The sequence below is a fragment of the Scardinius erythrophthalmus genome (assembly GCF_964197995.2).
Source record: "Scardinius erythrophthalmus genome assembly, chromosome: 24".
Lineage (NCBI taxonomy): Eukaryota > Metazoa > Chordata > Actinopteri > Cypriniformes > Leuciscidae > Scardinius > Scardinius erythrophthalmus.
In genome coordinates this window covers 22,923,578-23,043,242 of record NC_138244.1, presented here as the reverse complement: position 1 = coordinate 23,043,242, position 119,665 = coordinate 22,923,578, and the positions used below count along the sequence as shown (strand labels likewise).

The 119,665-nt window shown below is 38.4% G+C and overlaps 6 protein-coding genes across 6 annotated transcripts in view; 3 read left to right on the top strand and 3 right to left on the bottom strand.

Annotated features, from left to right (window-relative positions):
• LOC308684615 (uncharacterized protein) overlaps positions 1–19,981 on the bottom strand; it is a gene marked incomplete at its 5' end in the record, with an annotated part of 24,117 nt that extends 4,136 nt beyond the window's left edge. Inside the window, one exon of the mRNA XM_081355881.1 lies at positions 19,849–19,981. Coding sequence (XP_081212007.1) covers positions 19,849–19,981 — 133 coding nt within the window. The remainder of the gene's footprint in view (positions 1–19,848) is intronic.
• Positions 19,982–32,676: 12,695 nt separating this feature from the next.
• On the bottom strand, positions 32,677–50,710 carry lrrc56 (leucine rich repeat containing 56). The gene is made up of 13 exons (XM_081356001.1): positions 50,626–50,710; positions 50,350–50,503; positions 50,118–50,205; positions 49,777–49,837; positions 49,021–49,117; positions 48,591–48,788; positions 37,613–37,802; positions 37,353–37,529; positions 34,169–34,233; positions 33,943–34,064; positions 33,677–33,855; positions 33,299–33,587; positions 32,677–33,205 (listed from the first exon to the last, which is right to left on the bottom strand). Exons 2-13 carry the CDS (start codon positions 50,479–50,481, stop codon positions 33,034–33,036), a joined length of 1,770 nt encoding a protein of 589 aa, XP_081212127.1. The 5' UTR covers positions 50,482–50,503; positions 50,626–50,710; the 3' UTR covers positions 32,677–33,033.
• Positions 50,711–52,991: 2,281 nt separating this feature from the next.
• Positions 52,992–83,090, top strand: hrasa (HRas proto-oncogene, GTPase a). The gene is made up of 6 exons (XM_081355701.1): positions 52,992–53,198; positions 65,780–65,921; positions 68,790–68,968; positions 78,136–78,295; positions 80,260–80,384; positions 81,626–83,090. Exons 2-5 carry the CDS (start codon positions 65,811–65,813, stop codon positions 80,377–80,379), a joined length of 570 nt encoding a protein of 189 aa, XP_081211827.1. The 5' UTR covers positions 52,992–53,198; positions 65,780–65,810; the 3' UTR covers positions 80,380–80,384; positions 81,626–83,090.
• A 5,885-nt stretch (positions 83,091–88,975) lies between these two features.
• On the top strand, positions 88,976–95,280 carry LOC308684614 (tumor susceptibility gene 101 protein; the record flags this gene model as incomplete). Its single annotated transcript, XM_081355880.1, has 6 exons — positions 88,976–89,101; positions 93,209–93,296; positions 94,313–94,378; positions 94,481–94,644; positions 94,737–94,827; positions 95,177–95,280. 6 exons carry the CDS (start codon positions 88,976–88,978, stop codon positions 95,278–95,280), a joined length of 639 nt encoding a protein of 212 aa, XP_081212006.1.
• Positions 95,281–95,868: 588 nt separating this feature from the next.
• Positions 95,869–107,247, top strand: tsg101a (tumor susceptibility 101a). Its single transcript, XM_081355797.1, has 10 exons — positions 95,869–96,213; positions 97,220–97,307; positions 97,399–97,464; positions 97,546–97,709; positions 97,849–97,975; positions 100,635–100,692; positions 100,880–100,974; positions 103,841–104,043; positions 104,157–104,396; positions 104,519–107,247. Exons 1-10 carry the CDS (start codon positions 96,172–96,174, stop codon positions 104,606–104,608), a joined length of 1,173 nt encoding a protein of 390 aa, XP_081211923.1. The 5' UTR covers positions 95,869–96,171; the 3' UTR covers positions 104,609–107,247.
• On the bottom strand, positions 106,119–118,336 carry ldha (lactate dehydrogenase A4). Its single transcript, XM_081355798.1, has 8 exons — positions 118,240–118,336; positions 116,452–116,586; positions 110,797–110,914; positions 109,130–109,303; positions 108,838–109,011; positions 108,637–108,754; positions 108,251–108,374; positions 106,119–107,472 (listed from the first exon to the last, which is right to left on the bottom strand). The coding sequence occupies exons 2-8, from the start codon at positions 116,578–116,580 to the stop codon at positions 107,308–107,310; spliced, it is 1,002 nt and encodes a 333-aa protein (XP_081211924.1). The 5' UTR covers positions 116,581–116,586; positions 118,240–118,336; the 3' UTR covers positions 106,119–107,307.
• Positions 118,337–119,665: the final 1,329 nt, after the last annotated feature.

Genomic DNA, 119,665 nt, shown 5'->3' with positions numbered 1-119,665 from the left:
TATGATGTGTATTACATTTTAGCTCAAAAAACAATTGTAATAAAAGATTGGATCATAAGATGCGCAATATTTCGGGAGACATGGTTTTTACCACTTAATGAAGTTTTGTAAATCATCAGACATGATTTTTACCACTTCATTAAGTTTTGCTTTGTAGAAAGCCTTTCTTTAAAACGAATTTCGTTTTGTACAAATTGTATCTTAATTTTAATAAATGTTTCATCAACCAATTTCATGTAGCCTATTTAATAAATAAAAAGAAAACATAGTAGACAATATAATAACCGCGACATGCAGGCGCGGGCGCGCCGCGTTCACTTGCATTGCATTTCATTGTGAACTAGAGCGCATCTCATCGTAAATGAATGAAACTCAGCGTAGGCCTATGCCTCATACATTAGCATTAAATATCTTTGCTGCATTCTTTCTAGAACAGACAAGGGCTTTCTTGCGGCTCGCATCAGCAGAGCATTGCATTGTACATAGACCGCAAAACAATCAGCGGATGGCGGGCGGGTGCGGTTTTGAAAAAAAAAAAAAACACATTGGTGCGGATGTTGAGATATTAATTTTATTTGTTTAATAGGCGACCAAGTAGCTAATCAGTGTCTGCTCGTTTATTCAAACTAAGTTGCCCCCCCACCCCCCGGCCGACGGTTATGTTATGAACCGTCACATTTGACTCACGTCAAAACCGTCATCACCAATTCTGAAACCGGCACACCCCTAGTGTAGCCTCCTCTGTCAGCGATGAGGGTTTCACACGTGCTTAATTCTGAGATCTTCTCTGTCAGCCTGAATATTTCTCTGCATTTGAGACACGCATCCAAACTTAAATTGAGGATAGTAAGAACGCAAGGGCTCTAGATGATGTGATTAGCCTAGCGAGCCGCGTACATTGTTCGGTTCCGGTTGCAGAGCCCCAAAGCAGTGCAACTGGCTGACTGAGACGGCATAGTCACAGGACAAAACACCACTATTCAGTTCCATTGCTGAATTATACATTTTACAGTACATTACTTTGGCAGATATGTTTTTGAGACAAATTCTAAACACATTTCCCAACAGTACAAACCATAAAGGACACAGCTAATGAGGACATCTACCACAGTCCTGTAGCCTACAGCTCTTGGACCATGTGTTGAGTAGCTTATATTAAAAGCAGCATTACAACAAATTGAACTGAAGTGCATCATTTCTGCTCTACTAGTGGTACTAAACGGAATTACAATCTGATTGAGTTTTACATAATACTGTATTGTAACAAAAATGTGTAAAATGTTCTCCATCACAAATGTAGTTTCATTTTAGCAAATAAGTTTAGAAAATTGCTAAATTTGCAGAATAGTCTCAAACTTTTTGACAAGTCCCTCCAAGTCCACAGCGATATAATAAGGGCTCATGATTTTTCCAGTCATTTACGATATACTGTATAATAAATTAAGGATAAAGATTTCTAGATGTCTCCGACCGCATGAATGGTATGAGCGCCTCTAGACAGAGGAATGTTGAGGGCACCAAAAGTGACCAGGCTTCACCTCTAACCTAAACAAAGGCAGCCTGGGAAAACAAACAAGGCTGTCTCTGCTCACTGCCCAGAAATCCCTATCTTGGCTTCAACAAGTGGGATGCTCACACACACACACACACACACAAAGAGAGAGAGAGAGACTGCAACTGTGTGGGTATGCATTTTTGTCAGGCCGTCAATGGGAAGTTGCATTTTGGTCTTTCGAATCAACTTCGCAAAAAGATCGTAAATTAATGTCAATCTTGGGTTTGAAACCATCTGGAAAAATAATTCTGTGTGCGACCACAAGAAAAGAATCTGTTAGGCATAAGCATAATGCATGGGTTGTAATTCAAGTCATAAAGACAGGTGGGTGGTTTTCACTTCTCAAGAGAGGAACCAACCAGGTGTAAGCAGACCATAAGGGAATCTGCAGACGAAATAGTATGAGCCTTGTACGACAAGCCCTATAAGAAACCAGCTTTGAAACATTATGTTCTCTTGTGTGCAGCTTTGCAGTTTGTCATATCCAATTAAATGTGTTTTTCCATAGAGGAAATGAAATCAGAAGAACTTGTTTACCGACATCACTAAACAGTCGTTCCAATTTAAGCCAGTGTATGTGTCCACTTTACCATCTCTATTCCTGAAATTTACTTGTGTACAGCGTGAGACTTCTGGTTCATAAGTTATTTAATACTCTTATACATGCCTGCTGCGCTTAATTATTCAAAACGGAGTTCCACACTTTATATAAACTTGCTTTCCATTCCAGATTTATCTAAATGATGAATATCAAAGCCTGAGGTGTAAAAGACAGATCGCCAACAAAAGGAAGTCCTGGGGCATTGGCCTATTTTCAATGCAAGACAGAACAGGTGCACCTACTGTGAGAGGCTATATTAAAACAAGACCAAACTCCCTTGTGGTCAGACAGTAAAGAACTGGACATTTTTGAACAGGTGCACAAACTGTACATCCACCATCAAATTCCTTCTGAAGCGAAACTTCATTTAAAGTCAACATGAAATCAAATTTGATCCAATTTCCTTTAATATGTACATTCATGGATTCATTGTGCATGATCCAATAATGCATTTTATTCTTAATAAAAAACTTTCTCTTTGTAATCTTTAAATAACAAACGTTCACTAGAGATGAAAAAGATACATCTTTTTTGTAGTTTTATTTATCGTATCTCCCTGACATCTCCCTGCCAGCTTTATTCCAATCAAGCTGAAAAAAACATGATAAAGAGTTACCTCCCAACAAGAGCATGTATGAGGTGTCATCAATTCCAGCACCCAAAAGAACACAACAGTCAGGATCCGGAAGTTAAAATCTCATTCATGTTTGCCATCAAAGAATTTTAGTATAAAATTTGCAGTACATATATTCCCTGAGAGATCGACCAGGTTGCTCTTTTGGCGTATTTGCTAACACATTAAACTGCCAATCAACTAAAAAAAAAATATTGGTGGTGCTCTAAAGATGAACTGATAGATGAAATTTCAATATTTTTTAATTAAATATACTTAAATATATACTCAGCCATCTAGTAGTCATTTAGTGAGGTAAACCAACTCCTCAGTTAGAGATTCTGGCGAGTTTATTTTTTTATTTTTATTTTGTAATTTTATTTATCTTAAATAATTTTGGTGGTGCTCTAAAGTTGAAGTGACGATCAATTTTTTTTTTTTTTTTTTATAAATACACTTATTTAATATTTAGCCAAGGGGTAGTCTAGTCAGTGAGGTTAACTAGCAAGTTTATCTAGATTTTTTTCTCTCTTCAATTTAGAGGTGGTAATATAAAGTAAATCAATTTGGTGTTGTAATTTAGTTTTTAATCTTGATATAAAATATTTCATACTTAACTAGTCAGTTAGTGAGGTTAATAGGGGAAGATTATCTAATTTTTAAACTTCAATATTTTGCAATACTAATTTTTTAACATATATACAGTATTTCATCAACCATTTTAAAACAAACTTCACACATATTGTATTACTGTATATACTTGATTCCTCAAACCATCTTCACTAACCGACCAATTGTATTGCTTTAAAGAGGAAGAAATAAGTAACATGATTTCTCAGCGCGGAGATTTCTAGCATACTGACATTGTGCTTTGCTTTAGCGTGCTTACAGATCCAGTTGTTAAACAACCAAACATTTGAAGTGTCCATGGTGATTTGAATTCTGACCATGGTTTATTTAAAAACCATGTTAAATTCAACTCCTACCCAAGATAGTGCATAAACATTCATCACCTTTCCACATTCCAGCTTTGCTCAAGGTCAAGGGTCTGTATTTGGACCTTTCAAGTTTCAGGGAATGTTTGCAAAAGGTCTGGAATGTGCAGTTTTAGGTGACACATCCAGTCCCTGTGGCGGGAAACCTCACAGTTGATTCACTGACAAAACCGTAAGAGGAATGCGTGTGTTGCGAAACAACACATTCCTGGTGTGGGAGCATTGCGAAGTGCATGCATTCTTGACATCTCCCTGCCAGCTTTATTCCAATCAAGCTGAAAAAAAACATGATAAAGAGTTACCTCCCACCAAGAGCGTGGATGAGGTGTCATCAATTCCAGCACGCTAAAGAACACAACAGTCAGGATCCGGAAGTTAAAATCTCATTCATGTTTGCCATCAAAGAATTTTAGCATTAAACTTTCAGTACATATTCCTTGACAGATCGACCAGGTTGCTCTTTTGCCATATTTTGTAACACATTAAACTGCCGATCAACGCTTCGTCCTGTTACTTCTGCAGTCAAGCAGTGGCACATTTGGGAACTCTGGGGTACTAGGCAACAGTGGCCAACAGCTTGTGGTTTCCAAGGGAGGATATTTATATGGGTGAATCCCGCCGAAGCATAGCGTACTCACTCTCTCATTATGTGAGCTTTGCGAAATAATTACCTAAACAGCCTTGGGACATGAAAAACATCAACATTCGGATTGTTCACATGGTTCCAAGTCTCCAAAATGCATCAGGCAGAAAGACAATGTCTGTGCCAGTGTCCTGGGCCAGACAAGCTTTTCAATTAGTATGCGTGTGAATCCAAGTACCATAGGAGATTGATTTTTCAGTCAAGACATGGGAACCAAGGATGAAACAAAGTTACAACTCAGAGGATTGGGATCTAAGCTCTTTCAGATTATCAAAGATTATCAAACAACTGAGCTTTGTGAGAAAAGCTGTAAAGGGTGTCAGGATGAGACATGAGAAAATGAGAGACAGACTAAACCTTTTCCTGAACTGTGATTTTGTAGAATAAAAATAACAGCAGCTGCTAAGGCGAGGAAGAAAATAGAAGCATCACCTGCCTTCAAAAAAGTTAAGGCACCTTAAAAATAACTTAATTTGTCTCACAAACTCACCACTTTGAGAGAAAATTCAACAAAGTTTCAAAGACTCAAAAAAGTTTCAAATTGGAGAAAAGATCCAGACAACCAAATCTGAGAATATCTAATACTCAACATTTACAAAAACAGTGTCCAAGATGAATACAATTATTTTAAAATTCTAGTTTAAAATAGCCTAAATGTGCTAAGTTTGAATCTTTGTGTTCTATATTGACTTTCATTTCATTTTTAAGTTTAAATTTATTTAGTCTAAATATGTGATGTGGTGCAACCCATAAGCAAAACGCAAGAACATATTCTCCATTCACCTTAAATACACGATGTGACTGTACACATGAATCATGATTAAAAACAAACATTTAAATATATTTTTAAAGATAAAAATATATTCCTACAAATGTTGTGAATTATATAATTAATTTCCTAATTAATTCAAAACTTTTTTGTACAACATGACGTCATGACATTTACCAAATTAAAATGATCAGATATTTTAGGAGATTTACTGATATGATTCCCTGTTTTCCCTTCGCGTTTCTGTATGCTGGTTGCACCACATGACTTTGATTTGTAAGACAAATGTTTTTTGAAGTTTTTACAATATTTTTAACAAAACGCTTCAATGCCCCCCACCCCCTCCCCCTCTCAAAAGGGGCTTTTTTTTTCTTAATTATGATATCAGAACAGTTGTACCACCCTGACATTTTTTTTGGAATGCCCAAAAGTATCACAATACATTTCCCTTAAGAAATTTCATGAAAAAACATATTCATCATAGAAGATGTGTATTCAAAGCAGTGTATGTTGTTTATATTAAGAAATACATTAATATAACCATACAGAAAATGTGCGCCATGTCTTTGACTTTGAATTTAACTTAAATGACAAAAATGTGTGAGTCCTTGCAGATTTTCAGATGATAGTTATGTGCTTTGAGTATGTTGTTAGTTGTCCTTGTGTGTTGAGTAAGCACTCAGTGTTTGTGGTTGCTTTGCTTTCCATCTTGCTTGCATCAGACAGGAGCTGCCATATGAGTAAATGCCAAACCCAAACACCTTTCACTTTCTCCACCGAGCAAAGCGGTCCACTCTCGGAGGTGGAGCATTCAAGCATTTAAATGTTTATGTTTATGATGATTATGATTGTGTCATTTTAATTCTTTCTAGGAATGCTCATACCACAATGTGAAGGGAAGGTCAACATCTACAGTCTCTTCCATAAATTGTTTGCATTGGAGTTGCATTTGGTTCATCTTTCTTTCATATTGTTCAATAACTACAAGAAAAGCAGAATAACTGCAACTGCTCTTGTAAGTAAGGATATATTCAACAACACACATCTGAAACATTATAAAGCATTTTAGCTAGAATGCTTAAAATGTTAATACAATTAAGGTTATGGAATGTTATGTCAAACTGTAGCAAAAAAACTGGCCAGTGGAAACGTACAGTACTACAAAATTTTACTAGAAAATTATTTACTTGACTAGATTAGAAAATTCCCACAATAATGGTTCCTAACATTCAAATAATGTGAATGACAGCCTAGATGAAGTAGTATTTTATACACATTCAGAATATTTTTTGAGCATTAAAAATAAACACTCCAAGAATGTTAACTCGACATTACACCAACCTAAGTATGTAAAAACCCTCACAAAAAAACACCCAGTAATAATCATACAATAATTGTCTCTAACGTTTAAATAATAAGGATATAACCTAGAGATGATTAGTATTTCATAGATTGCACTTATGGAACGCTATTACAAATGGTGTTAAGTAATAATTTCAGAAACAACAAACCTAAATATGATAAATATCATTCCTTTTTACCAAGTCTTGTTTTTGGTCTCCTAGAATAAGTTTCAAAGGGGTCCTATTAAGCGCTTTTACGAAGTCTTGATTTTATTTTTGGGGAGTAGTAGAAAATTCTTTCATGCTTGATTGTTCAAAAAACGTGTTTTACATATATTTTACATTATTACAGCTCCTCTCTCCCCTTTCTGTTCCAAACGTGTCTTTTAGTTCCGGTTTCAATGAAGCCTCTCCTTCCGAAATACGAAATGTGCTGTGATTGGTTAGCTGGCCCAGTGTGTTGTGATTGGCAGTGCTTAGCGTGTGTTCGGGAAATGTCCCGTCCCTCCATAACCGCGAGTTCTGCTCTGGTGCAAATATAAAGGATGGCGGCAATTTCAAACCTGTTTCAGACCCTGACAATGTTAACAAACAAGAGGAGCATTCAGAAATGGTTTCATGCACGGAATTTGCAAGCAAGGATTTTAGGATTTTTGAGAGTGGTATGTTTCCTTGTGCATTATAGGTACGATGTTAAACATCAGGATTATTATGTTCAGGAACACTGTTTAAAATAATGCTCCGCAAAATTACACACTAACTAAAGTAGAAAAAGTGAAAAAGCACAACAGGACCCCTGTAATGCTTGAGTGTTAAAAAAATACCAGGTTTTTCACATATTTGACTTTGTTACAGTTCCTCTCTTCCCAGTCTGTCAGTAATGCTCTGTTTGGTTCCTGTCTCTATGAAGCTCCTCCTTCTGAAAAGCACAATGTGCTCTGATTGGTCGACTGGACCAGTGTGTTGTGATTGGTCAAGAGCTTTGCGCATGTTTGGAAAATTACACGCTTCTACAACACTCTACTAACTCGACTCAACCAGGCCAGGGCCCTTTTTTTGCGTATGCCTTGGGCGGGAATTATTTAAATGAGGAATATTGTGACGTGTTCATTGCCGGAAAGAAAACTCAAGACTACAATCAAAGTGTTTCAAGGAGTTCAGAAACAGTGTCGGACTGATAGAGAATAACTCTTTGGAGTGACTTTGTGTTTTGTAAACCTTTTTCATGCTGAAACAACAGAAAATTGTTGCTAGTTTCCACTTCCCAAAATAACTGTGGATGGTATTGCCTAGACAAAGCATTATTTTGTACATATTCAGCAACACAATTCACCATTGAACATTGCATTTTAATGTAAATGTTAAACACTAAAATGTTAATTGAAATGGAGAATATCTTTATAAATGTTATGCCAATGTTCTACTTGCATTAAGAAAACTGTCCGTTTTAAAGTTTCTGATACCATTTCTAAACTGGAATATTGGGAAAATATTTCTATAACATTTATCATCTGGGTCTTTACACAGTACATTTAAGTGCATGGGTTTGATTTGGCTAGAAGCTAACCTGACCTTGAGAGCGATCAAAGGCTTTTTATTGTGTTATCTGGGAATCTTCACACTTTTGAACATATTTTTACACTTTTCTGAGATTGTCAATGGAGTGTGAAAGACAGAAGCTTACACGTCATGAAAGAGTAAGTTGCAGAGAACTAGAAAGATCCAGATAACAATAGAGAGAAACAAGGAGAAGGTTTTCACTGAATACTTACAAAGCAAGTGAATGATTTGCATGTAAGGTGAAACTGTCCATCTTAAAATACAAAAGCTTTCACAAACCCTAATGAAAGCTCACATGTGTTAGTCAACATTGATCCAGAGAAAGCCAATGATGCTTAGTGGTCACCACAGGGGTCAATGAAACTCACACTGTTCATCACTTTCCAGTAAAAGACCATGATGTGTTTCCTACTACCATGGGGATATGAGTGAAAAACTAAAAAAAGAGCTTGCCCTGGTCACATTTTACCTATATATATATATATATATATATATATATATACATATACACATTTTGTCAGGTTTTGGTCACTTCTGGGTACAAATATGTCCCCAAAATATTGGTACACAAAGACTTGACCTTTTAAATACAAATACTGAACACTTTTGAACTTTCTGACACTTATTATAGTAACATTTTTTTTTCTTCTCAAACCTCAACATTTGGTCTTTAGATTTAGAATTTAATAAGCTTCAACCACTAATTACCACTTAATTAACTACAATCATAATTAATATTCAACAATATAACTGATTTGACTGCACTGACACTACCGGCTGAGAACTGAGCTGGACTCTCATGTTTTCTCCAGAAATGCTTTATAGCTAAACTGAAGTTATTCAATTATTGATGATCTTTACAGTTATTGAACAGAACTGAATCAACACTGAACTGACCTCAGCTGAATAATGACCGTTTACAATTGTCTTTTTCGAGAATTGAATTCTGTTAGCGTCACCGATCATCCTGTTTATTACTGTAAAGCCGCTTTGAAACAATAGTATAAAGCACTATGTAAATAAAGGTGCCTCGACTTGACTACAACCATTACTGAAACTCACTCTCCTGTACAACGCTTCCCATGTCCCATCTCGCTCTCGATCAATGGCCACACATCTCTAATGTCCAGCTGTGCACTCGGACCTGCTGTTCCTTATCAGTAACACGAGGTGGTCTAAACGGATCACATCAGCATCACCTAAACAGCTTAACACAAACAAGTGCTGAACTGACACTTTAACAAAGAGCTGAGCTGCATTTCAAAACATGACCTGCTGCCTTCGACTCTACGTCACAAGATTTAAGTTGATTAGTCATGAAATGTTTCACGTGAACACATATACCACAGGTGCGGCATCTGCAATATCTGACTGGATGCGTTGCTATGCAGTTGCTAGGGTGTTCTGAGTGGCCAAGTCATGCATACATCGAAAAATGATTGAGAAGGTTTTGTTGAGTGAATAGGATAATGATATTACACGACTCCTAATGATATACTAACAAGATTTTGTGTCTGTGCTGGACTTTAAAGCATGCAGTCTGGTCATTAGCAGAGCGAATGCGGTTAAACACAGATTGACAGGGGATTCCGGTTAGATTAAAAGCAAACAGCAAGTTCATAAAGGACTTGGTGAGAAGCGCCTTGTTAAAGAAGCATGATTAATGTAGCTCTGAACACTCGGGAACATAATTAAATCCAGGCTCCACTCTATATCATCAGTTATTCATCATGTTAGGGTTCATGTCTCATTTTTCAATGAGAGGAAAAAGATAGTAAACATATTTAAAAGGTCTCCCATCTGGAGTTTCAAAAGAGATCTCAAACTGTGCTCAGATTTTCCAAGATAGCAAAGTTTGCAATTTAACATCAAACATCTCATTATAAACATCTCATCTCTTCTCAAATCTAATTTTCTGTTATCCACACATTTGCTTAAATGAACTGCTCATATTTTTCTTCAGAAAAGACTCCAATAGTCTCACTTGTGTCTCTGCAGTTTCAGAAGAGATCTCAACAGTCTCAAAGACTTTCTAAAATACCAAAGTTTGCTATTAAACGTTAAGAATTGGATTATAAACTCAAAGATCTTGTTCTATGTTTTCCATATTCCTTTTATAGTTCCTTTATACACTCAGTGTAGTCTAATTTTTTATTTCTCCAAAACACTAAGGATAGATTTTTTAACAACCCAACTCTATGAAATGAGAATAAAGAAATACGATTAAAATGGAGAACAATGTGCGACTTTTGCTCAGATTTTTCTTCAAAGAAAGACTCAATCTCAGATGTGTCTCCAATAGGGTTTCAGAATAGATCTCAACAATGTCTCAAACAGTGCTCAGATTTGCCACGATTCATCTAAAACCAAATGAAATGAGCTAGGCTACATCCACATTCATTTTATAGTTCTCATTTGTGAATATTTTAGGAAAAATGTCTGAAAAAAAGTTGATGCCTCCTAAGCTATTAAAGAGCAAGTTTCCCTCTGAACAAGGCTTGATGTAAAATAGTCCTCGAGCCGGAGATCTCACAGACGTCACAGCAGCGGCTCAGGAACAACAGGTTGATTTACAACTGCAAACAAACAAGCGGAGGACAGTTTTCTTACCTCATAAATACAGAATTCCTCCTGGCTTTGCCGGCTACTTCCACATGAAAGCAGAAATGTCCTCCTTTGAGAGAGATGTGCAGGTGGTGTGTGTGTGTGTGTGTGTGTTCGTGTCTTTAACACTCCTCAAGAGTCTGACAGCACTTCCCACTCACATCTGCAGCTCTCTCTCTCTCTCTCTCTCTCTCTCTCTCTCTCTCTAAACTCCACCCCCGTCTCCAGGTAGGAGGAGTGTCTTGTCTTGAGTTTCTGTCCCCTGACATCTTTCACACCCACGCCCATCCATTTAGTTCACTTAATGAGGACATACTTGACTTAGACCTCAGTTAGTTTTCTAGAGCTAATAATAATTGCTAACTTTGCAAACACAAACATAACCCAAACAGAAAAAAAAAACATTATTCATTATTAACAATACACTATTTGTATGAAATGTTGGTAATACTTTACAATAAGGTTTAATTAGGTTTTAATTTTTAACATTAAGTATTGCATTAAATCACATGAACTAACAACGTGCAATGAGCAAAACTTGCATAAGTGAGCATTTGGAGGTGTTTTTTCACACAGCTTCTATCTGTGTGTGAGTGTAACCAGATGCTTGCGACGGAAGTCACATGTTCAGCTTATTCAAACAGATTTCTGTCACTTTTGGTACCCAGAGGAAATCTGTATTGCTCACAGTTCAGAAGACTTCATGGAGGTCTCTGTTTTTATTTCTAAAATACCTCAGGAGAAATAAAAAAAAAGACTGCATTTAATCTCACTGCTGTCTGGAGAATCAATGGAGACGGGAGATCTCATTTGTGATGTTTCTTTTCAATAGATAATGATACGCACTGTTGTAGATGAGAGCTTAAACACACACATACGATACACTGAAACCGGACCATCAGCTTCCCACTGAAACCATACAACAAAAGTGGACAAACAGCTCAATCACAAATCATTACGGTTATGTGGGTGAATCTATTGAAAAGATATCTGTGTCATATTACAACCCAAAAACAAATAAATTAAATAAATTGTTCTGCATTAAAAAAATTAAGCCAATTTATAGGACCATGAAGACGTCTGTGAAAATTCAGCAAATTTTCCTGATCATTTTTCATTTCTGTAATGTGTCCAAATGTTTTACTTTCGAGGTTATTTTCATTATCAATAATGATCTTGTTAGTTTCTCATTATTATAATACAGTAATGAATCTTACTGTTTTTTTTTTTATCTTTTTTTCTTTTCTTTAAATCTTTAAATAAATTATTTTTCTATCTTTAAATAAATTAATAAAATAAATGGATAAATAAATAAAAGATATTAATTAATACATTTATTAATGAATGGGCTAAAATGTGTGAACAATAAAAAAATATATTTATGCATTATATATTTTTTAGAGACATTTATTTCTTTATTTCTTGAATATTTGGTTATAAAATTTAAGGCAGTACAAGTACTTGCATGACGAATAAAAGCTTCCACATAATATACAATATTTATGTATTGTGGTTAATGTGAATTGTGATTTACTGATTTACTTTGATTTACTGATATACTGTCAGAAAAAATATGTCAAAATGCAAAACAATATGGCTATACATGCATATCCTTGTTGCCACTGTCACCTTTTTTGCCTTTGGCTTTTGGCTTGCTTAGTTGGGGACATTTAATTTAATATTCAACAATATTATTGATCTGCCTGCATTGACACCATTATATGTGAACTGAACTGAGCTGGACGATGACATCACGGTTTTCTATATATAAATGAACTAAATTAATAACTTTTTTTTACAACAAAAATTAACCATCACTGAACTTGGACTGTGACGCTATTTTCTTCTAGAAACAAACTTTGTTGCATCATTTTCCTGTTATCTCTGTAAAGCTGCTTTGAAACAATCTGTATTGTAAAAAGCGCTAGGCTATATAAATAAAAGTGCCTTGACTTGACTAAATCAGTTTCATTTTATTCAGGCAAAACAGTATAATTGTATTTCTTCTGAAGTTGGGAAACGTGACCTGCACGAAATTCCACAGATACATCGAGCAGTTAAATACTGTAGATGTAAACATCTGGTATCTATAGCCCTATACAGCAATTTCACAATGACTGTAATGAGTGCCAACTGAGCCTTTGGCCTTATTTGTCCACACAACGACACACAACAAAACCAGCAGTCAATTATTAATGCGTTCTCTCACTTTGTACACCATCAAGAGCAATACAATTACCTTCTGCACTGTGATAACAATAACAATCATACAATGCTTTATCACATAACAGCCGTCTATGCTCAACACGTGGAGTTCATTGGCCTCTAAAACCTCTTCTAATTTAGTAAAGTGTGAACGAGGCAGGTTTAGCGGCCAACATTAAGGGATTAAGGGTGATTATAACTCTTGGTTTTATCTGTTTTACGTTCCACTGACACTTTTGAAGCATTCCTGAGGGCAACTTCTCAAACCTGCAATCTCGGCCCATCCCCCCCGCGGCGTCTCAGACCCCCCACGCTTTCTGGAGCCGTCCTGTCAGGGTTACTTAACATTCCCTCAGTTTCAGGTTACAACCCCATTTCAAAATGTGTGAATTAAATGTGCACCAAATAACTTTTTTAATATTTTGCTGTCTTGGACTCTCTATTGCCACCTATTGGTGTGGATGTAGAGTCACTTTGAATATCATTGCCAATGCAACAGCACTATTCAAAGGCAGGTTTTTTTCTTCCCAAGATTAAATAATTTGGCAAACATAAATGTCCAATAACAAGAATGTTATAGAGATACAGCAAGCCGTATTTGTCTGGTCATGTGTTCACAAAATGCCAGACTCTATGAGGGAGTCCAACTGTACAATAAAACTGGTATTTAATGTGAGTTCATCATTTTAAACCGATTTCTCAAGAGTACAATTTGTTTGTTTATCATTTGATACTATGGACATCAGAAAGCATGCCTGAGATAACCACATGACCTACTTTATGAGGAAACACAACTCAACTGCAAAAGGATTGGCCTGAATAGGAACGCGACTACTTCCTTGCCTAATCCATCTTGTCATTGCATTTCCATTCGCAAACAAAGCTGTTTGTTTCATTGTAAAAGAATAAATATTCCATCATAAAGAAAAGCGCACTCAGCGGTTAAGCTTGTTTCAACATAAAACGTGAACAGATGTGACCCAGTAGTTTCCCTCAAACAGATTTCATCATTCGTCCAGGAGATGTTTTCAAAGCACAGGTGCACTTTGAAGAATCCAATGACAGAAACACTCTAGAGTCTCTTTAGATCAGTGGACAAAACATGGACAGGTGTGCTGTGCTCAAACAGGCCACTGCATACTACATTAACAACCCATAACAGTGCACACTAAATACAACGCTTTACACTAATGATTAAGGGAATTAGGCAAAAAAAAATTGTCAAATCAGATCTTTTCAGGCAGACTGTCCACACTATAAACTGCAAGTGATCAAAAAAGATTTGTGTATCCAGATTCCAGACATATCCAACCTATGGGTTTCTTTAGTAAAAGTCGCGGTGCAGAACTCCTCCATCCACTGGGAAATGCCCAAATCTTTGGACATACCATTTGAACACCGTATGAATACTTCTGGCATTTCTATCACCAGCTTTGATGTTATCGTTGTGTGTTAGTGCTGCAGAAGACTGTTTAACAGCCAGAGTGTCCAGATTGAGTCACATCTGTAAAAATCTGATTGGAATCGCATTTCAAACTACTTCCATATGTGAATTGAATCAGTTGTGAAAAAAAAAATCCAATTTCATGTGGTTTTTTTCTTTTTCTGTCAAGACCATCTGGATGAACATGGCCTTAGTACACCCGAAAAACCAAACTCTTTTTGTGTTTCATGGAAGAAAGAAAGTCATGCGGGTTTGGAACAACATAATGGTGAGAATTTCTTGTTTGCGTGAACTTTTCCCTTAAGTGCACATATACAATGGCTTTGGAAAGGCTATGAACCTTGCATTACATGTATCTCTCTTATTACAAATAACTGACAAAGCTCTTCTTCAAGAGAGAAGTGAAACATTTTTGCTTAACAAAACAATCTGACCTTGACAGAAGGCTACAAAAAAAGAAAAGAAAAAAAGCAGCCCATAATTGGAACAGGCAATGCCAACATTGTGTGAACAGGTTGTGGTTTTAAATGATATGAGCGGTGTTGTGGTGTACGGTCTTCTGTCTTTTTCTTTCACATAATGAAGAAAGAAGAAGGAACGAAGAAAAACATCTATATATAATTCAGGGTGAATTCAGGGTGATTGGGAAACTTTTTGCTATTGAGATGGAAAAAAATGCGTCTTGGAAAATGTATCCCAATCAACCTGAATTCACCAATATATATACATATACATAATAAATACATACATACACACACACACACACACACACCCACACACACACATATACATACATATATACACACATATGATATATATACACATATGATACACACACACATATATATATATATACACATGATACACACACACACATATATATATATATATATATATATATATATTGTGTGTGTGTGTGTGTGTGTGTGTGTGTGTGTGTGTGTGTGTGTGTGTGTGTGTGTGTGTACACATACACACACAATACTGTGCAAAAGGCACGTTAAAATAGTTTTAAGCCAGTTATTTATATATTTTGCTGTAGTGTGTCAGTAGGAAATATCGGTTTGCCATTAGTTGTACGATTTTTGTATAAACAAGGAGTCTGACAACAGCCGGTGCTCCACACAGAGATCTGACCTTACCATCATCAAGTCCATCACATGCACAACAATACTTTGAAAAAGTAAAAAAAAAAGTAAAAAACATTTTTTTTTTAATTAACTTTGTTATTCAACTTTTTACTTTTTACTTCTTTTGAAGCAAAGAAAAGCAAAATCCAAAATGGTTTGGAACAACCTTTCAGTCAGGAGGCAACATATGATGCTTTAAAAATGCAATCTTGTTTATTAACAGTGATTTATACACATGCATAAAGCTTCTCCACAAGATGCAATGCTTAGCTTTGGCAGCAAGTGCAGGATGAAGTGAAAGCAGAAACAGACCAAGGTAGCACTGCTTGACTGTTGTTTATTGGAGAGCACGGTTAAATATAGCCCCACTCTGTTATTACGGTCACCGCATGATGACATAGTTCTTTGTCATTTGCTGGGATTTGTGTGCAGTGCAACGTACACTTCTCATTTTGCAGTCATTTTGCAGTTAAACTCCAATAACTCAGTAAAGAAAAGCCCCAAATCACATTGTCAACAATAAAAGTGTTCTCCTTTCTCCTTAGGCTGAAGACAATTCAAAACGGCTTGAGTTTCAGGTCTATTTTAAACGCACACTCAAAGCAAATTATATTCAACTAAGAGTCTGAAGAAATATTCATCTTTCAATAGAAGGTAAGCTTGCACTAAAACACTCAGAACCACAAAAGTCTATAATACCCAGATAATACTTTCATGCCAATATTTAGTTTATTTCCTCAAACCAAAGTTGACAAACCAATTGTAGTTACAGTTGATACAGTTACAAAACCCTGATGATTGGCTGATTATTTTGTCACATTCAAAGTGAAATTGAAAAGAATAAACGTGATTATGTTCACCTGCTGCTCATTTAATTGCTGACGATTTTTCTGCCATAAAAACATTTTCTCCTGACTTACTGTATCTTGGCAGATATTTTACATGTGACCAAAGTTGCATCTGTAAGGTAAACCAGAATCTAAATGGACTTCTAACCGGTCTTTGATAGTTTTAGGGATGCACAATATATCTGTACAATATCGGTTAAAATGGGAAATTTTTTTCCAGTTATGATTGTGAATGCTTTTTTTTTAAATTACCTTAGCTTCTACTTAAATATAATATTTAAAAAGTACTCTGCTATCTTTGGCAAATCTCAAGATGAATATTCATTTTCATTCTGAACATTACAATGTTGTGATGCATGAATTTACTTGTAGACTTTAAAGTTAATTTAGTTTTTTTTAGAAAATTTATATAGACAATTGTAAAGAATTTTACTACTGGCCATTTACTGTTAATCTGACATAAAGGGAATACTTACATTATCAACCAGAATTATGCCTGTTTGACACTTCACATTTTATGTTTTTTAATTTTAATAAATATGTTTCTACTTAGTTTTTTGTTATCGGTTATGTGCATTAGGATTTTATGTTTCATCTTTTGTTAAATTATTGTTTATTGCGTTATTTGTTTTGTGTCTGTGTGCATTACACTGCATGCACTTTCTACTTAGTATTTCCAACAGCTTGTGGAAAAGCTACTTGTGATGAACTTTGATTCATCATGTGGATTTCTCTTTACCACCAGTTATTATTGTGATGTTAGTATATGTTAAAACATGGCCTTGCTAATTCACCAGAAAAGGCCTAGTGGACTTACTAGTTTAAAATGTTTTTTGTTGTTGTTCTAAATTAAAGTTGTTTTAAAGTGCCCCTGTGGTAAAAATCAAGCTTTAAATATTGTTTATATGTCTATGTGGTGTTTGTAATATGCTTTAAGACAAACCATGTGTAAATTCATAAGTCAACATCATTGCTGAGTATTTTCCCCTTAAAACTGCAGTGAACCAAAGACAGTCTCAAAAACACAGTTTGAAATCGCTGGTGTTTTTGACGTCACAAACTACCTTGTAACCAACCAGGTCAACGTGTGATCATCAACGAGTGGATCTCTGAGCTAGAGTGAGTGAGTGGAGGCGGGGCTCAATTGCATATTCATAGAACCGTGTATACCAAATGAGGCAAGGGTGTAGAGTTACATTCAAGCTATTTTAAGGCATGAAGACTTTTTTTCAAGGATATTTTTTCTAAATATGTCATTTTGGTGATCAAAAATAAGTTTTAAGGCATAAAATTATTGACTACAGGGGGACTTTAAACTACGGTTTTACTGTATTTTTACTTAATTTTTCTGGCAACCACAACTGCCAGTTTTTTCTGTAAAAATGAGAAAACATTTTTAGTATATCAGTTAGATCTCATCTGAATATCATCCATATATCTAATTTTGCTACACTTAGTGTCCATATACACTACCATTCATATGGGTCATTACATTTTTAGTTTGTTGTTGTTTTTAGAAAGAAATTAATCATTTTATTAAGTAAGGGTGCATTAAATTGATCAAACGTGACATTAAAGACATTTATAATGTGACAAAAGATTTCTATTTCAAATAAATGTTCTTTCATCTATTCATTTTTAGCATTCTACTCATAGAAGAATGCTAAAAATAAAAATAGATCTAGGTTTCCATAGTTCGCAGGTGTTCAATCAAGCCTGGGCCAAGCTAGTCTGTTTGCTGGGTTTAGAGGGGTTTTGGGTATTTGTAAGGTTTGGAGACCAGCTGGCCAACCAGATAAACACCAGATAACACCAGCTTGGCATGCTGGGAGACCAACTAAACCAGCTAAGACCAGCAAATCCCTGACCACAAGTTTGAGCAATGACAACAGTGATGTTTGTCTTATTAAAGACAAGTTTATCTTTAGGACAGTAAAACAGCTTTAAGTACTTCAAGGTTACGTCTCCAGCGAGAGGTACAAAATGTGGAGGTGCGGTTTTGGGTGGGCCGGTTGTTTTTCTTTTCTGTCAGAAAGGCTTTCAAAAGCTCAGGAAGAGGGGTATGAACAAAATCACCTGTCATGTGCCTGAGGGGTCATGGGGCACAAGAAACAAAAGGACTCGTCTTTCAAAGCCCCCCAGCTCTGTCTGACAGATATCCAAACACAGAGAACAATGACGCTTTCAAAACATTTCACTTTCATCCTTCATCAACATCTAAGAGCTACAGACACATATAAAGATGTTTTTGTTCCATTTCTTAGAAATTAGTCTTGTGAATTCATTTGTAGATCCAAAAACCCAAATGTCATACAAATTTCAAAACATTTCAAACAGATGTTATTGAATTGTAGCCAGCACATCTTCAGTATGAATGAAGCTTTGTTGGGCTTCTGGAACGCTCTAGGTGGCAGAGAGATGATAATAAAGGCCGGTTTGTGTAAATGACAGTATTTTGGGTGGATTCCAGACAAGGAATCATTCCTGAGGGCAACAGGTCAACAGGAATTTCAGGATTGAAATTAGAAATGATGCCATGTCATTCAACAAGTACTTACATCCTCAGTCATCAATATACAAAAGAATGATTATAATACATTGCACATAAACTGTGTGCCCAAAAGTGTTGATACATGAGTCATATCTTAAAAAAAAAAAAAAAAAAAATCTAAATCAAGTGACATTTAAATATTTTAAAGAAATACATTACGTGCACTTTTAAAACACAACACTTCACAATGAGAAGTTTGTTGGTTTTAATATTTACAACAGATATACTGTTCAATATGACGAGACAGGATGACACAAACACCATCAGATTCAAAAATGCCTCCACATACATTTTTAAAATCATATCCTTTACAAATGACATTGGGACCATGTACTTTATGAACATAAAATGTATGATTTGTAAGGCGAAAACTAAGTATGAATCTCCTAAATCCACACCGAAAAGAGCAGATCATACCAAACCGTACAAATGAGATCATATGGAATTGGGTAAATCAAAATAGTACAAAATTGTTGTGAGACTGTTCTTGCCACATTTGTTTTCAGATGCCACTTGGTTTCATATGTTTTATCTAATGCAATGACATTCATACATTTTGGAGGCAACAACAGGACCTCCATTAAAAAAAGGAAAGAAAAAAACATAAAAATACTAAACTACCGTACTATCTCATTCAAGGCTATACAACACGAAAACTTTACAGAGAATCACCATCAAGAAGCATTTTCTGGCAAGTGTTTCCTGAATTCACCTCCTCTCCCTGAAGAACATTTGACTACATTACCATGGTAACACAAAATACTAATTACCATGACCAAGAACAAAAGATCTGCGTAATTAGAAAAGCCAGCACTTTTGTGTGATCAAACATCTCTTAAATGGAACAGCGCAGCTAAAATCAAGCTTATTTTTTCGAACTCTTGAAAATCTAACATATGTTTACACCCCACAAGTTTGCATGAAACTTCAAGACATTGAAAAATGAAGCCCTATATGCCTACATGCCCATAAAAGCTGGTTACTCACCTATAATGCTGTCTTTAGAAAGTGCAAGACTCGTCTGAGACTGCGAGACAGTTGAGGCCACCTGATGTGGTACGTGAGTGTCCGTGTGAAACGTTAGGAGGGGCCCGGAGACAATCTGAAGTGGTGCCGCCATTCCGTCACCATGGAGACTGATGCTCTTTCAAAGCCACCGGCCAATGGCGAGGCACTGCAATTGTGTTGGGACAAAAGTCACATGACCAGTGTTTGAGCAGCACACAAAACATGAGTGGGGTTGGGGTGGGCAGGAGTTGTCGGGGCATTTGGGGGAGGAATGGACGCTTGGAAGAGCCACAAAAGAAATCAAATGGCGAGCGATCCCACCATGGTGAGGCACCAACTTCATGCTTGTTTAGGGGCCATTCCTTCAGCAAGCAAAACCAGTGACCTTTAACAATCACTGAGAATCTGTCAAAACACATTCTTTTTCCATTGAATGCAATAACTGTTAAACCAAACTTTGATAAAGAGGTTCAAAACGCACTTCAGAATCATGAAGGAATAACAACGCTCCCTCAAACTATAAAACAATTTCTGTTCAATTGTGTTTTGAATGAGTTCATGATGTTATATCACGAGGTTCATAATGTTCATAAGTGCCCTACAAACATTGCAGTGACTCTGATGTAATCATAGAGCAATATTACGGTCCATAAAATTCCAGTGAACAATAGTTCATCTCTGGGGTAAATTGTCAATTTGCAAAAAGGGATACATTTTTTCTTTAATTGATCTTACTGAGACAAAAATGCAAATAACGCAGACACACGCAAAAAGACGAAACCTTGAAAATGTCAAGCAGAACAGCACAGATAGATTCAGAAGCTCAATTACTATTAAACCTGTTCATAAAATGATAGTTCAACTGCCCTGTTTCGATCATGATAATATTTAACATAATCAAAAAAGCAATGCAGTAATCAAAGATTGTGTTTCAGGAATTTTAAGTTGTAATTCCCAACATATTTCTCTCATGGGAACGTAAAGTGGAGGCATAACTCATGAGGAATAGTTAAGCCTATGTGTGTGAGATGTGAAGAAGTATGCGCTATCTCCAGATGGTACATAAGCTCTTTTTGTTCTCGATCCATCTAGCAGCTGGACAGATGAGTCACTGTGAACTGAAGAGGTTTCGCAGGAGGAGAGACAGACACTATTTGATTCCCATGTCCGCCAAAAACTGGCCCACTCCATCCAGAAAGAACATGGTAAATCACGTTTGGGGCGGAGGGCGTGCGAGGAATGCTATTGCAACAGATATATTATGACTGCAGAAATACTACAAATTACATAAAGCGCATTCAATAAAATAGTGGTCACATTAGCAACATTTTGTGGGCAAAAAATATCAATTTCTCACTGCCAATAGTCTAGTAGCAATGTAGTAGTGCTGGGGTGTATACCAGTTTCAATTTCATATACGATATGTGTTTCAAATACCGAAAATACCATGTGAGTCCTATGATTTCTGCAACTACCTGATTAGTTACAAGGTAGTTTGTGACGTCAGAAACACCAGTGATTTCAAACCGAATTTTTGAGACTGTCTTTGTTTCACTGCAGTTTTAAGGTTGACTTATTTATTTGCACATGGTTTGTCTTAAAGCATATTAAAAATACCACACAGACATATAAACAACATTAAAAGCTTGATTTTCGCCACAGGGGTCTTTAAAAAGTCTGCTATTGAAATTTGAAGTCTGCATGTCTGGCTCTGTCTAGAGTTGCCAAGTCCACTTATTATAGATGCAACTTTGGGCTTCTTTTTTAGTTGCCTATAGATTTGGCCAGTCACAGCTCTTTTTTTGGGGGGGGGGGGGGGGGCTATTTACAGAATGCAGTTGTGTATTTGGGATTGTTAGTAGTTGCCACTCATAGGACAAAAGGTATGACTGCTTTATCGTTATTTAGTGTGTGATGATGTTTATCTGTCTGTCAATTCCACTGGCTATCTCTGGGCAAAAAACCTCTACACGTAATAACCTTGAATAATTGATGGCTGCTCTGTCAAGTCTTCGTCGTTGGTTAGGAACCTGCGCGTGCTCTTTGATACCAATCTTTCATTTGAAAGCCACGTTTATAGCATCTGTAAAACCGCATTCTTCCATCTTAAAAATATATAAATTACGTCATATGCTTTCAATGAAATATGCAGAACAATCAGTTCATGCGTTCATGACATCAAGGCTAGATTATTGTAATGCTCTTATGGGTGGTTGCCCTGCACGCTAAATAAACAAACTACAGCTGGTTCAAAACGCAGCAGCTCGAGTTCTTACCAGAACCAGGAAGTATGACCATATTAGCCCGGTTCTGTCAACACTGCATTGGCTCCCGATTTAAACATTGTATACATTTTTAAATATTGCCGATCTCTTACAAAGCACTAAATGGTTTAGCTCCACAGTACTTGAGCGAGCTCTTAACGCATTATAGTCCTTCATGTCTACTGCGATCTCAAAATTCCAGCCAGTTGATAATACCTAAAATATCAAAATCGACTGCTGGCGGTAGATCCTTCTCCTATTTAGCACCAAAACTCTGGAACAGTCTTCCTAACATTGTCCGGGAAGCAGACATACTCTGTCAGTTCAAATCTTGACTAAAAACACATCTCTTTTACCTGGCATTCATATAGAACATTATACATTATAAGTTAATTGATTATTAGGCTGCATAGATTAGGTCAGCCGGAACTATGAACACTTCGTATAACACCCGATGTACTCGTTACATCATAAGAAGAATGGCATCTACGCTAATGTTAGTCTTTCTGTTTATTCCGAGGTTAACTGAAGTCAGCTGGATCCGGGTCGTATCCAGATCTGATGAAGGACCTGCACCTAGACACGACCACGACGCATCCCTGAAGTGTCAGCAGAGATTGTGTCAACTAGACTCTTTTTTTCTCCATTCTGTCACTGATGGAGTTTTGGTTCCTTGCCACTGTTGCCTTGGCTTTTGGCTTGCTTAGTTGGGGACATTTGATATTCAACAATATTATTGATCTGCCTTACTTAAGATGGACGATGACGCGATTTTCTTCTAGAAACAAACTTTGTTGTTTTTTTCATGTTATCACTGTGAAGCTGTTTGATTTTTATTTATATTGTAAAAAGCGCTATATAAATAAAGATGACTTGACTTGACTTGCTCTATCTTTTTGAATCATAGGTTTGAATGAGCGAGGCGAGTGAGGTGTCAGAGAGGCAAGTAAGCGCTCTTCCCTTCCCCCCGGAAATGGAGCGATGCTTGAGCTTTATGACTACGTTACTGAACTTTTTTACAGTCTTTTGAAATGATATTTTGACTGGACAATGACATCACTGTTTGCAGAAGTGCTTTATAGATTAAATTAACTAATTTAATAATTGATGATCTTTACAATGGCCCTGAATCAACACTGAACTGACTTCAGCTGAACAATGACACTTAAAAAGCTGGTGTACAGCCGAAATGATTTCTGTTTGCATCATTGATTCATTTTCCTGTTATCACCTAAAGCTGCTTTGAAACAATCTGTATAGTATAAAGTGCTATGTAAATAAAGGTTTGTATGCCATTACAAGTGGCTATTGATGCAACAGAAAGAAATCACTTAAATAATAAAATTCATAGCCATCAATGCATACATTATATTTGCAAATAAGATTTTATTGAGATAATCAGGGCAATTAGAGCAGCTAGAGTTCACATGTCTTATGAGTTTTAAAGGAAACTCAGGACAGTTAAATCTCCATTTTTAATTAAGTGAACTTATGCTATGATGAGACAGTCATTTGGTCCTTTAATAACATGCAGAAGTTGGAGGACTTTTTGACAGGGACTAGAAACGGTTCAAGGAATAAAAATGAAATGTTTGCCGCTGTGACTGTAGTGCAGAAGTCTAAGCTAGTCTCAGTGCGGTCGGGGTCGGTGCATCGAGGGCGCAAAGGTGGCGCTCGCGAACACCCTTCTGAAAACTAAAATGACAAATGGGACACCCTACGTTCTTCTAAACTTAAAGGTACACTGAAGTGTCTTGGAACGCACAGCTTTGTTTGATGCGTTGACGTAATTTCCACTGAAACAGGAAGTTAAGGCCGAACATATTGAATGGCTCCTCCCCCTTTTCAAACAGCCAATAGCGTTTAGTTTACCTCACAGACTGCGAGTCACACTTGAAACAGCTCCATGGAAGCAAATCCGAGCGCCGATGATATGTTGGATTCAATAGTAGAGGTGTGAATAAATTCTAGACATTTTATTCTTAAACAATGTACAGTTGGAAGACGGAATAAAACTCGAGCGTTTGAGCAACCGAACACACATCTCCAACCCATATTGCTCCTGACGTGTCAACGGTCGCTTTGGCCAGGTGGTGTTTATAGCGTAGGGGGCGGAGCTTTAGATTCTAGAGAGCATTTGATTGGACAGAAATTAAGATGTGATGAGAAACTGAAGTCTGCGTGACGTCATACAAGTCCATGATCCATTTTAGCAGAAGTGAGAGACTGAGTTTTGAATGCTTGTATCTCCTAAATGCGAATTCTGTCATTGTTTTGGAACAAACCAGCTTATTTATCACCTCAAGGCTAACATATCCATACTAAAAGCTAAAAAAACTTACATTTTGATTTCAGTGGGCCTTTAACGGACACACACGCAGCAGCCATTTTAAGTCCACAAGACCGCAAGTGCACATGAAGTGTGGCATTTGGGACAGCGCCTCTCTTCACCACGATATGGGCGGTGAAAAACAGTATGTGACAAAAGAAGTCCAAATTCACAGTACTCATAAAAGAGCAGGCAAAAAGTACCCGGATGACCTACTATTTCCAGTGAGATTCTGAAGTGTGCATACGATGGACACTTTACTATCCCATGAGGCCACAGGAGAGGATTAATGAATGGCAGTGAAGCAACGCAACTGAAGCTGGTAGGTCACATGATAATGACAACATGGTGAATGTAGTACGTCCAGATTACATCTATACTACACACATTCATACTGTATACAACAGTACCTACTCAAGAGAGTATGCGATTTTGGATGCAGCCTCACACTGAAGGACGCTCGTGTTTTCGGTGTCTGCCTTCTCACTACATGAGGACATAAACACGTGAACTTCATCTGCAGAGCTGATCTGAGAGTTACTCACCAGCATTTCACTTGATAAAACTATTGCAAATCATATACACACAGAAATTCAAAGGTTTTCACGACTACCCGTCAAAATAAAAGTTTGGTTTAACTTGGAAAAAAAAAGATAAGAAATACATAACTATTGCACCGTAGATTGTACTTCTTTAAATAATAATAACATTACATTTAATTACAACCAAAGAAACTCAAAGGTCTTCATTACAACCCGCCAGAATAAATGTTTGGTCTAACGTGAAGAAATTATGAAACAAATATGTCCGACATACTTATTGCAGTATTTCTGCAGAATATGAATACTGTGTACACAGTAAGTGAGTTTCCTGTATGCACAGACTACACGGATGACCGACTACATCTGTAATATACAACACACTTCAACAGAATGCTATACCCCACAATGCAGTGCACTCAAACTAAGCGGCCATTTTTAGCCTAACAAAAACCACCCTCACCCTTAGTTACTGTTGCTACGTCCGACAAGCCATTTCGCTCTCACACAGTGAAAAATAGGCTACATTGCAGAGCAAAGAGGTCCGTAACAATGCGCCGACAGACAAAACAGAGCTGGTTACTTTTGATATGAAACAAGTGTCCGCTTTCAAATTTCATAATTTTTAAACAATACTGTTTTGTGTCGTGACAGATCGCTGTAGCGCATCAGTTCAAGCGGCACGTGAGCCGATCATCACTTCCTATTAGTTATAGCACATAATAAACATGAATGAACATCGTTTCAACTGCGAAAAGATGTCAATACACACTATTTTTCAAGTTCAAGTCCACAACCTTTAATCTACTAACTCTCCTGTCTGGTTTGTTTGTCAGACAAAACGCAGATTCAGCATTATGATCAGTCAGACCCATCAATCAAACTCACGGTGAATTATAATTATAACCATGATTTTTTATCTCTGGCTTTGGCTCATAATTTGATCAAACTGTCAAAACTTTAAAAAAAAATTGTACACCAAATTGTATAAAAAAAAAAAAAATGTAATACCCATTTTACTTTCTAAATTGACAACTCAAAGTAGATAATTTGGAACCATTACCTTGAGTAATATTATATCACAGTTATCTTGAACTCTCTACTGACATATATCGGTGTGGGTGAAGCGTCATGCAAAGCGAAAAGTTTTCAATTATAATTAGCATTGTCAAAATACCATATTTTATTGAATTTGTCACTCATCATAAATTTATTCTGCAACCATATGCATCTAATAAAAGGGGTATTACAGAGATAAGATTAGATATCAGTCTGGTTATGTGCCTTCAAAATGATGACTGGAGAGACTTCATCTTGTGTGTGTACATCATATTAAAGATATAATTTCCTCATGACTCACCTGTCATATATAAGTAATGACTGCACAACTGACATGACACAAAGCATCACATCACAACTACAACAAGGCACTGCTATCATTACCACAAATAAGCTCCATGACAGTGATGGGTTTTCTGCATGCACATAAAGAACATGTGAATTCAGTTCAGCTACAGTAATATTCCTCTCTTGCGTACCTCAGCACTGGTTACAAGCATTTACACTTAGTCTGCTGTATATTCCAATTTGAATGCATTAAGTGGATGATGAGCAGAGCATGGTTTACACTACTAATCCAGATAAATCCACGAATGTGTAATTCAATTTCCTAAACAAATAAATTAAAATCAAATGTCACTGCATTAGATACAAACAAATACGGCATCTTTTCTCAGAACTGACCGAGCCTATTTTTTTTTCTTCTTTCTTTTGGCAGTATTTTTTTTACCCAGCAGGTGTCAAGTTGAATTTAGAGGATGTATGAAGTAGATGTAGAGGATGTTCAGTTTCCTAGCAGGTTCAATTCATCATTTTAACAATATGGACATGTGACTCATGACAACCAGAAGCGTCTGGAGAGTTTAAGTGTAGGAGGTTTGTTTTGTAAAGACATTTTGCTTCCAACACACAAACTTCATTCATACATTATACTAAATTAAGAACGTGCATATACTTACCACTGACGCAATGCATTTTCCCGCACTTTTTCGTCCAATACTGCTGAAGGACACTGTGAGTGTGTACACTTATCAAGCAACACGACGCCACACACAAACTCACAACTCTCCCAAACAGTCTGTGCTGTGAGTGATGGAATCGTGACGTCGACGCTAGTCGACCAATCACAAAGGTTTGTACGTGCGTCGCGTCGATATCGGTGCAATAGCAATAATAAGCTCTATTTCATGTTAAACAGCTCTTTAATAACGAAGGACTACTTTTTAGGTATGCAGTTTCTTTCGGAATATAATATACCAGTAACTCCCAAAGAGTTTGCCACAGTTATGGATGCTATTGCATCTGGCATACTCATGCTTTTCAAAAATAAAACTCACTCTTTAGATTATTTGCCTTCTCCTATTAACACACCTATTGGTGTTACACTGGGGGAAAAAAAGGAAGAAATTATAAAGTATGAGTTATATTCCTTGAGAACATTGTCTCTGGCCCTCCAGCAATCTCATATTGGAATGGACTTTTGGATCTAATTATTTTCCTATGTAGATTTAACATTCATAAGTTTTTAAATTGTAAACCTATTTTGGTATTACACAAGATAAAACATTACTTGATTACGATTTCATCTTCTCTTAACCCAAAAGCACAACCAGAACATGTACAATTTGCACTAAGTACTTAATGTTTACATTTTTTTTTAAAGTAATGGCCTCCTTTTTTTTCCCCATTCTCTTTTTATTTTGTGCTATGGTGTTGGTGAAGTGTTTTCTTTTACTATTCTTTATACTTCTGATATTCTTAATACTTATTGTTGTGTTCAAATTATGTTGTTCCACACTGTAAACTGAATGTTCAAATAAAGCATACATAAAAATATTAAAAAAAAAAGAAAAAAAGAAAAGAAAAAGCCAATAATTGTTTCCCCCCCCACTCTACAATTGTTTTTTAGTCGAAATAGTTGTAAATGCAACAAATTGTATTGTAATATTTGTTGTTTATTGTAGGTGTATATTCACGGAAATGAAAAACTGCCACGTTTTGTCATAGATCCATATTTATTTATGCATTTTATCACACTATGCTGGACTCAAAATGAGATGAGTAGAGAAACTGAAAAAAATTACCAATTTCATTCCTCATTTGCCTTTTTTTAACAATCAGCTTTTGATGTTTAGCTCTAACCCTCCAACAAATTTCTTACTGTATTTTAGCCATTTTATGTTTATTTTATTTAGTTATTTTATCATTACGATATATATCTGGATGTACAATGAAAAACCATGTTTAAAAAATGTATAAAAAACCTAAATACTGTCCAAAATGCTTAAAAAAACTTAGACCATGTGGAAATTATTGACAGGTTAATTATATGTTGCTTTTCAGAACAACACTCTGTTATCTGACTTATCATCAGTGGAAAATATTTCAGAGACATATGGAATAACAGTCTTGCACCTGCGTCTGCTCTGCACACACTGTACCAGCAAGACCAGACATGTTAAGGATCTGACAGATGGGGATGCTGCGCTGCTGGAGATCCACGACAGGAAAGCATAGTCTTCATGAGAAGCATGATTCCTCTGACATTAACATCCACAATGGGACACTTACAGTATTATTTCTCTGTATTAGCGTTCACATAATATCAGTGGAAGAATACAGACCAAGACTCTCTCCTGTCAATCTAACATGGAATACATCTAAAATAAAGCAGAGAAAAACAAGCATTTATCATAATGGAAATGGCGCCCCCTAATGAATCAGCAATGTATGTGACAACTTCAGCAGATTTTACAGTGGTTCTGAAAGTCAAGTCAAGTCAAGTCACCTTTATTTATATAGCGCTTTTTACAATACAGATTGTATCAAAGCAGCTTCACAGTGATTACATGAAAATAATACAACAAAGTTTGTTTCTAGAAGAAGATTGCATCATCGTCCACCTTAAGTTAGGCAGATCAATAATATTGTTAAATATTAAGTGTCCCCAACTAAGCAAGCCAAAAGCCAAGGCAACAGTGGCAAGGAACCAAAACTCCATCAGTGACAGAATGGAGAAAAACACCTTGGGAGAACCCAGGCTCAGTCGGGGGCCAGTTCTCCTCTGGCCAACGAGCGAACAGTGTATGATTATGATCCAGGCAGCATTACAGGTCTGAAGTCAGATTGGATCAGAACATTCAGAATATTTATCCAGTTCCATCTGGTTGTAAGTCAGAGTCATCACGCCGGTATGGAGACGAGTTTGTTGAGGATCAGTGCCAATGGCTGTCGTGTCTATGAGGCCTTCACAGGGATGATGAGGCTGGCACTTCAGGGATGCGTCATGGATGGGTCCAGGTTCAGGTCCACCATCTGATCTGGATACGGCCGGTACGGCTGACTTCAGTAAACAGCGGTGACCGGTTGACACTTCAGGACTGCGTTTTCATTGTGTCCAGGCGCAGGTCCTTCATCGGATCTGGATACGGCCTGGATCAGGCGGACTGCGGTAAACCTCGGATAAACAGAGATACTAATATTAGCGTAGACGCCATCCTTCTTATGATGTAACAAGTACATCAGGATTTATGGGGAGTGTTCCTGGTTCCGGCTGACCTAAACTATGCAGCCTAACATTGAATTATAGAAGTCTATAATGTGTTATGCTAGGTCAAAGAGATGTATTTTTAGTCTAGATATGAACTGACAGAGTGTGTCTGCTTCACGGACAATGTTATGAAGATTGTTCCAAAGTTTTGGTGCTAAATAGGAAAAGGATCTACCGCCAGCAGTCGACTTTGATATTCTATTGTTGATATTATCAACTGGCCGGAATTTTGAGATTGCAATAGACGTGAGTGTTAAGAGATGTGTTAGATGTGTTAAGAGCTCGCTCAAGTACTGGGGAGCTAAACCATTAAGCACTTTGTAAGTAATCAGCAATATTTTAAAAGTTATACGATGTTTAATAGGGAGCCAGTGCAGTGTTGACAGAACCGGGCTAATATGGTCATACTTCCTGGTTCTGGTAAGAACTTGAGCTGCTGCGTTTTGGACCAGCTGTAGTTTGTTTATTAAGCGTGCAGGGCAACCACCCATAATAGCATTACAATAATCTAGCCTTGATGTCATGAACACATGAACTAATTGTTCTTTATTTTTCATTGAGAGCATATGACGTAATTTAGATATATTTTTAAGGTGAAAAACTGCGGTTTTACAGATACGTGACTTTCAAATGAAAGATTGGCATCAAAGCGCACACCCAGGTTCCTAACCGAAGACTTCACAGAGCAGCCATCAAGTGTTAGAGAGTATTCTAGGTTATTACGTGAGGAAGTTTTTGTCCAATAATTAGAATCATCAGCATAACAGTGAAAACTAATGCCATGCTTCCTAATGGTAGCACGTGCAGAGTGAAAAGCAACGGTCCTAGTACTGAGCCTCGTGGTACACCATACTGAACTGAATAAGACATCATACTGAATAAGACATCTCTTCATTTACTGCTACAAACTGATAACGGTCAGATAAGTATGATTTAAACCATGCTAATGCAATTCTTTCTAAAAAGGAACATAGTTGTGAAGATACTGCCTTTTCTAGTATCTTTGACAGAAAAGGTAGATTCGAGATCAGCCTGTAATTGACTAATTCTGTAGGATCAAGTTGCGTTTTTTTAACAAGCGGTTTAATCATAGCCAGCTTGAAAGTTTTTGGTACGTATCCTAAAGACAAAGATGAATTAATGATATTAAGAAGAGGATCTATGACTTCTGGAAGTATTTCTTTCAGTAGCTTAGTCAGTATAGGGTCTAACGTACATGTTGTCGATTTAGATGATTTAACGAATTTAGCAAATTCTTCCTCTTCTATAGCAATTAATGAATCAAATTTTCCCTCAGGGAGACTACAATGCACTGCCTGATGCGATACTGTAGTAGATGGTTGCATAGTTATAATTTTGTCCCTGATATTATCAATCTTATAAGTGAAGAAGTTCATAAAGTCATTACTGCTGTGCTGCTTGGAAACGTCTGTGCTAGAAGCTTTATTTTTCGTTAGTTTAGCCACTGTTTCAAATAAATACCTAGGGTTTTGTTTATTTTCTTCTAATAGGGTTGAAAAATAAGCAGATCTAGCAGCTTTTAAGGCCTCTCTGTATGCAATCGAGCTCTCTTTCCATGAAATGCGAAATACCTCTAGTTTTGTTTTGTTCCAGTTGCACTCCATTTTTCTGGCTACTCTCTTAAGGGCCAGAGTGTGCTCGTTGTACCACGGCGTTGGACTATTTTCTTTAATCTTCTTTAAGCGCAACGGAGCAACTGTGTCTAAAGTGCTGGAAAAGAGAGAGTTAAAAGTTTCTGTCGCAATATCGAGTTCTTCTAAGCTATCTGGGATGCTGAGATGATGAAACTGATCAGAAAGATTATTAATAAAGCAATCTTTAGTGGCAGAAGTGATAGGTCAAACATATTTGTAACACAAAGTCGGCTTTGCAGCCTGGGCTAAATGAAGCTTTTCAAGAGACTAGATAATGATCTGAGATGTCATCACTCTGCTGCAGAATTTCAACGACATCAATGTCAATATTGATGTATATTAAAATCACTAACAATTAGGACTTTATCTGCAGCCAGTACTAACTCTGATAGAAAGTCAGCAAATTCTTTGATAAAGTCTGTATGGTGCCCTGTATACAGTAGCCAGCACAAATCTCAAACGTGATTTATCATTTACACTAGATATTGTTACATGAAGCACCAACAATTCGAAAGAATTATATTTGAAACTAGACTTCTTAGTAATTCTGAAAATATTACTATAAATTACAGCAACACCTCCCTCCGCCTTTCAGACAAGGTTCATGTTTATAACCGTAATCTTGGGGGGTGGACTCATTTAAAGTAATGTAATCATTTGGTTTTAGCCAGGTTTCTGTCAAACACAGCACATCTAGGTTATAGTCTGTAATCATATCATTAACAATAAGTGCTTTTGAAGTAAGGTATTGAATATTCAAAACTATGGAAGCCCGTTTCCGCCACGGTTGAGTAAAAAAAAAAGATTCTTTAAGTCATAATAATGAGAAACTTTCTCATAATAATGACTTAACATCTCATAATAATGAGAAACTTTCTCATAATGACTTAACATCTCGTAATAATGAGAAACTTTCTCGTAATTATGACTTAACATCTCATAATAATGAGAAACTTTCTCATAATGACTTAACATTTTGTAATAATGAGAAACTTTCTCATAATTATGACTTAACATCTCATAATAATGAGAAACTTTACATGTCTTATGTAGGCCTATGACCTAATCTTACTGTGACAAGAGTGACCTGTCCCTGTTGTCACTTACACAAACACACACAACACACACACACACACACACACACACACACACACACACACACACACACACACACACACACACACACACACACACACACACACACACACACACACACACACACACACACACACACACACACACACACACAGTACATACATTCATACACACATCATCTTGCCTCGTTCCTCCGTTCCTTGCTGGGGCGATGTGGGTGCACACACGCACCATTAGCAAGCTGGTTTTCACACACGCAAACATATCCCCCCCCCCCCCCCCAAAACAACACACACATCTGTTGTCTTTTGATTTTCGTTTAGTTTATTACATTAATACTTGTATGTGTTCAGTGTTTGTCAGTGTCTGTGTTGCCGGTCTTTCATGTTGTGTTATTTCTATTGGCAATTCTTACACTTGACGAAGTTTGTGTATATATAGATTCATATATTTTCTTTGTTCTTTTTGTGCAGTTTTGTTTGCCATCTTTCACTTGTTTGTTACTTTTGTATATAGTTTTGGTCAAATTTTTTCCCTCTGGGACTGTTTCACCTCTCGAGCACTGTCAATAAACAGCACTTTACACCTAATCATCATTTATTTATTTATTTTTTGCGAACCCACACCGAGCGGGCCTGAGAAGACCCGTTGTCTCACACTGACCCACAATCCATCATTCCGAGTGTGTGTTTCTTCGAGCAGGCAGGAGGTTTCGTTCTGGAAGCCTCTGCAGTGCAGCGTTGGCTGTTTGTGGACGTCTGGGTGTCAGTTTTTTAAATGTGTTAGAGAGTGTTATTGGTTTGTGCTGGATGTCAGAGTATTGATGATTCCTAGTATCCTCTGACCTAAATTGGGAGAATATATTGTAGTCAGAAATGCCTTTGTTAAAGTAATAGTTCACACAAATATGAAGTTTAAAAGAAATGACGGGAATATACCGTTGTGCTCTAAGAGGGGAGACCGCAGGACTAGCAGAGGGTCTATGAGGTTTGTGGAATATTTGAGATGATACAGTCATAATACTCTGGGGACACAGGTTTCTGAGATCAGGCCCAGGAGTCTCCTCTGATGGCCTGGGTTTACTGATGTCAGCATAATGAGGTCTGAGTCTCCTGGTGCGGATCTGTGTTATCCTCCGGCCAACAGGGGGAGCTGCTGCAGAGAGTGGAGGTGAGGGAGACATGGAACAGCCCGATGAAGAGGTTAGTCTCAACATCTCGGGAGATTCTGTAAGAAAAAATAAAATAAAATAAACGTGAAGAAACACATGAGGATCATTTATAATATTTATTATTGAGAGGAATAACGTTACTTGCCTGTTGAGGGAGACTGAAAGGACGAATCAGGAGAGCCTGTGTCTCTACAGACAGTTCTGTCTTTAGTGATGTCATCACTGCTGAAACTATGATTGTGGCTACCTTCATCATCATAGTCATCATCACTGTGGTGGATTCTCATTACCTGCGGTTGCCGGTCCTCAATAGCCAACAAATGTCTGTTGGAAGTCAACGCAGTGTCCATTGTACCACATTGTAACAGGAAGCAAAGTGTATGTGTGTGTGTGTTGGAGGAGTTTCAGTACTTCTTGTGCTCAATCCTCCAGCTTCTGAGCTCAGCAAAAACATCACTACGGTCCTCACTGCTCGACTCTTCATAGTCATATGTGTGTTCAGGAATGTAACTGCTGAGCCGTGGTGAGCTAAGCTGAGCAGATGGGGAAAAAAATGTTTTCATGGGGTCTTTAATACCTAATTATATTTCCGTTAATGCTTCATGTACAGTATATGGATCAGTATGAACAGATTCACCTTTGTTTTCTGTCTTCGTACTCGAACAACCTGTAGTGGATTCCCACAGAGAACACTGCCAGCACCTGTGGAAACGTCACCTTTCACGTATCACTTTCTAACGTACCAGAAACCAGTAAATATGTGATATTACACACATATTATAAATATTACTATTGTAATATTATTTATGTATTATGTAGCGGCTGGATAGACTGGGTAAACCCAGCCCGATCTGCCGGTGATTTAATTTCGCCCTGCAGCTTAGGCTGGAAACCTGTACATTTTTCTATCCTGCTTTCCGTTACAAATCTGTGGGGACCAATCACAAACTGGCTTATCCACGTGGCGAGCAATTGGCGGGTTTAACACGATGACGATAGAGAAGTGACGGCAAGCACACTCTATCTGATTTACCCGTGTCTCGCACAACCATCAATCCAATTCCTTTTAACCTCTCGACGATGCTCAATGGCTTCTTTAGTTTAGCAAACAAATCACTCGAGTGGGTGCAAATACCACTCACTTTCATGTTTTTTTTTGCACAACCTGCAAAAATCGCTCGATGCCATTTAGGGTTGCCATTTAGACGATATCATCGTCCATCGTGATGGCTGACCGACATCGCGATGGAGAGCCACCATCGTGATGCCATGGCCCCCAACCTGTCAGACCAGCCCATTCTCACGGCAGTTCGTGAAATGGTCACATAATTTAATCAATTGATTCGTGTACACCAGTGGTTAGGAACCTATGGCTCGCGAGCCACACCTGGCTCTTTGGCAAAAACCATGTGGCTCACAAGGTCTCTCACCCTTTACCAACAAACGATCGATAAAAAAATTAAGACACATCAACAGAGATCGGCTCTCTGCAGAAAAAGCAGCCAATTACAATTCCCTTGTTGTACAGCCTACCGAAGTTAATGAAACGTTTATGATAATAATAAACTTCAAGTTGTACTGGCAAAAGTACGTGTTCAGTGCTGTTCGCGAGTATCACAAGTCACCACAGGAATCAACTTAACCACTTACTTTTCCGTGGTAACCTACAGCTAATCTCCCCCTCGCATTCGTCACGGTGCCACTGATTGTAAAAAAGCGAAAGGCGAAGCTTGAATTTCCAGGTATGTCCCTCTTTGTCTAATGTATTTTCAAGATGGATGCGCAACATGGCTGCCACCATTCGAGCGACTCACTCTTATGTATTCTAAATTGCAGATTATACACTTACGAGAATACTTAATTAGTTGGTTGAAGTGATTACACATTAATGAGAATGTATAATTTTGAAAGAACAAAGTGTTTTTTGCTAAAAATCACCTTAAAATATTACAGTGTAGCTTTAAGCTGTGAATATTTCAATTTAAAATATTTCAAACACATTTTCATTATTAAAATTTTAGTAATCTATATTCACCTTCCAAAATATTCGGTCTGATTAATAATACAACCTATAATATTCGACAAGCAATTTTCTGTCTATTTTATTTCGCTTCCACTAATTCAGTGGTTCAAATTTGGCAGAAAATTCCACGTTTCATATCCGGGAACTGCAGGAAAATCAATAGAGAGAAAGTGAAAGTAACAGTGAAGACATTGACATAAACAGCTTTTGGGCCCTATCTTGCACCCAGCGCAATTGACTTTGTACACCGACGCATGTATCATTCCTATTTTGCACCCGCGCAAAGCGCGTTTTTCCCTCCACAGACGCACGTCGCTAAACTAGGGAATGAACTTGCGCTCCCTGGGCGGTTCAGCGCAAAAAAGGAGGCGTGTTCCGGCGCAAACGTTCCCTCATGCTATTTTGCAGGTTTAGAAAACAATTGCGCCACTAACCAGGAAAAAATTGTTTAAAGTCAGTGGCGCGTTGCGCATGTTATTCATATGCTATTTTAAGGGCGCATGCTTGGCAATAATCAATGTAGCGTGTGCACAACGTGCATACACTTTGATTCTCTCATCTACACAGAAGCAGCAGTTTTCATTTTTGCAAATCATACATTATTACGATAGATAGATAGATAGATAGATAGATAGATAGATAGATAGATAGATAGACAATTTATTATAAAAGCATACATCTAGCTTACACATTTACCCAAATTATCATACGCCTTTTTAACCGAAGTTAATTTGGGTGGGTTTCTCCATCCCCAACGTCCCTGACGAGAGCGTTGCTCTCCTTGACTGTGAACCGCTCCTGGCGCGCGCCTGGCAAATCCGCCGTTACAATAGGAATCCGCTTAGAACAAACGCGTCTGCTCTTAAAGGGAATGTGAGATGACGCTCTGATTGGTTTATTTCACGTTACGCCCAAACCACACCTATGAATAATGAAGCTACTTCAGACCAACCCATTTTAGATTTGCGCCTGGCGCAAGAGTCATTTATCCCGCCGGGAAAATAGCAACAGCGCCAAGACCCGCCCACAAAGTCACTTGCGCTTTGCGCTTTGACACTTGCGTTTCAGATCGTTAAAATAGGGCCCTTTGTGTCTAATCAGCTTTTGTGTCTAATCAGCTTTTTCATATATATATATATATATTTATTTGATTAAAAATACAAAAAATAATATTATTGTGAAATATTATTACAATTTAAAATTTGTAATCTTTGTAATACAATTTCTATGTAATATACAGAAAAGTGTAATTTATTTCTGTGATCAAAGCTGAATTTTCAGCATCATTACTCCAGTCTTCAGTGTCACATGATCCTTCAGAAATCATTCTAATATGCTGATTTGATGCACACCAAACATTTCTGATTATTATCAGTGTTGAAAACAGTTTTTTACATTTTTATTTCAGGATTCTTTGATGAATAGAAAGTTCAAAAAGATTGACAAAAAGCGCTTCTCACTGCAAGGCTGGGAGAATTGTTGGCACAATGATTCTATATCAGTTTGACCTTAACATAATAACAATAAATATTATTATTATTATTATTATTAATATTATTCTTATTGGAAAAAAACAGAGTACATGCAGAGATGATTCTGTGTGGAGAAGCACACCAAGCCACTCTGAGACACTGAAAACATTGGATCATGATGGATCATTGTGTTTTACACAAGCAGTAACACATTGCTGAAACACACAACATATAAATAAATGCATAGACTTTGTGATTGATAACCACACTATTTTATTTCAATGAATCGTACAGCTCTGTGTGCCAAAATAATGCAGGAATTTTACCTTTAGTTAGATCACTGGCCTCGTGGTTCAAGATGGCGATGTCAAAGCCAGGCGACCCTGGTCTCGACCCGCTGCAGGAAGTAAGAGGTCTGGCACTGCCTGGCCTGGAGGAGATTCTCAGATCGAGAGGCTGGGCTGAAGCAGGTCTGACGCCGCACACACTGACACATCTCTCTTCTAATGGAGCAAACATTCTTAAGCATATCAAGTGCTGCTGAAACAGTCTTCAGACAGTCTTGGCAGCAACTGCTTGTCTTTACCTCTATCTGTATTTGTGTTCTCCAGGCCATCATTAACTGAACCGTCTTTGATCGATTCTTTGAGAAGAGTCCAATCCTGCTGTGAAGTTCTACAGCATTGAGGTTTGTCCTCTTCAGCAGGTACGTCATCGAGGAAGCTCAGCTGAGGGATCATCTCACGGACCGCAGACCTGTAGCTGTAGTCTAATACCTGTTCATCAAACACACAAACCAAATGTGATGAATCTATCTGAAATACAAGTGTATTTTGTGTTGTTCTTGCTGAAACACTGTAGCAACCCACCCAGAAAACCCTAGGAACTGCATAGCAACATGCTAACAGCCACATTATGGTGGCAACTTATTTCTTATCTATCTATCAATAAATTACAGGAACGTCTGTCTCTCTGTGTGTCTGTTATTCACATATCTCTCAAACCATTAGTCCGATGGATTTCAAACTTGACAGGTGTCTTGCTATGGGCACGAGTAAGTGCAGTTTGACGTTGTTTGGATTAGAAATGCAAAAGATATCATTAAATATATCGGTAAAAGAAGCACACATTGGCTTTTGCCGCTCTAGGCGCTGGCCACTCCCCCTCTCACACTGCACACTGAGTGAGCACAGCGCAGGACCAGACACAGAGAGGGTCGAAGAAAGCAGCGGAGCTTAAGTAGCGTTTTCTCGGAGTTCACTGTGTAGCCTGCACCCTGAATCGTCGTGCTTATTCATTTGTGGATGTTAACTGAATCTGTAAGTCAGGTACACTGTTTACTTCTGAATATTATATTTTATTCTGGTGCGCTTAACATTATCGCTACTGTGTAATAGTAGCCTATGCTATTAACCAACTAAACATATCCTATTCAATGCGTTCACAGTCTCTTTCACGGTCATCATTTGTAGTAGCCTATTCACAAACTGTTTGCTCAAACATAGCCTAGTCTCAATGCTAAGTTATTACTGTGTCATGCGCACTGAAGTTAGCCTGTAACTATGTGATGTTGAATATGCTATGTTAAATAGTTGCCCTGCCTATTCAACAGGATAGCTCATGTAGGCTATGCAGGCTTAAACGAGGTTAACATTGTTTTATCGGTCGTTAACTGGATAGTAGTCAACAAGTCAAACATAGCCTGATCTCAATGCTAAAACTGGCTATTATGCTCTTAACTATTAACTGATTTTGCAAGGGCATTGCACTAGTTATTATAAATGTTGAAAACAGTTGTGGTGCTTAAAGAAGCCATATTATGCCCTTTTACAAAGTCCTGATTTTTTTGGGGGGGTCTACTAATATGGGTTTTCATGCTTGAATGTTCCAAAATATATATATATTTTTCACGTCACATTGTTGCAGCACCTCTGAAATGACCGCTATCACAGTCATTTCATGTTCAGTTTCTTTATCATGTCTTGTTTAGTTTAATAGTTTCTTTGTCATGGTTTTCCGTCACTGCTTTGACTGAGTTCTAGTTCGCAGTTTGCTACCACGGTTTCGGATTAGTTGCACATCTGTTCCATATTTCTTTGATTGCCATCCCCTATGTATTTAAGCCCTCAGTTTCCTCAGTTCTGTTAGTCTTTGAAGTTTATCACATTTGGATACTTCGGTGTTAGATAATTTCAGACCTATCTCTAAACTTCCGTTTCTTTCCAAAATATTAGAGAAAGTTGTATTTATACAACTGCAGTCCTTTAAGTAAACATGGGGCCCTATTTTATGGCCTCTCTTCACTGGTTTCCTGTGCGTTTTAGAATCGATTTTAAGATTCTAGTTTTAGTTTTTAAATCATTCAATGGTTTGAATGACCAAAATATCTCTCTGATTTAATACAGCTGCATGAGCATGGCTGAAAAGTAAGGGTAACCGACCGTGCTTTTGCAGTTGTGGTCCCAAAGCTTTGGAATAACTTGCCCCTTTGTTAATTAAATTTGTTTTTCATCATCATTCTGCCTCTCTTTATTGGATTTGCTACATGCACCTGGTTCAAGGCACACTTGCCCATGGAAAGGAGCTTCGCTGCCTATGTGGAGCTTCGCTGCCTATGTGTGCTGGCTCAGTGTGCCTCACCGTTCACCGTCTGCCCCATTGATGAGGACATCGCCAGACCCGACTCCACAGTCCACACCAGACCCAGATCCAAGCTAGCCTTCAGCCATGCCTGCAGATCACAAACCAGAGCCCACTGCTGACTCTGAGCCATGACACAAGAGCCACAGCATTTCCCAGAGGCCAATTTCGTTTCGGAGCCCGAGCCCATTGCAAAGCCTGATAAGGTCATCGAGAGAATATTAGTGGAGTTCAATGGGATGGATTGGAGCTCCGTCCACACTCTTGTCGCTGAGGGCCGTTTAATGAGCTGAGTCCCCTCTGAGGTATTATTTGATGAGTTGGTTGATGTAATGTTTCATGGTCTACAGTCTCCACTCGTCCTGTCCAGTCCCAAGCACCTTCGTCTCTTCTGGTTCAGCCCAGTTCCAAGTCGTCTTTGTGGTCATTGCATCAGACCAGCTCACGTCTCCACCTCGGCTCATCCTTGGTACTCCAGACCTTCTGTGTCACCCTGGATCTTCATCTCCTCGGTTTCTGCCTGGGTCTCGTCCTATCACGACTTCAACTCAGTCAGTCGGGCTCCAAGTCGCCAAGTCAGACCAGCTCCAAGTCTCCTTCATCACCATTGGTTCTACCCAGCTCAAAGTCTCCTTCGTTGCAGATGATGGTCCCGCTCAACCTCCCTCCTCCTCTTCCTAAGCCATCCAGTTCCTTGGCCTCACCTTCGCTGTCTCCCTTTAGCCACTCAGCTCCTCCAGTGGTTGCTTCCAGCTGCTCGGATCCAGGTTGGGCTTCTCAGCTGTCAGCTCCACTTTGGTGTGAGGATCCTTCCGATCCACCTCGAGCCTCTGTGCAACCGACTGAGGACAATGGCAAAACCGCCAAGCCTACCTCTCCACCTCAGCTCCGCCTTGGCACTCCAGACCAAGGGGCAACATTCTGATCTGAAAAATGAAGCCTACCCGGAAGTGCGAGAAACTGCAATACATCGAAAATCCGCTAGGGCGAGGTCCCAAAAGGGAGCAAATTTCCATAGCCTCCATGTTAAAATGTCTGTTTTCACAGCATAAATTCATGTTTTTACAGGTTGGTCCCATGGACTTTTATTGTATTTTTCGATAGGTTCCGAGTACCTGACAACCATGAGGGCTGTGAATTTTTTTTCTAACTCGTTTAGATCGTATTTAGATGTAAAATGTATGACAATAAGGGCGTGGTTAACTTTGATTGACAGCTTGATTGACAGCTGACAAGGCAGCGCCACGGAGAATGACAACATAAGAACCGCTATTTTTTAATACAGTTGACATATAATACTACTGTTTCTGTATCATGAAATGTAGTTTTAGGAGTTTTTCAGGAGAGAATGTAGTTGTTTAAAGCTCAAATCTGTGGTTTATTTTATTAAAGATTTATGAAAATTGTATCCAGTTGTGAGATCCAGCGATGACCGGGCGCTCATGTACCCCACCTGGAACAGCCTTTCCTCGGCTAGTCGTTCTGAGGTTTGACGCTGACTCTGGCGTCTCTGTAGTGGTTAAACATGAGATATAATTCGTCTTGTGTATATCTAACGGGCGATTTTTGGTCTCGTAAATCTATAATTTGTTCCCTGGCCAATCGTTTTGGCTGAGGGGAAGTTTCATAACTTTATAAGCTATTTAACTTTACCATTGTATGGTTAGACTAGATCGAGCGCTGACTTTGTATGTTTGACTGAATTGTTTGCTTTATTTGTATAGCTTCTTGTAACTTTACCTTTTACTTATACTTTTATAATAGCTAATATTGATCAAACTGAAATTTAACAAAAAGAGACTGGGTTGAGTTTTGTCATTTTATATTTTAATACAACGAATATGATCTGTAATGTTGTTTACTGCAACATCTGTTGTTTAGTACAAATGCACATATTGCCTGGACCATATTAAAATGTTTAATATTTTTATATTATATTTAAAACGGAAAGAGGCAGGTTTGTGTTTTATATTTAGTTTTTTTTATAAATAGGCAAACGTTATGTGCAGTGAATATAATCAATACGCGTTGCCTGAACCACATTTGTGTGGCTATAATGTTTAAGATTTCTTTAAATGAAAACGAAAAGAGTTAGTATGGTGTTTTATAACATATTTCGTTGCCTAAAATATACACAGAGATAACCGAAGTAGCAGAGCGAGCTGAGTGACTCGCACTGCGTCAGAAAGTGGGCGGGGTTAGGATTTCCCAAGATATTCCAAGATGGCGCCGCCCATACCCCCCATAAACGGCTTCAAACCCGTTCTTCAGAAAGTCTATGGGTGACGTCACAGACGCTTTGTCCATATTTTTTACAGTCTATGCTCCAGACCTTCTGTGTCACCCTGGGTCTTCATCTCCTCGGTTCTGCCTGGGTCTCTTCCTATCATGACTACACCTCAGTCAGTCGGGCTCCAAGTCACCAAGTCAGACCAGCTCCAAGTCGCCTTTGTTGCCATTGGTCCTGCCCAACTCAGAGCCTCCTTTGTTGCGGATGGTCCCGCTCAACCTCCCTCTCCCTCCTCCTCCATCCAGTTCCTTGGCCTTACCTTCAGCCCCTCGGCTCCTCCAGTGGTTCCTTTCTGCTGCCCGGATCCACGTTGGGCTTCTCAGCTGTCAGCTCCGCTTTGTGAGGATCCTTCAGCCCCACCACGAGCCTCTGTCGCACCTACTGAGGACAATGGCGGAACTGCCAAGCCCACATCTCCACCTCGGTACTCCAGACCTTATGTGTCACCTTGGGTCTTCGTCTCCTCCTATCACGACTTCAACTCAGTCGGTCAGGCTCCTGGCTCCATCTTGGTTCCTCCCTCCATTAGTTCCACCGTGGGCTTTTGTCCTGGCTCTGCCCTGGGTCATCTTCTATCTACTCCCTCCTTCATCTCCTCCCTGGCTCCTCTCTCCATCATCTCTGCCTTGGTATTCCCTTCTACCAGCCCCTATGGTCAAGTCTATCTCTAGATCCTCGTCCACCTCCAGAACTTCTCCCTCCCTCCTCTGTTGGACTTGTGCAGCATGAGGACTCGCTTTCCTGGGGAGGGGTGTTACGTCACAGTCATGTCATGTTTAGTTTCTTTATCATATCTTGTTTGGTTTAATAGTTTTGTTGTCATGTTCTGTTTAGTTTCTTTGTCACGATTTTCCCTTCTAGTTCTAGTTCATAGTTTGTTGCCATGGTTTCTAATTAGTTGCACACCTGTTAGTTCCTGTCTCTATGAAGCCCCTACTTCTGAAAAGTGCAATGTGCTCTGCTTGGTTGGCTAGAGAAGTGTGTTATGATTGGTCAAATGCTTTGAGTGTGTTTGGGAAATGTCACTCCCCTTACCCTCACTGAACTCAACCAGGCCTCACCCATTTTGCATATGCCTTGCATACACGTTCTCAGAAGAAAACTAAATCGAGATGTTTTAGGGAGTTATATACTCCCTTATAGAGAATATAGAGAATAACTCCCTTTGGAGTGGCTTTATACTTTGTAATTTAGCTGACATTTTTCATGCTAAAATAGCAACATTTAAGAATAAAGAAAGTTGAAAAATAGATCCTCTATTTGACCAATCACTATGTCATATTCATGTCATTTTCACTGTGTGAAATTACTCAAATTAATGTTACCTTGTCTTTAATTTAAAAAATATGATTCCCATTGTGCAGAAACTTGCCAGATTACTGAGTGCCCTGTTGGTTATATCTATATATATATAATGGCCACCATGCTCTCTAAGATATTGGCATCGGTCATCAAAAAACAATATCGTTTGACCAGTTTTTTTCAGGATTTATTGATCGAGCGTTCAAAAGAACAGCATTTATTTTAAACAGAAATCTTTTTTTAACACTAATTCAGCAAGGACATATTAAAGCAACACTATGGAACTTTTCCTCTGCGGTCCCCCTACAGGTTGGAAGAGGAATTGTCCATTACCGCTGTCATAAATCGTTTAGCCTACCGCAGCCTACTGTCGCACGCACGCCCACTGTTTATCCAGCACCAGCTTTGGAATGAACGATGTCCACAGACAAGGTAGAGTATGATGCATGATTTTATGAAAGTATGATGTATTGCGACATCAGAAACAAAATAATGACTATTGTAACGCTTGCCGTAAAGCAAGTCAAATTTGTAGTTTTCTTATGTCTCATTAGAACTACAGAGACGCGACCCGATCTGGCAATCTTACATAGTGTGGTTATAGCAGAAAGAACCACAAAGCGGAGGCATAAGTGCCTTTCACCCTGTTACGACTTGATGAACCCACTGAAATGATTTTGGAAACATTATTTTAAGGTAAAAAAATGTTACATAGTGTTGCTTTAAATTCATCAAAAGTGACAGTACAAGTCTTGTCTTTACCCAAAAGACCCCAAACTTTTGAACAGTAGGGCACATCTATATCGTTATCAGTCACTTGTTTCTGTGAAAGGAAATGCAAAGGGCTGTTTTCATCCGCAGTAAAGGAAGTGAGTGAAAGACAGAGAGAAAGCAAATGAGGGCACCGTTCAATGAACTTCATTTACCACTTCATGAATATTCAAAGCAGTTTGTTCACTCACTGAACACTTGCCCCAGTTTTGTAATTCCTGAAACTGAAAACAGTAAGAAAATTGCAACCATAACCAAAAACTGAAAGAAGTAAGGGGAACTCAGTCTAAATAAAAGTGTTGATATGTGTAAAATGAATCAGATATATTAAATAAAGATAAAAATTTATTCTGAATATTAGATTTTATTTTTTTCCCATTGGCAGCTAAATGAAATAAAATATGTTTAAACTGAAGTACTAAAATTACAAAAACTAAAATAGTTTTTCTTTTAAAATATTAAAGCTAAACAGAATAAAAAAAATTAAAAAAACCTAAAATTATAATGAAAAGTGAAAATATAAAATGAAAAGCAAATTCAAAATATTTATAATAGTATGTAAATATTTTTTAAAAAAAACTATAAAACTACTGTTTTAACTATATTTTTTATCAAATGCTTGCAAAAATATATACATTTTATAAATAAGAAAGAGATAATAAATACCAATATAATATTTATAACACTTTACAATTAGGTCCTTCACTTTATTTAATGTATTAACTAAGATTAACTAACAATGAGCAATGCATTTGTGACAATCTCAGGTAAAGGACTGGATGTTACAATCCTGGAATCCACGTATCCCAAGATGGTTATACTATAAGCTGAAAATAGGAGAGATATTGAGACAAGTGCCGAGGATCACTGGCTTCACTGGGGTCATCAGGTGGGCACCCTCCTTCACGAGTGTTTCGATGATTTCGATGAACCCATAACACCTCCAGAGGGCTCATCGGCAACACCTAGCGTCCCAGGTGTGCCCCCCTCGGCTTGTGATCCCCCCTTGCTCAAATACTGTTACTGTCTACAGGCCCAGATACTATCCTTTCTCTTCAATCACAGCCAACGGCTGGCCTCCTCTGCTGCATTGGAGAGAGATTTCACAATCTGCTGCAGAGCCTGACCTCGCATTCCTAGGTCCTTCAAAAACCGAACTGAGGAGCGTCCGACAAACCCTCTACAGCTGACCTCCACTGGGTAGATCCTGACTTTCCACCCACGCTGCTCAGCATCAACTGCCAGCTCTGAGTACTTTAGTCTCTTTCGTTCATACGCCTCTTCCAATGAGTCCTCCCACGGCACTGTCAGTTCCACTAGGAAGGCAGTGCGAAGGGTGGAGGACCAAAAGACGATGTCAGGTCTAAGGTTTGTTACTGCAATCTCAGTGGGGAAGTGCAACCGCTGGTTTAGATCCGCTAATAACTTCCAGTCTCGTGCTTTGTGCAGCAGGCCCGGATATGAGCTGGATCTCTGCGATCTACTTGGTGTTATACCTGCACGAACGAAGGCCATTGACGGATACTGCTTGGCTGGCAGAGGCGGGAGGGTATTTGTGGCTGTTCGCTTGGCCTCAAGGCTGGCCGCTAAGCACCTTAGCACCTGATTATGCCGCCATGTATAACGGCCTTGTGCCAAGCTTGTTTTACAGCCAACCAAGATGTGTTTTAGGTTTGCTGAAGAGGGACACAGGGAGCAGGTGGCATCTTCCCCATACCACTGCTGGAGGTTAGTTGGTGATGGTAAAACATCATACACTGCTCGAATGAAGAAGCTGACTCGGTATGCCTCCATCCCCCACAACTCCCTCCAGGAGAGTTTCCTCTTTTCTACCTCCTTCCACTGTGTCCATTGGCCTTGTTTCACATGTGAAACTGCCTTTGTAAGCCTCATCACCTGCTCCTGTTTGAGTATCTCTTCCACGACTAAACCTCGCCGTTGTAAAGGAGTAGCTTTGTGCCAGAATGGTACATTTTCCCCAACTCCTAGACCTTGTTTCCCCAACTGTACGCGCCCGACAATTTCTTGGTGCCTGAGAGCAGATTTTGCTTGCTCTGACGCCACAGCTGAGGACCACTTTCTACCAGTCGATCGGGTAGGGGCAGTTCTGGCAACTACATTGTCTCGAGACTCTGTCAGAGTCATCTCAAGCCTCACCTTGGCACACTTGAACTCCTCGGTAAGGCAGGACACAGGTAGCTCTAGTACACCTTTTCCATACAGTGCTGTGTTGGTAATGCACCTAGAAAGACCAAGCCACTTCTTGGCATAAGAGCTAATCAGCCGCTCCAGCATTTCGGCCTTGGAAAGAGGAATATCGTAGACAGTTAGTGGCCACATTAGGCGTGGGAGGAGGCCAAACTGCAGGCACCAGAGTTTTAAACTGCCAGGCAGTAAGGTGCTGTCGATGCTCTTCAAACCATTATTGGTGACCTCTTTGAGTTGGACAACCTGCACTGTGTCCTTCAATGATGCGTCATACCATCGTCCGAGGCTCTTAACAGGTTTCTCTGCCACTGTTTGTATTGGCCATTCATCAATAAAGAAACGATGCTCTGCCAACTTTCCTTTCACAATAGATACACTCCTGGACTTACAAGGCTTTATTTTCATTCGAGCCCACTTGATGATGTCCTGAAGCTTGCCTAAGAGTCGCCGGGTACAAGCTTTGGTGGTCGTAAGAGTGGTTAGGTCATCCATGTATGCCCTAATTGGAGGGAGCCTGAGTCCGGCTGCTGAGCGCTCCCCCCCAACCACCCAGCGTGACGCACGAATGACAACCCCCATAGCCATTGTGAAAGTCAGAGGAGAGATGGTGCATCCAGCCATTATCCCTACTTCCAAGTGCTGCCATGCAGTAGTATACTGCTCTGTTGTGAGGCATAGCTGTATGTCCTGAAAGTAGGACTGGACTAGATTGAGGATCGGTTTTGGCACACCAAAGTAGCAAAATGCCATCCAGAGAAGATTGTGTGGGACAGATCCAAAAGCATTTGCAAGATCTAAAAAAACAACATGCAGGTCTCTGGACTCCCTCTTGGCAGCTTGGATTTGGTGCCAGATCATGGATGTATGCTCCAAACACCCTGAGAAGCCAGGAATACCTGCTTTTTGCACTGTTGTATCAATGTACCCGTTTTTCTCAAGGTAAAGAACTAATCTACGTGCCAGAATGTTGAAAAAGATCTTACCCTCAACATTCAAGAGGCAGATGTGACGAAATTGGTCGACAGCAGTAGAGTTCTTTTCTTTGGGGATGAGGACCCCTCCTGCCCTTCTCCATACCGTTGGTATCTCCTGCTTCTGCCACACCACTTTCATCAGTTTCCACAAGAACTTTAGCACACCTGGTGCATTCTTATAAATCTTGTAGGGAACACCATTTGGCCCCGGGGAAGATGCTGTTCTTGCACCCCGGACTGTTGTAACTACCTCATTCCACTTTGGTGGGCAGGTTTCAAATGAAGAGTGTGGAGGATGTAGAGGCATGTCAGAGGGGAGGACAATTGGGTCATTACGATGGGGGTCTGAATGGACTCCCCTCAAATATGCCTCGAGGTCTTCTTTTGATGTTACCAGCTTGCCGCTCTTTTCCTTTACAAAGAGACCTTTCGTAAACCGGAAGGGGTCACTAAAGAACTTGGCTCTTGATTGTTCTTTTTTCCGACGCCTCTTTCTCAGATATTCTGCTCTTCGCAAAGTTGCAAGTCTGCTTTTGATCTCAGCTTGGAGCACATTTATTCCATCCTTCTCCTCTTCAGAAGCTTTCCTCCACTGTTTCTTCAATAACCGTCTTTCTTTAACCAACTGATCTATCTCCTGTTGTCTCCTGGATTTGATCTTGGTGGTGCATGGATTTCTGGTGCCGCTCACAGTTCCAAATCTTTCAGCTCCGTAGTTGTAAATTAACTCTCCCATTTTTTCCATTTTCTTCACAGCTGGTGCCTTAAGTTGTTCCAACAGACAACAAAGATCCTCATCGACATTTTGCCTCCCCAATAGCAGGTATTTATTAATATGAATTAATCTTTTTTAATGTTAATTAATACAAATGCAATTGTTCATTGTTGTTCATGCTAGCTCAGGTCACTTAAATAATGTTAACTTAACAGATACAACATTTGACTTTAATCTACAAGTAAATGTTGAAATTAACTTTAACTAAGATTAATAAATACTGTAAAAGCATTTTTCATTATTAGTTTATGGCAACTATTGTTTAACAAATGGGAACCTTATTGTAAAGTGTTACCAAATGTTTTTTTCACTTATTTTGTTCTGCTCGGCCAAAAAGTAGCAATGCCCCAGAGACAATATTTACATCAATCATTTCCCTTGTCCATTTCGGGTCTCTAATATCAAACATATTATTGTGTCATTTCTATATGGATGGGGAGGGGCAGCATTACATGAAGTAAAGTCCATGATTTAATGGACTATATGGAGACATCATTATCTGTCGGGACCATTAGTCTGGTCCACCACAGAGAGAAGCTGAGCCTCATCTCTCTCATTCTCTATTAGAAAGGCCGCCCATATTATGCTGTATAAACTCATGTACCTCTGACATGCCTGGACTGGGACAGGTGCACACAGGGTTTCCTTCCAGTGAAAGCGTTCTGAGCTTCCCACAACAGCCTAAATACATCAACTGAGCCAGATCATCGACATCATTCCCCTCCAGGTCCAACAGCTCCAGGTGTTCCAGCATACTGACTGGAGTCAGGTCTGAGATACTGTTATACGCCACATACAGCTCCTGAGGAAAACATAATACAGTGCAAGAGTGGTTTACTGTATAAGGTGACTCCTTTACTTTTATTCAAAGGTTTTAAAAAATAAACATTTTATATTATTTAATACTTGTCATAAAAAAACGTTCTCCTATTAAAATACGTTCCCATTAGAAAAACAAATACCTTTTACTGTGCCTTCCAAAAAAAGAGTTTAATCAATTCAGTAACCTTTTGCTTCTAAGTGTTGTTTGATACCTTTAAGCTGGCGAGAGCAGGAACTCCCTCCAGGTCGGTCAGACCGCATCGAGACAGCCATAAGACCTGCAGGTGGGACAGGCTGGTCCCGAGATCCCTGAGGAAATACTGAGAATAATAAGCCATCATTGCATTCCCTGATTCACTCCGTCTCTCTATAGTGTTATATTTCAAGAATTAATTGCGTGTTTATTTTATATTAAATTGAATGTAGTATGTTGTGCAAATATTTGTTTATTCTTATGGTTGTAGATGTTTTTTGATGGTGAGGACATGTAAAGGACATCCAAGTCCCCAAATTGTCATTGTCTTCCCATGTGAAAAGTACATGTAAAAGGGATAATTCACCCCAAAATGAAAATTACTTACCCTTGAGGTGTTCCAAACCTGTATGAGTTTCTTTCTTCTGTTGAAAAGAAGACAGATAGAAGATAGAAAAGAAGATATTTTGAAGAATGTTCTGGTTACCAACATTCTTCAAAATATCTTATTTTTTTGCGCAGTAGAAGAAAGAAACTCATACAGATTAGGAACAACTTGAGGGTGAGTAAGTGATGACAACATTTTCATTTTTGGGTGAACTTAATAGCAGTATTAATATTCTGCAAAATACCTTCTGTTGTGTTCCACAGAAGAAAGTCATTCAGGGTTTAGAAAGAGGGAAAGTAACTGATGACAGATTTAAAATTTTTGGGTGAATTATTATTCCTTTCTGGATGTAACAAAGTAACTTATGTAGGGAAATGCAGGTCTTACCGCACAGATGAGATCAAACTGTTGTTCATTTTCAGCTGTGTAAGTTTAGGCAAGTATATTCCTGTGAGAAAAGTGGACAAAAACACAAACGTTCATCAGATTTCATAAAAGGTAATGTCTTCATTACCCATTCAGCCATTTCAATCCAAACTACACCCCAATCAATCACATTTGGACCATTACTATGTTTTTTTACAATGTGACATGATTTTTATGACAAGTAATATGTGGCTCCCCCAAATTCTTAATACCAGCATAATGTAAAAATAGATATATTATCTAAAACATGTAAATAGACTACATTTTCGAAATGATTTTATTTTAACAAATAAAAATCTCACCAAAGTTGTCTAAAGTGTCATGTCTGGTGTCAACACACATCTCTAGTGACTTCACTTCTTGTAGATTTTCTGATCCAGTCAGGATTTTCTGAGAGGGAATAAAAGACATTTAACATATAAACAGCAGGTGGGTTTGCGCTAAATGTACAGTATAATATAACGTTTTCACATGTAAGTTATCGCCCAATTCATAGGAAAAGTTTAATGTTTAGCCTCAACAATAAGAGCTTACCAACTTTTCTGGTGAGAGACACAGTTCGTCCATCATCAGGTCAGAGAGATCGGGGTCAGCAGGAGGTTTAGGGTTTGATATAAACTCATTCACAGTGTCGGCTCTCTTCTTCTGCGATGCTTCACTCGACATCTGCAACCTTTGCTTTCCTGCCCTGAAATAAATGTTAACAGTTTTAGAGAAAACGGCAAACTGAATGAATTAAGTAAAATGTTCAAAGTTTACTATGTCATACTATGTGCGTTCTATCTTCATACATATTAATTATTTTCTTACCTATTGAGCCTAAACAACGTGATTATTCGGTGTGTCTTCAGCCTCACTCGACAGCAAGTTTGGATAGCAACGGGAACTACTTCCTGGATACGGGCAGGGCACGTGGGATTTGTAGTCCTTGATCAAAAACATCGTCGTGACTGTAGCCAAAGTGCATTTAAGAGTGTAAGTCTGTGCTGTAGCATAATGAATAGACATATTATATAAAGTTATCATTTCCATGAACGCGCACGAAATAACGAATTCTACAATGATGAATATTACATTCTACTACGATTACATTCACACTTACACTTAGGACGTAAACAACTAGGTTAAAATTTTACTCTCTGACTGTTTTGCCCAAAAAGTTCTGTATTATTTTTAATGTTAACTTTAGACAAGGTATTATTTATTGACTCAGTGACTTAGTGAGTATTTTATTTATTTATTTGTTTGTTTGTTTATTTTAGCTATTAGGATGCTTTATAATGTTTTAGTGTCCATTGTGTGTTCAGTTGTCCTGGTACCCTGAAAATCCGCTGGGGGAACGCAATGTAACAGTCTCTTCTTGGATACTACAGTATATTCCCTAAGCTGGTCACATAAGCAGCAGTAGAGGAAAATAAATTAAAAAGCCTAGTCAATATACTCACTAAAATGTACAAAGACTGGCCTAAATATTCACAAAAGTTAAAAAGCCTTACTTTTGTACTTTATTATGTACATGATAGTTATGAGGTTATGATAATGTTGTGATTCAATCACTCAGGGTTGCCAGATTACAAAGCTCACTCGAATATACTAACTAACTAACTAAATTTCAGTTTTATGTGTATGTAAAAAAAATAGGCTATTCATTTTTTTTACACCAAAATAAGATATTTGTACTAAAATAAAATACAACAATTATTTAAAATTTTAAGAATGTATACAATTATAAAAAAGTAAATATACATTTAAAATAATTGTATTTATATTGCAATATATTTATATTGCCTAATTAACCCTCATCCTTCACACGGGTCATTTTGACCCGATTTATTTATTTATTTATTTGTCGCACTTGAACCACGAATACACAAAAACATATTTATGGATTCGAGGAGTTTTGTTGTTGAAATAAAAAAAAGTAACAAATCCTTCCCTCGCGGGTCAATTTGATTCCCTTAGGGAATGAATGGAATGCGAGGAATGCTTCAGTACACATAGAAAAACCTAAAAATGCTCAAACTTTACCAAACAATTATTTTATAATGTCTACATGTGTATCTGAATGCACACTGAAGTAACACTGACTTTAGGACCCAGCGGAACCTCTCATTTGAGTTATAAGGCCATCTAGTGGCAAGAGTTATGAAATATCATGATATATTTTTTTTCCCACAAGAGGTCGGCAAAGACCAAAATTGTGAGTTAGTTTGAATTTAAGTTGAAAGAATGTGAGGAATGTGCTTAAATTACAAAATTACTATTTATTTATGATTTATTGATCAAATCTAGTAATTTAAAGGTAAATAAAATAAAATAAAATAAAATAAAATAAAATAAAACAAGCTTTCTGGTCAAAAAAATAAAATAAAAATGAAGTATAATTTTAGGGCTTCGGGTCACTTTGACCCGCAAGGGAAGGATTTTGTTCCAGGGCGCAAGCTTATATGTTTAAAAAGAAACAGAAAATTTACCAGACAGGAATAATAGTAATTAATAATAATAGTAAAAAAAAAAAAAAAGTTAATAAATGTTGTACCCTGCAAATAAGTCAACTTTTTTTTCCGCTTTCGATTTTATTTGATCTCTTTTTTTCTACAAAATATCACTACAAAAAAAAATAAAATAAAAAATAAAATAAACACTCTACAATTGTGACCTGGTTTACAGTTATAAACTTCAACAATGTATAGTTGAATTACTTTAGCCTGAGTAAAAACTATAAGTGTCACTTGGTTAATGCAATGCATATCTCTTTTAAATTAGTGTAATTTAACAAAGCTTTTTTGTTTCAAAAACATTTGCCATTGTTTACTTCAATTCACTTGTCAATAAATCTTTTTGACTCTTCAAAAATAACTTTATAGTTTCTAAATGAGAACTACATTACATAATATAGCTACACATGAGGAGAGAATGCAAGGACAGCAGCTTTGTAACCATAAAATAAATTCAATTGTATTTAGTTACGCAATAAAAAAATGATACAGTACGAGCAGTTGTATTCTGGGGTGTGGATGGTAGGCTTACTAATCCCATTGGTTGTTGTGTAATTGAGGGTGGGACAAAGCCTTGTGATTGGCTGTGGTTTTGGTTGATCAGCCTCTCAGGCACTGAACGAGCCACCGAGCAACGTCACCAGGATCTACTTAATATTCATGAGCTCAGCCTTTGCCATAGTAAGATTGGTGAATCTGCTGCCGGGGCGGTCCTGTGTGTCGTGTGGGGCTGGGCGTAGGCTGTACTGCTCACACACACACACACACACACACACAGCGGAGCACATTGTTCACAGTGGGCTGTCTGCTACATCTAATACAATCCAGGAAAATCTCGAAATAAACGAAGTCTCCTGAAGAGTGACTAAATCCGGGGAATCAGAGGTGAAGTGTACATTTTTTGCTATTAAACAATAAATCGTTTGTATGCATTGTATTGTAACGTGACTCAAAGTGGCAAATATTGTTTACCTTAAACAAATTGCTGTTATCGGTCACAATTACCGTATATTAATGGTAATTATTAGTGCGTTTTTATAATTGTATGGAGAATGTTTACATGCGTGTGTGAACAATCAGTCATCGATAGATCTATAGATACTGTTCTGTATTTTCTGTATTCTGCGTTTTATTCAAAATTGTTTGTTGAGAATTTAAATAGAAAACTAGTATAGTGTTTATTTAATCACTTTATATATCATTCACTATTCATAAGAAAACCTGTTCAAGCATCTAAAAAAACTGAATCTGGTCAGTTTACATTGAATCAGACTCTAGTAATCGATCAAACTGACCATGGCTTCTCTTCCCAAAACTTGCATTTATTGGAAACGATTTCAAGTCTAACACTGAATGTAAACATGTTGTCTAATTATCTGATTTGTTAAGTTTTGGTGGCATCCATGTGACAGTTACGAGCCTCTCTGTAAACTCGGGTGACGCCCCATAGTACCCGACGAACAATTGCAAATTCTACTATGACGAAGACTAGCTCATGCATATTAAGTAGTTTGCGTCGCTCCGTTCCAATGGCGAAGGACTGTTTGCTGAATACTAAATAGTTTCTGCTGACGTCGCTTAGTAGACCACCAATGGCAATGGCTCAATCATGAATATTAAGATACCTCAGCATAGTAGGATTCGTAATTTCTGGACTATGAAGAGCAGTGCGGAAGTTTAACAGTCTGTTTTTATCGCAGAACAAGCAAGTTTAGGTCGCTTTAGTACTTAAGTAGGTCTACAGAAGTTAGATGTTGTATTGCAATACTAGAATATTTGATAGGGTTCTGCATAAGTGTGATTCGTAGATTTTCTCTTTAGTAGCCTAACCAAATATGTTTTTCTGAAGCCTTCTAGACTGTTAACTGTTATTTGAGATAATGTGAGTAAGTGCTATACGACTCGATTTTATCAACTAATCCTTATTCACAGGCTCTAGTGAGGGACACACTAGAAATGGCACATTAGCATGATTATACTTATATGCCTTCGGTTCGGCCGTGCCAAAGTAAATCTGAACCAAAATCTGCTGTAAAACAGGTGTAAGCCAGTCTGAGATGTTTTTTGGTATCAGTTGGTGTCCCAGACAGGTCTGTTGGTGGGTTTTAAAGTGGTTTTGGGCTTGTCAGGTCTGCGTTCAGACAGAGGTGGCCTTTGCAATTCGGAGGCCATTACAAACAAGAGCTCATACAAGGACATTTTTTACCCATATATCTTGAATTTTGGAGGCATTTTTATTCATTTTGGTGGCATTTTTGCCCCTTGCCCCCTACACATTTCCTTGATGATGGGGGGGGGGGGGGGGTGAGTGCAAGTGGAGGTGCTCTTATGTTGTGAGGCCCATTTTAGATGAAAAGAGTAAAAAATAGCAAAGGCAGTGACTGCTCGTCAGGGGAGGCAAGGGAGGCACAGCCAACCCAAAATTTTGAGGCGAAAATGGGAGAAGGACTTAAAGGGTTAGTTCACCCAAAAATGAAAATTCTGTCAGTAATTACTCACCCTAATGTTGTTCCAACCCCGTAAGACTTTCGTTCATCTTCGGATCACAATTTAAGATATTTTTGATGAAATCTGAGAGCTGGATCACTCCTCCTGCAGGCTTATGGACACGTTAACTTGCTGGCCCAGAAAATGTATTAAAGACATTGTTAATATAGTCCAAGTGACTCCAGTGGCTCAATCTTAAGTTTATAAAGCGACGAGAATACCTTTTGTGCGCAAAAACAAACAAAAATAACGACTTTATTCCACTTTTCATTTTCGTGACGTGAAACACAGACGCGCTACGCTATTACACTACGTAAAAAAAACTCGAGGTCCAGAGAGAAGGAAATGAAAAGTGGAATAAAGTCGTTATTTTTGTTTGTTTTTGCACAAAAGGTATTCTCGTCACTTTATAAACTTAAGATTGAGCCACTGGAGTCACTTGGACTATATTAACAATGTCTTTAATACATTTTCTGGGCCAGCAAGTTAACGTGTCCATAAGCCTGCAGGAGGAGTGATCCAGCTCTCAGATTTCATCAAAAATATCTTAAATTGTGTTCCGAAGATGAACGAAAGTCTTATGGGGTTGGAACAACACGAGGGTGAGTAATTATTGACAGAATTTTCATTTTTGGGTGAACTAACCCTTTAATGTTAATAAAATTCCCAGTTATTCATTTAATGTCTCAGAATGTATATTTTTTGTTTGTAATTTCACCACTGTAAGTGTTACCACCGCGCGCTTCTTCACCGCATCTACGAAACGCGAGTCTGAGAGGATAGAGAAAGGAAGGGGAAGGTAAATCCATTGCCGGAGACATTAGCCAATCACCATCGAGTATTTCACTTTCAGCGATTCGGGTAGCCGAAGACCTGTCAGGTTAAACCAGTTATGACCATCTCAAACCAGTAAAAACTACTGTTGTTTTTATTTACTAAAACTATTATTAATATATTCAGTTAATTGAAATAAAAATAAAATATAAATATTAGATAAAAGCGTAAACTTATAAAAACTCAGGGAATGTTTACACAACAACGATGTACTAAAAACAGAAATGTTTTTCCGAGTACAGGTGACAACGTTGTCAAAACGATCCCTGTTCAGACGGATTTGTGAAAGCGACTGTGAACGCTGTATTATTCATGCCAGGCCAGTAGTTGGCGATGTCACTTTGTAAAGAAAAATGATGCGCCTATAGACTGAACATGTAATTCGCATGCGCAGGACGTCACTGTGCGTTGTCACTGTGCGTTTTTGTAGTTTACAAGGAGTCGATAACAGTATCGTTTTAAAAAATCTTGCACTTTGAAACTCGTTTTCAAAAGTATTGAGATATTTGGAAGCATTGGAAGTATTGAGTTCCAGATATTTGGAAGCATTCATATTTTTGTTGGTATTTTATTTGCATTTATCTGCAACATATAAACAATATCTTGAAGTGTCTGCAGTGAAGGGCAGCAGATTTAGGCTAGACAGATGTAATGATCTGGCTAGCGATGGTTATTTTGGGGGATGATGTCAGTAGCTCACTCAGCCTGGATCTGTTATGGTTCCTCAGTATTCGATTCCTTCGATTCCATTTCCCATGTGAGATTCCTTTTACTGTCTGATCCTGACTGGAAATCACTTAGGCCTTCTTCTTTTGTAGGGTTGTGGCTCAGGGAAAATTGATACTAGAGATTCTATTGGGACCATTTACTTGTGCTCTAACATAATGTTTAGCAATATAAGATTTAAAATCACTGTAATTGTCAGGGCATAAAGGTTCACTCAATGATCAGGCAAATAATATTCATTCCAAATCCTAGGTATTAGATATGTTGATGTCCATAAAATGCAGACCTGATAATGTCAGTGAGCTTATCCTGAGCTTAACTATAGGGTTTCAAAGTGACCTGTGTTGCCCGCTCATGGTGACAGATTGTATGTATACTGCAGATCCTAGTGCCAACCTCTAGGTCTTGCTTTCACACTTTCCTGTAGTTTTTGAATGATAAATCTTCATGCTTGCTTGCTTAAGAAAGCCATGTTGTAGCTTTCCTAAGCAATCACACTTGCGATATCAAAGGTTGTGTTCACACTTCATATGTCATAAAGTAAAGGTTTTGGGCTAGTCAGCTAGCCTAACCTTTAAAAATTGTTAAAACGTCCTCTTGTCTCCTTCACTGCGTATCGCAGCGTTAGCAGGCATTACGCTTTTTTCGGTTAAGGTTGCAGGATTGCCTTCATGTGGCTTTGTTTATCCCCAACAGTACAAGACTACGGGGGCTCATTAGGACCCATTTGAAGCCCCTTGGCACTTTAGCGCTAATTATGAATCCTAGAAAGAGTGATATAGAGATCGCACTGGATGTGTCTCTACTGATCTCCATCCCAAACAACAGGTTGCTCTGACAGAAGGTCCTAATCAAACTTTCATTTCCCTCTGAATGTGTGTATAATTCATTCAGTTCTTCCCTCGTTGTGCCCTAGTTTAGTTAAAGGGGTTATTCAAAAGTGGCCTAAATTTGGGCATACTTTGCTCAACCGTGTTAAATTGAAACTGAAAGTGGCACTGTCACTCATCTCTGGTTTTGCATGACTAATAATGAATGAACATCAGCAACACGTAACACATTTTCCGTAGAATGACAAATTGACTTTCATTGTATTCATGTTTAACTAGTTGATAAAGCACAATTTCTAATGACTCGCTGATATCAACAGGCTTTTTAAATGTAAATTCTGACATATTTACTTCTCATGTCCTGCATTTTACTGCATGCACTTCACCACTGCACATTATTTTAATGGAATTTTTGGTCACACTTTATTTTAATGTGTCATTGTTACAGTGTAATTATATATTTAGGTACTGAGTAATATTAAGCAACTACATGTATAGGGTTAGGTTAGGATTAGGATTTGGTTTAGGGTTAGTTGCATGTAATTATGCATAATTTACTGTTATTTCTGTGGTAAGTACATGTAACATATGTAACAAGGACACTGTAAAAAGTGTTACCGATTTTTTTTTTTTTCTCATAATCTTTATAAAAAATGTATAGTACTCCAGGCAAATTAGAAAAATGCTGTCATAATTTACATACTCTCATGTCATTCTAAACCCAAATAACTTTCTTCTTTGGAATTGTAATTTGCATTTTTCGAGCTTAAGTAATGTACCTTGCTATTGCCTTTCTAAATGATTAGACTTGCTGTACGATTTTCACATGGTAGATGATAAAATAGCCAAAAAAATCCCATATTTGCAGTGAACTCCATATATAGAGCATAGATTATCATAAAGCCTTGAGGGTGGGATCTTTAAATTTTGCAAGTGAGAAACCTATCAATGTAAAAATGTATACTTAGTTGTTACTATATTTTTATTCTTCTACTACATTTACCCCAATGTTTTGTTTAGCTTTCAAGGGGTTAAGGGAGTAACGCATAGTGGCATCATGTATGAACTCCCTGCCCTTCAATTGCTCAATTGTGCGTGTGCGAATGCTTGCGTGTATGCAGTTACTCATTAATCGTCCAGCACTTTAGTGTTACTCACAGATACACTGTGCTGGACTCTCATAAGTTGCAGTCACCATAGTACCAAGAACCTTTGTCTTTTCATTAATCATTAATGCTGCAGACCCACCTCTGGTGATTTTGAGTTGCACCTACAGCCTCAATGACGACTAATAATAAAACTCCACACCCTGGGACTAATATAGTCTGTCTGGTGATGTGCTGTCATGGATGGCTGTGACTACAGTTGTGTCTTAAAGTGAGCCTTTTACAGTGTTGTGGGATATGTAGCAGGGGCAATGAAAAGTAACTAGACCACAATAAAGAAAAGCAAAGTTAAAAGAATGTTTTTGTTCAGAACACATTTGCAAAGTTCTTAAATGTACTCTTTGTATTCATGTTGAGTTTTATATGAATTTAAAAAATGTTCATACCATTTGCTAGAAAAGTTTTAATTCAGATATATAAAAATTCATTTATAGAATAACTCGAATAAAACTTTTGTATGTACTATGAATAAAAAATGGGAATGAAGTCAAAAATGTTAGGGTGGTACAACTTAAAATTTCTGATATTTTCAACTTTTTATAGCAAGGCAAGGTTAGTTCACATTGTAAAATGGTAAAATGTGGTGTACCTCTCCAAAAAACATAATATAGATGAATTATTAATGAACAATATTTGTAAGAATAATAATACTTTTTGCCTTGAAAAATAGATTTAAAAATAATTTGATCATTTAATTAGTTAGGTTGGTTCAGGTTGTAAAATGGTATGTGGCACAATCCTCATAATAAGCATGATGCTATTTATGAATTAGTATTAAAGGTACAATATGTAAGATTTTTGTAATAAAATATCCAAAAATCACTTTCACAATGTGATATATTTCCTGCAGTTGTGTACTTACAATATCCCAAAAGTTTAATTTCAGAGAAATTCCAATTTTAAATAATGGCTCGTCCCTGGTCATTTTCACCTGTCAATTACATAATATCCGCGTTATCCCTGGTTTCCTCTTGTACTGCCATAGTAACCATGGCGACAGACGTGGACAACTGCGTTACGTCTAGTGGCACGCTCACGCTGTTGTTGTTTCGTTCAAACATTATGGACCATGGCAAGCAGACTTTGACGTTGACGTCATCAACCTTAGCGACCCCTAGCTGCGAAAAAAAATACATATTGTAGCTTTAATGTTATTTGCGTCTTTTCAGTTTCGAGTAAACTAGTTGCCTAGTTGTATCATTTTTTTCCAATACTGCCCTCTGTAACCGGTAGGCGTGGCTTGGGAGTGGCCTCGTAGGGCAGCGAAGCAAGTGCATTCTGGGAGTTGTTGTCTTTCATCCACATGAGCCAAAAATACATTTTCTGGCTTTTCTCAGTCTAGAAGGCACCAACTTCTAAAATAATTTCACATTTCTACTACATGAATGAACCAATTTAAAGGGTTAGTTCACCCAAAAATGAAAATTCTGTCAGTAATTACTCACCCTCATGTTGTTCCAACCGCGTAAGACCTTCGTTCATCTTCGGAACACAAATTAAGATATTTTTGATTAAATCTGAGAGTTGTCTCACTCCTCCATAGGCTTTCAGAGGGACCGAAACTTGCTGGCCCAGAAAAGTTATTGAAGAGATTGTTAATATAGTCCAAGTGTCTACAGTGGCTTAATCCTAAGTATATCAAGCGTCGAGAATACTTTTTGTGCGCAAAAACAAACAAAAATAACGACTTTATTCCACTATTCATTTCCTTCTTCCCTCGTAGTGTTTTTGCGCTGGGCGTCTGTGTTGCACGTCATCACGCATCACACACATGACCCTCTTCGGCCAATTGTGAGCCTACGTGGTGACGTGTAACACAGACGCGCTACGCAAAAACACTACGTGAACCAACTAGAGGCCCAGAGAGAAGGAAATGAATAGTGGAATAAAGTCGTTATTTTTGTTTGTTTTTGCGCACAAAAAGTATTCTCGTCGCTTGATAAACTTAAGATTGAGCCACTGTAGTCACTTGGACTATATTAATGATCTATTTAATAACTTTTCTGGGCCAGCAAGTTTCGGTCCCTCTGAAAGCCTATGGAGGAGTGAGACAACTCTCAGATTTAATCAAAAATATCTTAATTTATGTTCCGAAGATGAACGAAGGTCTTACGCGGTTGGAACAACATGAGGGTGAGTAATTACTGACAGAATTTTCATTTTTGGGTGAACTATCCCTTTAAATACACATTCATCTTTCCAGTGGTGAAATATCCCTTTAAGGTTTAATTATACACTTTATTTTAAGGTGACGTAGTCATTACATTGTACTTTTTAATAAGCTACTTGTACTTACTATAGAGTTAGGGTTAGGGTTTGGTTTAGGGTTAGTTACTTGTAATTATGCATAATTTACTATTATTACTATAGTAAGTACATGCAGTAACTAGGACTGTGACTGTACGGAAATTTTCCCACCAGTTAATCGATGTGTGACAACACTGATAATACCTCACTTTTAACTTGCTAATTCAGTGCGGAGCAGAGCGGATCATAACTGACCGAGAGAACTGAACCACAGCAACTTTATACAAAGGAAATTAATAACAAACACCTGTGATGATAAATTAATCTCCATCCATTAGCCGCTAATAAGAGGCGGAAAAAAACAAACAAAGGGAAACAGGAACTAGCCTAATGAAGAAACTAAAAGTCCATGAAAATGAAACTAACAGAAAAATAATTGTTACAAGAACACTGTTGAAGGTGTTTACGTGTATATGGTGTTATGAAACATTGTCACGTTGTCAGTATAGCATCATGCATGTAAATATAGTTCCCCCCAAAATAAAAATTCTGTCATGATTTACTCACCCGTGTGTAATTACAAACCTGTATGACTTTCTTTCTTCTGTGGAACACAAAAGAAGATACGTATATAGTAATCCAATGGGAATGAAACCACATGACCTCACAGTCAGGAAAACAACATCAACCACCCAAAACCAGCAGCAACCGACCTATGACAGAATAACCAATGAGCGTGAGCGTTGGACGGTAGCTGGATCACATTCAGAGTTAGAAATGTTGTTTTAGACCATGTTGAAACTTGAAATGAAACCCACAAAATTATCAGTCATCAGATAAAAGCTGGGTGTGCTGCAAGCTCGGGTCTTGTTTCAAGTGCCAGAATGCTTTTCATATTTCATAGTTTATCTCCTTTGCATCTCTATGAGAGTTTGTTCACTGAATGCTAAACAGTGGAAGATGGGAGATTATTCCCAGTTTCCTTAGGATAAATTCTCCAAGTCTCTTGGTCTTGGATTACCGCAATCCTAAAGGCCGTGATACACCAAGCCGACAGCTGGCCAATGTTAGGCTGTCGTTGAGGGTCTGTCGGCCTAGTTCTGCGGCTTTTTTCCCGTGGCCGAATGAAAATGTTGAATCAGTGGCGGAGACCGTAGATGAGAGAATTTATTTGATTCGTTGTGGGTTCTCTCTCTCATAATACTATATAAATTAGGGATGCTAACGATTAATGGACGATTGATTAACTTTCGATAATTATTTAATCGATAAAACTTATCGATCGTCGATTAAGCGAGGTCATGCTGTTAAACCGAGAAACATGTAAAGCAGACATGAGGAGAAATTAAACGAGCGTGCCAGAGTTATGTTTGGGGTAATTTTATATTTAAAAGGTAGAGTTACTCCCTCATGACTATAAGTTTGCGTGTGCATTCCCAGCAGTTTGTTTTGTGCTAATGTCAGTTAATATTGTGTTTTTGTGTTAGGGCTGTATCTGATTTATCTCATATAGGATGCATTTGGATCAGTGATACGCGGGTCAATGTGTAAACAACCCGCACCCGACTGACGTTTTCAACTAACCCGCCCGCAACTCGGACCGCAAAAAAAGAAAAAGAAAATATTGTACCCGACCCGCTTCCTGACCCGCATTTTTTAAAAGTAGTAAATGCTCATCGTAGCGTCATTGGAATTTTTTTTATATTCTAATTTTGTCAAGAATTATAAAAAAATCGTCAATAAGCTCATAATTTGTACTAAAATAGTCTAAATGTTTAGTTTTAAAAACAATTTTAAAAAGGTGGCTATGTCTATGTTGATGTTTCTGCGCAAGTTCAGCAGACAGTGAGGTTCGGGTTTGTTCCGATCAGAGCTCGTGACCGGAGAGCGCATTGCTGAATATTCCGCTCCGCTCACTCATTCCGCTAGCCTGGGTGCCAGCCCGAACCCCGCCCACAACATTTTTTGGTCGGGAAGTTCGGTCTGGACTCGCTCCGTTGAGGAGCTATTATGCCCGAACAAAAATTGTTCGGACCAATCAAATTGTCAGGGCGGGCTTTATACGATGATGGACAGATGAGAAACGGTAACGTAATCATCCACGTCACCAAAGAGCGCTTGATTTGAATTAGTTTACAACAAAGACGACTGCAGCTGGAGAATTGAGATTTCACGAGTTCACATTTACAAATAAGTCAGATAGAATAAATGCGTAGGCTATATAAGATTTCACACAAATAAGTCGATAGAATAAATGCGTATATGACGTGCTGTCCGAGGAGAGGGCTGTGGGCTCGGTAGCCATACTCCCCCCCGTATTCCTGGTTGTGAGAGAACAAGACAAGAGTGAGGATTCGGGGTGGTGGAGGGATGCTGAAAAACTGTCAAGGAGTGTTAGGTAAGATGACAGAGTGAATATGCTTCCTCATGCTGATAGATAGGGTAACGTTAGAAATGGTATTGTTTGATGACAAGTTGATATTGGATTGATTATTTGTACGTGCTCCTCCCGAACTTTGTCTATGAAACATCATGTGTAGATTCCGCCATCGCGTCTGTTATAGAAGATATCCACAGTGCATTCATTTTAAAAGAGGAACAGAGAGCCGCGACATTTTGTTGGTTGAAAATATGAATGAAGAACGTGTCATTTACTCCGTTGCTCTGATTGGTTGTAGGTCTATCCAATTGAGTGCAGAGTTTTTTTTTTCCTGGTTCGGTTGAGACACGCCCCATAATCAAATCTCTATGGAGCAGTATCAGACTCACATTCTGACTAGAATATGAGTATGACGAAGTCAGGCTATCATTCCGCAGGGTCGCTTGCTCAACCCAGAATGGCCTGCTGGTTCGAAAATATGTGGAATAAAGGGCTGCCTCCGACTAATTTTTTTTTTCTAGTCGACTAGTAGTCTAGTAGACTAGCCATTCGTGGACAAATTACCCCTTTATATTAATATAATTAGCCTACTTAAATAGGCTATAGCCTACAGGATAAGCGTTATGACCGCAGCATAAAGCTTGCAACAAAGAACCGGTTAAAGTCATGATTATGAATGTGCTAAATTAGCAAGGAGACATTTAATTGTTTAGTAATAAACTGGTGTTTTCTGTGTCGCTGCATGCAAAGATGAAGTTGAAGATGCGGACTCGCCATGAACGCCAGAGAGAAATGCACATTTCATATGGATTACATAATCAGAGAGTAGCCAATTTTTTTGGTTTGAATATTTTCGTTTAAAAGTAGACATTTCAAGCTTCCTGTAATATATGCCTATATTTCTCAAAACTGTGAGGCACAAGCAATGCAAGTGATCGTGCCGGCGCCTTATATTAGCCTACATTGTCTGCTATATATTTGCTTCTTATTCATGAAATACGGGCAATTGATTGATAAAACATTGATCAAAATTAAGATACAATTTATGCAAAACGAAAATCTTTTAAAAAGAGTTTTCTATAAAACAAAACTTAATGAAGTCGTCAAAATCATGTTTTACCAAAAACAGCGCCATTGCTAGGAGGGCGCCAGCGCCTCTGCTTCGCGAGTGGATGATAGCCCTGAAGACGCCTAGCAATGATATACCTTTAGTGGTAGTATACCTTTAGTTAAGTTATACCTTAAGAGTCTTCGTAGCGCGCTAAGAGACAATGTTATTGGAAAATGCAGCCCAGGTATGATGCGTATGATGCGTAATGGAGATTCCAAAGCCTCTTCTTTGGTCAGAACCATGGAGAGCTATCGCGGATAGGTCCGTCCTATGCACCGAAACTTTTAACAATGCAACAAAATATTTAAAGAGCATCAAGATATTTAAATCTATATTATGTATACGCACATATAATATAACAGTAGGCTATATTAGTCAATATTTTTTTATTAGGTTAAGCAGTGATTGGATAACGTTTTTATTTAAAAAAATTTTTTTTTAACGTTTTTAATTTAAGGCCCACCCACAATTGGTCTGGCCCACCCAAAACTGGAATCCTGGCGCTGTTCCTGGTTGGTCGTGCCAGTTTTGTGGCTATCAAATGTGTAAATAGCATCGCAAGTATGACAAAGCCAGCACTTTGGTCATCATCTTTCATTATTTCGGCAAATGTCTCCCACACTTTGCTCTTTCTATTTGTGTATTTGCGGAGCTTCCACTCCTCAGTCTTCACCTTGTCTCTTGCCGCCTCCATCTCTACCTGCAGACTGAGCTCGTGCATCATCGTACTTCTTGCCAGTTATTCAGCCAATAAAGTGTAGGCCTATGTATTTCATAGAAAATTGTGTCTAGTACTATATAAATTACAAAGGTTTAATTGGCATCTTTATTTCAAACGACCCGACCGACCGCGACCCGAATATCATTACAAATATTTCTGGATGACTCGTAACCGCGGGTAACGATGCCCAGTTCCAGGAATACACTAATATTTTGTTGGTAGTACCAGTTTGCAACAATTATTAGTTAACACTAAGTTGTCAACACTTCGGAAAAATAGTCATGGTCGCGGTCATGGTGCAAAGGACCCTAGGTTGATTTTACTCCGAACCATCCCTTTAAATCATCAAAACGCACCCCAGATTGGCTGTTCAGCTTAGCGAACCAGTGTACAAGATAAAAAATGAAAGTGAATGAAAGAAAGTGAATGATGAAATGCTGTTTTTTTTACGGTTTGTATATCGGCAATCTCTTCCTGTTTTCCTCTTTTAAATGACTCGCGTGTAGACTACTTTCACCTGCTGGAATGGAGATTTACTTCCCCCTCATGCAGGTGTAGAACACACACTCTAGTTGGCGGTTGACTGTAGTATTTGTGGTGTGTTCAAGTGCAACTTTTTGGCCCAGACTCAGGTAACATGAGGCAACAGCAAGTTCTTTGATGTTGGTTACTTGGTTTGGTGTGCCTGGGCGTTTACATAGATGAATAGCTAAAGAAATAGGCAAGGTGCAACATCTTGTAATAATTTGCAGACTTAAATAGTCAGCGATTTGGAAGTCGGACAATAAGACTTTGGACTTCTTTTATGCTAATTTAAAAAAAGCACTGCTTCTCCAACAAATATTTAGTCAAGCCAAGTCACATGTATTTATATAGCACAATCTTATATAGATTTGAAACATCACTGAACATGGAAGCAGTGGGAGGTTTGTTTGTATTGATGGTTTTGCTGGTTTCTCCTCAGGTGTGGTGAGAGGTTGAAGAGGCGTGAAGGAATGACTGAATATAAACTGGTGGTGGTGGGTGCTGGAGGCGTGGGCAAGAGCGCTCTCACCATCCAACTCATCCAGAACCACTTTGTGGATGAATACGACCCTACTATAGAGGTAACGTGTGTGTGTGTGTGTGTGTGTGTGTGTGTGTGTGTGTGTGTGTGTGTGTGTGTGTGTGTGTGTGTGTGTGTGTGTGTGTGTGTGTGTCTGTGTGTGCATACATTCAGTGATCTCAGCTAGTGATGTACAATATCATCTGTATAAATAATATATATAAGGATGCTGATACACATAATCTAAAATCGTCAGGTCGTTGTGACTCATATTAGCACATTATCAATAATATATCTGTTTTAACCCCGTCAGCTGAAGCTGTTAAGATAATTCAGTTAATTAAGTAATGCTACACTATGTAACTCTTTATATTGATGAGAGAACGAGAGAGTGCAAAAAGAATCCATCTTCCAAACCATGGGCCCTATCTTACACCCGGCGCAATGCAGCGCCAAGCGCGGCCCAAGTGTTTTTTGCTAGTTTCAGCCCGACGCAATTATCATTTTAACGTCCTGCGCCACGTTGTTTAAATAGCAAATGAATTTGCACCCATCTGTGCGTCCATGGGCTGCTGGTCTGAATACAGGGTGTGTTCAGGCGCGTTGCTATTTTGAGGCAACTGAAATAGACTGAGACATTGACCAACAAAAACCTGGTCTAAAGTCAATGGCGCAACAATTTTTTGTTATTTACACAACATGCTTACACTGCTCATTACACACACAATGCGCAGCAGCACACAAACATGGCAAATAAAAAATAAAGGATTACAATGTAAAATATTAATATTGTGTACATAAAGATATGGTGGAATCCAGCTTGTCCCGTAGATGGTCTGCTTGGCCGCTTTAACCTTGCGCACGAAAGGATCCGGTTCCTCTCTGGAGAAGCGTTCAGTTTTTCCGTTTGCAAATTCCACCATGTAGCCTAAATAGCGAATCTGCCATGGTGGGAGCGCAACTGGCTTTTAAAGGGAATGGGAGATGAGACTCTGATTGGTTTATTGCACGTAAAGCCCAAAACACAACCATTACTCAGTAAGAGAATAGGGACAACCCTTTTAGACCATGTGCCGGGCGCGCCAACCATTTTTCCCGTTTTTAAACTAGCAAAAGTGGATTCGGACACGCCCTGAGTGCACTTGTACCGTGCACTTTAGACCATGCGCTTAGATCCTTAAAATAGGGCCCCATGTCTTTACTTTACTCAGATACACTTTGAAAAACCGTAATGATTTATATTTTAGAGCGGTTGGGCTGGATTTCATGGGAAATTGCATACATAAATCATTTGCCTGTGCATTTCACATCACTGTATGATGTAGTGTTAAGATGAAAGTTAGTTGTTAAAACAAGCAAAATATTAACCATGCAAAACAGCAAACCTCCGGGGAATTACCAGGTGTAAAACCAAACGAACAAAAACCTGTCTGTAATAAAACCTGAATCAACATTTGCTTGGCTTGACACCAACATTTGTAAGTATTTAGAAGTGCCCCGTAGATGGCTCATCTCAAAGACAACCCAAAGCCAATTCATGTGTGAAAATGATTCTTCATGCTCCTCCCAACCATTCTTTCACAATCTGATCCTGATGAATTTTGACATTGTCATCCTGGAATATGGCCATGATGTGTAATCCTACATGGATGTTCAAGAAATGAAAAGCTACACACTTCATCAGTTAGGGTACTAACTGTAAGTACTGTTTCTAAGCTAGAAACACAATAATCACTGCAATAATGATCCAATCATAGACTCTTAAGCATTTGCCTATTTAAATCCAAACAGTGACTTTTTTTTTATTTGGCCGGGCAGTGTACTATTATAGTATATACTAATTTCATTTTAATTTTAGTTTAAGTTTAGTAAGTTTGTTATGTTCTTATTGTTTGTTTTGTCATTTTTTTTATATTTATTTTATATTTATAGCTTTAATATATATATATTTTTTTAAGTTTTCGTAATTTTATTATTTCCACCTAAACTTATTTATTTCTGTTAATTGCTGAGGCAACATTCTACTTTTTGTTTATCTAATATTTACATATTTATTTAATTTAGGTCTAATTTCATTTTAATTTTAGTTTAAGTTTAGTAAGTTTGTTATGTTCTTATTGTTTGTTTTGTCATTTTTTTTATATTTATTTTATATTTATAGCTTTAATATATATATTTTTTTTAAGTTTTCGTAATTTTATTATTTCCACCTAAACTTATTTATTTCTGTTAATTGCTGAGGCAACATTCTACTTTTTGTTTATCTAATATTTACATATTTATTTAATTTAGGTTTATTTCTTATGCTAAAAATTATTTTTAATACTTTCAGTTAACAATAACAAATCAATCTCTTGTACTGTATGTTATGCTTTATTATTGTCCGTCAGTTCGCTAGATATCACATCAGCGTTGAGCAACCACTACAATCTGACCCTTCCATTCACTCACTCTCTCTTTTCCTCTGCACACCCAGTGTCAAATAAACCCCAGGAGTTTCCCCTCGGTCTGCGTTTGCTTCCAGCGTGAGGGATGTGTGTGTGTGTGTGTGTGTGTGTGTACGTGCTTCTACATGTCCCTCTTTCTCTCTCTCTCTGCTCTGTTTTCCCGCCACACCCGTCTCTGGACAAACAATGTCCTTTTTATGGCTGAAATTGCTAACACACATGAGCACAGACACGCAAGCTTTTGTGTCTGACTGGACACATCTCCACAGTCCGTTTGGTGTTTCAATCCTTATAGTTTCCTCCCAAAATTCTTTATTGGGCACATTTTTAGAAAAGTAATTTAAAGACCTCAAATCAAGTTCATGGCTGTGAAATAACTAAATATTTTTGGCTCTTTAGTAAGAAAAGACTCTAGGTTATCTGTCTTATTGAGGAACACAAATGTGAGTTGGGTGTTGATGTGTCTGGGTGTCTCTGTGCAGGACTCCTACAGGAAGCAGGTGGTGATTGACGGGGAGACGTGTCTTCTGGACATCTTGGACACTGCAGGTCAGGAGGAGTACAGCGCCATGAGGGACCAGTACATGAGGACAGGAGAGGGATTCCTTTGTGTCTTTGCCATCAATAACACCAAGTCCTTTGAGGACATTCATCAGTACAGGTGTGTGTTTGTTTTGTTTATTTATTTGATAGGGACAAAGCCCGTTAATGAACATTTAGTATAAAATACAAAATGTAAAAAAGCCGGATTATAGCAACATTGCTAATTTACATCCGCAGTCCCTAGGCAGGTATACACAAGAACAAATCCTCAACTATACACACAACACTACAAAGAGACAAATACCCCAAACACATTATTAAAATTTCTAATTAAAATGTTTACACAACTGATTCGTCATAAGCCACTTTTTCAGATGATATTTAGAAGTGTGATAAGAAGGACTTTGTCTTATTGACTGTGGTAAACTATTCCAGTATTTGCTCCCTATTACAGATAACACTTTCTGACAAAAAAAAGATGTTCTTCTATACGGCACCTCGCAATCCCCTCTAATGATAGACCTGGTACCAATACCACAATCTGTCCTGTTTTATAAATTCATTTAACAGAGGTGGGGCAAGCCCATGCCAACCCTTATAAATAAAACAAGCATATTTTAGTTAAAATTTAAAAAAAATTGTTAAAATTTTCAAAACTCAATAAATTGTGTGTTTTTTTAGAATGTTACATTAATGAAATGTGTGTGTGTGTGTGTGTGTGTGTGTGTGTGTGTGTGTGTGTGTGTGTGTGTGTGTGTGTGTGTGTGTGTGTGTGTGTGTGTGTGTTTTTGTTTTGGCCTGACAGTTTGATCTTCAGTTTTTTACCCTTGGGAATATGTCCTCAAAGTCATATTTCTTCCATCTTATTTTAAAAACAAAAAATATATGTATCAGAAGAAATTTTTGGTGAAAACAATGATGAAATTGGATTAGGCTGGTGGTTTAAATTACCTTTAAGACTTCTGTGTCGTTGCTGTCAGGAGAAAACCTTGTATGTCCAAAAGCGCTACTTTTCAGGAAATGGAAAAAACACTATTTTTTTTAAATAATTAAACACTGTGTTGTCAAAGTTGGTATTGTGGCTTTATATATGGCACTCGCATGTGTCATTATATTTTTAACATTTGAGCAAAAGCAAGCTCAAATTGAGTTACAAGTTTTTGACCAGTGAATGACTTAAATTTATAAGTTTATAGGTTATAAGGTTTACTGTTGCTATATTTATCAAGGTCCCGCCCACACTCCCGCTCCCGCAGACTCATTCGCAAGCACAGCTGTCAATCATGAGGCTACACTCCGTTTTCATATCATGAAATAACTAACTGAAACCAAACTTATTGGAAAAACTAACACTTGAACATATGTATGCATGATAAGAACTACCTAAAAATGACAGAAACTATTCTGTTTGAAGTGTAATCAGATTTTTTAGTTTGGCTCACGTCCCATTTGATTACATGGAGAGGGCAGGGTTTATAACCTTTATAACCTCTTGTGTGCTGCGCACCAGCTATTTAAGACAGGATTGGCTATGACTTGACGGCAAATGCTAGACTGAGACAGTTTTCTCCTCAAATACATAAAACATTAGCCTTTATATATATTGTGTATCTTATTATTCTTCCTATTGAAATGACTGTATTTTGTTCAAACAAATTCTCTGAACAATAGTAAATGTGAATGCACCTTAACAAATAGTCTGTTTGTCTACATTGTACATTAAAAATATTTTGTTTATTTATTTATTTGACTCAAATTATTTATTATATGACCCCTGAAGTGGGTGAATATCATGCAGTCTGTCTGAAGTGCCCCTATTATGGTTTTTCGAATATTCTCATGCAGTGTAATATAGCTGTCTGTGAATGTAAACAGTCTGCAAAATTGTCGAAAGTGCACGATAAATAACGTTTTTGTCTCCAAAAAGAAAATCGTCAGGAATTCCAGTCTCACTTCCGTGACCTGCATTCATAACGCAGTAACACATTTGCATAATGTCCGTGCTATGATCTTCATTGGCTGCACACGAACAACATCTACTTTGACCCGCCCTTAAACGCTGTAGCTGGTTCATGGTGTGTACATGTCAAGAAGACACTGGTTTCTGCTCTGCTAAAGCAAATTCTCTTTGTAAACACTTCCAAAGGATGATGATGGGAAGAGTCAGTAGCTGCGTTTCCATTACCCTTCAAATTGCGCAAATTGAAATTGCGAATAAGAAATACGCCCAATAGAAAAACGTAAATTTCGCAGAAACTCCCATATATCGCAAAAAAGTATTTACGCTCGCATGAGGTGTTTTTTCAGGCAGTTTAGAAAAGGAATATTTGGCAAAACTGCAATGGAAACAGTTTTTGCACATTTACAGGTCACCTGACGTATGTTTGGACAGAAGACGAGACAAAGTTCTTTATTAAACTCATAAAAGACAAAAGATTCACGGGAATACTGGATTCTAAACCACTAAGAAATGGCACAATCAAGACCTCAAAGCAGATACCAAATGCGTTGGCTTCGATACGTAAACATCCGTTTTGAAAGGATTTATTGCGAGAGGAAAAAATTACGGTTCGGTCGCATAACATCGGTTAATGGAAACGTCGTCATTTCGCAATAGTTTTTTATCGACATTTAGAAAATATAGCAAAAGTTTTGCAATATTGGGATAGGATTTTTATTTGGACCAACTTGCTCCTCAAATTTACAACCTGTAAGTTTGATTAATTATTGATGTATATATTTTTTACGTATACGGGTGTTCGAAATTTTATTATATTTAATTATGTATTTAATTTCTGTAATTGTATAATTTATATGTTACTTTTAAATATGTCTATAATTTAAAATATAATTTATTATTTATTATCTTTTGTGGAGGTGAAATGTGAACTGGCGTGTACAAAAAAGCCGATGTGTTAAACTGCAATAGCACAAAGTAGCATATTGCTCCCTTATGTGAGACCATCAACCCTGTGACCTCCGTAATCACGTTGGCATTGCCTCTGATTCACACTAATATCACCTCTTATTGTTATTTATCAGCTTGCTTGACGTCACAACAGAAACGCAACATGGATTACACAGTCGGATCCTCAAATTGGATCTTTGACTGAGGATTCGTTGTGTAATATTCAGTAGTTGTGCTTAAAAAGGACAGCAGAAAGTGAGATGGGAGTATTATAGTGCAGTGCCAGTGAAATCGATCCCAACTCAATTAGACTAAAGGAGAGAGAGAGAGAGAGCTTTCAAGGACATGAAAGGAGAAGAGAAAAGGAGGATAACTGTATTATATCAATCAGATTGTTGTTTGTGAATAATGGGGTCTAGATAATGGGTTTTTAATGTAAGAAGTACAGTACAACATGGGTAATAGTTATGCACTGTTTAATATCAGCCTCAGATGGCAGTTGTGTACATACAATATTCAGTTTGCATTATACTTTATTCACATTTGGCTTGAAAACTTGTAGGTTATTCTATACAGGTTAGTCTTAATATATCTGTATGGTATATTATATTGCTGTCTGTTGCCTAGATTTACATTTCACATTACATTAATGCAGTTATCAGACAATTTGTGACTTAAAAATGTTTGACCAGTTTATGAATTTCTTGGCATTCGAACCTATGAGTTTGGCGTTGCTAGCGCTAAACTTTACAGAAAGACAGCAAACTAACCATCATCAGAGGCGAACCAACACTGAGTGGAGGTCCCAAGCAAAATTAATCAATGAGGCCCTTTTTTATATGTATTTTAAATATGTTTTATATATAATATATACGATTTTTTTTGTTAATATATCATCGTTACCTAGAGATATTATTATACAAAATTCAAAAAGAAGTCCAAACACAGAACATCTAACAGAACATAAGTTGTTTCATTTTTACATTATGTGATTATTTTTTTTTATTAACGAAATGTCAATCTTTATAACAGAAGATACAATACAATACAACAATCTTCAAGATACAGTAAATCTTCAAATGTGTAACAGATTTTCACCGTAAAATCAGTAATTTGCGTGGTGGAACAAGCAGTGCTAAATAGAAATATATAGTTAGCATCTTAATTTAATCTTTGTTTTATTATTTTATTAGTTTTAACTAATTATTAACTCAACAAATTTAACGTAAAGAGCGGGATACTTATTATTAATTAAAGGGATAGTTCACTTTGAAATAAAATTTTGGTATGTTTTAGCTTACCTCAAGGGCATCCAAGATGTAGGTGTCTTTTTTTCCGCAGTAGTTTCAATTTTGATATTTTTAGGCCAAACCGTTCTTGTCTGTCAGTCATATAATGCAGGTATACGGGCAACTATAGTAAATGTATTGATTAGAGTTGCCATAGACTAAAGATTTTTCTGGTCGAGTAATCGCATGTTTATATTAATTTCTGCTTAAATACTCTGCTTAAAAGGAATATAGCCTATTCTGCACTCAAGCGCATGCATAAATCTTGCCGCAAAAGCAGGCTAATGATAATAAATATGTCTTAAAAATAACGAGCCATTTTAATTGTTTATTAATAAACTAGTGTTTTCTAAATCAGTGTCGGCTGCAAACATATTTCCATACATCTCCGCTGTAAAGTGGATGCGCCTTTAGAGAGAAATGCATCTTTCATACGGATTACATAATCAGATGATATTTGCTTTCGATTCGAATGTTTTCGTTAAGTGGACATATCAAGCTTTATATAGATATATTTCTCATGTATGTGAGGCTAGTATAGCCTACGCTATGTTTCTGTTTATTTTTGAGACGCGCTCCAGTTCACGGAGACCATGAAAGTAGTCAATTGTACCCTGATTTTTTTTTTTTTTTTTACGAAAGCACAACGTTTTCTTGTTATTGTGAGTTTACAGAAATAAAAGTAGTTGCGACTGATACATTATTCTTTTCTGTATGGCCAGAAATGATGGAGTATTTTAAGTTGTTTCCACTGTTTATAGGAAAATGCAAGTAATCGTGTCGGCGCCTCCGTGTCATGCACTCCACACTCCGCACAAACACTTGGATATGCACCTAATAATCGCAAACATTTATCTAGGTTAAAGTTTGAGCGGCCGTGCCAGACGGATAAGTCATTTTGATGTTTAACAAATCACACCTACCGCGAGTAAGCGCTGCGCCAGTTTCAAAAAGGCGGCTGAGGCGAGGCGGTAAAAGCATAACCAGCGTAATGAGAAAGGGGTCCCACTAAGGGGGATGTTGCTGCGTCTTTATATTAAAATTCCTGATTGTTTGAATGATCAGCCCTCGGGGGCCCCCTTAAAATGCGGGGCCCCAGGCAATTGGCTGGCTTGGGTCGCCTCTGACCATCATGAAACTACATAATGCATGGAAGACTCGACTCAGAGTTGATTTGAATCGAGTTTTATGTTAGCATGTTTCTATGCTAACAACACAGTACCAAAGGCCCTTAACTGTCAGCGTTATTTTAGTAATCATTATAAATTGGGTATCATGCGAATTGCGAAAGCTTAAAAAAACTTTTTCAAATCGAACATTGCGGTACCATGGAAACGATACTTAAAACCTATTAGCGAGCTCCTCCCCATTTTATAATCAAAATGTTTCTAATTTAGACAAAACACATATCGGGCCCTATTTAACCATCTAAGCTCATGGTCTAAAGAGCATGGTGCAAGTGCACTTAGTCCGAATCCACTTTTGCTAGTTTAACGACGGGAAAAATGGTCTGGTCAAGTCACCTTCATTTATTTAGCGCGTTTAACAATATAGATTGATTCAAAGCAGCTTTAACAGTGATAATAGGAAATTAAAGGAGAACTCCGGTCAATTTTAACATTGAGCTCATTTTTTTGTACATTTGGAGTGCTGTCAATACAGAGAACAACGACAAAAATCGGTGTTGCCTACACCGAGTTATTCTATTTTTAAAATTTGCACCCTGTTGACTTCAATAGGGCAAGTACTAAACCTGCTTTTAGGCTGTTAACATCCTTGATGTGTCATTACAAGTGCACAGAAAATGTGAGTGATTCCTTCTGAGTGAACACGAGTGGATCTGACTGCAGTAGATGTGAAAGATATGTATAAAAATGATGTTATTTAAGCCAGCGCAAATACCTGTTTACATCCTGTTTTTCGGTTGAAGTCCAAAGTAGTCGATTGCCGAGTTCACGCGCATAGGTTTAGTTACCTATGATCAAAAAAGTATACTTGCAGCCAGACTAATTATCAGTATACTTCAAGTGTGTTAATGATTAGAAGTGTGCTATTTTGAAACAACTAATTTCTAAAAATAAGTATATTTTAGTTGTAATTAAATTGTAGTAAAGCATAACTAAGTGTAGGCTATTTAGTGTACTTTTGTGTACTAAATTGGACCTACTTCAAGTATACTTAGTATACTTTAAGTATATGCCCGTGTAGGGACTAATTACATGCTTGATTAGTGATATTAAAGTGTACTTTATTTGTGTTACAACAAGTACATTACAAATTCATTACGAGTGTCTTTGAAACATACAGTACAAGCAATAAGTGTATTTATATATATTTTTTTATTTGTAATTTGTTTTGTTTTGTTGGCATTTTCAGCTTTTATTAGGATAGGACAATAGCCAGACAGGAAGTGAGGTTGGAGAGAGAGGGAGAGAGAGGAGGAACAGGACCAGGAAAGGTCCACGAGCCAGGATTTGAACTCAGGTCTCCTGAAGCACATGTCGGCGCACTTGCTCACAAGACTATCGTGGTGTGATATGTTTAAGTAAAAAGTATAGGCTCATTAATACCTTTGGCTTATTCCAAGTACTACAAATTGCATACTTTGTTTTCAATAACAAATGTACATTATTAGACAAATAACACTTAGCTATACTTTGTTCAAAATACTATTGTATACTATAATGTATTTTGACATTATACACTTTCAAAGCATTGTTACAATGATCATTTCCAGCACACAAATATACCTAAAATTTGTACATTTTTTATTTAAAAAATAAACTGAATTTTCAATTCAAGTATATTTTTAGAAAATATATTTTTGGAAAATAAATATACGAAAGTACAATTATTTTAAAGTGTGTTAAAAGCTGTATTGTTAAAATAGGTAAAAGCATGATGCTAATATGCTTTTAATATATTTAAAGATTGTAAAATTTTTGTTAGTATATTTGCAATGTACTATTGAAAAAGGGGATATATACTTCAAATACAATTAAGTATACTTTTTTTGCACTAGGGTGAGATTGTTTTGGCTTTACAGCAGCTCTAGAATAAAGTTATTGTCCAGCTAAAGTTAGTTTTGATTGATTCACTTCTGTTCTGCAAAGATCATAAGTTATTAACACAACACCGTTCTAGCAGAAAACCCTTAACGCGCTCCGGCCGCTCTTACGCACAACAACAGTTCCTGGTGGCTTGAGAACGCAAACCTTGAAATAGGTTCCAAGGTGCAAGGGTTATTTAAAAAAAAAAAAAAAAACTTTATCATCTCCGCATAAACTTAAAAAACCTGTGAAAACGCTGACGGTGTGTAGTCTTTCTTTAAAAACTGACGTCACCAAATTACTTGTCTGGCCTTAAATTCATAATACAGAATTTTTTGTCGCTTCCGCATATCCATGTGAACCGGAATCATTTTGACAATGTTTTATCCAGGCGCAGGTCCTTCATCAGATCTGGATACAGCCTGGATCCAGCGGACTGCGGTAAACCTCGGGATAAACAGTGAGACTATTAACGTAGACGCCATTCTTCTTATGATGTAACAAGTACATCAGGATTTATTGGGAGTGTTCCCGGTTCCAGCTGACCTAATCTATGCAGCCTAACATTGAATTATAGAAGTCTATAATGTGTTATGCTTCCCGGACAATGTTAGGAAGACTGTTCCAGAGTTTTGGTGCTAAATAGGAAAAGGATCTACCGCCAGCAGTCGATTTTGATATTCTAGGTATTATCAACTGGCCAGAATTTTGAGATTGCAATAGACGTGAAGGACTATAATGCATTAAGAGCTCGCTCAAGTACTGGGGAGCTAAACCATTTAGTGCTTTGTAAGTATTCAGCCAGATTTTAAAACTGATACTTTCCTGTAGTTCAAACAGTAGAGCGTTGGTGCTTGCAACGCTAAGGTCATGGGTTCGATTCCCAGGGAAAGCAAGAACTGATGAGAACTTCCTGGTTCTGGTAAGAACTCGAGCTGCTGTGTTTTGGACCAGCTGTAATTTATTTATTATGCGTGCAGGGCAACCACCCATAATAGCATTACAATAATCTAGCCTTGATGTCATGAACGCATGAACTAATTGTTACGCATTTGTCATTGAAAGCATATGTCGTAATTTAGATATATTTTTAAGATGGAAGAATGCTGTTTTACAGATCAAAGAGCACACCCAGGTTCCTAACCGACGACGAAGACTTGACAGAGCAGCCATCAAGTGTTAGACAGCATTCTAGATTATTACGTGAGGACATTTTTTGTCCAGTCATTAGAATCTCTGTTTTTTTTCAGAATTAAGTAGTAGGAAGTTGCTAATCATCCAGTTTTTTATATCAGCTATGCGTTCTGTTAATTTTGTGAATTGGTAAGTTTCGTCAGGGCGTGAAGAAATATACAGCTGCGTATCATCAGCATAACAGTGAAAACTAATTCCATGCTTCCTAATGATATCTCCCGAGGGTAGCATGTACAGAGTGAACAGCAGCGATCCTAGTACTGAGCCTTGTGGTACGCCATACTGAACTTGTGATCGATGAGACATCTCTTCATTTACTGCTACAAACTGATAAGGGTCAGATAAGTATGATTTAAACCATGCTAATGCAATTCCACTAATGCCAACATAATTTTCGAGTCTATTCAAAAGAATGTTGTGGTCGATGGTATCAAATGCAGCACTAAGATCGAGTAACACTAATAGAGAGATACAACCACTATCGGATGATAAGAGCCGGATGATAAGTGTAAAATAAGATTTTACACTTTCATTTTTTTTGCTTCAAAAAGTGCTTCAGTGCTTTTCACTTCACCAATAATCTGCAGAGTGTATTTCAAAGCATTCATGAATTGCAACCATTTAAATTTGGATGGTGCATTTTCACGTTTATGCCCAAAAAGAGGGGTGACAGTTAAAGGGTTAAAGGTAAGTCAATTTAGTCGTCAGCCATCTTGGGAATTCACTAGGTGTCTTAGCTAATTGTTGAAATTAAGTCGAGTTCCTCCACATTTTGTTCACGATCAAATGTCCGCTCACAGTCTGCAGGTTGTACTTGACTGTGACATTTTGTCTTCGTGCACAGGGAACAAATCAAACGGGTGAAGGACTCCGATGACGTGCCCATGGTGCTGGTGGGGAACAAGTGCGACCTCCCGACTCGGACAGTGGACACACGGCAAGCGCAGGAGCTCGCCCGCAGCTACGGGATCCCTTTCATCGAGACCTCGGCCAAAACCAGACAGGTGAGTCGGATGGAGGGATGAAAGCATTTTCTCAGTCATTTCTAAAGGATTGAAAGAAAATCATATTCATTGTTTTTGCAGCAAAATCCAGTCAGACTGTGTCCAATGTCAAATTTCTATTGTTTTCCAGTTTATTCCAAGTCTTCTGAAGTTATGTGACAGCTTTGTGTAATGAAGACACTGAAACTGAAATTCTTATTCAGTGAAAATCTAACAAATGTCATGTGCAGATATGGTGCACACAGATTATGTTTGATTGTGATTCATTTGTGTGAATGTGTGTATGAATATGAATGTCATTCACATCAAAATGAGCTACATTAACTAGGTCTGAGACAAAGTTTTAACATTTGTTAAAAAAAGTTGGCCTGCTTAATTAAGGTATAATTATTGAATAATTAATAAATAAAAGTATTATATTCAGTAATAATATCATGTAATAGTAATTATATTATATAATCAGTGATGAGTGTAATTAATTACTTAGTAATATCATTACTTTTCCCTTAAAAAAGTAAAGTAAAGGGATTACTCTTAATTTTTCTGTAATTCAATTACAGTTACTTCTGATGTAATTGCATTAAATACAACAGTGGATTTAACATCAAATTGATAAAATGTTTGTTTTTAATGCAACATTCTCCATTTACACTTTCAGTTCGAGAATAATTTATGCAATTGTATGTTGTTTGTGTGAAAGAATGAAAAGGTCAGTTTCGTGTCTGTCCTTGTATTGTTCAACTGGTTGAGGTTGATGTGGGATTTAGAACGTAATTATTACTAAGTAATCTGATACTTTTTAGAGGGAGTAAATAGTACAGTAATGTAATTACACTGTTGAAGATGTAATTAGTAGCTAGTTATTAATTACTTTTTTAGAGTAACTTACCCAACACTGTATACTGTATAATCAGGGATGTGATTTTACACACACACATACACACACACACACACACACACACACACACACTCACGCACACACACACACACACACACACACACACACACACACAGACACACACATGCGCGCACACACACACACACACACACACACACACACACATGCACACACATGCACACACACACACACACCTTCATTTTTGGTCCTTAGATGATCACATGTCTGTAGAATAAAATTAATATATATTTAAAAATAAGAATAAAAAGATAGTAATTAAAATTTGAGTAATTTTCTTGTGTGTTTTCATATAGAGTTTATATAAATCTGTATTTTTGTTGTTGTGTTTTAGTACATCATGTTAAACTAAATGGAAATGAGAAATTTTGCTTTGGCAACTAACTGAAATAAAACAAGTTTAAGGTTTTTGATGTATTTTATTTTATTTCAGTTAACGTTTATTTTATTTCAAGTAAAAACATTTATATAATTTTAGTTTTATATAATAACCTTGCCTCAAAATAGAAAACACCCCACTGCTGATTGCATCTTTTTGAAGTTTTTCCAATTTATAGCTTTAAAATAGGACAGAATTTTCGATGGATCTATATTTTGGTGTCTGTGTCTAGAATTTGTCTCAAGGGTTTTATGGTTCTGGGAGATTCTTTGGATTTGCAGTATTTAATGCTGTAATTCTCCTCATGGCCACCTACACACACACACACACACACACACACACACACACACACACACACACAGGATGTGTTGTATAACACTGCAGGGAATGACTCACAGCTGCTTTGTGTTACGCCAATCTGACGAGAACTGCAAGGTAAAGACCAAGACCACACTTTTGTCATCTTTTACTCTAGGGGTCACGGTTTCATTACTAGTTGTGTGTTTCCATGTAGTTATTAAGATCTAGTCATTATTTTCGTTGTCACACACATTTGTTACTAATTTTTGAGATGTGTGTAAGTTTCTGACCAATCACTGCTCTTGAAATCTCTTGTTAGCCTCAGCATTGAGGGTTGTCTTTTCTCATCGTAAGTGTACATCTCTGCAGGGTGTGGAGGACGCGTTTTACACGCTCGTACGAGAGATCCGTCAACACAAAATGAGGAAGCTGAACCCCCCGGATGAGAGTGGACAGGACTGCATGAGCTGCCGCTGCGTCGTGTCGTGATTAAGGTGCTTAAACGCATATAATGACATGCCTAATGTTAAGACACAGTAAACAGACCATGCAAAAGATAGTGAAGCAACTGCATAACACATTGGTTTCGGTCTTCAAATTACTCACTACTCTCTGATCACGCAAAATAAGCTGCAAATAATCACAGAATTGCTTAGAAAGGTCATTGATCAAGAGATGGCAACCTTAGACATGCATGCCAGCACTAGCGAGAGAGAGAAATATTACATTTACATATTTATTAGTCGTGTTTGCTTAGGCAAGCATCACTATCACTATATGTGACTTTCTCATTCATGCTCACTGAGTTTTGTATGAAAAATATTTTTTCAATTTAGTTTTATAAATATCTGTTTGGCACATAATGGGATTTCCCACACCGTTCCAACGTAATATTTTTTTATGTTTTATAGTCAATTATGCTGAGTTAAAACAACTGAGTTTTCTCATTTTTACCTGTGATCAACGCAAATTTTCAGCATCATGACTCCAGTCTTCAGTGTCACATGATAACATCACTGATTTGCTGCTCAAGAAACATTAACTGTTAATATCAAAGTTGAAAAATGATTTTAATATGATAATTATATTTTTTATTTTTTATTTGTGATAAATAAAAAATCTGATTACTGTCTGATTTCCATGACAGTTCCATGACCAACAAAAATCCAGTTCTTAAATATATATATATTTGCCTTTTAATTTATTAATTTAAAAGAAAATGAAAAATGTTGTATTATGGATTTTAAAAAATAATAATAAATAATTTAGTAAAAATGTATTGCAGTACTAGAAAAAAACTAAAAAGGAAAACAGTCAAGACACATTATGTTATTTTTGGCATTTGAAATTGTTATTTTATTTGTCAGTGAAATTTCATGAGACCAAATGTCAGGCAAAATTTTAATGGTCCAAAAATGAATCAGTTTCCCAATATAAAACATTTTATTTTACACTGTCCTTGTTACATATGTAACAAATACTTACCATAGTAATAACAGTAAATCATGCATAACATGCAGCTAACCCTCAACCTAATCCTAATCCTACCCTAACCCTATAGTAAATACATGTTTTTAATTAATATTACTCAGTACTTCAATATATAATTACACAGTAACAATGACACCTTAAAAATAAGTGTAACCAAAAACATAATTTTTCTTTTGATTTTGGTATGAAATATGTTTTTAATTTGATTCACCCATGTCTACACTTCCTGTTTTCTGGTCCCCAGCTGACTGGCATGTGTTGGGAGAAATTTACCCATGGTCCCGTGCGGCAGACTGGACCCGAGAGGAAAGACGTGCCGTCTCATCTGAACCCGACTGTTAAGGAAAAGCGAGCAAGGCCTCCTGCATAACGAACATTTGAAACCGGAAGGAGTCTTGCGTTGACCACCCGGGTGACCTCTCTGGCTGTCCACGTCTGCCTGATAAACACCACTAATGACTTACTCGTTTATGTTCTTTATTTGTAACCCCAGTGTACTCGTGCTGGGCGACTCTGTGGATTTCTGCTAAATTATTGTTCTTGAAGTCTCAACACTGGTCTTAAAAGGACTTGGCACATCTCATGACCTCAACGTCACACAAAAACCTTCCTCAGCTCCAATGGAAAAGACTGGACACTAGTGACCTCATCCCGTGACCCTGCCCCCTCAGTTGCACCTCACAGAAAGCATATATCAGTTGGAGAGAATGGATGTTGGAAACTATGTACAAAATAATCTGGATGGAGTCGTTTTTTCTTAACGTGCAGGTTGTTTTAACATAACGTTTGTGAATAGGGCTTTGTGGAAATCGAAACGGAAGCATTAGTTATGTGTGCTGGTGTATGTGTATGTTACGAACGAACGTTACCATTAGAATATTAAAAAGGCTGACTGAATTTTCAAAATTAAAAACTGTTGAGTTGTTTGAAGAACCTTTTGTTTGTTTTGGAATTCTGTCTGTGAGGTTATTGTTGCAAAATGTTTTAAAATGTCATAAGATTTCCAATCAATGTAGTGGTAAAAAAAGAAGATAACTATGGAAGCTTTGTTTCCGCCACAGAATAAAAAATAAAAGAGGTAATTGCAACTTTTTATCTCACAATTCTGACTTTTTTTTCTCAGAATTGCGTGATATAAAGCTGAAATTGTGTTATAATGTCAGAATTGTGTTATGAAGTGAGAATTGCATGTTATAAAGTCAGAATTGCGTGATATAAATTCGAAATTGTGTTATAAAGTCAGAATTGCGTGATATAAAGTCGAAATTGTGTTATAAAGTCAGAATTGCATGATATAAAGTTGAAATTGTGTTATAAAGTCAGAATTGTGTTATAAAGTCAGAATTGTGAGATATAAACTCATAATTGCTGGAAATAACCTTGCAATTTTTACTTTTTTTCTTAGAATTGCATGTTTATATCTCGCAATTCGCAAAGTCAGATTTGGAAGATATAAAGTCGTAATTGTGTTATCAAGTCAGAATTGCGTGATATAAAGTCAAACTTGTGTTATAAAGTCAGAATTGCGTGATATAAAGTCAAACTTGTGTTATAAAGTCAGAATTGCGTGTTTTAAAGTCGAAATTTTGTTATAGTCAGAATTGAGTGTTTTAAAGTCGAATTTGTGTTAAAAAGTCAGAATTGTGTGTTATAAAGTCAGAATTGTGTTCTAAAGTCAGATTTGTGTTATAAAGTCAGAATTGCATGATAAAAAGTCGAACTTGTGTTATAAAGTCAGAACTGCGTGATAAAAAGTCGAAATTGTGTTATAAAGTCAGAATTGCGTGATATAAAGTCGCAATTGTGTTATAAAGTCAGAATTGCGTGATATAAAGTTAAAATGGTTTGTTATAAAGTCAGAATTGCGTGTTATAAAGGCGAAATTGTGTTATAAAGTCAGAATTGCGTGATATAAAGTTAAAATTGTGTTATAAAGTCGAACTTGTGTTATAAAGTCAGAATTGGGTGTTGTAAAGTCAAAATTGTGTTATTAAGTCGAACTTGTGTTATAAAGTCTGAATTGTGAGATATAAACTTTTTTTCTTGGAATTGCATGTTTATATCTCGCAATTCTGACTTTATAACATACAGTTGGTAGATTAAAGAAAGTCAGATTTGCGAGATATAAAGTCATATTTGTGTGACTTTATATCGCAATTGTGAGATAAAATGTTGCAATTATCTTTTAAAATGTTTTATTCTGTGGCGGAAACAAGCTTCCATAGAAAACAGCACCCCTGTGCGACCGTTATATATAATGTGTGTGTGTGTGTGTGTGTGTGTGTGTGTGTGTGTGTGTGTGTGTGTGTGTGTGTGTGTGTGTGTATACACTCACTGGCCACTTTATTAGGTAAACCTTGCTACCAGGTTGGACCCTCTTTTGCCTTTAGAACTGCTTTAATTCTTCATGGCACAGATTCAACAAGCTGCTGGTAGAGATTTTGACATGAGAGCATCATGCAGTTGCTGCAGATTTGTCGGCTGCACATCCATGATGTGAATCTCCCGTTCCTCCACAAATGTGCTCTATTGAGATCGGGTGACTGTGGAGGCCATTTGAGTAGTGAACTCATTGTCATGTTCAAGAAACCATGATTTGAGCTTTGTGACATTTGGCGTGTTATCCTCCTGGAAGTAGCCATCAGAAGATCATAAAGGGATGGACCTGGTCAGCAACAATACTCAGATATGCTGACACCATTACACCACTAGTAGCCTGAACCGCTGAGACAAGGCTGGATGGATCCATGCGTTCACGTTTTTTTCCGCAAAGTTTTGACCCGACCATCTGAATGTTAAAATCCAGCCTCGTCAGAACAAGATTGTTTTTCCAATCTTCTATTGTCCAGTTTTGGTGAGCCAGTATGAATTGCAGCCTCAGTTTTCTGCAGTTCTGACAGGAGTGTCACCGGTGTGTTCATCTGCTTCAAGGTTCAACTTGTTCAGAGATGCTCTTCTGCAGACCTCGGTTGTAACGAGTGGTTATTTGAGTTACTGTTGCCTTTCTATCAGCTGAACCAGTCTGGCCATTCTCCTCTGAGCTCTGGCATCAACAAGGCATGTTCTCCCACAGAACTCGTGGTTGCCACACTGGTGAGCCAAAGCATTATGACCTGTCACAGGTTAAAGGAGAACTTGGTAACTTTTTTAACTTAATAAAACTGTGTAGAATTCATTTGGATGGTTAAATAACCTGTTCTGGTTATATTGGTGACTTTCCCCGCTCCCCCCAGCGTTCCCAGGCGGAAAACCAACCTTGCAACTTGGGGACTACCGTCCCGGCAAGATAGAAATTGGAAGTCTCGTGAGAAACGAGAACGAGCGCGAAACACGAATTGCTTTAAGGCAATTCGACATAAACACACGCATGTATGATGTATTACCAGATTACCCACCTCGGGTATAGCTCCACACGATACAGTTGGCTTGATCTGATCAAAACAAACGCACATGAGCAGCGGTAGAGAGGGGGAGGAGGCCGCCGCAAGTGAGTTTTACGACCGTGTTGTGAAATATACGCCCCCCCACAGCTGTAAGGGGAGCTTGTGGGGAAAACATGCGACAACAAAAGGAAAAATCAGCTAAGAAGTGACTAGAGTTTGCTAGAGTTGCCGAGTTCTCCTTTAAGTGAATATCGTTGATCATCCCCTAACGAGGCACATATTAAAGGGATAGTTCACCCAAAAATGAAAATTCTGTCAGTAATTACACACCCTCATGTTTTTCCAACCCCGTAAGACCTTCGTTCATCTTCGGAACACAAATTAAGATATTTTTGATTAAATCTGAGAGTTGTCTCACTCCTCCATAGGCTTCTAAGGGACTGAAACTTGCTGGCCCAGAAAATGTATTAAAGACATTGTTAATAGTTAACAAAAATAACGACTTTATTTCACTTTTCATTTCCTTCTCTCTGGGCCTCGGGTCTTTTCACGTAGTGTTTAAGCGTAGCGCGTCTGTGTTGCACGTCACCACATAGGCTCACTATTGGCCGACGCTGGTCATGTGTGATACGTGGTAGTGATGTGAGTCCGGTCTCGAGACCGATTTCTGCTTTCTCGGACTCGACTCGGACTCGTTCTTATAAAGACTCGGTCTTGACTCGGACTCGACCCTTCAAAGACTCGGTCTTGACTCGGACTCGGCATAGGCGGTCTCGTCCCATCACTAGAAAATTTTAATTGACTGTTCGCAAAGACCCGCCCCCCTTAGTTACTGTCGCCATGTCCGACAATCTACGCCGTTCTCACGCCACACCATGTTCTCACGCAGTGAAAAATACATCGCGGAGCAGAGAGGAGACTGACAACACGCTGACAGACAGGACAGACCAGGTTACTTTTCGGTTACTTTTGATATTAAACATATTAAACAAAGTCTCACCTTTCAAATTTGGTCATTTTTTAAAAGAAATTTAAACAATAAATACCGTTTTGTTGCTCTTTAATGTGCCGTGAGAGATCGCTGTAGAGCATCAGTTAAAGCTGCTCGTGAACCGATCATCTCTTCCTTCTAGTTAATTTATAGCCTCAAATAAACATGAACAAACATAAGACGCAATGTTGTTTTAACCACGGAAAGGCGTCAGTAAACTCCGTGTTTCAAGTTCAAATCCTCCCATGTTAATCTACTAACTCTCCTGACTGCTTTGTCGGACAAAATGGCGGATGGCGAAGTATGATTGGTCAGATCACCTGTCAATCAAGCTCCCTGCGAAGGGTCAAATTGCTCTGCATGTCCTAACTATGATTTAAAAAAGTCAGGGTGGGCTTAACATGTTGATGACAGAGCAGCACTGTTGAAGCAGTTTAGAAAAATAGGCAGAAGATGATGCATGTGGTAGGGATTTTTTTAATGATAGTAAAAGTATAGTCCATATTAAGACGTTAAGACTGCTCCTCTAAACAATTCCCAATCTAGCTTAGTCTGTAGGCCTAACTGTTGATTATTAACTGGGGTGATATTAAATTATGAATTTGAAAACCAACAGACTCGGTCTCGACTCGGATTCGACCCTTCAAAGACTCGGTCTTGACTCGGACTCGGCATAGGCGGTCTCGTCCCCATCACTAATACGTGGTGACGTGCAACACAGACGTGACAATTTTATTCTTTGCATGAAAACACTTGAATTAGCCTAATTGAATACTGTCTGGGTGTATTAAAACTTCAGAATTATATTCGTATAGACCTGAAACAGTGATAAGGTAACGCTAAGAGTGGTCCAGACCAACCTTACGAAAGTGTGACTTACAGAAGATATACTTTGTGTACGAACGTGTCGGGAATCGTGCCATAACGTTAAGAGAGAGGTTAAGGAATAGGTTAAAAACTACTTAGCGATAAGAACGTTTTGGGGAACCGGGCCCAGATGGTTAGCAAACGATCATTTCATGTTGGATGCAGAAGAAATGGGCAGGAATAAAGATCTGAGCAACTTTAACAAGGGCCAAATATGGCAAGGCACCTGGCTCAGAGTATCTCTGAAACGGCAAGGCTTGTGTCGCCACAGAGCGATCAGAGTGACCCGTCCACCGTCGAAAGCACCTACAACGGACACACAAGCGCCAGAACTGGACCTTGGAGCTGTGGAAGAAGGTCATCTGGTCCAATGAGTCCCGTTTTCTTACGTCACATGGGCAGATGTGTACATGTGTGCCGTTTTCCTGGGGAAGTGATGCACCAGAATTCACTGTGGGAAAACAACAAGCCAGTGGAGGGAGTGTGATACTTTAGACAATGTTCTGCTGGGAATCCCTGAGTCTGACCGTTCATGTGGACGACAATTTGACACATTCCACCTTCCTAAACATTGTTGAGTCCAGGTCCACCCCTTCATGACAATAGTGTTCCCTGGTGGAAGTGCCTCACTCAGCAGGATAAAGCACCCTGACACTGCACACATTGTTTAGGAATGGTTTGAGGAACATGATGAGGAGTTCAAGGTGTTGCCCTGGCCTCCAAATTCCCCAGATCTCAATCCGATTGAGCATCTGTGAGATGTGCTGGACCAACAAGTTCAGTCCACGGAGGCTAAACCTCACAACCTACAGGACTTGAAGGATCTGCTGCTAAAGTCTTGGTGCCAGAAACCACAGGACACCTTCAGGAGTCTCGCATGAGTCTATGCCTCGGGGGTCGGCGCTGTTTTGGCAGCACTCAGAGGACTAAGCATATTAGGAAGGTGATCATAATGTTTTGGCTGTATATACACACAGTAAAAACTGTAGTATTATGAAATATTATTACTATTTATAGCCATTTTACATTTTTATACAGTAGGCTATATATTTTAAGTTGTTATTTATTCCTGTGACATTTATGACATAGCTGTATATTATTATTATTATATATTGAATATTATATGCTTAATATGTTTTGTGGAAAATGTAATACAATAGAAAGTTCAAAAGAACAGCATTTATTATATAAAAAAAATCTTTTGAAACATTATAAATGTCTTTACTGTTAGACCAATTTAATGCATCCTTGCCTAATACAAGTGTTAATTTCTTTTTTAAGAATTAATTTAAAAGAGAGAATATTTTTCATTTTAATTTGTAGTAATATTTCCCATTGTTACTGTAACTTAATTTTTGATTAAATAAATGCAGCCTTGGTGAACATAAGAGACTTTTTTCAATTAAAACCTTAATTCATCTAAACTTTTAACTTGTACTGTGTATATGTTATATGTATGCATGTGTGTGTGTGTGTGTGTATATATATAAAAAAATGGAAAAATATAAAAGTTAGTCATAACATAACATAGCATAGCATAGCATATAACAACATAACATAACATAACATAACATAACATAAAACATAAAATATAACATAACAATGTATAATATAATATGTTGCATCATCAAAGGTTTCCATATTATTGGGTCAGAAAAATGCTTGGTTTAACCAACCCGATCTCACAGTAATTCGTATTTGATTTGGGTGAATCATATGAATTCATACAATTTTCAAAAGAGTCACTAGGAAGGACCAGCCCTACACTTCCCTGAGGTCTGAACTAATCGTAAGAAAACGTACGAGTGAGGTCGTGTAAATGATCTACCTCATAAAATACTTATGAATTACTGAGTGTCACGGTTCATGAATTCACTGTTTTCTTCGTGTCTCGTGTATTTGTTGTTCTGTGTGTGTGGGTGTGTGTGAGTGGGCGTTACCGCTCGTTCCAACTGATCAGTGCGCCAGCTGATCTCATTCCCCGCACCAGCTGCTGCCAATTCACTCACCTATAAGTTCTCATCGCACTCTCCTCTCTTTGTCAGATCGTTGTTTGGTGTCCTCAGTGTGTGTTCATCGTGTGCGTTCATCGTGTGTCTACAGTCCTGTTCCTGGTTCGAGTTTCCTGTTCGGTGTCTTCGTGGGTTTTCGTCTCGTCTCGTCTGGATGTTCACCTGCACTGGATCCACCGTCACCACTCTGCACCAGCACGCTGACCATCTTGTCCCTGCGCCACTAGCCCACCCGAGTTCCTGTGTTCCTGTATTGTTCTTGTCCATTGACCTTCCAATAAAGAGTTGACTTGCACCTTTGCTTCCGCTTGTGAATTATGACAGAACGATCTGACCAAGCGATGGAAGCAGCAAGCGGACCCTCTTCTCCTCTGGAGGAATTCATCAAATCCAGCATTTCACGGATGGATACCCAGGAGAGGAATATGAATGAGTCGGGTCGGGCTATTCAAGCTCTGGTGGCGCAGGTGTTCAATGCATTTTTCTCTGCAGCCCAGGACCTTTGCCACTGAACAGAGCAAGGTGGTGTTCGTGCTCACGCTACTGACTGGGAGGGCAGCGCTATGGGGGACGGCGGTGTGGGAGAACCAAGATCCATGCTGTGCCTCGTTCCAGACACTCAGACAACTGCTCTGTTCCAGAAAGAGAGGCTATGGAGAAATATATTTCTGATTCTCTAGCAGCGGGGTTCATCCGTCCCTCCTCTTCTCCAGCGGGGGCGGGGTTCTTTTTAGTGGGGAAGAAGGACGGATCCCTGCGACCTTGTATTGACTACCGGGGGCTGAACAGCATCACGGTAAAGAATACTTATCCTTTACCGCTGATGTCTTCAGCCTTCGAGAGGTTGCAGGGAGCGTCGATCTTCACTAAATTGGACTTACGTAATGCTTATCATTTGGTCCGCATCAGGAAGGGCGATGAATGGAAGACTGCTTTTAACACCCCCAGGGGGCACTTTGAATACTTGGTCATGCCCTTCGGCTTGTCCAACTCCCCAGCAGTCTTCCAGGCGCTCGTCAACGACGTGCTGCGAGATATGGTCGATCAGTTCATATATGTCTACCTGGATGACATATTGATTTTTTCTTCTTCTCTCCAGGAGCACGTGCAGCACGTTCGACGAGTGCTTCAGAGGCTGCTAGAGAATGGGCTTTTTGTCAAGGCGGAGAAATTCGCTTTTCATGCACAGTCTGTTCCTTTCTTAGGGTACATTGTGTCGTCTAAGGGAATGCGTATGGATCCTGAGAAGGTTAAGGCTGTGGTGGATTGGCCAAGTCCAGATTCCCGTAAGGCCCTACAGAGGTTTCTGGGGTTCGCCAATTTCTACCAGCGGTTCATTCGCAATTTCAGCCAACTAGCCTCGCCTCTGACCGCCTTGACCTCCCCCAGAACTACGTTCAGGTGGTCAGACGCAGCTGAGGCTGCGTTTGCCAAACTGAAAGGCCGCTTTGTTTCAGCCCCCATCTTAGTTACCCCTGATCCATCACGTCAGTTCGTGGTGGAGGTCGATGCGTCAGAGGTGGGGGTAGGTGCAGTGCTATCCCAACGTTCTCCTGCAGACGACAGAATGCATCCATGCGCGTTTTTGTCTCAACGTTTGTCCCCTGCCGAACGTAATTATGATATTGGTAACAGAGAGTTGTTGGCAGTCAAGTTAGCATTGGAAGAATGGCGTCACTGGTTAGAAGGGTCGGGGGTGCCTTTTATCGTTTGGACCGATCATAAGAATCTGGAATACATTAGAACCGCTAAAAGATTGAACTCCAGCCAGGCTCGGTGGGCACTTTTTTTCTGACGTTTTGACTTTACTCTCTCGTACCGCCCGGGCTCCAAGAACATCAAGCCCGATTCTTTATCGCTCATTTTTGACCGCTCCGATCGCCCGTCTACTCCCGAGTGCATTTTTCCGGAGACCCTAATTATCTCCACACTCACATGGGAGGTCGAATCGAAGGTCAAGACGGCCTTACAAGGGGTAACGCGTCCGGTCAGTTGTCCACCGAACCGTTTATTTGTGCCAGAGGGATTACGGTCCGACGTTATTCAGTGGGGGCATTGTTCCAATGTGGCTTGTCATCCATTTAGTCAAGCAACGATTTTGGTGGCCACGTATGGCTCGCGACGTTCACAGTTTTGTTTTGGCTTGCTCAGTTTGTGCCACTGGTAAGACTTCCAATCGACCCCCAGATGGCCTCCTTCAACCGCTGCCGATCCCTTCGAGACCCTGGTCCCATATCGCACTAGATTTTGTCACCACCCTCCCACCCTCTCAGGGTAACACGGTTGTTTTGACCGTGGTGGACCGGTTCTCGAAGGCGGTCCACTTCATTCCCTTGCCCAAATTACCCTCAGCCAAGGAGACAGCGTTAACAGTCGTTAACCACGTCTTTCGGTTACATGGCCTCCCGACGGACGTGGTTTCCGACAGAGGACCCCAATTCGTGTCCAAATTTTGGCAAGAGTTTTGTAGATTACTGGGTGCGACTGTTAGTCTGTCCTCAGGGTTTCATCCCCAGAGCAATGGCCAAACTGAGAGAGCCAACCAGGATTTGGAGAGAACGTTGCGATGTCTGGTCTCCAAGAATCCTTCCTCATGGATCCAACAACTCTCAATGGTGGAGTACGCCCACAACTCGTTACCAGTGTCATCTACGGGCCTATCTCCGTTTGAGTGTAGTCTAGGTTACCAGCCACCAATTTTTCCTAGTCTGGAATCCGAAGTCGCGGTCCCCTCCGCTCACGCCTTCGTGCAGAGGTGTCATCGCACTTGGACTAGAGCCCGCGAGACTCTTCTCCAAGTGGGAGCGTGCACCAAGGCCAAAGCCGATCGCCACCGGTCTAGGCCTCCCGTATACGTCGTTGGTCAAAAAGTGTGGCTTTCTACCAAGAACATTCCTCTCCGTTCCGTCTCTAATAAACTTGCTCCCAAATTTATCGGCCCGTTCACTGTCACCAAGATCATTAGCCTGGTGGCAGTCCGCCTCAAACTCCCTCCAGTGTACAGGAGGATTCATCCCGCCTTCCATGTTTCCAAAATAAAACCCGTGTTTCGTTCTTGTATTAATCCGCCTGGCCCGGTCCCCCCCCCGCCGCGACTCGTAGAAGGGGAACCTACATATTCGGTTGATCGTATTCTGGACTCAAGGCGGAGGGGACGCAGGTTCCAGTACTTGGTGGACTGGGAAGGTTACAGTCTGGAGGAGAGAAGTTGGGTGCCTGCTAGGGACATTCTGGATCACTCCCTTATTGATGATTACAATCGACAGGTAAGGGAGTCTGGGGACGCCAGGAGACGTTCCTAGGAGGGGGGGGGTACTGTCACGGTTCATGAATTCACTGTTTTCTTCGTGTCTCGTGTATTTGTTGTTCTGTGTGTGTGGGTGTGTGTGAGTGGGCGTTACCGCGCGTTCCAACTGATCAGCGTGCCAGCTGATCTCATTCCCCGCACCAGCTGCTGCCAGTTCACTCACCTATAAGTTCTCATCGCACTCTCCTCTCTTTGTCAGATCGTTGTTTGGTGTCCTCAGTGTGTGTTCATCGTGTGCGTTCATCGTGTGCCGTCTACAGTCCTGTTCCTGGTTCGAGTTTCCTGTTCGGTGTCTTCGTGGGTTTTCGTCTCGTCTCGTCTGGATGTTCACCTGCACTGGATCCACCATCACCACTCTGCACCAGCACGCTGACCATCTTGTCCCTGCGCCACTAGCCCACTGAGTTCCTGTGTTCCTGTATTGTTCTTGTCTATTGACCTTCCAATAAAGAGTTGACTTGCACCTTTGCTTCCGCTTGTGAATTATGACAGAGAGATTGTGTTGGTTTAACACATGACTATTAATAATTGTATATATAACTATATAATACATAGAACATTTTCAAGACAACATGCTTGGTTTATCAGTGTGTGTTAATGTGGCTGTACATCAATCATTGACATGAATGAATGTCTCCTTCCTTGTGATGTCTTTTAAAGAAGCACCTAAAAAGCTTTTGTTGTCACACATATGCATGAATGTTTATGTGCAGTTTATTTGTTCTGAATGACCTTTAGATGGTAGATCACAGTCCCAGTTTGCATAAATGTCCCTAAAACTGCTCTGCTATTGGCTGCTTATGGCAATAACCTGTTTTATTGAGCTGAAGGGAGCTCTCTTAATGAGCTTCATAAACTTCCTGTTGTGAAAAACACAGTAAGATCTTCAAGAGCTAAACAGCACTTGTCTCAGATTGGATTTAATTTGAAATCATGACAGTTGCACAAGTTCGTGATCTGAGGCGGAGATTACCTAAGGTAAAACCTTAAGAAAACCTTTTTTATGTAAATGTCTCACAATTTGTCTTTCTTAAAGGGATAGCTCACCCAAAAATGAAAATCATCTCATAATTTTCTCACCCTCAAGTTGTTCTAAACCGGTATGAATTTAATGATTTAATGATAACAGGATGTCATTTTTGGGTGAATTACTCTATGCCTTTAAGTGTTACTTACAAATACGACATGGCATTATGAAAAGTTTTAGGTGTATGTTGCAGTTAAGTCCATACGTATAATAAAGCCTTGTATGTGGACGTGTTTTCAGACATACGATCACAGGAGAAAGGTGCTGTCAGAGATCTCTACGGTTTTGTCTCAGCATCAGTATCTTGAGCCAGTTCTGGAGAGATTTGGTAAGCAATATGATTCAGTTTATAGCATTTTCACAAAATATCTGTGAGCATTTGGAAACTGTATTGTTCTGTAGGCTTTAAACTTTACAAGTTTACATATTGTGTTTAACTTCACTATACCGTACATTACATAATATGCAAAAGTACTTCTGTTTTGAAGCAAAATGTTTTTACAAGCTGATATACTCTAAAATATCTACAAATAAATGTTATTCTTAATGTTCTTGTTGCTTTAAAAATAATAATAATATAAATAATATAATAATAATTTAATTTATTTAAAAATATTGTGTAAATAATTGTGTAAGATAACAAAAATGCAAAATATATCTTTTGTGTTCTTTTACAATGACAACAAAAATATTTTCTTAATTGAACTCACTAATTAATAAATGGCATCACAAAAACCCCTGAGAAATGTAGCATGAATATCACCTATATAGCCTACTATTATTTTATGTAAATACAATTATTTGTTTTACAAGCCACATGTTTATGATTCAGTGCATTCCTGGTATTTCATGCTCAGTTTATTTTGAAATCTTTTTTATATTCAGACTTTATCATAACAAAGGACTTACTTAAATATGTAAATATGCAGATTCACATACTGGGATATTACAATTTCATATTCACTCACATTTTAAATTTTTATCCACAAATAACAATGTTCTGGTGCTTTACAGAATAAAAGCGATGATAACAATAATTATTATTTTAAATAAGTATTTAAAATGAATATAAAAATGTGTACTTTTACAAAGACAAAGAGTTTGACTTAACTTGAATTTACTGTAATTAATAATGGACATCACAGAAAATATTGCGTCTATATCACAGTTTAGTACTGTTTGGTTATATTACAATCATTTTAATGGCCAGTTATTTTACAGTTATTTACCATATAAATCAAAGAAAAGTTTACCTAAGAGTGAACTTAAGATTGTTTATGTTTCCAACTACATGAATTTCCATAACTTTTTTCAGCTTTTCATTTTCTTGTAATTTCCTCACAGTTTTTAATGATGGCACAGCGAAGACCTTGGTCTGTTTGACTGGAACTATTAAGGTGTTTTTTAATGGCAAGTTAGACCATAAAGATAAGTGGACTTACTTCCCTGTTGTTTTACAGTCAAGAAACGTGTTATGCATCAAGCAAAACACTTCTACACTTTGTGCTTTAGGGAAACTGTACAATATCCCAGTGAGTTTGTGGCTAAAGGAAAGCTATCCACGCACGGCCCCCATCTGCTATCTGAAACCCACCCGTGAGATGGTTGTTGTGACCAGCAAACACGTCAACAGCAATGGAGAGATCCTGATGCCGTACCTGGACGAGTGGAGATATGTAAGACTACAGCTTGAAGATGCTACAATGGTTTTCGCCATCACTATACAAAAGATTTACAATTTTCTGTTTGTTTGGCGGTTTATTTACAGCCGCAGTGTGACTTGCACGGCTTGATTCAGGTTATGATGACCGTGTTTAGCGAGATCCCTCCTCTGCGGATGTGTCTTGACCCAGAAGATTGTGAGTATAGCTTCCCTGTTTATTCCCTTCACCCCATTCACTTTTCACATGTGAATAGAGCAGTTTAACTCCTGAATCTCTTCATCTCTCCTAATTGCTTCAGGGAAACAGATAAGCAGGCAGTTTAGACCTAGTTTAGGTTATCTGAAATATGATAAAGTGTTCAATGATTGATGTGATTTTATGGTTTATTAAACTGAAGTTATCACTGTGCAATGGCACTTGTACAACAACAGAAAAACATGGCAAAAAGTGATATATACTTTATTATTTTGCACTCTTATAGAAGAATACATTTGTTTATTTATGTGGATATTTAGGTAAAATGACAATTCTTGTTTATTTACAGCAAGCTCTGCTCACAAAGTACAGACATTTGAGGAATTCTCACATGTGACGCTGGATACTGAGGATAATCTTCCTTTCTCTGAACATAATGAAACCATCTGTTAGCTTTCTAAATGTCTTTGCAATATGATTTGTATATGAAACTTTTGTATAAAAATAATAATAATGAATGTTAAATTTGAGCAGTATGAATAAATGTCTTGTACATTGTATGTAAATACACAAGTCACATGCTTATGATGCAATGTTTTCCTAGTGATTCATGCACTTTCAAATGTTTTTCATTGATGCATATTTTGACTTGTATGTCAAAACACCTATTTAGATAGCCTATGTAAATGTGCATATAATACACTTATTATATATTAGATATCACTACATATTCACTCACATTAAAATGAACATGAAGTTTAAAAAAATTGATTAATTGCATTAATTTAAAAGTAATTTAAATGAATCCAGTGTTGTCAAGTGTTGGTTTTGTCTGATATACGACATGTACATTTTAAAAATGTGTACCAACCTAAACTAGGAAAATTAAAAATTAAAGTCTATTAAATAGAACATACGCATTATATATTTTTTATGCATAAAATAAATTATGAATTATGACTTACGATTTATTTATGTTTGTCATTTATCATAAACAGAAACTACTCGTCAGACTTTTATTATGAAAAGTCCACCGGAAGTGAAACTCTCTTACTGTATGACGTTCGCATCCATCGTTCGTATTGTTTATCTTTCTCGAGATGAACGCTAGTCGACTTTACTTATATCTATTGAAGTCTCTTTAAATAGCCACAATTCAGACTATATTAATGAGTTTTTAAGACATTTAGAGTGTGTTTGTGTCACACAGCAGCCGGTAATACGAGTGTTTAGGGTTTGTTGAGTGTTTTGGCCTGAGCTGAGACACATTCATATATTTCACACAGTCTTTTTTTTTTTTTTTTGCTCAGGACTTTAGTGTTTTTAATATTTGTACAGTAAATCATGGCTGTTGTCAACGAAGGAGCTCTTAAAAAGATGCTGAAGGTTTGTATTCCGCCTTTTGTCTGCAATCTCTCATTTTGAAATTTAATAGGGAAGAGTATGAAGGGTATTTGATATTTATTGTGTTAAAATGTGAAATAATTTCATATCGACTGTATTAGGCAGGTTATTTGTCTATATTTATATTAGATGTACTGAAATAATTGTAATACTTTATTTGGGTGTTTTTAAAAGTCAACATAGTTATGTTTTATTTTATAATAACTTTCATTAATAACATTAGTATAGAGAGATGTTTACACTTAACTGTTCATTGTTGAATGATATATCTTGATTAAATTAGTTTCATACAATTCACGTATAATGGATACAGTTTTGAAATAAGAAAAGATAAAGAAAATGAAAGTTAGCTTCTTAGTATATTTTCTCATTCTCGTTAATGTACGTGTACAAATTAAGAATACATCAGTATTAATAATGTACTATTATAATGTTTAGTTATATTTTGCATTAGCTTTTAATTTTATATTTTCAGTTTTCATTTTAAGTTTTAGTAATAGTAATTTTATGTGATTTTGAATTTTGTTTATGGCTTTTGCCATTGGTTCAGCTTTATTTTTATTTCAGTTTTAGTTTGAGTAATTTTAGTACTTAAACATATTTATTTTATTTAGATGCCAAGACACAATTTTAAATGTTTAAGTTCAGTTCATCTAATGCATTAGGCAGGTTATTTGTCTGTATTTATATAAGATGTACTAAATGTAGGCTATGTATTGGATTTGGGTGGTTTCATATGTTATTTTTCCTTTTTTAAGTCAAAATAGTTATATTCATATTTTATAATAACTTTATTTAATTAGCAAACATTATTAGGCTATATAATTCTTAACATATGATTAAATACACATTTAAACAGTTTGAAAAGTATTATTGATATAATGTAAATTCATACAATTCATTTTGATAAGGCTTTATAATAGAGACAATAATTTGTTCATAAGATTATTGGGTTATTTATATTAGTGTATTGTTTTTCTATATTCAGCAATACAAGTACAGAGATCTCACTGTCCGAGAGATAACAAACGTCATCTCTCAGTACAAAGACCTCAAACCCGTTATGGATGCGTACGGTAAGATTCTCTCATCCTATCTGCACTTTGTACTGGAAATGTTAATGTACTTCTTTGAGTTTTTCATGAGTAACTGGTGTTTCTCTCACAGTGTTTAATGACGGATCATCCAGAGACTTGATGAGCCTCACAGGAACTGTACCAGTTAGTTATAGAGGTGGGTTAGAGAATTGTTTTATAGTGTAAAAATGAAGGCAACATTATAATACTTATAACTAAACTGGTTTTCCCGTCTCAGGAAACGTGTACAATATTCCTGTGTGCTTGTGGCTGTTGGATACGTATCCCTACAATCCTCCTATATGTTTTGTGAAGCCCACCAGTGCGATGATGATCAAGACCGGCAAACACATTGATGCCAACGGCAAGATCTACCTGCCCTACCTGCACGAGTGGAAGCATGTACGACTCCATCATCACACACAACTATTTCATTCTAATAGCAATGTTTTTCCCCCAATGTCTTTCACAAAGAAATAAAAATGACATGGAAATTAGAAACATTCACTCAACTTTTGCATTATTATCTCCTGGACTTTAGCCTCAGTCAGATCTATACGGGCTCATCCAGGTCATGATTGTGGTGTTTGGCGAGGAGCCGCCTGTTTTCTCCAGACCCACGACACAGCCTCCTTACCAGGCCTTCCAAGCTGCCGGACCCCCCAACCGTAAGCATCTCTTCATATCGTGTGTTCATCAGTGTATCTCAGAAAACTAGGGATGCTCCAGTCGATCGGCATCGGCCGATAATCACATTCTGTGACTCGATCAGGAATATCTAAAATAGGCCGATACACACACTTATGTGTCAAAACGCCCGTCTTTGCAAGTATTTTCGTAAACACAGTCGTTAATGTCTTAAAGGATTAGTTCATTTCATAATTAAAATTTCCTGATAATTTACTCACCCCCATGTCATCCAAGATGTCCCCATGTCTTTCTTTCTTCAGTCGAAAAGAAATGAAGGTTTTTGAGGAAAACATTCCAGGATTTTTCTGCATATTGTGGATTTCAATGGGGTCCAACTGGTTGAAGGTCCAAATTGTAGTTTCAGTGCAGCTTCAAAGAGCTTTACACGATCCCAGGCGAGGAATAATGGTCTTATCTAGCGAAACATTTAAAAAACAAAACAACAAAAAAACTTTTTAACCTCAAATGCTCATCTTGCACTAGCTCTGTGATGCGCCACGCATTACGTAATCACATTGAAAGGTCAAGCGTGACGTAGGCGGAAGTACAGCTCTAGTGTTTACAAAGCCAACGTGCAAAGACTAAGTCAAACACCATTTACCAAAAAAATAAATAAATAAAAGGTAGAACAACGATGTGGGATGATTTTGAAGTTGGAGGAGAAAATGAGATGGAGTTTTTCGCCCTATCCTACATTTTTGAAACCGGAACACGTCTGAACTTTCAAAGAGATTCCTCGGCTGGAATCGTGTAGAGCCTTTGAAGCTGCACTGAAACTGAAATTTGGACCTTTAAACCGTTGGACCGGTTTATATGGAGTCACTATAGAGCTGGTAAGTCCCGCCCCTTCCGTAAAACCCCGCTGGACCTCAAAGTTGAAAAACCGTCAATGCAAGTGAATGGGAGAAAATAATTATTTTCTGATCCCGTTCTGTTGAACACAAAAAGAAGACAAATTTAGGCCATCAGGACCATCAGGTTTCCCCCACTACTACAGTACCCTTCACAAGACACTGGTTATCAATCAGTGCCATTTGAGTTCAGTTTAGAATCAAAAGGAGAATGCAGAGTTAAAATACAGTGTAATCAGTCGGACGTACAGTGGCACAGTGCTCATTCAGTAAATGCACAGCTAAACAGATGTGTTTTGAGTCTGGATTTGAAAGTGACTACTGTAGGAGCACATCTGATCTCTTCTGGAAGCTGGTAGCTAAAAGCGGACTCACCATTAGAGTGAACCCTTGGTATTTTTAGTTTATGTGATCCTAGTGATCTGAGTGATCTGTTGGGTTTATATTCAGTGAGCTTATCTGCAATGTATTGAGGACCTAGGCCATTGAATGATTTATATACCAGTAATAATACTTTAAAATCAATCCTAAATGTAACTGGGAGCCAGTGTAAAGACCTCAGGACTGGTGTGATATGTTCATATTTTCTGGTTCTGCTCAGAATCCTGGCGTTCTGTAAGAGTATTGTCCATAACAATAATCCGATGAAATCATGCACAACTTTCTCTAAGTCTTGTCTGGAAACAAAGCATCTAATTCTTGCAATATTTTTGAGATGATAGTATGCTGATTTAGTTATTGCTTTGACATGACTACTGAAACTAAGGTCTGACTCTAGTGTCACACCAAGATTCCTGACTTGATTTTTAGTTGTTAGACCCCTAGCGTCAAGGTATGCATTTACCTTGAGAACTTCATCTTTGTTTCCAAACGCAATGACTTCAGTTTTGTCTTTGTTTAGCTGAAGAAAGTTTTGGCACATCCAACTGTTGGGTGTTGACTTCATCAATGCATTGGCACAGGGAGTCAATGGGGCTGTAGTCTTTAGGCGATAGGGCTAAGTAGACCTGTGTGTCGTCTGCATAGCTGTGGTAAGCAGTTTGGTTCTTTCTCATTATTTGGCTCAGTGGGAGCATGTATAGGTTGAACAGGAGTGGCGCAAGAATTGAGCAAAGAGAGTGTTTTGCATAAGCCCTTTTTTAAAATTGTAAAATTGTTATTTGTTGTGCTTATTTTTTTGATTCTCAATTAAAACATCCATCTATAGCATTACTGTAAACAATGTCTTTCTTATTACTTATCTGAAAAAAAAATTAATTAAACAGAGAGCTTAATTTTTACTTATATAAAGCTTGAATATGAATCGGATGACAAAAAAAATCGGTATCATCTGCAAAAATCCTTATATGAGCTTCAATACAGAAAACAAAACATTTTCCAAGTGATACGTACAGTTTTAAATATATAAAAAGAGAATTTATATAGACTTTTTTTGTGTGCAAAATATAATTTCAAATTTTTCAGATTTTGGCTATAGGATACAGACATTTGTTGACCTGGAGATTATATTCCTTATAGGATGCGTGGTGGTAAAACATAGATACTTTAATCTATTATAAGGTAAACGTAATGTACATTTTTATGATTGCAATATCATATATTTTAGGCACTGAAAATGTAGACTTTCTTGTGACTTATTTTTTTAGTTCAGATTATTCATATATGAAATAAGCTTCACATGATCACTAAACCATTCCCATTTTACAAAGTAATGCCTGTTTTAAACAGCAGATGTCTCCCTGCTCCATACTGAAGTGTTTGTCTTGTGTCCTTCTCCTCCTTCCAGAGTCCTATATGCCAGGAATGCCAGCAGTGTCTCCCTATGGGCCCAACCCAAACCCATGGTAATGATTCAATCTGATTCAGTCTGACCAAAAATCACATGCAACAGCCTGAACAATATTAATTAAACCTGTTCAAGTCATTAACACTTTTCCAACCCTCATGATATAAAAACACATGGTTTAAAAGGCAGTGTTGTAATTAAAGAGTGTGATTAATTGGTTATGTAATGGTTTATGTCTTCTTCAGTGGTTACCCAGGTTACCCTTACCCAGGAGGCAATGCTTATCCTGCCACAGGTGGTCCTGCACATTACCCTTCCCAGACTCCTGCCACCACTGTGGGTGAGTTACTACTTCATATATCATTTTAACCCACAAATCACAATATCCTCGGAATAAGCCATATGGATTTTATTTTTTAAACTTCAGTTGTAGGCCTCAGATGTCATTTTTCAGACTTGTTCCTGATCCTTTCAATCTGAATTGCCAAATTTATTTCCAACAATCCATTTACTGGATTGATGTAAATTTGCATCTGAGTTCATCTTAAATGGCAACGTTAAAGGGTTAGTTCACCCAAAAATGAAAATTTGCTGTTACTCACCCTCAGGCCATCCAAGATGTATGTGTCTTTATTTCTTCAGTAGAAATGTAAAGAAGATTTTTAGCTGAAGCCGTGGTCCTTGGTGAATCACATTATGCAAGTCAATGGCTACCGTCACTTTGAGAGTCGAAAAAAACATTACAGGCAAAACAAAATTGACGATACATTGAGGTCTTATGAAGGGAAACGATTGGTCTGTGCAAGAAGAACAAGAACATAAGAAGAACATTATTTACAACATTAATACTTGTAATCCACAACATTGGTTTTTAAGTATAAAAAAAGAGTAGATCTGAATTAACAGTACATCATTTGCAACATTAAATATGAATCTGAGTTAATCTGCATTGGCGACACTGCATCTGAATCAGAGAAACTGAACTAGATTCTGAATTAATTTGAACTGGCAACATTCATTTTGAATATGAGTTCATCTAAATTGGCAACACTGAATCTGAGCTACACTAAAGTAGTAGCATTCAGTTTGAATCTGAATTCATTTGAATTGCCCACGTTTAATTTGAATCCGTGTTAATGTGAATTGATAGCCTTTACTCTGCAGTTAAATGAGTAGCATTCAATCCGAATCTAAATTAGTTAATCTAAAATGGTCGCATTCAATATGAATATGAGTTTATCTAAATCACTGAACATTAATGCAAGTTTATCTAAATCAACACTTGAATCTGAATCAGAGCTAAACTGAACTGGTATTCAGTTTGAATCTGAATTAATTTGAATTGGTAGCATTTACTCTGAATTTGGATTAGTACCATTTAATAATGTGAGTTAATGTGAATTGTCTTTTTTTTTAACTCTTATTTATAATCTGGATTAGCAATATTCAATTTGAATGTGAGAATTGACAACATTCAGTCTGAACTGGCTTTATTTAATCTGCATCTGATTTAATCTGAATTGGCAACAGAACGCCTGTACTATATACATCATTCTTTAACTAGACTTTTACTCAGTTGTCAAGAGTATATTACAGTATTAGGAGTTCATCTAAAATAAGATATTGGACAAGACACAGCTTCCCTGAATTATATGAGACAACGTGTTAATGTCAGTTTCATAAAAGTACAACACAGTTCACCTTTTACATTCGCTCTACTCCTCTATCTCTGCCTCGTCTTGACCCTGACCTCTGGTCTTCTCCCCGGCTCTGTGACTGGTTTACAGTGACCGCGTTGGAGTGCTCTGAAAGGTTGGGCCTGTAACTAGATTCTGAGCTGGTAAAGGTCAAAGGACTTGGTTCATGCAGTTTGACAGAGAGGCTAGTGGGTATATTTAGAGTGGCAGGAGTGGGAAGAGGATATCAGTCCCTAGGGAACTTTCATCATTAGGTCTGAACCATGACATTAACTACAGTGCTATGCAGAATGTGTGAGTCTATAATCACACTGAGTGTCTCTGTATGGCTGAGATAGTATGAACACGTTTCAGCTGAGCTGCTCACTGACAGCAGGCGTTCTTAGAGGCACAACTTATGTAATAATGGAGAAAAAGGGTTGTTTTCACAGTGGAATGAATCTCTGTGTTGTCAGACTCCCTGTGCATACAAAAATCTAACTAGATTATTACAATTAATGGCAAAAGGACACTGACACACTACAGCAAAATATATAAATAACTGGCTTAAAACCATTTTTGGGGTGAATATACTAATGTGTCTAACAATTGTGAAAGAATCGGTCGCTCTCAGGAGCTCAGTGAATTCAAGTGTGGTAGGTTGCCACCTGTGCAATAAGTCCATTCGTGAAATTTCCTCACCACTAAATATTCCACGGTCAACTGTTAGTGGTATTATAACAAAGTGGAAGCAATTGGGAATAACAGCAACTCAGCCACGAAGTGGTAGGCCACATAAAATCACAGAGATGGGTCAGCGCATGATGAGGTGCGAAGTGCGCAGAAATCGCCAACTTTCTGCAGAGTCAGTTGCTACAGACCTCCAAACTTCGTGTGGCCTTCAGATTAGCTCAAGAACAGTGCGTAGAGCTTCATGGAATGGGTTTCCATGGCCGAACAGCTGCATCCAAGCCTTACATCACCAAGTGCAATGCCAAGCGTCGGATGCTGTGGTGTAAAGCCACCGCCACTGGACTCTAGAGAAGTGGAGATGCGTTCTCTGGAGTGACTAATCACGCTTCTCTGTCTGGCAATCCGATGGACGAGTCTTGGACGAGATGGACATTTTGCACAATTTCATGCTCCCAACTTTGTGGGAACAGTTTGGGGATTTTCCTGTTCCAACATGACTGCGCACCAGCGCTCAAAGCAAGGTCCATAAAGACATGGATGAGCGAGTTTGGTGTGGAGGAACTTGACTGGCCTGCACAGAGTCCTGACCTCAACCCGATAGAACAGCTTTGGGATGAATTAGAGCGGAGACTGTGAGCCAGACCTTCTCGTCCAACATCAGTGCCTGACCTCACAAATGCGGAAGAATCTCAAAAATTCCCATCCAAAGCAGCTTACATTGCATTCAGTGTATTCATTTTATTAGTTCATGCATTTCTTAGGAATCAAACTCATAACCTTGGCTATCTCTAAAAAACTGTGGCACTAAATCTGTGTCTCTGTCTCTTCTCCCTCCAGGTCCAAGTCGTGATGGTACGATCGGTGAGGACACCATCCGAGCATCGCTAATCTCGGCTGTGAGCGATAAACTGCGCTGGAGAATGAAGGAGGAGATGGACAGAGCGCAAGCCGAGCTGGACGCCCTGAAGAGGACAGAGGAAGACCTGAAGAAAGGACACCAGAAGCTGGAAGACATGGTGTCCCGCCTGGACCAGGAAGTGGTAAGAACGTTTGCAATTATTCCATAGGGAAGGTTGTTCTTCCCAAATTCTGCATTGAGATCACCCAGTTTTTGTAGAAGCATTACGTTAGATGTGTGTTTGTGCACCTTCAGGCTGAGGTGGACCGAAACATCGAGCTCCTGAAGAAGAAGGACGAGGAACTGAGTGAAGCTCTGGAGAAGATGGAGAACCAATCAGAAAACAATGACATTGATGACGTGATCATACCGACAGCCCCGCTCTACAAGCAGATCCTGAACCTGTATGCAGAGGAGAACGCTATTGAGGACACCATCTTTTACCTGGGAGAAGCCCTGCGGAGAGGAGTCATCGACCTGGAGGTCTTTCTCAAGGTCTTTCTATTTCTTTCTTTCTTTCAGAGAACTAAATTTTTGGCGCAAACGTGTCATTTATTGTCCTGTATTTGATTTTCTTGGTACTGTTATGTTTGACTTCGTCCCGTTTTTGTCCTCAGCATGTGCGTCTGCTGTCCCGAAAACAGTTCCAGCTGCGAGCGCTCATGCAGAAAGCACGAAAGACCGCTGGACTGAGTGACCTTTACTGACCCTGCCGTCACCAGTACATTCTCCTCCTGACACTCCAGCGCTGATCATATGACCCGGACTCTGATCTGGGTCAGTGGGAGCTCACCAGTTTATGATATTTTACTTCTGTGAGAATTTTAGCTACTGTACCTCCTTGATTTCGATATTTGAATGCTAAAAGGTCAAAACTAGTCCTGAGATTGAGACGTCATAGACATTTTGTTCCTTCTTTCATTTGAGCTTCTCATGTTAAACTGGCAGGTGTTTGGGTCTTTGGCTTTAGATAATTATATTAACCGTACCAAGTGACACATTTAAAATGAGACATCCATAGGTAATATGTGAGAAAACTGCTCTCAAATGTGGATAGCTACTCCTATTTTCATTCAGGCACTGTTAAAAAATATTGTCATACTCCATACCAACGTGAATCCCAGGGAAATTCACCCCAAAAATGAAAAGAAAAATGTACATTTTGCATAAAAAGATGAAACCTATTTTTAGGACTATTAAGATTTTTACATTGTGGCATTATCATGACAGTCAACATGAGAAAAATAAAGTCTTATGGTTATTACTGTAAAGCATTAATGTCCAAGCATTTTGGATTACTTTTTTCAATTAAAATCAACATTACATTTAATTTGTATTTTATCTTTTTTTTTTCTCTCTTGACTACGAGAATTTTTGTAAAATGTCTTTAATATCACAATGCAAAAATAAATAAATCACTGTCTAAAAATCGACTTCATTTACTTTATGCAAAATATAATTTATTGTTCCTTTTTTATTTTGGGGTAAAATATGACATTTCTTGAGATTCACCTCATGGAGAACAGTGATGACTTGTGGTTCAGTATTTCATTACATTTATTTTGCTGAATTTATTATTTATCGTCACAATTGGGAACTATTTGGTGTTCCAGATTTTATTGTTATGACGTTATAACTGTAAATCATTTAGTTGTATACAAAGTATGGTTTGTTACTAATAATGTTTGTTTTGAAAACTGAAAAGGTATAAACTGTTGTACTGTACTTTCAATTTTCTGACCGTTTATTCTTCTAAATGGGTTTAAAATATTAACAATTCTTTAGATGTTTTTTTCTTACCTGTTGGATTTCAGTTGCAATTGTTTTAATGCACTTTTGAGATGTGAATTGAATTTTTAAGACTTGCGTTGCAGTTTCTTAGAGACTTCCCCCGCTAATATTTGTTCTTATTTGTTCCAGGCTATAGATTGTCAAGCAGATCAAATAAAATAACATATTGATAGATTTGTTAATGGTCAGCAATTGCCTCATGTTTTCATATCAGTGTGTGTAATAAATGGTTGGCAGGTCCCACTGTGCTAACTTGTATTTTGACCTTGAGGTATTAAACTCAAAACCAGCCTTATATTGATGCTATTTAATGCACCTTTGGAAATGCTAATACACTTTTAACAGATTATTTAAACAACATGGTTCACAAACCCAGTTTGTTTCGGTACAGCAATTTTGTCTAAAGAACAAACACAGAAAAACAGCTTTTGTAGTTAGTCACATCGTTTATTCGGTTACGGGCTGCGTCTCAATTGTACAGTCACACGCTTCAAGTAACAGCTATAACCATCTCTGTGCATTTACCACTCGGCTGGAGTGCGTCGTTGTTCTTATGAACCAACACTAACAGAAATAAAAATACATCGACAACAGCATTTTGTTTCCAGCTGAACATAAAGTGTATACTTACACCAATTACACCAAGTAGTTGGATTATCTTAAACTTTTAACACCTCTATATGGTTTTGTTATAGCATAAATTACAATAAATTCTTGTGGTTGACTTTCAGTTCAAAGCCACTGACTTGTATTGAGTGTTTACATGCGCAGTCTTTGTGTACATTACATTAACGCGTAAAACCAATTTGTCTTTACACGTAAACGCTGTTATTCGCATTCTGACCTGTTAGCCAATAGACCTCAATCATGAACATCCATAGAAGAACTAATTACTTTAAATTAATTCATTAAATGAAAATAAATTAAAGCAATTTTAATACAAATTGAACAATTGCATTCAGTTCAACCACCAATTTCTAAATCATTTGTTAAATAATTGTCAACCGTCACATTCCACTTGACAATTCAACGTCATTCTTTAAACCATTCTTTGGTTACTTAATGTAGAAATTCTGATCGTAAAATCATTCTAAGTAAACTTGCATTAATTTCAGGTTTTACAAACGATTTACAGATTGATTTTCATAAATGAGGACTATTGTGCGCATGTCTTTTTACAATTTGATGTCAAGCCTGCCGAAAAACGTAACACTTTGCGTTGACAGGTTTGTATAATGAGCTTTGATTTTACGTGTTGGTCTTGGTGAAATTATCATTAGCGTGATGCAAGTACGGAATGCTAGCTGACCTCAGATCGGAATAAAATACTCAAATTGCACATCATCCTGCTCGCAAGTGCTTCTTTCTTGAATAACAATACTATGCACATAGACACAAACTTTCACAAAGGGTGATGATCTCTGTAAAGATAACAGGAATAAACGATTTCTAAAACCTCTGAAATAAGGAGTGTTACAATCTAAAGGTCTGAGACTGGCGTGTAGATTTCTAATGGTTACAGGCAGTGAGGTTTTTGAAGTCAGGAGATTGATAAGCAGGACTCATTGAGGTTTGTATTTTGTGACACTGGCTACATTTTGGACAAGGCGGCGGTTCACAGGGTCAGCTCCTTCTGAACGCCCCACAGGGTCTCAGCGCTCTTCACCAGCTGCTTCTCCTCGTCTGGTTTGAGGGTCATGTGGACAACATCTGTCAGGCCACTGTTGCCCAGGATGCAAGGTATGCTGAGGAAGACCTCGTCATTCACACCATGCATTCCCTGTAAATACACAACAAATGTCAAACAATGGTGCCCTGTAGGTATTTTATAGCTTTGTTCCAGATCTTATTAAGCTTAGCATCTAGCCAACATTTTTAAACAGGCTGTTTCTAAGATAACCTTTCGAGGATAATTAAATCACACAATGCACTGTGACAAACTCTTGAGAGGCATTTAGTCCAGAATGATGGACAGTCGAGGGAAATGTCTATTATGATAAATATGAACTCTATTTTAAGGATTGCAAGTTTATATCTTGCAATTCTGAGAAAAGTCAGATTTGCGAGTTATAAAGTCAGAATTGCAAGATATAAACTCGCAATTCCAAGAAAAAAAAAAAAGGTAAGAAGTGCAAGTTTATATCTCGCAATTCTGAGAAAAGTCAAAATTGTGAGATAAAGTCGCAATTATCTTTTAAATTATTTTATTCCATGGGGGAAACAAGCTTCCATGTGTCCATGAAGAGTTGTTAAGATCAGTACATAAGATTGTTAGCTTAGCAACATGCTAACGTAAGATCCACTGGAGCCAACTGTAAATATTAGATCTTCTGTGTGCTTCAAGTTTGCATCAAATAGGAGTTGCTGTCCATATTCACTCACTTGATGCTCCCTTAGAATGTTGTTGCCTATTTTGTCATAAGACCGCGGTTTTGGGACAGAGTTTATTATTATATATGTACGTACTTATGTTCTGTCTCTACAAGAAAAAAATATGGTTCACAATATTTGGTTAATGAAGACAGCAGGTCAACCAGACCTAAACATGAAAATCTCACCTTGACCAAAGTAGAAACTGGGTGACACTTGTGCAAGTTCTTCAAGATGCTTTCACACAGGTCAGCTACAGACATACCAATCGCCCAGGAAGTGTAACCCTTCAGTTTAATAACCTCATATGCACTGCCAAATAAACCAGATTTATTTGTTAAACACACATAAACAACCACGAGTCCAGACTAAATACATTTACGCAAGGCCTTGATTGATAGGCTTTCTAATGGCGACACATAGTATACATTTATTACAGATCATATACAAACGAATGGAGACGACTCTTAACACTTGGCCCCTCTCCCTAAAACCTTTCTCTATGTCGTTCTGAGACGAATATTAGTGTAAAGTACTATACCACAATATGGATGTTTAATTGGTTGCAAATTACCTGTCAACCACCATCTTGTGGACGCTCTTCCAGTCCTCCTTGTCTTTATCGGTGCCCATGTCAGGGTTCAGACTCTGAAGGGACACACCAGCCACGTTGACGCCGCTCCACACGGGAACTGAAAGAGAAGAGGGATGTTTAGTTGTATTCACTGTGCTCTTGAAACACATCTGTGCTCCTAATCATCCCTGCGGTCCTCACCGCTGGAGTCTCCATGTTCTCCCACAACCCAACCGTGGCAGCTGGATGGGTGGATGCCCAACTTCTCTCCCATCAGGTAACGGAAACGAGCAGAGTCCAGGTTTGTGCCGCTGCCGATCACACGGTTCCTGGGCAAACCGCTCAACTTCCAGGCCACGTAAGTCAAGATGTCGACTGAAGACAAGAGAACATTTGTTTACGTTTCTGAAGCTACACGCCATCAAACATTCATTGCAAAAGGATCGACATTCAAAGCCGGTGCTGGTCTCAGTGGACAGTTGTTGTGTCATACCTGGGTTTGAGACCACCAGAAGGATGCAGTTGGGGCTGTACTTCATGATGTTGGGGATAATGAACTTGAAGATGTTGACGTTCCTCTGGACGAGGTTGAGGCGGCTCTCGCCCTCCTGCTGACGGGCTCCAGCAGTCACAACCACCAGTTTGGAGTTAGCCGTCACACTGTAGTCTGGAAATGACATGAAATTATACATTTTGGAAGGATCTCCCGCTCTGAGAGAAACGGCCTGTTCAGAGTCAGACCCAGCTTAAGTAGATGGTGGAAAGAACTGGCACCAATGGTCTCTTGCCACTATCAAATAGAGGTTATGCGCGTGACGTCACCATTGGCCGGAGTGACTGAATGGCAGAAAGACTGAGCGGCAGCATTGGTTTTCAGCGTGAATGCTTTCAGCGAATCATCTTCGGTTAATTTCCCTTGTTGAATGACAAATTCTGACTACTGCCACCTGCTGGTGCGGAGAGTTAATTTTCTCTGACAGGCACAGACTTTTTTCTCTCACAATTGCGAGATATAAACAGGCAATTGCGAGAAAAAAAGTCAGAATTGCGAAAAAATAAAAAGGGCGAGTTTATCACAATTCTGACTTTATTTCTCGCAATTGTGAGTTTATGGAAAGTTACGCTGCAAATCCTTAGTGCTCAATTCTGATTTATTTGTCAGACCCGATTTGTTTGTATAGCTGTTTACATTGTTGTTTTAAATGTGGTTTAAATCAGATTCCAGTGTGAACAAATCATGTCCTGAACTGACCCGCATGCACAAAAGAATGATAAAAAGACGTCATGCAGCACGCTGTCATACAGAAGTAAACACTGAGAACATTAAAGTAAGCGATTGGAAGTTTATTTATAGTGTGGTCTGCCGTGGAAGCCAGCGAATTATACGCGGGCAATATAAAAAAAACAGAGATGAGGATGCGAAAAAAGAGCTTTAATGATACGAGTTTTTTTGTATATAGAGCCGTAACTGTGATAGTTATGAGTTCTGACACATCACTGTCCTTCACTGACTACACTTCGCCAATGTCTTGATAACTTCGGGAATGTAAAATCTTTGAAGTGACTCCCACGAGCGCAGAATTGTGATGAATGTTGATCTAGAGTGACGTAAAAGTCGCATGAATTCAGATAAGACTGTTAAGACTGAGGTCGCATTGCAAAACATCTGAGCTGTATTGGATTCAGGACCACATAAGTCACATGTGAGATTTGGGACAATTCTTTATTTTCTGAGAATTACAAGATGTAAACTGGCAATTGCGAGAAAAAAAAAAAGCCAGAATTGTGAGATAAAAAGTCGCAATTACCTTTTTTATTTTCTATTCAGTGACGGAAACAACGCTCCATGTTCAAACACAACCTTTTGGCCCAGACGCAGGCAATGCGAGGCGACACCAGTTTACTTTCAACGCTGCTATTGTTAGGTGTGTCTGGGCATTTAGACGGACAACGCTTCTACGTTAAAGCAGACTGGGAAGTTGTTAATTGACAAAAAATAATCTTTCCTTTTTGATTAATATGCAGCCCCCTGAATCATGCTTTTAATTTGAATATTTTACTTATATTTTTAAATAAATAGTATAATAATTTTGAATCTAGGTCACCTCATTGGTACGTTATCAAATCAGCACCAGTTATTACCAGATTATGAAATCTGACCTTTATCTGCCACTATCTTGTGTGTCTTGAGAAAGAGGCTTCCATGCTGCAGGTCCATAACCTCTCCTTTCAGCTTATCTTCCATCACGTCCACCAGGGCGAGTTCGTCAGTCAGGTCCTGCACAACACACACACACACACACACACACACACACACACACACACACACACACACACACACACACACACACACACACACGAGATATAATACACACCTTACATGGCTGCTTAGACATTGTTAAATGTTGAGTTAGGGATTAATTTTATTACTTAAGGTCATGAGTCTGAACCGGTTTGATTTATGTTCCTCTATATTTTCTAATATTTAAAGATTGTTGCACCTGTAGGTTCAGCGACTGCCTTTTACACCGATGGAAAAATGAAGAGAGCTGAGGAGTGCAGACTCTTAAAGTTTGACAAGTCTCCAGATATGAGGATCATGTTTATTCTTGGCGGAGGTTCAAGGCCTTCCTTCTCATTCAGAAATCGCTCTACGTTCAAAGGTCAGGAAAGCTTTAAAGCCAGTGTTATTTGTGCTTTACCCCCATTGAGAATTCAGGAGTAAAAACATGAGCAGATTCCTGATGGTTCAAGGAAGATACGGGAATCAATGTGACATTTTCATTTCAGACAGTTTTTTGTTGTTGTTCACATGTTAAACATGGCATTTGATTTATATTGGACCTGCACAAGCGGTCCAAATTGGTTAAAATTATTGGCACATAATTATTGTTTAGGCTACCTAATAAAACAAACTTTTATTCAAGATTTCAATACAAGTGATATGAGTTTAAAATAGTCATATCAGTGAAATTGTCTTTTTCCACTCTCACCACTGTTCCCACTACAGGAAGAGTTAAGACATGACAGGATATAATGAGGAAACCATATTGTGAAATGTTGTGAGGGCTGCTCACAATAGAAGAATGGTTCATCGAGAGTGTGGAGTAACACAAGGCACATTTCTGTCCTTTTTCTTAATAAATAATTATAAAGTTGTCCTTTAGTTAATTCTAAAACGCCCAATTTTACTCTATTTAGATAATTTAAAAGGTCTAATTTCATTGCATTTATTTAAAAAATAAATTAGTAATTTAGATAATTTAAAAGGTCCACTTATATATATATATATATATATATATATATTTATTATATATATATATATATATATATATATATATATATATATATATATATATATATATATATATATATATATATATATATATATCCCCTTAACGCCCACTGTCGCGAATTTGCAACAAACCCCTTCCATTCAGACTGCAGGCGAGATAGCGTGTGTTTTCCCCCAATGCCTGTTTGTGCACATTCGATACATACCTAGGAACATTTTGCACGCACTGGTTTCTCGTAGGAGCGGTCGGAGTGGGAACTACATCCGGTTCACCGAAGCTAATATTTTGGTTTGCAAAATCCATATATCAAGGGCGCAAATGTGGAGAAATTGCCCAAAATGAGTTAAGTTGTGCTAAGATAAAAATATGTACCAGCTTATTGATTGCTTCTATAGCTATGTTATTCATAAAGACTTCATGTGACGAATATTTTTTACATACTTAGTAGATTTCTGTTTGTAGCAAATTTGCGACATTGGTCCATAACGGCTGGATTGGGCTAATGGCTACATATTATAATAATGCTGTATTTAGATGGTTTCAGCCCCAAATTTTTTTTTTTTTTTTTTTTACAAAAAATAGCATGTTAGGATAAAACACTATAAGAATATATAATGTATGCACTGGAGAAACAAGGAAAGAGTTAAACAGAGTGTAACATGGAATGTATAAAAACTACTGTCAATGTTATGGAGTAGGAGAGTGTGCCTGGTGGCCGGGCCTCCCCCCACGGGGTCCGGCCGGGCACAGGCCCGAAGGAGCGACGTGGGGCCGCCTTCCCGTGGGCTCACCGCCTGCAGGAGGGACCGTAAGGGGCCGGTGCTGAGAGGATCGGGTGGCAGTCGAAGGCGGGGGCCTCGACAACCCGATCCCTGGACACGGAAGCTAGCTCTAAGGACGTGGAACGTCACCTCGCTGGCAGGGAAGGAGCCTGAGATTGTGCGTGAGGTTGAGAGGTTCCGACTAGAGATAGTCGGGATCACCTCCACGCACGGCTTGGGCTCTGGAACCACACTCCTCGAGAGAGGATGGCCCATGGTGAGAGGCTGCGGGCTGGTGTGGGTTTGCTTATAGCCCCCCAGCTCAGCCGCCATGTGTTGGAGATCACCCCGGTGAACGAGAGGGTCGATTCCCTGTGCCTACGGGTCGGGGATAGGTCTCTCACTGTCGTGTGTGCCTACGGGCCAAACGGCAGTGCAGAGTACCCGGCCTTCTTGGGGTCTCTGGGAGGGGTGCTGGAAAGTGCTCCGACTGGGGACTCCGTCATTCTACTGGGGGACTTTAATGCCCACGTGGGCAGCGACAGTGACACCTGGAGGGGCGTGATTGGGAGGAACGGCCCCCCTGATCTGAACCTGAGCGGTGTTCAGTTATTGGACACCATGTTCAAGCATAAGGGCACGTGGCACCAGGACACCCTAGGCCGTAGGTCGATGATCGACTTTGAGGTCGTTTCATCTGACCTGCGGCCGTATGTCTTGGACACTCGGGTAAAGAGAGGGGCGGAGCTTTCAACTGATCCCCACCTAGTGGTGAGTTGGATCCGATGGCGGGGGAGGAAGCTGGACAGACTCGGCAGACCCAAGCGTACTGTGAGGGTCTGCTGGGAACGTTTGCCCGAGTCTCCTGTCAGAGAGATCTTCAACTCCCACCTCCGGCGGAGCTTCGACCGGATCCCGAGGGAGGCTGGAGATATTGAGTCCGAGTGGACCATGTTCTCCAGCTCCGTTGTTGAAGCGGCCGCTCGGAGCTGTGGCCGTAAGGTATCCGGTGCAATCCCCGAACCTGGTGCAGGAAGCAGTGCCCTACCAATGCAGTCTACAGCAGAGGTGGGGAGCTGTTGACCTCAACTCGGGATGTCGTTGGATGGTGGAAGGAATACTTCTAGGATCTCCTCAATCCCACTGACACGTCTTCCATTGAGGAAGCAGAGGCTGAGGGCTCAGAGGTGGACTCATCCATCACCAGGGGTGGAACGGTACATGTATTCGTATTGAACCGAATCGGTACGGGCGTCACGGTTCGGTGCATGAATTTACACAGAGAATACATGGTACAAAAATAAATAAAACTCGCGTGCAAATTATTCAATGTAATGCGGAACTACTGTTAGATACGCGGGTTCTTTAAGGACACTAATCTCTAGCCCCGCCTTAAGATAGGTTTGTTTATACTTTCGCCAGCCTCCGCAGTGCGAGCCTCCGCTGACCGCGCGCCTCCCCAAATGGACAAGGCATTTCTACTTTGCGCTTGCCGGTGTACTATTTTTTGAAACGACAGGGTGCGACTCATCTAAACCATCAGGAATCAGCGGTGAGAAGTAAGGTACACTCGTGAATGTTTATTTTAGTACAACAAAACTTTAGTACACCAAACCCACACTACAAAATAATCGTGTAAAGCAGTAAACCAGATTATTCCTTGTGACATTAGAAAAAAAATGGATATGAGAACGTAACCTACAACTAAATTAACGTTATCTTACATCATTTCTAAACATTTTTATTTAGTTTTGTGAACCTTTTTATAAAACATTTTATTTAGTTTTATTTAAAGGGCTTATGTCTGCTATTGTAGGCTCATTTTGTTAATGTAAGCAACTAATTTAGACGCAAGAACTGGGTGCCGGTGCTGTGAGATGTACATGCTCGGCCAGATTCGGCTCGAAGTCGTGCGTCTTCGGATGCGGAGCCCGTAAATAAATAAGAGATGCTTTATTTTCAGTTTTATAGCTGATTGCCTTATTTTGTTTACATCTTACTTTACACACTTCAGGGCAGGCTGTTGCAGCTAGCTCAGGGGAGAGACTGTATGACACTAGGTGGTACAGCCTGAGACATGCACAATAAAAAAAAATTGCCTTCTGCATTTTTGTTTTGCTTTTCCCTCCATTGTACCGAACTCGTACCGAACCGTGATGTCTGAACCGTGGTATGAACCGAACCGAGACATCTGTGTACCGTTCCACCCCAATCCATCACCCAAGCTGAAATCACAGAGGTCCACATGTGCTTTGTGGATTTGGAGAAGGCATTCGACTGTGTCCCTCGCGGCGGCCTGTGGAGGGTGCTCCGGACCCCGTTTACTAAGGGCTGTCCGGTCCCTGTACGACTGAAGCAGGAGCTTGGTTCGCATTGCCGGCAGGAAGTCAGACTTGTTCCCGGTGCATGTTGGACTCCGGCAGGGCTGCCCTTTATCGCCGGTTCTGTTCATAATTTTTATGGACAGAATTTCTAGGTGCAGCCAGGGGCCGGAGGGGGTCAGGTTTGGTGACAACACGATTTCGTCTCTGCTCTTTGCAGATGATGTTGTCGTGTTGGCCTCATCAAACCAGGACCTTCAGCATGAAGTGTGAAGAAGCTGGGATGAGAATCAGCACCTCCAAATCCGAGGCCATGGTCCTCAGTCGGAAAAGGGTGGCTTGCCCACTTCAGGCAGGTGGAGAGTTCCTGCCTCAAGTGGAGGAGTTTAAGTATCTTGGGGTTTTGTTCACGAGTGAGGGAAGGATGGAACGGGAGATTGACATACGAATCGGTGCAGCTTCTGCAGTAATGCGGTCGATGTACCGGTCTGTCGTGGTGAAGAAAGAGCTGAGCTGCAAGGCGAAGCTCTCGATTTACCGGTCAATCTACGTTCCTAATCTCACCTATGGCCATGAGCTTTGGGTCATGACCAAAAGGACAAGATCCCGGATAAAGGCAGCCGAAATGAGCTTTCTCCGCAGGGTGGCTGGGCACTCCCTTAGAGATAGGGTGAGAAGCTCGGTCACTCGGGAGGAGCTCAGAGTAGAGCTGCTGCTCCTCCACATCGAGAGGGGTCAGCTGAGGTGGCTCGGGCATCTGTTCCGGGTGCCTCCTGGACACCTTCCTTGGAAGGTGTTCCGGGCGCGTCCCACTGGGAGGAGACCCCAGGGAAGACCTAGGACACGCTGGAGAGACTATGTCTCCCGGCTGGCCTGGGAACGCATCGGTGTCCCCCCGGAAGAGCTAGAGGAAGTGTCTAGGCCTAGGGAGAGGGAAGTCTGGGCATCTCTATTTAGACTGCTGCCCCCGCGACCCGGCCCCGGATAAGCAGAAAATAATTTACAAAAGGGCCAATTTAACTACATTTATTTTAAAATAAATGAATAATTTCTTAATTTATTTTAAAATAAATGAATCATTTAGATAACTTAAAAGGTCGAATTTTATCACATTTATTTTAAAATAAATGAGCCATTTCTTCATTTATTTTGAAATAAATTTGTCAGATGATTTAAAAAGGTCAAATTTTACTAAATGTATTTAAAAAATAAATTGGTAAGTTCTTCATTTATTTTAAAATAAATTTGTCATTCAGATTATTTAAAAAGGTATTTACTCCATTTATTTTATTTAAAATTTATTAATAATTTATTACTATTTTAAAATAAATTATTTGCAATTTCTATTTTAAACTTTTTAAAAGGCAAAGCATGAATGTTGTCAGTGATATAATATCTCTAGTGATGAGTGTGTATCCAGTACGTGACCTCACTGACCTTGAGGAGGATGCTGATGGCGGCGGCCATTCCCACCATTCCCACTCCGACCACCGTCACCTTGTTCGTGGGCCCTGCAGGCTGTTCCTTACTCACGTGAGCAATGAGTTTCTCCTTTGTAGAGGCCATCTTCAGCTACAGGGGACAGAATCTTATCAGTCACTCGGGCTTTTAAATCCATCATTCATTTGCTTTTAGAATCAATGCTCTTTGGGAAACTATAGATACTGTGAATCTGAATTGCTTCGAATAAGAAGCCATTTTAGAACAACTGCATTGACAGATCATTTACATGATGACACAGAGTAGTCCAAGGCAGTGCTTCTCAAATCTGTCCTAACACATTCAATCCCTCATTGACACATTCAAATGTGCCGGGGATCCCCAGGTAGCATAGTCCCCCCCCCCTGCAGCCTCTGCAGTGTTGTGTGCACAGAGGCACGTAGAGGAATTAATGCAAAGAGGAGGAACAAATCACGTGAAGAGCCCCTTTATAGAGCCCCAACATATGCAGTCCAAACACACGCACTTCAAAAATGATTTCTAATGTCTGTTATAGTCATTTATCCTCACTAACCATCACTACAAAACCAAAACAACTGAAAAAAATATGCCTGTCACTGAGAGGTTTTGTAGAACATGCACACACACACACACACATATATATATAGGCTATATATATATATATATATATATATATATATATATATATATATATATATATATGTGTGTGTGTGTGTGTGTGTGTGTGTGTGTGTGTGTGTAAATATATACAGATATAGGCCTATATGAAAACGTCTGGGTTTTATATATTTTTTTTCTTCTTCTTCTTCTTTTTTTTCTTAAACGAAAATTGAACCTATTTCCGAACAATGAAGATATATATTTTTTCTTTCATTACCGTAATACAAAAAGAAATGTCAAAACGTAATGTGTCCGGGTGTTTTACTGCTCATTATTCCCAATGACGATTATCAGTAGTCTCATTACTTTAATACAGAAATTCAAATTAATTTTCCCGTTGGAGGCCGGTGTTAAGCTGACGCAACAAGGGCGAATCATATCGAGAACATAAATATGGCAATTCTACACGAGCTGAATGAAATACTGACTCATCTCGTGCACACATTGTGCAAATCGGGACTTTTATATTAAGCATCCGGTTAATGTACCCTAAAAAACACAAGTACCAGAATCCTTTGCATATAAGGAAGCAAAAAGTGCATGAACATGAAGTGCATCTGATCTGTCCTGAAGCACGTAGCAGCTAGACTCCAGTGACGCACGAGCAGAATGACAGACTAACATTGACAAAACTGAGTCATTTTCTCCAGTATACATTAAAATGATAGTAAATGATCACTGCATGAAAGAGAATTTGATTAAACATCAATACTTGATCATAAACTTATTATTTTAAAACAAGCAGCAACAAGTCGTATTTGAGTTCACAATAAGTGTAAAATGCAGGTTTATTATTAGTAAACTGTTATATTCATGATGTGCAACGACGATTATGTAACATCATCACAGCTAGACAGCAAGAGCAAACGGTGCTTTCATCAGGACATGAACGATCAGCATATTTCAATCATATTTATATATGGAACCGTAGGATGTGACTCATTTTACATCCTAATGCTAGAAGAAGAGTGCCATATATAGATTTAACTATATACGTTATAGGAAAAAAATATCCAACCAACACCGGATACGTGCTTTTAAGACTATAACTTTCTTTTATTTAATGTGCTTTATATTAGTAAGTAGTGTTCGTGAGTGTCTTACCTGTAGATGCTGTTATTTGACAGTGATATGCAGTGTAGACTGGGTTACTCCGCACTGGTGCTGCTGTGAGTGAGGAAGAGGATGCGCGCGCACCTTATAAAGCGCGGAACGCCCTCCTACAGTTGCCTCATTTGCATATGAATGAGAATGGCGTGGCTTGCGTCCCGTGGTTGAAGTCACGTCCATCTGAGGAAACGTCATGAAGCGGATGTGTTAGCGGTGTACGCGCCACAGTTTCAGTACGCGTTGCTTAACCTAGATGTCTGCTTATGTCACAAAAATCTGCTTAAAAAACATATTGAAGAATGGAAAATAATTTTTTTTTGCTTTATAAACATGACAATAAATATTTAATTAAATATGAATAGCAAAATAAAAAAAATACTTGACCAGTTTACCTTAATGTTTTTGATTGTAGCTTATAGCTTCAAGTTTCCCCCCCACATTGTATTATACTATATATTGCAGGCAGGCTACTAAAGCCCTATATCTTCTTTTTCCAGTGTAAATAAAATTGCACTTGAATATATATAGCTAATACATCTTATAAAATAAAATAGATTGAATAGGTAAAATATCTAATGTTAATGAATGCTAAATAATAATTAGAAATGTGTGGACGTTTACTCTTTATTGCGTTCAGTGTTATCGGATAATTGGTCAGTCAAGTCACCTTTATTTACTTTATTAATATTCTGTTATCGCAAACCTTATACACTATTATAAGTACACATTGTAGGCCTACTTGAAGAATGACCAGCATCCCTGTCAGAGAAGTGTGTGAATGTGCTGTGTCATGCTGAACTGGCATGTAGGTTTCAACGGCCCAAGGAAGAGGCAAAGGAAAAGTATTATAGTCGGTGGACAGTTGTAGCAGTAGCCTTCTGTAAAAATAGCAGACGGAAAAACAAAATATGTTTGTATAGGCCTAATTATTGTATAGCCTATATACGCGATTGGCATATATTAAAACATTAACCACCAGTTTTAGACTAAATTTGTAGACTATTACCAAAAATAGGTCAATAGGTTAGCTGGTTAAGGTTAATCTATAAAAACATACAACAGACTGATTATTAAGTGGTTATAAGAGTAGGCCCTTCTGTCCAGTTTTTAATATCTTTTGTAATGAAAGTGCACCATCTTGTGGTAAATAAAGCCCATTTCATCCAGATTTTTGTATGTAGTTTATTCATAGATAGTCTTCAATTTTATAGTTTCAAATTCAGTCAAATATTAGGCCTAAATAATATTTTTGTTACAAAATTGCCCCGTGTTCAGCTAGTAGCTGTAGCTGTAGCTGTTATCTAGTGTGACAAGACAGGTCATGACAAGTTACCTGGCATTGCATGATGAAAAAAGACAAAAGAAAAAAAAAGAAAACTTAAGGAATGCTAATGTATTTTGCCATTCCTAAATGAATCAA

What these genes read in the sequence shown, in the direction of transcription:
- lrrc56 (XM_081356001.1), bottom strand. Translation starts at nt 50,481, where the DNA reads ATGTCGAGTGAAGCATCGCAGAAGAAGAGAGCCGACACTGTGAATGAG. An exon ending in GGCCAGTGATCTAACTAAAG is followed by an intron (nt 34,234 to 37,352) that starts GTAAAATTCCTG and finishes ACGTTTCCACAG; the next exon opens with GTGCTGGCAGTGTTCTCTGT. An exon ending in TACGAAGACAGAAAACAAAG is followed by an intron (nt 34,065 to 34,168) that starts GTGAATCTGTTC and finishes CCATCTGCTCAG; the next exon opens with CTTAGCTCACCACGGCTCAG.
- tsg101a (XM_081355797.1), top strand. Translation starts at nt 96,172, where the DNA reads ATGGCTGTTGTCAACGAAGGAGCTCTTAAAAAGATGCTGAAG. An exon ending in CTCTTAAAAAGATGCTGAAG is followed by an intron (nt 96,214 to 97,219) that starts GTTTGTATTCCG and finishes TTCTATATTCAG; the next exon opens with CAATACAAGTACAGAGATCT. An exon ending in GGGCCCAACCCAAACCCATG is followed by an intron (nt 100,693 to 100,879) that starts GTAATGATTCAA and finishes TGTCTTCTTCAG; the next exon opens with TGGTTACCCAGGTTACCCTT.
- hrasa (XM_081355701.1), top strand. Translation starts at nt 65,811, where the DNA reads ATGACTGAATATAAACTGGTGGTGGTGGGTGCTGGAGGCGTGGGCAAG. An exon ending in AATACGACCCTACTATAGAG is followed by an intron (nt 65,922 to 68,789) that starts GTAACGTGTGTG and finishes GTCTCTGTGCAG; the next exon opens with GACTCCTACAGGAAGCAGGT. An exon ending in CCTCGGCCAAAACCAGACAG is followed by an intron (nt 78,296 to 80,259) that starts GTGAGTCGGATG and finishes ACATCTCTGCAG; the next exon opens with GGTGTGGAGGACGCGTTTTA.
- ldha (XM_081355798.1), bottom strand. Translation starts at nt 116,580, where the DNA reads ATGGCCTCTACAAAGGAGAAACTCATTGCTCACGTGAGTAAGGAACAG. An exon ending in CAAGATAGTGGCAGATAAAG is followed by an intron (nt 109,304 to 110,796) that starts GTCAGATTTCAT and finishes TGTCATTTCCAG; the next exon opens with ACTACAGTGTGACGGCTAAC. An exon ending in CACAAGATGGTGGTTGACAG is followed by an intron (nt 108,375 to 108,636) that starts GTAATTTGCAAC and finishes TTTATTTGGCAG; the next exon opens with TGCATATGAGGTTATTAAAC.